The sequence below is a fragment of the Mizuhopecten yessoensis genome, unplaced genomic scaffold (assembly GCF_002113885.1).
Source record: "Mizuhopecten yessoensis strain PY_sf001 unplaced genomic scaffold, ASM211388v2 scaffold716173, whole genome shotgun sequence".
NCBI lineage: Eukaryota > Metazoa > Mollusca > Bivalvia > Pectinida > Pectinidae > Mizuhopecten > Mizuhopecten yessoensis.
The window spans coordinates 144,293-250,859 of NW_018479984.1; the positions used below are offsets into that span (position 1 = coordinate 144,293).

Genomic DNA, 106,567 nt, shown 5'->3' on the forward strand with positions numbered 1-106,567 from the left:
CCTCCAAGTCTATTCTCCTATCTGTTGTCAACAAGAACCCTACTCCCAGTTCACTCTCAAGCCTGATATCACATTAACCCCCTCCCCCAGTCTTCTCCTGTATGATAGTTTATCAACAAGAACGTCTCTCCCAGTTCACTCTCCCACCTGATATCAACATTAAGCGCCCCCTCCCCCAGTTCACTATCCTACCTGATATCAACATTACCCCCACCCCTCACCCAAAAGTTTACTCTCCTACCTGATATCCACATGAGCACCTCTCCCAGTTCACTCTCCTACCTGATATCAACATTTAGCCGCTCTCCCAGTTCACTCTCCTTCCTGATATTAACATAAACCCCCTCCCCAAGTTTACTCTCCTTCCTGATATCAACATTAAGCCCCCCTCCCCCAGCTCACTCTCCTACCTGATATATACATTTAGCCCCTCCCCCAGTTCACTCTCCTTTCTGATAAGAACATGAATCCCCTCCCCCAATTCACTCTCCTACTTGATATCCACATAAAGCCCCTCTCCCCCAGTTCAGTCTCCTACCTAATATCAACAAGAGTCCCTCCCCCGGTTCACTCTCCTACCTGATATCAATATGAGTCCCTCCCCAAGTTCACTCTCCTATCTGATATCGATATTTAGCCCCTCCCCCAGTTCACTCTCCTTCCTGATATCATTATTACCCCCCCCCCCCCCCAAGTTAACGCTCCTACCCGATACCAACATGAACCCACCCCCAGTTCCCTCTCCTACCTAATATCAACATAAAGCCCCTCTCCCCCAGTTCAGTCTCCTTCCTAATATCAACAAGAGTCCCTCCCCCGGTTCACTCTCCTACCTGATATCAACATGAGTCCCTCCCCCAGTTCACTCTCCTACCTGATATCAACATGAGTCCCTCCCCCAGTTCACTCTCCTTCCTGATATCAACATGAGAATGAGACAAAAGTGTAAAGGTAATGATGTCTTTGTCATTTCGTCTGTGAGTATAACACATTCCTTACCCGATACACAAGATGTACATAGGGTATATAACGGTTCATCTCGGGACATCATCACACAAGAAGAGCTAGAGTATTTATATTGTAAAATATTACATTAGTGGATTTTTATAACACTTTTGTCTGTTACAATTCGACAAAAAAGACCACCACTTAAAGGATGCAATAGTTTTCTTTCACATTAGACATTTTGTGAATTTCATCCATTCCCGAATTAAGAAACCCACAACAGAGAACACAGGAGGAGCACACAAACCCTGTAGACCACCCCGACTTATTCACAATACATGGTGTTCAGTACTATAAATAGTGTCTTGTATTAATAAGACACATCGAAACTGTCTACTATTGATAAGACAACGGCAGTATGACGTTAGTGTTTTTATAACATACCTGTTGAATCTTGTTATAGTATAACACAAGCAATTTTCAGACCATGAAATACAACGTTCTGTATTGCACATGTGCAATACGGAATGTTGAATTTACCTACTAGCCGGAACTACTTTTTATGGGAGTCCCCTTGTCATGGCGAACTGAAAAGTTTCGTGTATTTGCAAAAAATATCAAAGTGTATAAAACCTTTATATCGATCACTGCCAAATACAGAAGGTATGTGATAAAAGCAAGACCACACACTTGTGTTTTTCTAACGCATCAGAAAGCACTCATTTATTGCGCGGACGTATATATTAACTCGTGCGCTCCGCGCACTCGTGAATATATATTCGTCCACGCAATAAACATCGTGCTTTCTGATTCGTTAGAAAAACACAAGTGTGTGGTCTTGCATATAGACACATCCATAAACAAGACACCTGTCAAGGATACAAGCTTTTTAAGACGTTGATTAAAATACACTGAAAATCGGACTGATATGGTATTTTAGATGTGTTAATCAATCACTAATGTACAATGTATGTACAACGTTAAAACAATTCGGAATTTAGATGGCATAATTGTTTCCACAATTATAATTCGGACAACTCCTGGCCGCTACATGTATGTGTCTAGGAAGTTAATGCTGTTATCACGTGTTAAATGTTGTAAACAGATTATGTCAGTAAACAACAGTGTCTTATCCCTCGTAGAATTGGGCGTCGCAGCAGCGAGAACGATGAAAATAATTGATTTCAATCATAGTCAACTGCTAACCTGAACAAACCCGGAAGTCAGTCCTTAATTAATGACAGGAACCTATTTCTGACCTCATAATCATTATGCTAGTCGTCAAAAAGGTAACGTTGGATAACACATTATTTTCCTTGGCGTTTGCCATTCTATTTATTGAACAAGCATTCAGGATTTTCATTTTAAATTTTTATTAATGCTGAGTTGTGATACAAAAAATGAATTTCCTATTTTCTAAAATTGATATGGATGCGAAAAATGGTCAATTTCATTATCAAATTTTCATTAATCAACCAAAGACAGTAGCACGCAAATTTAATTGACAACTTGCTTATTTAACTGGAAGCGTCAGTATGGAATGTACCTCCCTGTCTGTCGGAAAGATATTGTCCGTGCATCCTCATTGTTTAAAATGTGTTTCCTAAAACCTAAGCGGCAACCAATTTCTAGTAGCAAAACAGCATACATCGAGAGTGTTTATGAAACAAAAGCATTATCTTCAGGTTGAATGGTACTTATGATACATATATGAACCCCGCTTCTTATTGAGAGCTCTAATGCTTTTCTGCATCTACATTGTAATTAAAAAAACACTTGATTAAGAACTTTTGCACTTCTCCGTGTGTCTATAGAGTTTGAGGGATCGTTTGATAGCGAATCTGAAACTTCTCTGTAAGTACATGTGTTTTGATTGAGGGATTCGTGTATTCATTTTTTTCCTATTTGTCTGTACGCCGTTATAACTTCTCATTTCCATTACTATAGTATCACTACATGTACATGACTAACTACTTTAAGACAAGAGAAGACGACGAGAAAGACGTTTAGCCTCTAGAAATATAAAAAAAAATCGAACGTTTGAGAGACAGACAACAACAAAATCACGTGGAGAAATACGGAAGAAAAAGAAATCGTAAAGATGAACACGTAAAGGCAGAAAGAAATATATACAAACATAGACAGACAGGACACATAGAGACAGGGACATAGACAGTCAGGACAGACAAGGACATAGACGGACAGGACACATAGATAGAACCATAGACAGACAGGACACATAGAGACAGGGACAACAACAGACAGGACAAAGACAGGGACATAGAAACATGGACAAAGACAGACAGGACAGACATAGAGACAGGGACAACAACAGACAGGACAGAGACAGGGACATAGAAACATGGACAAAGACAGACAGGACAAAGACAGTGACATATAAACATGGACATAGACAGACAGGACAGACATAGAGACAGGGACAAAGACGGTCTTGACATGCAGACAGACAGGACACACTGACAGGAACGTAAACAGATAGGACACTTAGACAGAAAAGATATACAGAGACAGTAACATAGACGGACAGGATACACAGAGATAGAAGATAGACAGACAGGAGACACAGACAGGGATGTAGACTGACAGGACACATAGACAAGGACATAGACAGACAGGACACATAGACAGGGACATAGACTGACAGAACACATAGACAAGGACATAGACAGACAGGACACATAGACAGGGACATAGACTGACAGAACACATAGACAAGGACACACAGACAGGAACGTAGCCAGACAGGACACATAGAGACAGGGACATAGATAGACAGGACAGACAGAGACATAGACGGGCAGGACATATAGACAAGGACATAGACAGACAGGACAGACACAGGGACATAGAGACAGGGACATAGACAGACAAGACACATAGACAGGGACGTAGACAGTCACGACAGATATACAGGACACACAGACAGAGACACAGACATACAGGAAAGAGACAGGGACATGTAAACAGGGACAAAGACGGACAGGACACACAGACAGGGACATAGACAGGTCACATAGAGACAGGGACAAAGACGGACAGGACATGCAGACAGACAGGACAAACGGACAGGGACGTAAACAGATAAGACACTTAGACAGATAGAATATACAGAGACAGAAACATAGACGGACAGGACACACAGATAGAAGATAGACAGACAGGACATACAGACAGGGATGTAGACTGACAGGACACATAGACAGACAGGTCACATATATGCAGGGACATAAACGGACAGGACACGCAGACAGACAGGACACAATGACAGGGACGTAATCAGATAGGTCACTTAGACAGAAAGGATATACAGAGACAGTGACATAGACGGACAGGATACACAGAGATAGTAAATAGACAGACAGGACATACAGACAGGGATGTAGACTGACAGAACACATAGACAGGGACATAGACAGACAAGAAACATTTACAGAGACGTAGACAGTCACGACAGACAGTCAGGACACACAGACAGGGACGTAAACAGACAGGACACATAGAGACAGGGACATAGACAGACAGGACAGACAGAGACATAGACGGACAGGACATGCAGACAGACAGGACACACAAACAGTGACAAAGACGGACATGACACATAGAAACAGGGACATAGACAGACAAGAATCATAGGCAGGGACGCAGAGAGACAGGACACACAAACAGGGACGTAGACAGACAGGACACATAGACACAGGGACATAGACAAACAGGACACACACAAAGGGACATAGACGGACAGGGACATATATAGGACGTATGAAGATAGGGACACAGAGACAAGAATATGGACAGACAGGACCAGAGACATAGAGCACGTACTTACCCCGATTGGTGTAAAGTTAGTAAATAAAGCACTAGTATTATCCACAAAATTGACGATGTCCTGTGTCCACCGCCCAGCCACATGTTCCATATGTTTATCCCAGGGAACAAGCCGGCCAACCACCGGAACATAAGGACTCCCTACTCGGCACTATTGGACGGCCTTGGAAACTCTCGTCACTTTGAAAAGGATTCCGGATAGAAAATCCGTCCTTGTTTTTTGTATGCTAAGAGTTAACTCTAAGCCATCATTTCATCACGTAAAGATAACTTAATTGACAAGTTTGCTTCCACTTCATCATTTAGCGTTGAAATAGTAACCCTCGAATTGTGTGGTTCCATACTGCTAAAGACGCATCTTCTAGACAATTTATAGTTAACATCCTTCAATAAAAATCTCAGAGTTGTCTCTCCCGTCACATTATCGATAGAGGGCGCAGTTGATGCCACATAGTTTCCAATATAATTTAATTCTTCGTATCAGATTTATAGCCGAATTGTACGGCTAAAGTTTTTGATGTATAGCATTAACTCTCTTACGTTTGCTGAGCCAGACACACCAGGTAAAATTATACCATCGGCTAGCTATACAACCCTCACTTACTGCTAATTATCATATGGGCCGTAAACGATTTACAATTCTATATAACTTGTAACTTTTTTCAGGTCGCGGAACGCTACGCAAGTATGCAATGTGGTGAAATTCCCATTCTAATTCAGGTGCGTCAGGATCACAAACGAACTTTAAAACATTGAATGAAATCAAATTCCTTCCAAGCGCTTCCGTGACTACGCGAAGGGAGAAAAACGTGTGAGATGTAGTCCACGTTAAACTGGCTGTAAACTCCCCTCGCCTATTTCAGAAACTATGCTGACTATATAACAGTCTTTCATTGATTTGCTCGTCCAGTGTGACAAATGTATAATCTTCCCCTCCCTGTCCGCTGTCATTCTTTAACTTGTCAACATGTGGAGTTAAACATCTCTACTGGGCCAGATCTCCTGTACCTACATCCAAATGTATCGTAGAGTCATTATGACAAACCGTTCACCAGTCGTATATGGATACAGATGCACTCGGCAATTAAATGGTGTAGCTCCCTTTTTGTGTTTTACAAATCTACACAAGAGTCTGTCTCGGGCTACAATACAAATACGTCCGCCCACATAAATATAATCTCAAGTGCATGTACATGCATGGGATTACACACTACACGCCGCAAACAAGATTTATTTAGACTGGAAGTGTATTGAGATGTATCAATACCGAAAGGGAAAGATTAAATACCTCCCGTCACATAGGTGTTGTTATTTGCAAAATAAATATTTTTAAATGATAAAAAAATAAGAATACCCAATATTATTTTACAGTTAATAGTATGATTGTGTGAAGATGTGTGTTATGTTATGTGAATGTGTGTGATATTTGAATTGTGTGATATTTGAATGGATGTGTGATATTTGAAAGGAGTGTGTGATGTATGAGGGAGTGTGTGCGATTTTTTAATGTGGGTGTGAGATATTTGAGTGTATCTGATATTTGAGTGTTTGTGGTATATTTGAGTGTGTGATGTATGAGTAAGTCTATGATATTTGATTGTGTGAGTAATATTTAAATGTGTGATATTTTAGTAAGTGTATGAGTGGGAGTATAATATTTGAATGAATATTATGTTTAACGTCCTTTTAATATCTAAGGTCATTTAAGGACGTGCCTCCATGTGTGTTGTGTAAGTGTTTAAGCGTGTATGTATGCTCAGGGATGTGTAGTGGACTACTACACATCCCTGGTATGCATGAAACAGTATATGTTGGTGTATTTGCCTCCTTGTGATAGCGCGGATCTGATGCCGACTGTATAGTGCTATCTCACTGAAACACCATGCCGAAGGAACCAAGCACAGCATTCCGCCCGGTCACATTGTACTGACAACGGGTGAACCAGTTGTTGCCATTACCCTCAATTCTAAACGATAAGCAGGGAAAAACATCTACCATTTATAAAGGACTTTGGTATGTCCCGGGTTCGGGACAGAAACTACTGCCTTTCTTAACTGGGCGAACGCTAAGCATTAAAGCCAGAAGTGAGGTGTTGCCAAGCAAGGCGCTACGAAATAAAAGGTAGTTTAAAATAGAAAGAAAGTTAAATATCCCAAATGTTGCAATGGGTGCAGCTAATGTATTTGGTCGCATTTGTGTCCCTAATTAGAGGGCGCAAAAGCAAATACCAAATTATGCAGGGGCGCCCCCACATTAGTCGCCTCTTGCGATACACGCGGTTGGTAACAGCAGGTGTATTCTTTTCTCGATTCCCGACCTGCAGGGGTGGAACATGTGATACATGTATTTGATTGAATATGTGATAAGTTAACAAACTGGAGAGGGGTAGGAATGAGGGGTATCAGTGTGTTGGGTCAAAAATGGTGAGACGAATAAGTAAGCTGAAGCAGAACAAGAAGAGTACTGCCGAAGGAGTTAAGCGCTTTGCACAACAATCAATTTAAATTAAATGATACAAGACTTTCGTAAACAATTCAAAGCGTTATATCTATTTATGCACACTAGAAAATACTAGCTTATTTGTAAAGTTGAAATCATAAACCAACGAATCAATCTATTCAATATTACGTTATCTACAACACAGCAATGGCAGTTCACTTTAATGTTTTCCTAGATATGTTACCGTTTTAAGAACTGCATTCCATACGTGGATTTATCCAACTCTGGTGTCAAATGAGTAACAGATTGGTCAGTGAAATAACCTTAGAATGAGAAATAGAATGGTTATTCTTAACAGTGGTCGGTAAGATTAATTGCTGAGGAAGAAACAGATTTGTAAGCTTGTGCCCTACATCAAACGTAAGAACGTTAGGTGTTAGCGTATCTAATATGGTGACCATGTATATAAATTGTACGTATATCAGAGTATTTAGGAGACATAATATCGTGTAAATAAGACGTGTTTTTTATGAACCATTTAAGGTAATTGTATTAAGATTATTGATCCTTGTTTTAAGTGGCCTTCGTCATGCCTCTAAGTAAAGTTCTAAAATGCTCATCGCATCTACTCGAATATTTTCCATAATTCAGGTTTCGGCCTTTGACATGGTGCCCACATTCAAGTTTCAAGTTTTTCATAGACCAAAGGCAATACAGCAAATAGGTTAATGTCTCCGTATTGTAAAGTTAGAGAAATAAAAAATATACATTTTTGAAGAGATAAACGGCCAATATCAGTTTAACACCTCGTAACAGGTATAACCTTTATAAAGGTATCTAATCAGATTGTCTACAATCCACTCACCACTACTAGAGAAAAGTGCGCCAAAATATTTATGAGAAATACAGTCTTCTGCATGAGCTGTATTAAATACAAGTCACTTTTCGAATCATCGATGAAAGCTGTTAAGAAAGTTATAGAAGCACGTACTGGAGGGCCGACTATAATGTACATAGAGGTATCATTGACAAATATTTATAATAAATTGATGAGTTGAAATTATTTACGATGTAAACTTGAAAACAGGAAGGGACCTAATATAGATCCCTGGGTACTCCAGCTTTCACTCCATATCAACTCACCTGCTGCTTCAGACTTTCCAAAAACATGTAGCTGGCAAAAACCAAGATATCAATTTTCCAGTAATAACAAAGCTGGCTAGTTTCCTCAATAAAGTCCGATGCCATACTCTGTCGAACGTCTTACAATGTACTTATATCACATCAGAACATATTTCTTTACCTGAGTGAACGTAGGAGTTGATTTGCTGTACAGTTGCCAAACTTAAATCTGGTTTGAGGACAAAATAGAATGGTACAAATGTAATTGTTTAAATCCTTGTAGACACATCATTAAAAGACTTCTTATATACGTAACTGGGATAAAAACAGTAAGTGGATGGTAGTCACAGAGTGACCATATTACTATTTACTAGGGGAGAAACCTGACTTAAAATTAGTAAGAAGTCTGTATACATCTTCAACATGAATCGTTATTGATAAGCAAGAAGTGAACGTGATTATAAGTTCTTCTTCGAATTGAAAATTAGAAAAATCAACCTAAAATTCTAAGGAAATAACATTCAAAACGTGTGGTGAAAAGACCGAAGGTCCGAAGCTTAATATATAATTGGAAAACATAAAATAAATCGTTGTATCATTCCTGCAAACCAACTTAAAATCACTAATCACTTAAACGAATTTGTCAACAAAGCAAACAGAAAAATGGAAATCATCTAAATAACGTATAGCAAATTTAGATAAAAAAAAATCTAAAGCACTTCGAGACAAACAGCTGGGACACGCAGCTAGCACGTGGATGCAATACATACAAAACGGACAATAACAAAATTAAAAAGATACATAATGTCGGTCACAAACAATGAGGTTATCTATGTAAAAAAAACAATAAAGGGTTTCCAGAATATACATATTAACCATTTGTACCAAACAAGAACTCAACATTAGATTTCCACGAATCCTTAAAGTAACCTGTCGGAAAAACTGCGATTAAAGTGAAGACATAAAATTTCTGAAATATTTGAAGCATATTGGTATGATTTAAAAAAAAATCCCAATAACCTATATTAATGTCGGTATAAGTGTGCGAAGCCTTTTCCCGACTGCTACTTATCTCAGCGCGGGAACATGAAGCCATGTTTACTTTATTATCATGCATAAGCGAAGTCAAGAAATGTTACGAGAGCGGAATTCAACGTATGGCGATTGTGTGCAACTGGGTTAGAGATGATATTTACACAATACTACGTGTTCAACAATGTCAGAGGTAAAGTTTATAATACACGTGCTTTTATCTTGATTGATAAAGATCGATTACGTCATTTATGCTAAACAATTTATAGTTCCCTAAGAAGAAGTATTAGGAGCGTGCCTAAATTTTGCAAAAAATATCGTCATTTTAAAGTTACCATTGCGCTAGCATGACATTATGTAAATCATCGAATTCTTTACGGCATGAACAAATTCAAGTTAATTCCTTTTTGTTTCGTATATTGGACACGTTTCACACCCATTTTCAATCAAATAAACCATATAAATTGATTGATATATATATATATATATATTTAAAAAGAAATTTAATTATATCTGTAATCGGTTTGCATATCTTGTGAAATTTAATAACTACAAAAGAAATGGTATGTTTGCCCGCTTGGTTTAAGTTTTTCGCTAGCTGCTGGCTTCACACCGATGTTAAATGTGTCAAATATCTTGTCAACGAAGGTCAGATAGAGTTAATGATAAAAGTCATACGTCACAACTACTAACGCAATTTTGAAAAGTTCGGTTTAACACAGCACGTAACTTAACTGAACATGTGTAGTATTCCTGTTTATACTGCTGTATAGACCAAAACCTCAGATTTATTGGTCTCAAAAGGAAGTCTGCAGACAAGTTTACATGTATGCTGAATGTATGAAGAATACATTCACCGGGCAATCAAGCGTAACCTTGGCGAAATACCGTTTATAATCTGACGTCATCATAGGAGTTAGCGTGATATTTATTGCAAAACTGCGTAGGAAGGGAGATAACTTGTATAAATCAAGAAAGTTCTACCTTTCACAGAACTTTTTCTTCATAAAAATAAATATCTCTTTTTAAAACACAGTTGTGCTGTCATCCATTGTGGTTTTTTTTAGTATTATATCCAGTAAAGTGTTAAGGTATCATCCATGGCTGTACAATAAGTGACCTGTAGATGTCCAATCAGTTGACATGACCGTCTTATAAGTGACAAATTATTAGACTGCTGCATGTTATGGGACATATACTAATTGAAAACAGGAACAAAGCAATTAACAAGTACCAAAATAAAGGTTTATTGACAAAACACTTAAACACATAGGAACAAGTTACATGTAGTAAATATCCACAAAACACCAAATGTAGACCAACTCAATTCCATAACTTCACGAAAACAACGTAAAACTTGACTTTCCATTTCCAAAATAATCCAGTTAGAATATTTGTTTTTTGACATTTTTTCACTGATTATACATCACGTTTTATTTTACTTAATCACATTATTTCATATAGGTACCAGGACCTCATGGTAAAAAACACATTTCCGGCATGAACACTAATTTCCTGTGCACTCGAATTTTCCATAGACACAATTTTTCGTTTCTTTGGCAATAAAACACTCAAATCCTTCTTTCCGTGCAATTGTATTAGAAACTGACATTGTTTCATCATTCGTCCTTTTTTATCAGCGCACAGCATCAGATATATGACCCGTTTTCAACACCACTAATTGTTCGTCTTCTTACACAAGCTTGTTGCTAAACACCCCACATTTCTCCCTCCTTCCCCCAAAATTACACAACAGAACCTTACCTCACTCTTATGGTAGATGGAAACTGGGCATCTGGCAGGATTGTCAGTATTTTCATACGCCCTGGTCACATTTAGGAGACACCCTTCGGGGTAAAATTCCCCTAGCATTAGTCTTGGAAACGTCTTGTGCATACTCCAAATATTTCCTGTCTTCACCATCAAATTTGACTTTTATTTGACTGACAGTTTGGTTTGGTTTGATATAGTATTGTTTAACGTTCTATCAACAGCTATGGTCTTTTAAGGACGGCCTCCTCTGTGTGCAAGATGCATGCGTGTAGTGTATGTGTGTGTGTTTAGGGAGGCTGCGATATGTTTGTGTTTGTCTCCTTGTGATAGCGCGGTAGTGATGCCGACTTCAAAGTGTTACTCCACTGAAACATACTGCCGAAGACACCCAGCAGGACACCCCACCCGGTCACATTATACTGACAACGGGCGAACAAGTCGTTCCTAAATTGCTGAGCGTTAAGCAGGAGTAGAAACTACCATTTGTACAGACTATGGTATGTTTCGGCCAGGGAACAGAACCAAAAGCATTTCTCACAGTGGCGAACGCTCAACTAAAGGCCAAAAGTGAGGCATTGTCAAGGGAGACATTAGGAAAAAGAAAGTTGTTTAGAAAGAAGAGAAAAGATAAAATCCCAAATTCAGTCACCGACTGCAATGGGGGCAGCAGGTACAATACTTACGCCCTACCTGCAGGGAATTTGACTGAAATTACCGTGACGCAAATGTATGTGCTCCTGACCAGCACTGAGCGCAAAATTCAACCCAAGTTGAAACAAAAGAGTGTTCAAACATTTCTGCGAAGTTTCTCTACCAAGTGTACCTTTGTTCCAAAGTTCATTTTCCTTATCTTTTGTAAATCAACTACAAAATAAGTCGGGGAATCATTGAGGTCGGGCACAGAATAATCCAAAATGTAAGATCCAAACATACGAATACCGGAGCCTTTTTCAGCTGAAGTTTGACGACCTTTCAACCATGCGTCAATCACTCGCATAGCCCGTTTTGTGTTGTTCTCCGATTTACACACAATCCAGTTATTTAGCGTGTTGAATCAAATAGAATATTCTTATAATGGCGTGGTAAATAGTTGTTTTTCTGATATATTTCGTCATCGGAAATATCAGGGCACATATCATTTCGTTAGTAATTTGGTCTTGAATTCTCAATATCATTCTCCAAATAACTGTTATATGCATACCAGGGAAAGCAGTTGCATAATAATACCACAAAGACCTGTCTTATAAGTAACACAAAGGGCAAATAGATGTTCTAAAAACACAAAAGAATGAACCTATCTCCTGTAACTATGCATTTTCTCTAATAACTTTTTTGCATGCTCTTGATCTGAAAGTCCAAGGGCTTGTTTAAAGCTTCCTACAATGTAATTCATATTGGTATGACTTGAAGAAGATCTGACTCGAAAAGCAATTTATTGAGTGGCTGCTTTTCCCATTTAAAGGGTTTGAAATCGTTAAAGACTACTGCTTAAAGACACGTTCGGGTTTCGATGCATGCAAAATTACCGAACGTGCAAGACAACCAAAACTAGCTGTATTTGTGGAAATGCGTGGATTTCTTGAACGTCAACTATGAGTAAGGTATCTTCAAATCATACTTAATGTTTCATAAAATACAGATAGATGTATTACCCTTTGTGAAGATGTTGAATATCTAGATAAAAGAGGACGTATACTATATGAATTATTTTAGAATAAATATTGCTCGCAAGCCTATTTAGAAACCCTCACACACACAAACTGAATGTTATTTCTTAATATAATCGAATAAGAATCAAGGCGTTCCATTGCCATTGTCAGTTTATGCCCTTATGTCGGACGGTCAAACGTAAAATCTGACGTCACGAATACATCACCATAACACGTGTTTGTGATGGGAAGCAAAGATCAAATTGAACATGTATCATCCAAACCTGTACAGGTAACGCTTGTTGTCCCGACCTCATTCCTTTTTCCCGGTTTGTTTAATCTACAGGAGAGGCTTTAATCGCTGATGGAATGTAACGTTAGCTAGCTCAACCTTCGTTAGGATTTTTTGTTTCTTTTATAAGAAATAGTATGTTGTCTTAGGTCCTTGGTCACTTGTAAAGTTTCCTGTAAGAAACGCGAGACATCAAAAACATCATACCCTTCCACACTATTCTATTCTGGTTTTACGGAGAAGTGTGAAATATTCCCTCTTGTTTCGGTATATCCTCGGCTTTTGTGTTTTCAATTATTTATTTCTGACTTGGGAGATACAAAAAATATTTAATTCCTTACATATGGAATATTTAAGCTTATGTATTTCTACTATAGTAGATATGTAAGTATTTGATGTGTTTGTGATTATTCACATACAAATGTATAAGAAGTTGGTATATTATAATTGACATATTTCTAAGCACCTATCATTTTTCCAAATTTCATACACATGTTACCTGTTGTCTATAAGAAAGCCTAATGATCAAAAATTGTCATTTCCATCTAAATTTGCGGTAAAACCGATACCAAGTTTGTTTCAAATCTTTAATTGCTATAGACATATTGGTCAATTGTTTCCAGGCAAAAATGTGAGTACTCCTTAACTCACACTGTGGTCCCATGCGGATTTGTTCTTGATACCATACCCTATTGTTTGAACTGTTTTTTGGGTTTTTTTTTTGTTTAGCGTTCTGTTAACGGCTAAGGTAATTAAAAGATGCATGTGTCTCCATTTTTTTTTAAATTGGAGGAGCTTCGATTGACTGTATATTTCTTTATATGGAATAATTGACGAAATCATTTACTGGACGTCCAGTTTTATTTCCGACAGGCAACAACGAGTATCATTTAACTGAGAAAACTCGAAATAGACAAACGTAACATCTGGAGACCCCAAGGATCAGTGCTAGGACCGATATTGTTTGTGATATATATTAACGATCTTCCTGATATGCCACATTCGGATGCAAACCTTTTCGCGAATGAAACTAAAGTTTTCAAAAGTATACGTGGAAACGCTGATATGGATATCTTACAGGACGACATAAACAAACGTTCATACTGGAGCGATAAATGGTTAATAATATTTCATCGTTTAAAGTGTGAATCAATGCATATAGGCCGACCCTACGGAGAAAGAACATAGTTACATAGAAAATGAACCTTAACAAGAAGTGGAAAAGGAGAAGGGTATACATTTGAAGATCTAATGAGTACACAATTTAAGAAAGCAAACTCTATGTCCGAGTCATTAGACAATCGTTTCATTTTCCAAATCAACACATTAATGTTTCACTGTTATACAAAACGTTAGAAAGAGTTAATCTTGAATATGCAAATAATGTATAGCATCCCTTCAAATTTATCATATCGATATGACTGAGGCAGTAAAACATAGAGCAACGAAACCGATACCTGGATTTCGGGATGTTTCATTTCTGGATCGACTGAGAAAAGTCAAATAACCATCTCTGAGCTACAGAAGAATAAGAGGTGAAATGAGATATTTAAAATTTTAAAAAATCCGGAAAATGTGATATAAGCACCAAATGGAAACATCTATAAAAATAGACTGTATAAACATTGGGAGAACCAGGAACTGATCTATAATTATAGATCTGAGATACGTTAATTATCCAAGTAACGTCAGATTCATCTATTATTAGATAATTTAATGTTACGATTTCGAGTCCGGTGAAAAGGATCAACTAAACTTAACTTAATGTAAGCGTGCAGGTGTGTTTGTGTGCAGGGAGCAAGGGTATGTTTGTGTATTTGCCTGCTTATAATAGAGCGGATCTGATGCCCACTTTATAGTGCTATCTCACTGAAATACCATATCGCCCGGTCACATTAAAACTGACAACGGGTGAACCAGTTGTTGTCATTACCCAAAAGGTGAATGTGAAGCAGGGATTAACAACTATCGATTTTAAGGACCTTAGTATGTCCCGGCCTGGGGACAGAACCCATTGCTTTACTCACCTTGTCGAACGCTCAACATAAAAGCCAAAAATGAGGTGTTGTCAATGCTAGCAAGGCGCATGGAAATAAAACGTAGTAAGAAAGAAGTAGAAAGAATGGTAAGATCCCAAATATTGCAATGGGTGCTGTAGATTTATTTTGCTCACCTTTGTGTTCCCCAAGTAGAAGGGATAAATGCAAATCCCCAATTCCGTAGGAGGGGTTCCCCTCATAAGTGGCCTCTTATGATACTTTTTTGTTCGATGCCCGACCTGCAGGAGTGTACATAATGGTCGATAGATTCGTTGATATATCACAGGTATTGCTTTTAACATCAGCTGAGGGTTGCCTCCCTTTCTATGGCACGAACCAAACCAAACTGTTTCAGGACATGTGTAACAAGAGGTTTAGAGTTTAAGCTTTGCCCCTTAAATACACACAGGGAAACTATTTAAACATAGCATCTGATATAAACAATAGTTACATGTATTTACTAATATAAAACTAGTTGGTAGGTCCTATCACAGTATAAATAAATTATATAACAAATTGTTCAAATAATCGTAAGACTTATTGTTCCATTGCTATCGTTTCTTTATAGAAAATATCAGTTTTACCTCGTCAAGTATGGTACTGTACTAGAATGGTACGCATAGGTTTGCTTTGTAAGTGGTATCCTGAGGGATATCAGAGAGCTAATCCTCCTGTAATTATTATCTTGATCAGTGGTCAAACTGACTATACTTGTTTATTTACTCGTGTTTGAATTTTCTACATATCCATACTTTAAAAATGATTTTATTTTGCTAATATATTACCTAGATGGAAAATTGTAGTTTATTTTAACTTATAATATATACTTCAATCCTATCGGTTGGACAATTTGTGTTTTTTTCGATGAAAAAGTCATATTAACCTTGGTTATTTTTTGAAATTCACCAAAGGTTGATTGCTTAGCTTAGTAATATCATACAGAAAGGAAGATATGTGGAATATGTTAATTAATCGGAATATTTAGGACGAGCTGTTTGCGTTAAATCAAATTGAAAAATCAAATCTCTGTGTTAACAGTAAGCCGTTATCTAAGTACGTCCAATCCATATACTAGCTGCTTCAACCGGCTCGAGTTCTGCTGAATTAGAAATATTCACGCTTGTAAGTATGAAGAACCTTGAACGTCCGGAAATATGGTCCGTATCTGCTTTAAGATCTATCTTAAACCACGTGATCACTTTATGGTTATTGCCATGGACATACGGTGATCTATCGAACTTTACTGATTTCAATTTACGATAGGGACACCTCTTACAGTAAACACTTCTTGTAGACGGTTTTATCACATACCTACTCACCTTTTTGTCTGATGTATAAACAATCTTCAGCGATACATTTTTTCTTTCGACACACCTGATGTCTTTTAATGCACACGTATGAAAATATTTCGGGTATTTATGAAAAGAAAATACATATTTGTTCTTTTATCAGATGTAGTTGGTTGTAAAAACATCATAACAAACTGAAAAATTTAATTACATTAATATATAACCACTTACTAGGTAAACTCACATCATAAACCATATCAATTTTCCTTGCATGAGAAATAGATGTAAATTTAGTGTCGTATGTTACTCGTCAATCAGTTTAACACTAAGGTGTTTTACAGCAACAGTCCAGGCGTCAAGTCGGTCGTAAATTAATTTAATCTGAAAACTGATGTTATTTGAAAAATGTCCAAAAGTACTTTTTGAAAGACACCATACTTAAAATGTTGTTGAAAATTCACTTTTTATGAAATTTGTCTCACAAATTATAAGCTTTCTATATTAACTTGTTATCTATGTTTATATGATAAAATGCTGGAACTCACTGAATGTGTTTTTTACAGGTATCATAAATTACCCACATAAGGTGTTAACGTATCGTAGTTGCTGTTCATGGGCTCGCGCCGAATATCAAAACTGTAAAACATGTTAAATGCTGACGGAGAGTCTTGCAAAAGGTTTCAAGTGATGAAGGTCGAGAAAGACTATTTGCAATGGAAAAGCCAACTAGTTAGCATTAAAAGAAATATCGTGAATGGAATATTATTTTAATATGAGCTCCTTACAATCTTTAATAGGAACTTTAAAATCGTGTGTATTTCTGTAGTTCTGGCAATAATAAGTATAACATAACATTTTTTTTTTGGTTGTGTGTGTGTGTATGTGTGTGTGTGTGTGGGGGGGGGGGGCTTATGAGTATGATAATCTATATAAGATTATTAAACAATGAAACTTCATCCCTGGTTTATAAAGGAATGGTAATGGTAAGCGATTTATTTAAAAACGTGATACACTATATAATTTTTCAGAATTAAGCTACAAAATGTAGCTTTATAACAGTCATCCTCTTCATTAACAAGGTATAATCATCAGGCTTAATATATATCACAGGAAGTCAAACATTAAATTATATCCTTCCATACCGTAACATCTTTTATAATGATTAAAAATGAACAAAGGAGTATTAAAACATGTGAAAATATAACTATTGAGATAGGAAGGAGAAAATAGACGAAATATATTGATGAATAAATTTAAACTCTTTATTTTACCAATTTAGTTCAGCTTAATCTTAGCAAGAAGATGGATGGGAAACTGCATGGCACCGGTCTTCTAAATGAATTATATTGTACTTTCTTTAATTATATACAGATCGCGGGCTTTTCATATTACATACAGATCAGCCTATTTTTGTGTCATGAGTTATTATGAAAAGGTTTTTATTATGTATTTAAATCTTTTTACCATACGATTACTGTCACTTTCTTCCCATGTTTTTCTTGGTGTCGTAATAGTTCTCTTCTTTTCTCTACATCTTCTGAAGTGACTGGAAGTTGTCATGTGTATATGTCCCTTTTCTCTACATCTTCTGAAGTGACTGGAAGTTGTCATGTGTACATGTCCCTTTGATGATTATTATGTTATTTTAAGCGATGCTTCAGAAAATACAAAAGCATTATGGTCTAGGTTGGTTGTTGTCATAATGACCTTATTTGGAAAACAATCCTCGTGCGATAGAAAGGTCCTATGCTCAATAAAGGTCCTTGTTGTTTCATTGTTTCTGCCGTGGTTCTCTATTTGATTACGTGGTATCACGTGGATCAGACCTTTGTATGACGAGTGTGGTCGATGAAACAGAAAGCGCTTATCCTTCCGAAACGCCCATCAGTTCTTAGGAAGGTATGTAAGGAAGGAACACTTATTCTTATTCGGTTCTTCAAACCTAGAAACTTATTGCATTTGCAACTTTCTTCTTTTTCTTTTTCTTCTTCTTCTTCTTCTTCTTCTTCTTCTTCTTCTTCTTCTTCTTCTTCTTCTTCTTCTTCTTCTTCTTCTTCTTCTTCTACTTCAGCAGCGTATTTCAATATTGATTACCGTCTTTTTGTTTATGTATTTTATGTTGTTGTAGTAGTGTTCCATAGTGACTGTTTATCTTTGTTATATGTTGTGATATAATGTATTTAAGTGTCCATGTTTCTGTCTTAAACAAGAGTCGGATTGTCATGAAAATTCCACAATTCCCTTTGTTTGCACTGTCGTTATTGCTTCTTAACCTTTATATATATAATTATTGAAAACATTAAATGCTAAATTGATACATCGTATTTCTCTATTCATAGTGAAAAGGTATGTACAATATCATAACAGATATATTAAAGCACATTGGTTATCATATACATTTTGACATATATTGATGCCTGATGTTGTAGATGCACACCATTGAACTTCATCAAATTAAAATATATTAACAAACAACATCACGTGCCACACACGTCTCTGTCATACATTCTTCCATTCATTCACAAAAACAAGTTCAAGCTTTCAGATTTACAGAATAACTAAGCTTTATCTTTATCTGGTTGACATCCCTCCTTTGATGTTTGTACAGCACAACCGAACGCACCGAAAGGTGCTAGCATACTCTTTGTTCATACCTTGATAGTCATCAGGATAACTCTATAATTATAATGCGTCTCCAAAGCTGTATGATTGATCAAATATGATTTGTAAAGTGCACGATTTTAGAGTTTCTTCATGATAAATGATATGATAAATTTTATGAAATTTGCCAGTTTCGTTGACCTTGTAGAGGCCGCAGTTAGTTGTCGGACAGGCGGGGAGCTGATTGGTCCTCCCATGAAGCTATCTGAAGTTATATCTGGCAAAAACGTCCATAAAACATCTTAAAACATGGTGTGATTAAACTCAATCTTTCATCTTAAGTGGTATACGATGCGTTAACCGTACTAGCTTGTAAATGACTTAATTATCGGTATTATCTTGAATATCTTAATTCAATTCTTAACAATCTTGTCATCGCATTGCTATGTTTTTATTGATAGATGAGAAAAACTAAGCGATAAATCCACGTTTTAAATCGATATAATGTGATTTTTTTGTGGTAGGTTCGTTTAAGCATCCGGAAAGATTTCAAAGATTTTATCTGGTGTATGAAGAGCGTTGAAATAATTTTGAGTCTTTTTTATATTGCAAATGACTCGATGCATTGTTTAAAAGATCGTATGATAGACTATTCTTGGTTAACAGTTATGCTTTAAAATTGGCTCGAGATTATATCATTTTATCAAGTGACGAGGCAAACTGGTTGTATACCTCAGGACCTGACTTCAAAACGGAATAAATCAAACTTGACATACATGTACATAGTATACCTAGATCGAAAACAAAATCAAGTAAACTCTGTTTTTTTAATCATACTTGTTGTGTTTGATCATTTCGATATCAAACTTGCAATTCATATTTTAACTAAACAAACAATTTTGATAAAGATACTATCATAAACAAAACAAATCGTTTTAAACTATACAGTATCAATAAACCCATGTGTTTATCTGATCTGGACAAATGGGATCAAATTAAATTAGTCTTCGCTTTTAAATTTAAGAGAGACAATTAAGCATGCATCCAATTAAACAGCAATTTATATTTGAAAAATAGAATATAAAAAAATATATTTTTAAAAAGTGTTTTTATCAAATCTGGTGATCGTTAGATTATCCCAACATGCTATTTTTTTCAATTAGCATTTTTTCAATAAAGATATTATCGTAAACTATATTTGTTAAATGGCTACTCGTTATATGTTATAACATTTGTCTGTATTTTATGGTGTAAAACATATCGAGGATAAAAAGTAATAGCTGCGGTCTGGGTTAATAAGTTTTCGTATATTTTAGAATCCCGAGTTGCATTGGATATATTCTGCCATATTTAGATACATCTGATGACAACACCCTTTCTTAAACGTGAAAAAGTAACGAGGAGTGCTTTCGTATCTAACTGATTGCCTACAGATGTATATGGCAATACCGCCTAAATAATCAACTTATTTGAAATGGGCTGCTCTTTCGCGCGTGCAAACATTTCCAGACGCTCAGTACCTATTTGTCTATTTCAATCAAGCGGACACAAAAGATGAATGTAATATTTAATATAGTTGCAAATATAAACACAATAATAAGATTATTTTAAATAACTGCCTGAAATATAGTGGGTTTTTTTCTGTTAATCACTACCATCTGACGGAGAGCAACACCTACCTAAATTACATTGACCATTAAAACGTTAAAATGTCGTTGGCTTCTAACAAAATTGCTGTGTCTACGAATATTAAATCTGCAAAATGAACTGTAAATGATGTTTTCATCATGCTAGGCATAGTATTTTGTCCTAGTACGTGATAAGAATGGAATTTATTGGATTGACTATAGAAACAGTTCAACAACGGAAAACAATTTTAAAGATTTCCATCTACATTCCATACTTGGTAGATTTAAATCCTTACATGTTTAGTGCAAGATGACGATTACATCAAATTTCAACAAAAAAATCCGACTTATGTCAAGCAATTACAGTTATAAAACCCCTGGTATTTGTGAAATATTTGTATGAAAGTTTCAAAAAACACTAATATTTGCAAATATTTAAATACAACTGCTATGAACATTGAAACTTCAATTTGAAGTTAATCATACACTCAATTATTTTATATTTGTTACATTGATCGATATCCTTCCATGCTCAACATATTTCAAGTATGGTACATTTTATCATAGAGAAAAGGCACCATTCTTTATATTAAATGTCCTCGATAACCAGTGAAATGCTCTAATTGGAGTTAATATTGGGTCGTTGTTATCAGAGTTTTTTTCTGATCTCCATTGAATCAAAAGTCAGCTCTCATGTAAGAGAGTTTATCATAAAACATGTGTGTTGGTGGTAAAAGATAGAATATAACCCTCTGCATGAGCATCAATGTATCACTTACCGTTAAGATGGAAATCTGGGTAAATGTTCTCTTCAGCTTCAGCTGAGATAATAAAAGATCAGCACGCGTTGCTAAAACACGGTTCTTTAATATATGGTGTGAAAGGAAGACATAAGGTTCTTCAGAAAAGAAGCGTTTTCCTGGACAACGTTTCAACCCCAAAGAGACCAAACGTTTCAACATTGTCTATTAGTTGTTACGGAGATGCACACTTAAGTGTAGGAAGACTGTAGAGGACACCGTCGAGATAGCAGAAACATGGCTAGGATGTGAGGCATATAGGAATTTTGTCAATTAGGAATCGGAAGGTACTGGGTGATAAATTCAACCTAATTGATACTCTTTGGATTTCTAACATACCATAGCAAGTGTGAAATGCTGTGAGTCGAGTACTGTTCTAAATATATTGGCATCTGAACGCATCCAGACGAAAGATCAATGAATGTAAATGAATGAATTATTTCGGTCTGAAAATGGCCAATTCAGCTTCTGGAGGTTAAAAAGGATCTCATATTTAAACGTCTATGTGTATCGATTTAAATACCTAAAGCCAGGGCAGAACCGGAAATATGAAAGAATAGATTCCCCGGGGACAAGATATGTAGGTTTTACTCTGTTAAGCTATCTTTGAGGAAAGAACTATATGACTCGTTATATGAATCTTTTCTGACGCACTCACCCAACGAATGATCACCAAGCAAAGCTGCTCACCAGCAGTGGTCGAAGACCCCGAGGTAGTCGGTAGGGCACCTAAAGCTTAAGTTGAGCGTTAGATGGTTTTAACACATTATTTTTTTGTGAGTAACGATATCAGTACAAGTCGAGGTACAGCAGTAGTAATTAACAGTAACTTGTACTTGTGTAACACTACCCGACTGTCACTCTAATGTTGTGATGACAAATGACCCGGAGTGGTAAAATCGGCATCAAAAGTACTGTCCGATGTGTCTCCATTGGGACAGTGTGTTAAATTCTAAACAAAATTGTAAGAAAACTCTGTATCCTAATATTTCACTACAGTTTGCTCATTTTTAGCTCTAGTTTGGGCTGAACGAATGGTTTAGCTGAAGATGAAGGATTCAAAATCAGTATGCTAGTGGTACATTGTACCATATTATAAGTAAGACAGTCAAAAGCGTCTTTGCAACCAGAAAGTGTCGATTTACATAATATGTGCTGTTCGAACAACAACAAAAAACTGTTTAAAGAAATTGTCCCATTGTTGTTTGATGGAATAGTGATCCTTCTGGAGCATTTCAGAGCAGCAAGCCAAATGTGTGCGTAGTGGGAAAATTCAGGACAACCCCTATGTCTCGTAGGTATCAACTTCCAAAAATGAGCGAGGTAGATATATGGGATAGAATATGGACAGGAATTTTATAGGGTGCACCCTTCACACCAATTCCAATAATAGGAGTTTGACAGATTGAAATGAACAGTCTGATCATTTACAAGAATAACTGTATCAGTTGCCAAATGATAAAAAAACAGATTTGGAGAAATGGGGAATGTTTAAAATATCAATTATCACTGACAATGTTCAGCAAACGGTCTGTGTCGATGCGATCTGCATTTTTCGTGTTGAAATTTTCAAGAAGGTTCAGATGTTTCAGTTTCCGTTATATCTTGCTGTGACCTCGCATGAATTGAAGGTATGGTCGACTTCGTAAGGAGAGGAATACTCCTCTGGTTGTAGCTATTATAACTTACATGCTGTCCATAAGTTGTGTTGAGAACTGCCTTACCATTCTAGAAACAGAGCTGACACTGAAATGCCGCAGCAGACTCGCCATTCTCTGTCCTATTTCAATGACTTATAAAACGACCCATTGCATCAAATATACATCATTCAGACAATTTATGAGTAGGGTAGTCCGATCTTGATCCTGTCTCAGAGGCCTAGCGTGGAGCTATATCTCCGTGTTACGGAAGGCCGGACTGCTGAACGTGTAGAGCCTTCTCAACAAGATAAAGCAGAATTTGTTCTTGATGGTTTCAGGTTCTGCATTCTGTCTCAAACTCCGAACCCAGTAACACTGCATCATGCCTAATTTAGCCTCATGTCTCACACATTTTGGTTGAAGTCATTGCCATTTGCAGTTCATTAGGGTATTATTCTACACAGACGATGAAAGGTAGGGCACCTATCTCCAATACTTCACAGTAGTAATGACCTATGATCTGGAATAAGATGGTGGCTGTGGAATGCAGCACTGTCCATCAACTTATATTGAACTTTACAATCAGGTTTTATAAAGCTTTTCTTAAAGGCTTGGACCAGATTGTGGCACGTTTGCTATAGGAATAGTGTCGGGATAATCAAACAAAATTAATCTTGGGCCCTGTACGTGTAAATGCAGTGTACCAATTTCCCTGTGTGTGTTTGAAAATACAGTCTATGCAAGTTTCCTAAGAGTTAAATCCACTTAAAAATATGTAACCCGAGAACTTTGGCAAGTTACAGATTTTACCATTTGTTATATATTTTTGCAAATTGTTGCCATTCAGAATGTTTTTGTTATAAAGCATGTTAATATCTGGGAAGTTGAAAACAAATCCAACACTAGGATCCTTTAATCGTTCCAATTTTCACAAATATTGGTAACTAGTTCTATTCATAACCCAAGTAGGTCATAGACATGGTTGCAATTCGAATAATTTAAAGTATGAACGATCACGAGTACAATATACATTGTACGAACAAAGGAGTGTAGTGTAAAGGGCAAGGTAGATACCATACACAATATCATATCCGAAGTATATATATCCATTGTGGCTTCCTGGACTGTGGAAACTCCTTGAGCAGTGGACGGGGGCCCCCTCAGATGAAAACTCTCCGTGGCTTGAACTGATCATGATGACGCTCCATCCGACTAGATCACAGCTGCAAGTATTTCTAGGCTTTGGCGATTGGTGTGTATGTCGTGATTTCGAGGCCCCGGGCAGGGCATCCTCGACATCCAGGGGTGACGCTCACTTTCGCTCTCTGCACCCATGGAATATGTCATAGCAAAATTGAAGGCACGAAAATAGCTGTTTGATTGGTCTCATGTAAAAAAGACCACTGACCAATCGCTAGGCTGATAACTGTCCTTTGAAGATTACAAAGGAGCGACAGTCGACTTCAAAGCCTGTCATTTTGTACCGTTATGCGACCGCGAGATTCTTTTTATGTACATTAAAGGATCGAAATAGTCTTCTTTTCCCATCAACAAGGTGGTACACACTGAGCCTTCAATTTAGCTATGACATATTCCAGGGGTGCAGAGAACGAAAGTGAGTGTAACCCCCCTGATATCGAGGATGCGGACAGACCAGAAGTTATAAAATTGTATTCCTTTGTCACTTGCGTTTCTACACAAGATATCTCCAGCACACACACATAGGGAGCTATTAGCCAGGTGGCATAATACTAGTAGTTAGCGCCTGATAAGGCAGCTCCTGCGAATTCCTCAATACATTCGAACCTCGTTATCTCGAACTCTTTTAACTCGAAGACACCGTTTATCTCGAAGTATTTCTCCGGTCCCGGCCAAATCTCTTCTTTATCTTAGTAAATAAATTGTATTGTTTTGATTGATATATATGCTAATTGTATTGACTGTATATAATTGTATATCTATGTACTGTCAAGCTCTTTAGAGTGGCTTATGTTTATGTTTATTTATTTTGTTTATTCAATTAATAAAATATAACGTGCCAGATACGGTAGTGTGTGTTCCTCAGAAGGTTTAAGATATGAACTAACTCTCATTATTGTACTTTTTCAAATATTACATGAGTTTTTTCTATATACATTGTATATTATCTGTGCATTTTATATATTTCAGTATTATATATGTGTGTATCGTATATCGTATAGGTTACATGTTTTAATAGCTGATTTCTCCAATTTTGACATTATGAGACGGCATTTGTATTAAAAGTGTCAGGAATGTAACACATTTTCCTGAATTGCAGTGTGTGATTATTTCATGAAAAAACTTGAAATCACATTTAACAGGCGGACAATAGAAATAAATGGCTTTGATAGTTTCATGCAGTGTAACTCCTATGTAAACGGCTATACTGAAGTTTATGTGTCGGTGTATATATCGTCTTTCATAAAAGCCTTATTATTTTGTCGTAAAACTAAAAAAAAATGGACTTCATAATTATGAAGTAAAAGCAGAAAAAGAAAAAAATGTGTTTTGATCAAGAAGTTGTTTTATTAGGTACGATAACGCACCCACATTGTGATGTATGAGGATGGGGGCTGAATGAGATATACATAGACTCGTTATTTCATCGTCTGATTGATCATAACGAAATAAATCAGCTGTATTTTGTCACTCGTTGTATTGTAGCACAGGTGTGCCGGGAACACCTGGAAGGTAATTACCGAAGGGGGTTCTGTCCTAATGTCACAGGTAAAACAGGGCAAGTATTAATGCTGTGTCATATTGTATGGTCGATTGACACGTATAATCGCTAAACCTCCAATTAAACCATATACTCCAATATTTATTGCTCCAACATGAACGCATAAAATAATACACGGAATTCAGTCTATTATTTTATCCTGATTAATTTGGTCTATTCGGGTATTCAGATTGTATATTTCAGGCCATACAGTTATTCAGAATAATGATGACACAGTTTTACGGTATTTGTAGAAAATTGAAATTAATATTAAGAAAAAATTAACTCTGATAATTTTGATCACTTGGATGTCTGATTCTAGGGAGTGCTTTTCCAGATTTGATCAGACCCTAAGTTCTAAACTAAGCTAGAAGTACATGTACATGTAAAATGCAGTCGATTTTTTTTTTTATAAAAACTTGGGCCTGAAGCTAGTCTAGGTATTATCAAACTTTTAATGTTGACTATAACTGTCTTTCAAAGTGAAAGGAATAATTCTACGCTGAGCTAATGCCTCTTCATTCTTCTAAACCAGCCATTTTAAAACTGTTGTTATTTATACGACGCTGAATGCTAGTCAACATTGACTAGGTAATCAGACCACCAAGACAACATGTTTGTCAACAAAGAGCATATCACGTGACCCTACATTAAGTGGTAAACAAATAGATGGTTGTCAAATGTTTGAAACGAAAATAATTTCAGTTTATCTGTGGTACACACGCTTTGCTGATTCAAATATATTTTATTGGTCAGAATGGTCATTGTTTCGAGCTTGTTAAAATAATAATTTCACGATCATTAAAGTAAATCAGTATATGACACACGATACAATGAAACAAAGAAACAGGGGGTATCTTCATAAACGGGGGACATTCATTTGATTTTTTATTTTATTTCGTAGTCAGTGTGAGAATGATGTCTTTCAAGTTACTTTAAACAATTTAGAAGATCTTTTATGTAAAAGAGGTAGATTTGCCAGTTACCTCCCTTCTACCTTACATCGACTGTGCATGAACTCGGCCACGCTAAAAGAAAATTTGAATTTGCCTTTGCGAAACGGCGGCTTTGTTTTCTATTATATGTACTTCAATTACATTTTCAATATAACTGATATCTTGTTTTCAGGTTCGCCGTCCATAGTGCGCGGCAACATGTATTAACTCCTATTATGTTCTTTCATATATAATACATCTTCATAAAAATATCTTAATACTAAGACATCATGTAAATAATTTTGAAAAATCGTGGATATGTTTATTGTAAAATATCTATGTATACAGAGTCTGTTTTATTTCTGGTGAATTATTAATAAATTTTGAAAAGTTGAACTTATGTTGTTGTTTTTCTGTATCAAGCCTGTAAATGTTTATGATATTGGAAATATAACGCAAACAAGTATATATGTAATGAAAAAAAACATTTATTCCCCTTTTGAATAGAAATACCCTGCATAAAGAGACTCTGAACGGTATAACACGTTAAACTAAATCAGCATGTTCTTGTTCATGTTCGTCCGTTATCAGAACATCATTGACGTAGTCATTAAATATCATTATTGTATCAACTTATGTAGGGTATACGGAACATAGTGCTGGATAACCATGTCTAATTAAAACACAACATTTTCTGATTAAAAGAAAAAGAAATTCTGAAACAATAAAAAAATCCACATTTGATTCGGATATTCTGGTAAATAATGGTACAGTTTTTAATAACAAAATGTATAGTTACGTAAACTATCAGATTTAAATATATCCTGTGAATTTTGCCCGAACAATTCGATACATTTTTTATTAATAATAATTTCAGGTACAATAATGAACAAAATAAGACCAAACTATTTGCAGTATTTTCATATAATATTTTGTTTATAAATCTTTAAAAGTCAAATACAGTATTATCGAATAAATTATACAGTTTTCATACCACTGTCTTACATCCTCAAAAAGTATAAAACTCTGAAAATGTATCTACACAGTCTTAAACAATGCTAAACAGCCGAGATGTACAGAGGCCGATTAGGGCGAACACACGACAAGTCGCGTTCGATGCTGCCGTAATGGCCCACCGTAGAAATGATATCTACAACACCGTGAAATATAACGGAATAGTATGTCGACAGTAGGTGTGAACATAAAAAACATGAAAGACTCGGAACGATACGCACATATAAATATTAAAAAATACACTCAATGACACAAGAAATCGACCCTTCATTTCAATTATTAAGTGTGAAGTTAAACTATCAATAAGGGCTGTCCAGCAAACCATGAATTAACCGTACGACATCAATTATATGTTTAGAATTCTTGATGCATGAGGAAAGTAATCCATCAAAATATCTGTCAAAAAGGAATTATAAAATTGCACTTGTTGACGAAATTATAGGGCTGGTTTTAATGTTATCGATCCTGGATTGAGTGTTATTTTCCATAATGACTTCGACAAATAAGTTTATGAAAATGTGATTTATAGTATATCAACACAGCCTATAAGGAAACGATATTTTAATATTCACGTTACTTAGGTAAACGATCCATCAGTGCAGGGGGACATCTAACGTACGATCTGTTTTAACCCGTCAAACATGGAAAATATTAATGAAGTATTTTTCTGTTCTACAATCAACATTTTCTTCTGAGAACAGGCAAGGCTGTTATTGTTTGATCAATATTGCTATATTTTAATAGATAAATGCTATCCCCGTTCTTATTATAAGAACGCACAGATACCGTAAATGCTACACAGATATCACTGTGATCACCGACCAAATATCGGAATACCGATACGTATCGATATATCGTTGCGGATCTAATAAAACTGGCCTACTAAAATCAACACATTGCTGTCAATTAAATAAGGTATCTATCTTTTTTTCCGTCAGTAGTTTGCATCATTGGATATACTCATTTTTTTTTATCAAATGAGAGGACCAAGACGTGGAAGATTGTCAATGAATGAAACTATGCTTACATCCGGAACTTCACCGACATTGTTACATCCTTATAGCATATAAAATATAACTTCAATATTAACATCAGTATGAATTCCTTATTTACTTTATAACCAAATGAATGATGGTCGGGTGGTGCAGTGGATAGCGCACTTGTCTTTCACCAAGGCGGCCGGGGTTCGATTCCCCGATCGGACTACACTAAGACCCCCGCACGCGCTAACATCCGGGTCAACAAGAGTGATTAATATAAGTTGAAATAACTTGTTTTATAATTATTGTAAAATAAATAAAGTTTATATGTATACCATATAAAGGATCAGTTTTCAAATTAGGTCATTCAATACCATGTTTGGAGCTCGAGAATGTTCTCAGCCATTTAGCTGGCAATTCTATGTTTAGCACTATCATGGGAACCAGGATACTTAGTAACTCATAATAAAGAAGTACCATGGTAACAACATTTAATGACAAACTAAAATAGAAATATACTATTGAACTTATCACATGTTGGTTTCGGCTATACTATGTTCTTAATGAAAGGACCTTTACGAAATGAACAAATATATAGATAATTTTATTTCACAGTAATTGTTGCCATATCATCTTGAATGAAAATTGCGTAATAAATATATATTCAAAGTGCCTATACACATTAACAATATATACAGGTGATACGAAATGTAAAGTTGTGTAAAACACAGCAATTACAAATGATGTAAGTTTTTATATTTACACTTAATACGCATGCGCATCGTCATATGATGCTTGAGACATACATCCTGTATTAGGTCTTCAGTGGAGAATGCATGCGCATGCGCAATTCTTAGAAGGAAAACACCACCGATGAATTGTGTAACATCCTTGCATTACCGGAATCAAAATCCACAGCAAAACCTCAGAGTGATATATAAAGTTATACAAACATGAAATACGTGGATGTAATTGCGCATGCGCGATATTGCAGAGTACGGCAGCCCCTGAGAGATCTACACCAGTGTCACGTGGTACAGCACTTGTTAATACATGTATATACGTGTCTTTTCAAAGTGCACATTACTTCCGCTGTATTTATCTTTACGACACGTAGCAATTGCACGGTTTCAATATTGTATCCACTTCCGTGTCCAAACCCACGTTTCCGGTTACTTCAAGCCACTTCCATTCCCAGTCATTTCAAACCACCTCTTTCCTAAATCACAACAAAGAATTATGCGAATTCCATGTTTGTCATCGGTCGCCACAAAGAACTTACACTTGTCCCAGTTCCATTTTAGGCAAACAAACGGAACTAAAGAAAGCTCCACTTTCTGTTGCAGAGGCTAAAAGCAACTAAATACAGTTCCACTTCCGGTTTTAGTTGACACTGGGAATTGAACAGAGTTCTTTTTTCATATCACCCAATCAGCTTCCAGGAGTTCGAAGAGTTCCTCTGATATGGATCACACACACCATGATTCCGAAATCCTTGATATGCAAAGCACGAAAGAGAACTTCGTTAGGAGGTAAGGTTTTAATCCGGAAGTGCTTTTTTACTTACAAGTGTGTACATCAATCTCCCGTTCACATGACTTACACTTCACATAGCAACACCAATAAAACTTACAGTGACACCTTTCAACGAGTCTCCGTTTGAATGTGTTGTAGCCACGCCCACAACACATGAGGTCACATCCGTCCATACCCACTGAGTTCCTATTACACTCACGACCTACCGTGCCTAAACTACCGGTAGTACGATTAGCGTTACAATAATCCGGCGACTCGTCTAAATATATTATATCTTCTTTTGTTGGTTTGTTGTATCTCGCAATTTTTCTCTTCAATTTTGTTCCCCTTCTGTTGAAGCGGACTTCGCAACTTCCGTCGTATCGGTCCTTTAGACGGTTTCCGACATCCCGGAAACTGGGAAGCTGCTGCCAGCACGTGGTCAGGCTACAGGAACCGGAAACACCGTGACATTTACACGATACCTTGGCGTAGTTATACACAGCCTACAACATACAAAAAGTATAGATTTACTGATACATTCCTTAATTATCAACGGTTGAAATTCCAAAAACAAAAACAGTGTACGAAATGAATGTACTTATGATAAGTGTATTGCATGCTTTTACCAATCATTGCATATCATGGTTGTTTTGATTACTATATATCATGATGTCACACAGTTCTTTAATTTAATTTAATCTAATTTAATTACTTAACTAAAAAGAGAAAAAAAGTAAATGTAATATGGTCACGAAATCAGACAGCTTGAAATAAACATGTCACAACGTGCTTGATACTTGCATGTCGTAAGCAGTAGGTATCACGATTTGAATACATATCTAATTAAATTATCTTGTGTGTTTTAAGTTAAAGGAATGTTTTAATTTGTATGTATTGAGTGTATTTCATTTGTAGGTAAACATGGGTCAGCTTTCCTTCTGTGATCTGGTGTGTCTATACATCTAGTATGAACAAGTGCAAAAGAAACAGGTACTGCAATGACCACAATACAACTTACAAGGACCATTTCATTCAAATACAGGCTCGATCACCAAAAACACCGTTAATGATAGACATAGACCAATTATCCAATCAAAACTAAGTTCTGCCAGTGCCCGACCTTAAATTTAAGGGAAATACCTGTCTAATACACAGGAGACTGTCAGAAAACATTCCTAATATGTTTATGCATATCTGGATCAATGGAATGTTGACACCACAACGAATATCTTCAAGATGGCTTCGAACTGATGTCACAATCATTTTCTGTAGATTTCAAAGTCGATTTCATTGTCGATTTCAGACAGCTTAGAAATTGGCACGTACCAGGTGTGAATTAAGTGCACCAGTTCTATGTACATATATATAGTGAGGGTACAGGTGTCAGTCAATGACTGGTGATCTCTTGTACACAATATTAACACAAATGACCCCTTTTTTCAAAAATGAATAATTCTTGAAGTAATGGATTGTACCCACCTCCCCGACTAACACGTCAGATTTAGGAGATAGTACCAGCCGTATGTGTTTCGTACATGTATACATTTGGTCATGTGTAGCAAGCCGGGAGGCAAATCTCTAACGTTTTAGGTTTTTCATGGAGATAAATTCTTTAACTTGAGAAAAGTGTCAATTTTATATAAAGATATGCATTGAGGACTAAATAAACAACATTTCATGCTGAATGGTACAATAAGTAAAACCGCTCAAGTCGTCCATATACATATAAATCAAGGCAAAATTACTGGACCGCCTGTTCTGATATAGCAGCAGAATTTGTGTGGAATTTCTTTTTATATGAAAAAAACAATATATATATATATATATATATATATATATTAAATATGGTCCCAGACATACTAGTCGTGTTTGTGGTAAAGTGACTGGTGAACCGGAATAGTATCAAAACTAATACAGAAATAACTGCTAACACTATACGGCGGCAATGACCAATATACTTTAAATATCTTTACTTAAGACGCATATAAATGTTAAAAATTCCTAGCGGATTGTATTATAATGAACGTATGACCACCTTCGCTTTCTGTCCGAGAATGTTTGATAGGGTAAAGACCCATCATTGTCTTCGTTCGCCAGACCGATCAAGGGACATAACTCCTGGGCACCAAACCGTATCAGAAAGCCTCGAGCTGAGACAGGGAGGCCTGGCAACACCATCTTTGTTGAACCTGGGTATATTTTATTTATCGAAATAGGAAAAAAAATAAACAGCCGTTGGGTTTTCCTTTCAAAGAAGATAAAATAATTCGAACAAGTTTGTTTAGATATACCTGTATAAAGTGACACTTGTATAGAAATAGCCGAAAAGTAATACACAATCATCATGATCTGGGCTAGAGCGTTTACAGGTATACTCCGTACACTGCTGGCCTGCGGCCGGTCATTCAGCTGTGTAACAGTTATTTCTTATCATAAAAACGTGTGATTACAAACAGAAAATGTACTGGCGGGTCTCAACTAATGCCCAAAACATTTATGTCGTAAAAACCGACTGACCCTTGTACGTCCGAGAGAAAATGTCCTCGCCGGGGGTGACGACGCCGGGCCGCGTAATGTATGGCGCTGTTTGTATGCGAACAAACACGCACAAACACCTTATAAAATAAAATTGCATTTAAACGTGTGTATTTTACTGACATAAATCTGAACAATTTTGAAAAGGCATTTCCATCGGAATAATTTATCAAAAGAGATTTCTATCATTTATTCTCGTAAATTATAGTCAATCAAAAAACTAAAGTTCAGTATAGGTTATCACAGTGAAATCTAGAGAGCGACACAAATTACATATATTTTATCGTCCATATCAACTAGTCTCCCACATTTCTGGCAATTTTCGGTAATAAAATGCTCTGACCCACGGGTACAAATTCAATTAGAGATGGTCGATTTTGATAAGATATTTCAACGTGATAAATACGCGTATTTCGGCATTGAACATTCAAAAATGATACAAATAAAAAGGTCGTAAATATATGTCTCTAACAGCAAGCTTTTACCATCAATCTATTGACAATAACATGTTAATTTGATTAGTTCTCGAGCATGGTGACACATGACTGATGACCATTATATATATATGTTACGGTCTGGTCGTTGGTTGGGCAGCGTATCCGAATTTAACTGGTCACTTTCAGTTGTCTCGCGAGACACTGAACGCAGGGGACCCTCTTTACAATATGAAGTTATTAACTATGCAGCTTTATAAATTGTACACTTCTCTGAATTAAACGAATGTCAGCCTAACAGAAGATATTAAGTGCACAAGTATGAATGAACTTTCAAATAATTTGGCAACATGGACAACAGGATGTGACGTCATATACAGACACTGCCTCATTATAGTTAAGTACTAGTAAATGCACGCGCGATGCTCGTACAGTAAAAAAATATCACACATTTTTTTCATTATAAAGCCAGTATGTATCAGAAAAAATACATAACTCGCACATTTATTATATTATATTACCATGCATGTGTACTCTGCGAGTGTCTGAAGTTTGATGAAGGTAGGGGGACACAGCGGATGTTTTCAAATTACTCAATATGGTAGCCATCTGCCTGACCCAGGGCACAGGGCATGCATGGCGTGGTAACACGCAATATTAAACCAAATTAGAAACAATCAACGGAGCCCTGTTAGAAACATACATGTGGTTAGTGTTTGCCTCTGTCGTCAATTTAACGTATTTGCTCGATCAAAGCCAGTATGTCGACGGCATTCATCAACACGTGTACAAGCCTATCAATGCTTGCTTGATGTTGATGTTTGAAGATTTGATAATATTGGCAAGAAAAAGAAGGTAGCCAATCTGAAGTGATGTTCAGTTGAGGCGAAACACGTTTGTATGCAGTTTTGTGTTATTTTCACTTTTGCTGAGAGTGGAGTAGGGAAGGTGTTGCCGTTTAAGCGATACCGTTGTTGGAGAAAAAAAATGCCAAACGGTGGTAAGGTGTTCAAATGATAGCTGGAGGAAGACAAACTTCTAACTGTCAATTTCTCAATAAAGTTTTAACGAAATTTCACCCCCTTCCCCCCACATTCAGGTCGTTCTAGGCACACAGAAATAAATAAACACACGACGTCAAAAGTACGAGGAATATAACTCACGGTTACGTAGTTGTTGCTAAAAAAAAAAAAAAAACAGAGAGAAAAAAAAATCAAATTCAATATAAATTAGAATGTCCAGAGTTCTGAATCGACACGATCGTAAAGCGATGCATGTATGGCTGGTAAACACTTCTCCAGAATATTCAACAATCCCCCCAAAGTCGCGTCCAGTAGATACGTGGAACAAACAGCAGACAGAGAGATCGGTAAACCGTCACTATTCACGCTGAAACTGTGTGATATCTTAAACAGTTTTATCGAAATGTATTTCCGGAATGTCCCCATCATTACAGTCAACAAATAATGAAACGATATATCGTATCTCTCCCATTGTTACAGACTCTACTGGTATCTTTTAATTTGTTTTTGTTTTATGGCGCTTAATATTTATTCGCAAGATAAAAAAAGCTTATGAAATGCAGTCGAACCAAAAGAGTTTCCAATTTTTGTTTTATTCTTGAGAAAATAAAAAAATCCCTAAAATATTGAATTCATATTTCTCGAATATTTTTATAATCTCGATATTTTCATCCCACTCTCCAAGACATGTGAGACTTGTGTCTATAGTTCGACAAGAAATTAAAAAGTTCGTTAATATTCCGTTAACTCGAACCGCTCACTGCCTATACTCTGATTAATCTTATGGTACCATTGTTCTGCTGTACAAAGACTAAGAAAAGTTTCAGATTTTTTATGAAAAAGACTAACCAGTTCAAACCTGGTATGTTTCGAATATCTCAGTACCTCGACCAAATTGTTCATTCTCACACAACGATACATATCGGGATAACATAGGTTTAATGTATCAAGTAAGCGTTTGAATGCGTAGTGTATTCCAATATTTCGATATTTCCATTCCGACGCCACGATCCATCTAGGTCTGCTGTACTAAGACAGGTTCGGAGTTACGGTGGAAAAGACATCTACACAATTCAGTTTAATTGGCACGGGCTAATCCATTTAACAACTGTGAGTAAACCCAAACGTTCGCAGCACCAGTATATATGTAGATGTATGCATTACATATCCGAAGGTAAATAAATCTCAGCGCTTGGCGCGTGGAAAATATATATATTCTCTTCCTAAACATTCTTCTCTACCCGCCCCGCCAAATTACATATTTCTTAAAGTTTTCGGTTGACCCATAACCAATTATGCTAATGACGTGGAGCTGAAAAGGCACTAAATTGTATAATTAGTTGATCCGACGTAGCAAACAAGCCGAAAGTTTCCCTCTTAGAGCGGGTTAGAAATACAGCCTTGTCAATTTGCTATAACATGCTAAATGCCATGCTGGGAACACCGAGAGGGGGTTTACACCATAACGCTAATTCATAGACATGATTCATAAAAATATTTTCATTACTGAAACGTCAAAAAACTAACAACCAGTATTTATTATAAAAAAGATACGCTGTTTAATAGGAAACATTCACAGTAGGGGCTACCAGAAAGACACTCTAACACTTACAGTCTTGAAACACGTGTTTTATCCTTTACGCGTGCGTAGCTGAAGAGGGGATCGCGGATGTCTGTGTCTGATGATCGACAGCAGGAGAGATGGTAGGCCGCGTTGATATATCATTTAATCTCACAGCACACTCTACGTATTACTTATATTTATAATTACTTTTCAAAATAATCGCACATTTCATATCTTGAATCAATGATGATTTTGTGTTGTATGAAAGCCTATTAGGGCGGTACTTGTAGTTCACAAATTGTTTTTCGAATAAAATGGCTATCTTGATTTTTATAATTAAAGCGGAATGTTTCCATGATATTACAGAAAACCCTGTGTCTTTTTCAGATGTAACAGCTTTCCCATAATACTTCATCTCAAATCATTTTGTAACAACATTTTAAGAATTTAAGCTTAAAACACTATTTATTTATTATTAAAATACAAGATACTCATATCAAAGAAAACCATGAACCGAGAACAAACGACATTTAGGTGGGATTTGTCAATCCTTATGTCGCATGTATAATAATATTATATCTTTACTATTTTTTCCCGCCGTAACACATAGTCGTCTGCTCATATGCACCCTTTCATACAAAAAGTGTACCTCCACATTTAAAGGGACGTGCTTGAGTCAGATTACATCATAACGTTGTATACCACAAACAGTAATGTTCCGGTACCAGGCAGGTGACATTTATCTCTCGTGTGACAGAGATTTTCACCCATGTAGATTGTTGTCACAATGTTTATTTTTCCATTTTACGTAGACAGCGTCCATTTATCAGCCGGTAAGGAGTGCGATGGTAATTTCGTCTCCCCCGAGGCACGAGCATCCGCCACGAGACAAATCGAGGACGATAAATGACCACGAATACAAGGATTGACAGATTGGCTATCACTTGTCTGGTCAGCAGTGTCCACTATAACACGTGATCTAACAACACACGTCACAGAAAGTAAGCAAAGAGGGCGGGCTAGGGCTGATTGAGTGGGTGAGAGGCATAGGCTGGGACGCAAGGGGATATGAGGGGGTTGTGTTAAGAGAACGGGCGTGTTGAAGTGAATTGTTTAAAATGAGCCCGTGAAGGTAAAACCGAAAGAATCGATTTGATCACATGACAAATGAGAAAAAGCTATTTTTTCAGTTCATGTGAGATTTATTGGAGGCAGCAAACTACCATCGATCAAGTCCTTCAAATATTGACAAATGTATTACTATATCTGCTCACAAATTCATCATTAGTACGTGTACACTAATATAAATATACACCTATACAAACCGAAAACTATACTAAAACGAAAGATATTTCAGCATGAAGCGTTAACAAATAGCTTTAAAGTCAATTTCAAATATGAAAGGTACATGTAAGACATTTGGATATTTCAAGTAAACCATCACGTGTAGGTATATCGCAGTTACACATTATATTCCATTTTAATTCAATTGTTTTTGCTCATTTATTATTGCATAGTATTTGATAGCAATTTGAACATAAACAAAAACATGAGATTATACAATATGATATGCAGCGTATTGTACAGGTCCACCCTCCTCCTATTTAATGACTTTTTGAAGACAAGACTTCAGTAAAATGTTTGGATTTTTACAAAATCTTAAAGTGCTTAATTTTCCTTCTCAGAAAAGATTGAATTAAGGTTATTACTAAAATATAGCTTTCTATCTGATCATAAAAAACTGATTGTGGCTTAGGGCAGAATATCTTATTTGAACTTCCGTGTTACTTTTGATTTAATCATATCCACAGTCAATTTGTAAATCATTTACCCCTTGCATATTCTCGGCATCCCTAATAAAGCTATACCAATTTTAAGTACCACCATACTGTTAATTCTTATTTACAACTCAAGATTCTAAGTTCAATGGATTTTTTAAATATATTATTTTGAGATATTTCAGATAAATAACAACAGGCTTTGCTGAAGATACGGACATCTCCAGGAGAATCAACACATACGGATATCTTAAAAGTAATCAACAAATGTGTTATCTACAGGTGAGCACCACATGTGGGCAAATCAAAGGTAAGCACCACATGTGGGCATATCAAAGGTATGCACCACATGTGGGGATATCAAAGGTAGGCATCACATGTAGGCATATACAAGGTTATAAGCATATGTTGGCATATCAAAAGATAAACACTAAAAAAGGGAATATCAAAGGTAAGGACCACAAGTCGGCATATCAGAGGTAAGCACCACAAGCGAGGATATCAACGATAGGCACCACACGTGGGCCCTCTCATTGATGAAAAGAATAGTTTCAGTAGATAGACAAGTGTAATAATGGGAATCGTTGTGTTTCCTAAGTTTTACTACTTTTTTTCTCTCTGTATTTCTATAAGAATAACTTTTTTTGTTTCAAATGCATTTTAACATAAAAAGCAGCTGGGTAGTATCAAAGTACGAGTAGTTATTCTGTGATCAGTCACCTTAACAGTAACCACTGCCAACTAGCTTACATTAATCACATATTTGTCCTGTCTCGCATAATTAAATGAATTCAATAATATCGTGATTTGTCACTATCCAACTTCGTCATAACCTGGGTGTGTTCACACTCCATAAGCCCGTCACAAAGTTATTTTAATAATGATGTATCTCCATCTCATTGCGACCCAATACATATAATTAAAACCCCACACTCCTGTTCGTTTAGCAAGCAGTAGTTTATATAACCACCAACACTATTAGTAGCGACGCTTAACATAAATTTTCATCTCTTTGTGGAATTCGTGCATATTTTTTCCTGTTGAAAAATTATACTTCCTATGTTTCTTTTTTCAATACGATTTTAAATTGATTTTATTTCGCATATTTCTGCGTCAACTACATGTAATAAAGAGTGAAGATCATTATCAAAATAGGATGTAATTTTCTTTTTAAATGCTAACAATTTTAGTTAATCTAATAAAAAGAGTATTACTTTTATGATTATGTACATGTATGTGTATTAATTAGAATAAATGTCTCAATGTTTTAATTAATATCTTTACAGATATGTCTTTGAGTAAAATACAAATGATATTACCTGTATGTATGCCAAAAACTTCAACAATCCAATCAAATTGTTTTATGAAGGTAATTATCAATTTTAAATATCAATAAGACAATTTATTTTTTCTTAAAGATAAAACCAATATGAACTGCATAGCTGGAATTTGATTGTCACATTGTTCATAGAACTAAAACACAAATATATTGAAATTTCAACTACCCACATTCCTGAAATTATCTACTTTTCCATTTCAACCTCGAATTATAATTAGTTTTTTTAAATGCTGTACTCTCTTAGAGCATTTTAAAGAAAATTCCACTGGGAGGGGGGGGGGGGGGGGGGATTAATAATGTAACGTTAAAACCAATATTAATACCTGTGTTTGTCCTAAGGTAGATTGAAATAGACGTAAGTTCAATAGAAGAATGTTCTTTTTTTATGATTAACGATAGGTATGTTATACAAACTACAGCTTAGTACAAGTTAATAAATCTTATTATGTTGTAAATTAGTTGACTCCGTGTTTTTTACCTATATTTCTTTCCACGCAGGTGCTGTGTTGATATTTTGAGTCGTTCAACAGCGGGAGACGCATTGACTTATGGATTGCCACGCTATCTTGTCTTGTTTTCAATAAACCAAATAGATAAGTTTCTACAGGAGATTTAAATTCATTCTTAACAAAAAAAATCAAAAGATGAGTTATGACCTATTTACTGGAGTATAGTCAATTTGTTTGAGGGAGCGCCGACCATGATGATTTAATGTAGAGAATTGAGGTTATCATTTGTAAAATAGCTACCGCTTAGACAGTAATTTGTTTAAATGGTCTTATCTCAGATTTTGAGCTAAATTACGTATGTATAAACGTTTTGAACAGAAACATTATCTCAGAAACTTCTGACACTATGGTTTGTGATTTTCTGCACGAAAAAAACATTAAAGACACACATTCAGAAAAAAAAAAATGTTTGTTTTTTCCCAATAATGATTTCTTTTACAAGGCACTATTCTTTTGGAATGTGATATTATCTAATACGTATACCGTGCAAGCTATATCCTCATTCTTGATGTTTCAAAGGGAGTTGTATGGCTTAATAGGGCTTGGAACTGTTTCCTTCTGATATAATGGAATGCAAATATAAGGACTTTAAAACTATTTTGATTTCGTTGTTTTAACGGTAATCTACGGCACAGTTCAATAACCACTAAAACACAGGTATGGTAAGTTCATTCCAAAATGTGAAAGAATATATTCCTTTAATACTTCTTTAAAATATATAACAAATATTTGCACTTAAAATATGCCAATATTATATTTCTTTAGAGATATGATAAAAGGGACTGAATTTCTATAACGTCAATAAGTACATGCTCCGACACACACGCACTGCGCCCGGTAAATATGTATAGATAACTATTTATTTGTAATCGGCAGATGGGCCTTTACAACACGTTGAAAGAGTCTATATTATTGTCTTTTTTCCCGGTCCAGTACATTGAGCAACAAACACGCGAGTTCGTCAGGCATATTCGGTAAATTGTCGTTAATTATTCACAGTGTTGATAATCATATCAGCAATTTGAACTCATTCACCGCTCTTAGAGCTGTCCCATGAGAACATCGATTCTCTTTGTGAAACGGCGAAAACAAAACATATATTTTGTATCAGATGTCTTTTAACAACTATTGCATCATGAATTATACATGAACTGGCGACTTGTTCGACTTGTCTACGAAGTGTGACCAAGTCTGTATTGCATTTAAGCCACGCGCCAGTGCACGTCTCAGAAGAGCGTTCTGAGTAATCACTTTTAATTTGTCGATTTTAAATGAACAGAAGACTACATAAAACACAATCAAAGCATGAGATCGTGTTCCAGAGACTTCATGCTATAGGGGACACACAAATTACTGGAAAACATTGCTGAATATGTGAAACTGTCTACTCATCGTTTAAAAAAATACCTTGTCTACTGAAATTGTAATATCGTAGATACATGACATAAGAACCTTGCCTTGCTGTTATTTTATGTCCATGATTGGTGACACGCTGAAAATGCTCTCGATTTGAACGTTCACGTAAGATAACTGGGGACGCTGTCCAATGTTAGGCCTGCCATACCTGCGAACTACAGATACCTGGGTGTTTCTAGACACGATAGCGGACGTATCGTCACACCTTTCTCTTGAGGAGTTCAGTTGGGAGATAGCAACTACCAGAATAGCTAAGCGTCCTCAACTTTATGTATATAATAAAACAAAGAATTTCGGTATTATTGTTTCTTTTCTAGACTCATTTTGAAAGAGCAGCTTCTCGTATTTTCGCTTTGTTACAATTTAAATGCCATTTTTGTCCGGTAATTTTGATAATTATTATGTAAATGTCAAATGACTGGACATTCCGTTCCTGTTTAACTAACCAGACGTGTGGAAACTGGACCATTTGAGCTCCAGATTAATTCCCGTCATTTGATCGCCAGCAATCAAGTGAGAAACTATTTTGCAACAAAGAAATTATATTTAATCAGGAACCGATATCTCAATTTCCCCCAACTCTCCGGCAATTAACACAGATGTCTATTTTGTTTTTGCTTGCTTCTTTGTTTTCATGATAGAACGAATTATTTACAAAATAAAAGAATCATTCTTGAGGATGGTATGTTTTTGAGAAACAAAAAGAGTTTGTTTATTTGTACTTTAACAACCTCTCCCGAGTCAACTTTGCAGTTGATGAAAAAATCAATTGCACGACCTGGTCATTTATATTTGTATTCTAAAATATTTATTGAATAAATAAACGAATCTTACTTTTTGGAATATATCTACAATCTATTTCTATTTTATTTTAAAGAAAGGATACCGGTTCGACACAAGCCCACCATACACACAGCGTTTGACTAGCACTGCAGCTGTCTAACAGACAAGCTGGTTTCTAAGTCTGTCCGGCGGGGAAACACTGCACATGGATAGCGTTCTCCGAGGTGGAGGCCTGTATCCCAGGCCCTGCCGCTATCGTATAGTGGAACAAGTTAAGTGGAAAGATAATTTCAACTGGGCAATCGCGTGGAAAATCAATTGAATGTGCAGAGCTGGTCAGTATTTTGACACCTCGGAAAGCGAAAATAATCTATAGATCGTCAATGGCTTTCCCCGAGGGATACCGACCTGGAAAATATTGAGAGGCGTTTTATGACCGTTATTATTTCTCCCCTATAAAGATTCGTGTCAGATTTATCTCCCATGCCTGATAGTATTGTTGAAGGTCAAGGTCTAAGTTTGCACGTGAATTCCCTATTGAGCAAGTTCTTAAAAGGAAATCTCATAGTCGCTCAGTTCAGAGACAAGAGTGGCAGTGGAATTCTAAATGTATGGGGAAAATCACAATGTAAGCAAAATATATGCCCATGTAAACCAGTTGCGTCCTAAATATTCACAGGTCTGTAAGCATTGTTTGGCCTGTGGACCAATGGGATGAGTTTATCTAGGTTCTTACGTAAAATCAAGTGTTCAGTTGATAGAGAACATAGATACGTCCAACAAATACACAGAAAAAGTCAAACTCGGTCTAGACCTGCCCGATAGGGTCATTATGGTACCACAAGACAGTCATACAAAAGTAAATGTTCCGATCGAGCTAAACTGGATGGCGGCAGGACAGCAGCCAACCGACCAATCAAAACCTACATCGAACGATACAGAGAAAGACTGATTCAAGACGACAAAGGCACTGTAAAGTTATATACTACAATTAGGAAATATTGAACTAGAACGTATAGCGGGTGCATAATGTACGACAAGCACATCAAATATGCTTGTTATACGGGACTGGAATAAATTATGAGCAAGGATTTATATGATATACATATGCAGTGTCGAGTTGACGTCACTTGGTTGGTAATCTTTGTGATCTCGTTTATTTTGTAGTTTTCTCCTTTGGACAACTTGTGTGATAATATTTTGGTATATCTATTTCAACATTGTACAATAATAATAACTGTATATATAAAAAAAATGACCACAAAGACAAAGTTATGTTAGGAAATTAACATTATAATATGATCACAACTACAAAATAAAATGTCAATCAATCTAATATGAGGTGGAGTGGGTGTGTAACGTACAAGGTCGTATTAAGGGTTATACCTGTATCTACTGTATAGTCAGTTTGCCGACGGAAGGGCCTGTATTGACTATATTGAAGCTCTACGGCACTTAGTTCTTTAGTAGTATTAGTAGCCCCACAGAGCTGAATTCGCTGTCGTCTCATTAAAAAGTGTAAGGGTCACCGTAATTCAGCTAACCCGGTTGAAGTAGATAAGGTTATGCATAACAGTAAGAAAGCGGACCAAAAGTGAATTGAATATATAAGAGCTATTATGAAGTTAACATTTATTCTTTGATTATTCTTGTCGATACTTTGCGTTACCACATATGTTCTTCAATGAACAGAACGCGAGATGAATTGATGTGATAAACTGGAAGCAGTTTCTATCACTGAAAATAAATGTTCAGAAACATGACAACTCTCTCCAACAACTGTTTTTTTATCAATACATGTAGCAGTCGATAATATTACCGTCAAAAGACAACAGAACAGATTGTAGAATATATAAATGCCAAAAGAAACAAAAGCAATATGACAAATGTTTATCTATATATATATTTGTTCAATATCTCTCAGTCATGTCAGAATATCATAAGAGTTTTTTAAGTCTCAAAATGACTTTGATGGTTGATAGTTCATGAAACGATACAAAACGAAACCGTTAGAGTTGAAGAATATAATCGATTCTATAATAGCATTACAAACCACTTAATTACGACCTAATGGACATGTTATGTTTTCACCTGTTACTCCTGAAATCGTACATAGCGCCGGCCACGTTGTAATTCTACGCAAAAAATCACTTTCTATAATTAAGAACAAATGCGCAACTCTTGGTGCCGATCTTCACCAGTACAGGTGAGAGCGGTATCGACATTCATCGACTTAGGCACGTGTTAATTTCGGCCTAAGGTTTCGCATAGGAAGCTTTAAACTGACATTTTTCCTGAATTTATTTAAATCACTCAGCACGTGTGTCATCAGTGTCTGGAGTGTTCAAAGTCAGCGGTTAGGGCTATCACAACATGGTCTGAATAAGATTGCCATGACAGAAATGTAACCAGAGTCAGATTCTGTAATCATTCTAACATAAAACTGACATGCTTCTTCTTCCTACCTCCAATAAACAGCGCTGTGATGGAAAAGTCTGGTTACCTTATCTCTGACGGGGCGAGCTGAGGGTTCCAATCCCAAGTATCCCACAGTCGCGTCTTAATAAAGATACGGGTCGGGGCATTTTTTCGGTACATTTTCGTTTTAGTTTTGTTTAAGATATGTTAAACCAGGAATTTGTCTTTTCTATTTTGGCTATTTGTTAAGCAGCCCCATCGTAGATTTAAATATCGGCGTTATGGTCCCATCGGCCGTAAAATATCCATAAACGTACAGCGCCTTATTTCGGCGAAACAATAGCAGGATACGTTACGTATAAATCTGATATAGCGTTGTACTAATGGTCACGTCCAATGCTATGAATCCTCTGTCAAATTTCTCACTAACTTTTTTATATATTTTTAATTTTGCTGTGCTGCAAAATTAAAATATTGAAATATGAAAATACGAGACGTTTATTGTTTGCATTGAGGTCGACATATGGTTTTCCTTATTGTGGAAAGTTGCATGTGAAATACAAAAGAACACCTGCACACCAAGACGTTTTCGAACACTCTGATCGTAAAAACTATTATATTTATGTTTATTTGGGAAAAAAACATCGTAGAAAAAGACACTTGACATGTATATCTACCCGCAGTTACTATAGACATTACACAATGTTACTATAGACATTAGACAATGTTACTATAGACATTATACAATGTTACTATAGATATTCGACAATGTTACTATAGACATTATACAATGTTACTATAGACATTATACAATGTTACTATAGACAAAAGACAATGTTACTATAGACATTATACAATGTTACTATAGACATTAGACAATGTTACTATAGACATTAGACAATGTTACTATAGACATTAGACAATGTTACTATAGACATTAGACAATGTTACTATAGACATTAGACAATGTTACTATAGACATTAGACAATGTTACTATAGACACAAGATATAAAAAAAAATATACAAAGCGCTACACGTACATCTCTATACAAAGTTATACATGCACTCATTAGTGCTAGACATCCATCCCCATACAAAGTCATACTTAGCGCCAGCCATACATCTCCATACAAAGTGTTATTCTAAGCGCTAGACATACATCTCCATACAAAGCTTTTCTAAGCGCCAGACATACATCCCCATACAAAGTCATAATAAGCGCCAGACATACATCTCCATACAAAGCTATACTAAGCGCTAGACATGTTTCCATACTGACTAATAATAGACACTAAACACATAAATGCATACGTAGGTGCAATAGACGTTAGCATCTTTCATTAAAACATAAATACCTGATTATCTAAATAGGTAAATATGAAATGATAGTGAGGGAGAAAGACAAGATGATTTAATGTGTAAATAACTGATGCAATACGATTATTCAGTTAATAAATTAATAAATAATATTGATGGAAGTTGCCAAAATAAAATAAATGATGGATAGGTTAAAAATGCAAATTAAAAGACGAAGGGAAAATACAAATGTTTATTGAACAAACAAACGCAGAGTTAATCAATATTAGTTTCAGTAAATTGTTTTACTCAGTTATCAAACGATAATTATTAAATTAAGCAAATGATGAATTAAAGGATGGTAGCATAATACAGCGGATGGAAAGGATAATGGATGATCAATGAATACACAAATAATTCATTGCTAATTTAATCAAACTATAATTAATCAGTTATGCAATCGATAAATTAAAAAGGTAAATGGATGATAAATTCAAAGACAAAGGACGGAAGAAGGGATAACGAATAGATCAATCAACTAATGAACACATAGACTGGATACCCGAGCTGTGGGCGTAAGTAGGAATAGGTGGTAATACCACTACAGCTGTATCATACGAAGTATTAAGGGAAGCAACATATCAGGTCGCGGACGTTATGTTTGTCAAGTCAACAATGGCTTCCCAAACACATTCTCTCCATAAATTTCTGTCGTCTGGTACTCCGAGGTGTATCTGCACACGCAGTTCATCACACAACAAAAGCCAGAAAACACACGTAAACTCCATGTACTACACTGATCTACTCGCCATTTCAAATTTATGTCTCGGTCATCCAGTCGTTTGAAACGAACTATGTGTTCGCCATTGTACATCAATGGCTTCTAGACTAGAGCAGACGACCGCCAACTTGATGGCGATATAGAATGTTTTCTGGCGAATATCGTTGTATGTCAACATAACTGCTAGTTTTGCATGTGAGTGTTTGAAATGTATCAATACTCGCTGTAGTCAGGAAAAAAATATGGAATCGGTAATTGATTTTGAACCCCAGTATTTAAATGACAGACAAAATGAGAAGGACTTATTTTACTGTCCCTGTAATCAGGCTATATAACATCATGGTCTTTGATAGATGAAATTGTGTTTTATTTGAAGATTATCAATTAAAAATGTATTTGTACCAAATATTATAAAATCCAGCAGAAGTATCACCCAGTGTATTGGAAGTCGGGAATGTTAAGTCCTTTATTTTATACTATACTATACGTTACTAAGATCCCCTTCACTTACTATAAAAATCAGTCTTATGGAAGAACATGCTCTATTTGATGTATCGAAATACATATGAACACTTGCCATGGCATTTATGTTAAGCATTGACCGATCGTTATGCCTATCCATGGCTTTTCCACTACCTCATAGCAGGGGTGCGAGGCTCTTAGGCTGACAAAGCTATCACAACAAGCCTGATACAGATGACTTGCTTTATTACCTTATAAAAGGTATGTTGAAATAATTGGCGGCTACATCAAAGCTAGGCCGTGCCCCGCCGATAGCCCAGGTGTCTTCCGTCACCACAAGACACGCACTGCCTGTAGTAGTAACCTTCACTTCGATACCGTGATGAAAACGATCCGGTATTGTTTCTGGCACTTCCGCGAACGTATTTACTTCCGGCGAAACGCACATGTTTACTTCCGGTATTTTTATTCAAGAAAAACAATTGTAAACAACTCTCCAATGAACTTACACGATACGCTAGCTTTCCACTATCTTCCAACTTAAAATGTTTATTAAAACGGTACGACCGAAATTTTTTGAGTAAGATCAATTACATATAATTTAGTATTCAAATTAGGTATTATTGTCGGTGAATATAAAACAATTACTAAAGCATGCAACTGTTTTGGCGAGAAGCTGATGAAACTGTCCGTCGAGCCCTGGGATATGACAAGACCTGATTACGGGTCGGTAAATCACTGTAACATCCTGATTTAAGATCTGTACTACCTGTAATTTTTTCCTACAGATAACATCTCCTAGAGTAAAATGGGTGAGACGGGCCGCATCACACGGTCATTTCTGTCCTTACCTTATGGCGCTTTGATATGCCGATAGGGTTACTTTGATGAAATTAATTGTATTTATGTCGTAAAACTATTCCAATGTAACGTAAATTCACATCAATGAATTTTAGAAATGTGTCTTGATATGATCCCTTACATGAAATAAAAGACGTAAGTCATTCGAGGTTTAAAGGAATTTAACAAACTGTGAAATGCTAACAACCAGGTAAGGTTGCGGTTTCGTATGGTCATATACTTTAAACGAGGCCCCCTATTCCTACCATTAAAACCCCAATACCATAATCAACCTGTTCCCTTTGCTTCAGTGCCTGACGACTAAGCCAGGTGGAAGATTTCTGAACACCAAAAAGTCTGGCAAATTACAGAGTCGGATATCTGACAGTATGTGACACTAGTGCGCAGACGACAGGGAAGCGTAAACATGGCGGCGTTGATGAGATTATGGAACCCGAACGACGAATACACTTCATCTTTGATCTCTTTGTTATATAATATAGACATGTTTCATTCACAAAACACACACGTTTGTGCTAGTATGAATATAGAGTAAAACCGCCTGAGGTCTGATGGTGAAGTTTAAAACCGCCCGGGCACTTGTGAGAACCCAGATGGTAAGTATTGAAGAGGTTTGATACGACACGCCCACAGGCATGGCGTATGGATTGATATCCAAGATAACTTTCTCAATCACTTCTAGAATTAGCAATTTGGAGAACAGGCACGTTCGAATTTCTACACATAATCTCAAAATAAATATCTAATTATGAAATAAAATTCCACGGACCAGCTCCCCTGTCGTAGACAACGATACGCACGCCCGAAGTATTACAGCTGATTAATGTCTTATTATGCAACTTGGTTTCAAACTATGCGACATCACAATGACATTTCAAAAGGGAAGAAGGTTACCTGTATTATGAATTATGTGATAAGCATGCTTAAAGAAAAAACACAAAAATGAGCACAATTTCTGCATTGTCACTACCATAAAGACCCGAGACTTTGGATAAAATTGATTACGGAAGTTTTTTCCTTCTATTTCACAGAATGGACGTGAAACCGATAATCCTAGTTGTAAGCCGAATTCATTTCTATACTGCGTTGTAGTCACCCTGTAATCAATGCGATTTATAGAATATGTGTACACAATCCGAATGCACTTTGTAAGTGTGGAACATTTCAACACGTATACGTCCCCTGAATGTCCTCTGTGGCGCTGACGGTGTGCCATCGTAACCCTTCCTTAGTCGCTTACATGAGAATTGCATTAGCGGAGGGATCTACCCGGCCGATCGATAACACAGCGGTTTATCGATCACACCCTATAATCTACCCGTGAGGTACAACCTCAGACCCCGCTGTCACCCCCCAGTCGGGGCTGGGATAGACCCTTAATCACTTAAAGGTTCGAACATGTACATTGTTCAGTTTTCGGGGGACGAAAACATTCTCAAAATATAATGACAGGGGCTATCAAACGGATTTGAATTATTGGTGATTCAAGCGTATTCACTCAATAAAATGACGCGTGGATTGCTCTGCAACATAAGTGTGACAAATTGTAAATACAAATCTTGAATCGTGATATGCTAATAGAAGAATTTATGGTAGACTAAATCATACTCTTCCACTTAAAAAGACCAGAATTCCCCACACAAGTGCCAAGTAGTGTACTTTGTCCAATATAATATTTCATAGTGAAGACTTCTCCTGAGAGAATCCTCTACAATACAGACGTCTGTGACAGGCGAAGTAAATTGTTTAGCCCTTCTGTTCAGACAATTGTCTTGTTTGCCGTTCAATTGGCTGACAATCGGCGTAAACACGTTATTGAAAGCGGTTTTAATATGGCAGACGAATTGCGATCTGTTGCACAGAACATTGATCTCTTCTAGCAAGGTCCAAGTATATGGCAAATTGGCCTAAAGCTTGAGTGATGTATTAACTGAACATGCAAGGAACTACACGTGCTAGCTCTATAAAGATGCGATTGCATACATCTTAAAAGACACGTGCAGCGGCTGCTCCGTCTTGTATGTAAACATGCGATCACCGTTGTGATACCGCTGGTGGAGATTAAATGCAGTGAAAAGTTGAAAAAGTACAGGCACGTACATTAAAGTATTGTGACGTCACGACATGAAAGACCACGAGAAATCGACAAGAAATTTAACAAGCCTCGTAAAATATGTGATAGTGTTAGACCGCCCGCTCAAAGAGTAAATTTCAGTTGAAGACAAAGTGGGCTAACAGGGTATCTGTGAAAACGACGGACATGCGTTGGCAAGATGTTGAGACATCCTCACAGCAGCACGTGCTTTGCGTGTCCGCCCGACTTTATGTAACCATGTATCATGATTTCTTTATTGATTCGATTTAAGAAATGATTTTTTTTTTTGATTTGTCGATACAGTGTCGTATCAAAATGTTCCGAATTTGAGTTTGTTATAGAAGGCCTCACCAAGACCTGTAGGGGTAGGACGTCATAAAAATCTTCCCATAGCCACTTGACGTCACCGATACCTGTGCAAAGTTGAATCCTGGTGCAGTACATATATCTATTAAAAGATATTTTAATTCTGTGATCATTCTTTATCATTCCGCCTTGTCATGTTGACGTTTAAGAAATCTGCAATTGTTTTTCCTTGTCTTGAATGAAAGAAATGCAGTGACATTTCATCAATAATTAATTTCATTTCATTCCATACTGAAGTTTTCATTAGAAAACCTCTACGAGTAGAAATATGAACGAACCGCAGTTGAAAAGGGTAAGGTTTTTTCATCTGTTTTGGTGAAATTGAAAGGAATGATGTACCAGTAAGTAAGTTACCAGATCTGCTCTATATGAAGGTAATGTCAGAAAGTTTAATTATTACCCTCCTTGAGGTGGCCAAAATGGCTGTTGCTGTCATTTAACTAGCTGAAGCTGCAGATATCACTTGAAGTTATCTCCTCCAAGATCAGAATTCGGGAAGCTGCAATTTTATTGGTTTTGAGAAAATTTATTCGTTCATGACCTTCTATCAGCCGTTGTCAGACGTAAATAAAATAATAAAATTTAGATCTGTATTTAAATCAGATTGAATAACCTCAGATGCGTCTTGGTTATAGCGGAAACAGTGGGATATCTCCACAAGCAATGCGTAAGTGAACGCCTGTGCTCCGACATAAGGGAATGCGTTTTAGCTTAATTGGTTAGCATTATCCTGCTGCATGTGTTTCTGATGCATCAAAAGTCGCACTTTCTGATTGACGACCAGAGTAAAACCATATAAGCGAATAAACGAAGTCAGGTTGACGAATTGAAAATAAAGATTTTATAAATACTGAACTGTTATCGTACCGCTCGGACCTGGATGGTTCAAGTATTGAAATGGTTTTAGTTGACGTTCGTATGCGAGATGAATGAAATTTGGATGTCACCAGGATGCCGTGAAAAACCCGTTATTTCTGCAACCCCAATGCCATTCATTATTATATAAGAAAGCCAACAGAAACAGTTCAACATTATGCGCATTGTGTAGATAATGACATTAACATTAGAAAGTGAGCCTCCGTTCCGAAAATTCTTTACCAGAATCCAAGGAGTAGCTAGTAAGAGGACTTGCTAGTCCTGTAGTGACAGTCCATTTTGGGGTCAGTACATCTATAATTAGCCATACACACAAATAGAGATATAAAAACAGTTAAAGGGCCATCCCTGCTCCAGAAAATCTGTACGAAATCACAATAGGAGGGACTACACAAGTTGTTTATCGGGGTATCTGGTCGTAAAGTAAAGATATGTGATAGTTTAAGTAGAAGCTTGATAGAGGTCATGTCAGTGTCACATGGTTCAAAATTGTAATGTTTAGTTGGAAATTACCGGTGTCGTGACAAAGAGTTTGAAACAAAATATAAACCATATAAAAGATTACAACTATCGCTTGATGTATCTATCATCGACTTCCGGTTACACTGTACGTCAGAGCTTTGCCCTTTTTATGTCCTACCTTCATTATAGCCATCATTACACGAGAGAGGTGAATTGAAACTACGCATACAGAAAGACGAGTAAACACTTCAAATAGGGCAGTGATGGCTTCTCTTTTTGTTAGAAAAAAGAATCGATCCTTTTTTTATCGAATATTTTATTCAAAGTGTTCAGGAAAAAGGAAGGTCAATCTCTATCTCACAGGTCATGAGTACTTTCTCATCAACTGTAAAATACATTTTCATGCAAAACGTAAAATAATTGAATAAATGTCACTTTAAAATAGAAATTAATGAAATATGATATACGCTTTCGTCTCTTAATGGTAAAGACTAAGTATGTTACACGTTAAACATAGCGGTGCTGCAAAAACGAGTATTGAGCATCACAAATGTTAAATAAACTGGTAGTGATATTATATTGTCACGAGTATTTGTAAAAGTTGCTGCAATGCAATGAAACTATGTACTTTTGGAACCTGAAGCCTGTCATGCTTTTCATAAGCGTTTTCTTCAATTATTATTTATCATTATTGTCAACCAAACAAGCGACTGAGCATTCATAAAACATTAGTTATGACTATCTCCATCATTACTGGGGAGTGGCAAGGCTCGACAACCATTTACATTTCTTTGTGTCCGTTATCTGGAGGGCGATCTTTGAGAGGCGGTTTGTCCACATCTAACATACAATACCAACCCGAATCCTGTTACATGTTAGATATCTATAAACTTGTTCTTTACCATTGGTAGCCAGGTGTCTGTTTACTCAACGTGAAAGGCCGATACGGTCATTCAACCCTGGAGGGGCGTCTTGTCGGCATTATCATGGACTGCAGTCACCATGATTTATCTATATTGGTATTGATAGAAATATTTATGAGGAATATCAAACTTTTTCATCTACATTTGTATTAATAGGAAATTTATGAGAAGTATCAAAACTTTCCATTAAATCTTTTCTGAACATGTACGTGCATAATTATGCTCTAATCTAGATGGCCTCGGTTTATACGTGGGGTCATTTGAAGATAATCGACAGTCAACTGGGAAACACGTCACGTATTTGTTCACACGTGGAAGGGGGACTTGGACCTCGAGTATCGCCTGTATGGTGTTATGTGGTACTGGAAGTGCGTGTCTTTATTTCACCGGAAGCTCCCTTTTTTCCCATTGATTGGAACTGTTTAAGCTGATCGATTTAGTACATACAAGACAATAAATGTTTGCAAAAAGCTCATACAATAGTTTCATATAGAAAAAATATTTTCAAAAGTAAAAGGGTCCGATTCCGGAAACATAGATCCAGAGTTTTCCCGTATGTTACACACTACCTTATATCTCCGGTATACTAAATCACCACCACCAGCACCCCATGCATGTACCTTCTCAAGCACTTCACCAACTACGAAACTGTACCGCCTAGCGCTAAAGCACATTTTGGAATTCTCTTTGGGTCCTCACAATCGTTTTATTTCTTTTATGCCCCGAAACGCATAAATTCAACATCCCATCTGTGAGACGTACTTATGCACCAGTCACAACATTGATGCCATATGCAAGGTGGAAAAGTACGGCAAATTACAGAAAAGCCTCGGCAGAGCTTTTCAACGCTTGATAACACTTCAAATGTATAGACAATCGCAGTGTGAGTTAGTGGAAACCCTACGTACAACATTTTTGTATTTCCGATCCAGACCGATGAGGTTTTGTATGCTAGCTTTATCACATTTTAACATTTGGCCTTGAATATTCTATTTGAGACCTTCACATATATTTTTGACTTCAAAACGGTGAAGTTTTTTTAACCTTACTTTATCACATTTTGACATTCGAGCTGCTTGAATACTTGAATGAAGAGGTCCATATATTTTTTTAAGTTTAAAACGATGAGGTTAAGCACGCTACTTTTATCATATTTTGCCATATGACATTGACTATATGACATTAGGATACATATATTTGACCTAGAGATGTAAGATATCGTTTTTACATACTTGAACAGGAATATTATTTCATACAATATGTTTGATATAGTATGAGGAAAACACCAAAAATATCTCATGCATAACATGTTGTTGTTTCGTGTCTACAATTATCATCTTAATGATACATTTTCATTTTATATGAGTCCTATTTTTCGTTTTAACAATAGCAAAAAAAAATAAAAAATTCAGACATTATAAATTAAATCTTCCCCGATATTATCTAGGAACACTTAAAAAACATCCATCTTGTCATACAAACATGTCATATCAATTCACATTAAAATCTTCTGCTTTATGGCGTAAATCCCCGTCCTTAACCTCCGTAGCTCGTCATTGCCATTGTCAATAATATTATACACTACAAGGAATAACTTTTTGTTTTTTACTTGTTATTCAATCATCGTTAACTTATTTTGGAACGAATCTTTAATATGAATTCAGGAAATATATTTTGTAGAATGTTTTAGAGGTATTGTTCCTTTTGTGGTCAACCCTATAATGGTTTTATACAGTTGTCTGTTAAACCATAACAGTCCGGCTGTGAGTGAGAACATTAAGTGAAATCCTACAAACATACCAGAAACAAGCACTTAGCTTACTGAAAGTCTTGCCAATTGACATGATTCACTCAAAAACGTAACGAAGAGGAAGTGATTTGAACTTTTACCGTTACGTTACAGCACGGACTCATGATACAACACGAAATCAATGAACTGTATTACAAACTGAAAAGGACATGGTGTAGACGAAATGTATTCATCATTGACGGAAATGCATCTCTGTCTACTTAGAACGGTGTTCTATGTGATTGGTTGTAACCGATCAATTCGTCTTCTCTGTGCCGATAGGCCAGGCGGCTGATGTACCGACTTCGTTTTATACAGAATTCCTACATTAATTCTCACATCTTCAATAAACATGTCAGACAATATCGGTAAAATCATGTTCTATTTCAATACACACTCGATGTTTTGAGTTCACGAATCTCCTTCTCGAACTACAGGACGAACATTACTGGCAAGCATCCATTACACTAAGCAGAGAGTTACGTCCATTGTAGTGTTTATAGCGAGCATTGTAAAGTAGTGTTTATAGCGAGTAAGCGGTTTAACGAAAGAGTCCTTGGAGGGACGTGATGAGATTTGAGCTGATTACAGCGGATCGGTGAGTGTAAAATTTGTGACGCCGGCAAGTCCGACTCAAGTACCCTTAATTATCTCATTTTACACTCTCTATGTTAAGGATTTACGGTTTTAGGATCAAACGTGTTAGTATAACACGTTTATCCTTCAGTGTTGGGGCTCTAAGCCTACTGTAGAGGTCTTACTGTTTAAATTGGATAAATAAATGAGTACTATTATACAGGTACATGTACAAGTGTATTTATTTTGACATCAAGAGGAAAGGAGTTTTAAAAAACCCAGCAGAGAAAAAAACTGAAAGGCCAATATTACCTATGCCAATATCTTCTGCTTCAGAACTCATCAAATATGACGTAGGAAGAAACGATAAACAAAGAATATTCTATATCAGGTAAACGGTAGTAATTGTCGATTTATATAAAAAAAAAATATATATATACACTTTCTTTACACAGACTATCCGTTATGTAAAGTGTCAGAACATGCAAAATAATAATAAGCTGTAAAATGATAACTTCATTAAAACACGATCTAACCCATTAGTTATAACATGGTAAACTTCGTGACTTGTTAAGGATAACTAATTGGAAGTGTTCTTTCTAAGTAATATCCAAACACAACTCATAATTATATGATCCTCGAAATGCAAAACCCCATGTAAAGAGATAAAGAATTAATGTAAAAATACATAACGTCACTATTTCATGCTATGGCATTTCGAAAGTAAAAAGGAAAATACAACTCGATGTCTATAAGCATGGACAAAGGACGAATTCAAAATCGATAGGGAAAAAACACTAGGAACTGCGCTGACAAGAAGCAAAACAAAAACACTAATAACAGCAACGATAAACCAGAGGCGGAAGCAATATGCTTTTGATGGAAAAGCGGTTCCTGCACCACCTACAGCATCCGTAACGATGGATCTGGCCAATCCAGCCTGATCTGTGACCGAACCTTTGATCATTGTAGATACGAACACAGTGGTAATCAGGTCATTATGACGACAAATTTCTTCAATATGGATCGAAGAGTCACCTATTGAAACCCTCACTTAGCAGCTACACTGGCCAACATAACGTATTTATTCTGAAATTCCCAACAACACAGTTCTGTAGTAGCGAATCAACTGTGAAGTGGACAACATCAGTAGTGTAGGCCAGTGTGTGGCTGCTGAGAAAAATAAAGTTTAAACCATATTGAACAAAGCAGACATGTTTACCATATAGTTTAATAGTGAATAGGTTCATTTGGTCCTTGTTAAGCATTGTTAGAATAGCAAGCCACCTATTAAACTTGAAAATGGTTTTTTTCTTTAATAATCTTAAGTATGTGAGTTGTCTTTTAAACAAATGATAAAAAAAAAGTCCATTAGCTTGTTTTTTTAGCTATTGTTTTCGAAATATTTGGACGTTTATTAGACGCAAAAATGCGTGAACGTTCTGTCAAGCTAATCAGATTAAGTAGAATTGAACCTAGGCCAACGGTACACTACATCAGGTAGAGCTGACACTGGTCGGTAACGACGAGCCTGTCTAGTCAAGCTAATGTGGAGAATGGAGAATTTACACAGATATAAGTCAACAAAACAGTCGTGGTACTTAAAGTAAAAACAGTTACGCTACAAATTAACGTCACGATCAGGATATGAGAGAGAGTTCATTTTAAACCGTTAACTGAATAAATAACAACATTGCATGATTACATCCCGAAGCTAGGACGGATTTTCATGTTGTTTTTTTGTTTTTACCACAAATGTTTCTCTACCAATCTTCCCAATTGAAAATCGCGATAGCGAAAGTGCATGCAGTATACTCATGGTTTAGAAAGAAAATTGGCAAAGTTATTTACTACTGAGAAACTCATTGGCATATCTTTGATGGCATATTTCTGCCGTCCATATCTCATATTCGAACTAAGTGTCTGAAGTACCGATTGAGTTATCGTCTGCTATAACCCTCAACACAAAAAGTAACCCTCAACAAAATTATTCCCCTACAGGAAAATAAGGCCACATTCCTTAGTGCTAGTCAGCCATTGTGTCACTGAGAGGTTTCACGGCTAAATAGTGGCACGTATGGCATTCTTAGCGATACAAACAAGTGTCGAGGCCTGGAACACCTACAGTGAGATGAGCTACACGTAGGTGCCCAATCCACCGCAGAACAACTTATCGTAACGTACCAGATGCGTTCACCTATTACAGTGGACTTTTAGTGGACCGGACTAAATCTTTCTTGGTGCAATCCGATAATCCGGATCTCAATTTATCAGCATTCGAATATTTGTATGCAAATATCGAGCAAGAGTACTAGAACCAATCTTTCTGTGCACTTTGTTTTGAAACAAAAGTGCCCGGGATCTTCAAGGTAATTCTAACAAAATATTGCAAATAAAATGGACGCACATTTTACTTGCATGCAAATTAAGATGTTGCATAGATATGCTCTTTTTTTAGAATTTTGTGCATATGATTTATATGCGGCGGATAATTCGAGTGTGTGAAAGTTTTTCCAATTTGTAGTTATATATTTTGCATTCGTTTACGATCAATATAATTATTTCAAACATAACTGAAGATTTTTGGTAAGTCGGAACAATGATACATTATGCATCAATAGAAATGTTTCTTAAACTTCAGGACAAGAATCAAGAGATATGATTAACAGAGAGTGACAATATACTGAGTAAAACGATCAGGATAAAAGATAGCCAGCATCATCAACACACGAAGATTAACTATTCCGACTCAGCGACAATACAAAAGGACATCAAAAGAAATGAGAAAACAACGAAACAAAAGGAAAACCACCTTGAATCCTCACAACTAGTTCGTATATTGTACATAATGAAAGTACAGGTAAAGACAATGATTGTTCACGAGCTATTTATCACCGCGTTTAATTAAAGAACGTTTGGATTCATCTTTCAGTATGAGTTTTATGAAGTGTGAGTTTAACAAATCTTAGATAAAGTGAGTTTAACAAATGTAAGTTAAGTGTGAGTTAAACAAGTTTAAGGTTAAGTGTGAGTTAAACAAGTGTAAGATTAAGTGTGAGTTAAACAAGTGTAAGATTAAATGTGTGCTAAACAAGTGTAATATTAAGTGTGAGTTAAACAAGTGTAAGATTAAGTGTGAGTTAAACAAGTGTAAGATTAAGTGTGAGTAAGGGTAAGATTAAGTGTGTGTTAAACAAATGCAAGATTAAGTGTGAGTTTAACAAGTGTAAGATTAAGTGTGAGTTAAACAAGTGTAAGATTAAGTGTGAGTGAAACAAGTGTTAGATTAAGTGTGTTTTAAACAAGTGTAAGATTAAGTGTGAGTTTAACAAGTGTAATATAACGTGCGTGTTAAACATGTGTAAGATTAAGTGTGAGTTTAACAAGTTTAAGATTAAGTGTGAGTTTAACAAGTGTAAGATGATTAGGCTCTGGAGTAGTACGTCTTTTATATATTAATATACATAAAACAAATATCACCTTTCAATTATAATATTGAACAACACACATTTGTATAACCTTTCTGTAGATTTTCTTTCAAATATAATCACACAATGGCTGTATTTGTCCCATTTAGACTTGTTTATGTATTTATGAATGCCTTTATGACTGTAGATGATATAGATGACCACACAGGTGAGGTTAACCATTTTTCGTCCTAATGTTTTACTTCTTTACCAGGTATGCCTACCTTTATAGCTTAATTAATTGCGCGATCAGTCTATTTCTACCTCATTTAGAATAAATGCTGTTTGATAGGCTGCTTTCCTATAAAACTTTGTACACGTATTGACGCAGCATAAATTCTGGTTTTATTGTAACAAGGTTTCCTCACCGGGTTGTTATGCACTATAATGACTGATAACGGACTGAATGAAAAGGTAATTTCTAAAAATAGAAACAAGAAAAGAATGAACAGCGAAAGGAAGAAAATGAACTTGATAAAATGCAGAAATAGATTAATCAATAGCAAAGTAAATGCACGAGCAGAGAATGATAAACAAATGACTGAATAGAAAAACGGTGCAATAAATGAGAGACTAAGCAGAGAAAATGTTGAATAAGTGAAGACAAACATAAAAAATAGCGAAAAAATGAATTACAGAGAAACAGTTAAATTAATGAATACATAAAAGAAATATTAATCAGTAAATCAATGAACAGTATGACATGAATATCCCATAAATTAAATAAAAACGATGAAAAGGTTAGAAAATTGTCCGTTACACTCGAGATAATCGGTGTCATGCCCGTGTCGAGCTGCCAAAGGACCCTTGAAGGGAGGTCAACGACATAGGCGCATTCCCGCCGGGTGCTACTTTACAATCATTTCCATAGGTCCGCGGAAACGGTAGCAAAAGTGGCACTTCACTGAAGGTCTGATTCATTTACTTTGTCAGAAGAATGCTCAAGAATTACCAGAAGTTGAGCTTTAGAGAAAGCGCTTTCGTGTCGAACGGTATTGGTCGTATACCTGTGAAGTCAGGGCAATGCAGAGTGAGGTTAGTATCGACTGTATCGTAAAAGTAGAACCAAACCACTAGGGTAAAGTGTTCGTATCTTCAGTCCAAAATGCATGTCAGAAATAATCCAGAATATTTACGGTATTTTCTCTGTCATGAGACATAGGTAATTAACGAAGGCATTTTTGTGGCATAAAGCAATGCAACATCTAACAGTCGATATACATAGCCGTTGACACATCAACTTAGGGACGGATACTATTGGCAACACACTACAGGATTGCTTTTGATGTCCTGGCAGAAACGGAGGGAAACATATCTATGGATTTTTTGTTGATTAACTCAAGAGGAACTCAAAACGATACTATAGAATCGTATTTGCATCAGAATTAATGTAATATACAAATGACAAGTATCCTTCCACTGTTATTTACAATTAGAGGGTTTAGTTCCGGGGTAGGGGCAAGGGTCACAGGGAGGATGTAGTATTGAGGCTAAAGCGAATGTGTTTTGAACTGTGCTTTTATAAATAATAATATTGGTATTTTTTTAGTTTAGAAGTGAATAATCTTATATTTCTCTCGTTGGATTTGTAACCTGCTCTTTATGAATCTTTAAACACATTTTTAATGTACATTTTAGTGTATTGAGTTAGATTACTCTATTAAGAACTTTTCTCTCTAGAATAGGACGTTGGCTTGCTGTAGTTCACTTCAGTCTGCTGCAACAAAGGGTTCAATAGGCGCAGCCCCGTGCGACGAGATAACCAATGTGATATACATAAATAACTGATTGGCATTGGTCCCAGAGTGACCCCTGTAGAGAGGTAAGTAACAAGTGTTACGGGAAATACATGAAACATCAACTCCTGCAACGATTTGAACATCAAAAAACAGTAACACAGGCCTACATGTTTCCATTAAAGCAAATTAAGAACCACTGTGAAAATATTATGGCATTTTGATGCTATTAGGCTAATCATTTTGTTTGCTGAATACTTAACAACAAATCCCCAATGTGAAATTGGGATATAATATTTGTCAATTAGTGTTCTCTGTATTTTAAAAATGATTCTTTCTATACATAACGACTCTATATTAGTTCTTGCATGCTGTTTATTGGGTGCAGTTTAATGGTAAGTGATAGATCAACTCGTGTGTCTTACGAAAGGAAAGAAGGAACATAAATTAATCTAAACGGCATATGACATTATGTTATCCTAATTAACTAAATGATTCCTTTAAACAGGGGTATGTTATTTCAGTTATTTTATGACATTTTACAAAAGCAAAACTTAACCGAAGAACACGAAATGAATTGAATGCAAAACGAAACGAGAAAAAAATATAATCTCTAGAATCATCGTGTTTAAGTAAATTTCGGCTCCAAATATCATATCTTTTATTGGGAACTCTCAGATGAAACCTCAGGGAGGCTACAAAACATCATCAATACATTATCGAGAGCTCTCGAGGCCCTTCTGTAGCAGCAGGTAGCAGCGCATGTTACTATCTGTCGGCGAATGCGGAAATTCCATCTTCGAACGAAAGATTATCATACAGATATAAAATGATTTTCCTCCACTTAATACAAATATCATGGCCACAAGTCTTCGGAATTGCTGCTGCTTTCGTGACGTATGTAACATAAATTGTACGCAATCAATATCACGTTCTTGTGAAACTGATGTACTTGTTATGATTCAAACCATACCTACTTTGTTTTCGCCATTAGCTTAAAGACAAGTTATTTCAAGTATCTCAACAAGTATGAATTCGTATCAATTTAATGATGAGAATTATTTTGAAATTTACCACATTATATGTTTGGTAATGAGGAGAACGAATATTTTTTAATACAAATGCTTTCCTTCACGAGTCGCAATTTAACATGTTAATAATAATATAATATAACTGCGGCCATATTTTTCAATTGTATGCTTTCACATTCTAAAAACAAATAACTATTAATGGTATTCATCATTTATTCTTCATGCTTTTACGTCTTAAAAATGAAGAAAACAGTCCAATAATGACTGCAAAAATATTTCAAGAATATGATATCCTTCTCTCATGTAAAAGAGCGGTCTGCGAAGTGTGTGTTTCCTGTGATGGCTAATGAAATTTATTGGTAAAAAATACTTTATAGTTGCGCATACACGTCCCTTTATGACCTTGCTACACAGAGATTGGAATCGTAGTCTACAAAGAAACATGTTCCTACCACAGTGTGCCGCTAAATCCGTCACTGATGCCTTCAGAGATGAAAACCTGAGGACATCACAGACGAGGTAACATCAACCTCCTCTGCCACCATCAGACATACAGCGTTCTTTACGGTGTTTAACACTATCACAATGCCTGTAGGTTGATGGGGGACTGCATGTTCTCAAGTATACCATCAGCTACACATAACTTTCAGAAAACATATTTTTTAACAATCTGCTGATGTTTTATGGGATTATTTTGAATACAATCGATTGAAGTTGTATTGACTACGCACATTTCATGTTGGACGTTGTCTGCTGTAGAATATATTTTTTCGAACGTACTTGAGAAGATGGAATACTTAATATTTACTGTCTGAAAGTGATCATTCTTACAATACATAACAAATTTGTATTAATTCCAATAGTAGTAACAAGAAATATAAAAAAAATCAACGTTTAACCTAATTTGCCAGTATACTAAAAAAGTTTGATAACACGGACCCCACTTTTTCAAAAACAGTTTTACGCCTTTAACTTCTATTACGGTTTTTTTTAGTATATGGAACCCCGATATTCAAAATCAAACTCAAACTCAGCTCAAGGATAACTCAGAATAGTTGTGATATTTAGGCCTAATCGTCATTATATTAACGGCATATTAACTTACTATTGGAACAAATGGTATTTTCATAATACAACTCCGAAATCTGGTATTCAGAAGATTATCAAAATACTATAAATTTGAGCAAATAAACAAATTGAAATAAAACATATCTTTTTCAATACTGAATAAAACACCTTTTGAACAAATAATAGAAATGATATTGTTAACATCAAATCGAAGGCAGAACCTGGGCAAATTCAGACATTTATCATTTAGCAAAGATCTCATAAAATTTCATAAATGTACATGTTAACGTGTTGTTAATAGTGAATTATCAATTCAAGACAACATAATGTACAAGGTTTACGCAGTTTCCCAGATAATTTCGATTTCAAACATGACCTTTTCCTTTATACAAATAGGAAAAGAAACTAAAACAAAAAGGTTCTTGTACAGCAAATCTAAACTGAATTACCCGACTTATAGAAAATTACTAGTGAAACTATGAATAAGAAACCGTAATTTGGAATAGGGGGAGCAAACAGGCTCCTTCGGCGACTCCGGGTATGCAAAATTGATACTATTTTCGAAGTTTATCTTATTTTCAAACGTACGATGAATATCACAAAACAACCCCTTATTAATACTGAGTTTCAAAATAATAAATTGTGATTTATAACCTGGTTACATACAGTTTATTCGGGAAATGGACATCATTAATTAAATGTCGATATAACTAAGGGAGGCAGACTCACAGAATGCAAACACATAACTTTTACAATCCATTTCAGTGTTGGTATGGTCCTTATATTGTTGGAATGATTTTTTTTTATTAAAATAAGTACTCAAACAGAAATAACCCAGGATTCCAAACCATCACAATGATATAAAAAAAACATGCTGAAACTCGCTTTAACACTGTTTAGTTTACATTCCTCTGTATGTGTGACTAGAATAAAAGAATTATGATCCTGCTGTTACTATTGAAATTGTACCTAAAACCAGCTATCCGTGTACTTAATTCACCTGTACCGAGTTGAAATGTCCCGAAAAAAAGCCACATGAAGGGACGAAACGGTCACCTTAGTTAACAAAAAAGTGGCGCACAGTCTTGGAAACTTGTCAAAATAATTGCATTACTTGTTTACATATAATGATGTTTTTCCTTAGGCCACCACACTTGACATCAACCTCTTGACAAAGACATCTTCTTAACATGTACCCATTTAAACTGGTAGACGTTCAGCGTTAACACCACCTGAATAGAGATCAGTTCACTCATAGGACCCGTTTTACTCTTATTTGAAGTCTGGATGACAATAGACGAAAACATGTTTCAATCTCATATCCTGCTTGGTATTGTATGTTTGCTGAATACACCGATGGACACCCGATAGACAGGGCCTCTGCCCCTTCTTTTGCTGAGCCCCGCGGGGGTTTCAACGAAATTAGGAGATAAAGTAGTATCCCTGTACAAGTCTATTAAGGGCTCAGGCAGACTGTGTGATAACCCCTGACCCCCGAATTATTCGAAAGGGCTTCTGCTCCTCGAATTCAATCACGGTAAGGCGAGATGAAATGTGATCATCTTGTTATAGACACATTGTGAGAAAAAATCTCGCAAGTGCCGCATTTTGTTCACGGTTCTGCACCAAGACCGAAACATCAACCAGCTCAGAAGTCTTCGTCCGCCTTGGTGCTTTAATGTGCATTCAATATGAAGTACAAAAAGCTGCAGTTTACAACTGTAAGTTTTATATCGGTAATCTATATTGATGACACTTAATATGACTAAATATTTAACAGAATGGGAAAGTTTACAGCAAAAACAATTTGTCAATTAAATCAAATACACTTTTGTTCCAAACAGAAGCATGATATCTGTGACATAGCCTGAAAGCATTAAAACACGAATCATTGAAAGATACTATTAAGGAAAAAAATCAAATTTGCTTATTTCATCTATGTATCGATGTTCAAGTAAAATAAATAAACCATGCTAATATTTGAAGGGAAACATCTTCTAACTACAAGAGAAATACAAAAGGTCGACATTGAAACGCAGCGACAGCAACCAAACAATTATAGCAAATATTGCCTTCACCACATACAGTAACCGACATTACATAGTCCGGCAAATCAGAGAAAGTGTGTGATTAACAAAGACACCATGAGCGTGTCTTAAATCATTGTCGGTGTCTCGTGGAGCGGTTTTCAACCAAGACATCAACACTTAAACCACAACTGAAACGAAAACTACTGAAAATAACCAGATACGTGGGCAAATAGCCAGTGTTTGGTGAAGATACCGTAACTATTTCCTAAGTGCCTAATTTTCGTGTAATACAGCCACAATACATTTTACCACGCCAATATTGGACTTACAATTGTATAGTTATAAAAATATTTATCTATATAGTAAAATATCGGCGAAGCACGTATTAGGGTGAAGACTTGTATAAAACAAACGTCAAATAAAAGGATCGAAATCCCTAAGTATAATTACTTACTAAAGTGAGCACAGTCACACTCATGATCCGTTTTATAAGCGTGTGAAAGGGCTTTGTTCTGAACAATATGAAAATGCGTTAACGCTATGGATGAATTTCTCAGGATTTAATTTACGAAGGGTAAGTATACTTAGACATGAAATGATAGATTTTGATTGAGAAAGCGAGAGCGCGAGAAAAAAAATGATTCATCAGGATTTACCGCAGTAATTACTAAATTAATTCAATACTTAAAATGCATAATTAGTCATCTTAATGAATGAACGATTCAGTGAATATATGAATGACTTCACTGATTTGCTTCAGTAAAATTATCGATCGATCAGTAAAATGAACAAAAGAATACATTGATGTCAGTCTAGAATGAAGCTACACCTTCTCGCGCGTATAAACAAGGTTGCTCGTCAAAGGTAGTCTTGACCACAAAAATGTGTAGTAAAACTCACTCCTGTCGACTAACTTACACCCTATTTGTTATAAAATAGAATTTCTACCTTAATACTAACTTAAATATTATAAAGATAGCAGGTAATCATATGTAATTCTATTTCTTTTTCAGTTCAGATATAATACAGACAGGTACCGTATGAGGTACAAGTTGAAACACGACAATGTCGAGATATTCACAAAAATGAAAAACAACAGAAGTGAACAGTAGTTTCTAAATTCTACTTTGTAAATAGTGTTTAGTGTTTTCGATCATTTTTACCAGGAAAAATTTGTATATCTAAAAAGAAGTCACAAATCGTATTTACAGGTGTTACAGAAGGGGATGTATTCCGTTTAATACTTTGATTTATTTATCAGAAATCCTTCTCTCTCGGTAGTTTAACCGAAGGCAGAACATATTGCCTGTGTGCCACATTCCAGTGTCGACCCTTATTCAGAGAAAAGTGTTCTCCGTTTTATTGTAATGTCAACAGACTATAAATGCATTTGAATCGAGTTGCATACATAATAATATCACCATCTCCATAAGAAGGTGATAAACCGTGGATCCCATTGCAGCTATCATATAGAATGTCATTCCTATGACGGTGTTTACTTTGACAATGATGTACAGAGGTAGGTGGGCTGTGGACTTTTTTTCTAGCGAGCAGATGTTGGCTTTGTAAAAACGTCTCTTTCTACAAACCTCTATAAAGTTTCATTGGCAGAGCTTACATAGTAATAAAACAAGTTATGTCAAAGGACGAAAAATTAAAGTTAGATAATGCAAGAAATTGTTGAAAATTAAATGCCTGAACGCATTTTGACCTGAAAACCTGCTCAAGGAAAACTGTCGTTGGGAACTGAAGAAAAAATCTATGTAACAAGTGGAAGTGTGAAACAGTGCGAAAAAAGGACAACTTCATTTGCACAATCCGTCGCCGTTTCACAGATATACAATCACAGATCAGGCCAATACCTCGCCAAAACATGGCAAAAATATATTGTCGGTCTTAGTAAAGTCGTATATCATATATCACATATAACGTCGTGCAAGTTGTCAGGGAATATTTATTGACCAAGCAGAGCAGAGTGTTAGAACCAGTATGTTAATATCCAACCTCGAAATCGACATAATAGATCTTATATCGGTATATGGACGATATCTATTTACCAGGTCACTGTAGACTGTATTTAGGATAGAGACAAGTAAGTCTGGTCACTGTATACCGTATTTAATATAGAGACATATCAGTCTGGTCACTGTAGACTGTATTTAATAAGAGACAAGTAAGTCTGGTCAATGTATACTGTATTTAATATAGAGACATATCAGTCTGATCACTGTAGACTGTATATAATAAAGAGAACAGTTAGTATGATCACTGTAGCCTGTTTTTAATATAGAGACAAGTAAGTCTGGTCACTATAGACTTTATTTAATATAGATACATGTTAGTTTGGTACCTGTAGACTGTATTGGATAAAGAGACCTGCTAGTCTGGTCACTTTAGACTGCTTTTGATGTAGAGATCTGTTAGTCTGGTCACTGTAGACTGTATTTAATGTAGAAACCTATTAGTTTGGTCACTGTACACTGTTTTGGATATAGAGACCTGCTAGTCCGGTCACTTTAGACTGTATTTGATGTAGAGACATGTTAGTCTGGTCACTATAGACTGTATTTAATGAATGTAAAAACCTGTTAGTCTGGTCACTTTAGACTGTATTTAGTATAGAGACCTGCTAGTCTGGTCACTTTAGACTGTATTTGATGAATGTAATAACCTGTTAGTCTGGTAACTTTAGACTGTATTTAGTATAGAGACCTGCTAGTCTGGTCACTTTAGACTGTATTTAGTATAGAGACCTGCTAGTCCGGTCACTTTAGACTGTATTTGATGTAGAGACCTGTTAGTCTGGTCACTTTAGACTGTATTTAATATAGAGACATGTTAGTCTGGTCACTATAGACTGTATCTTATCTAGACATGAACATATTTGTTGGCGTTGTAGGGAGTATTTTTTTACTTCATTTTGCAAGTATGGTCACTGTTGTCAGTATTATGTACAGGAGAATTTCGTGAATTCACTTTATAAGTAATGTCGAGTAGGCATGTTATTGATTATAGCTTATAGTTTGTACATACATTCATGATAAAGATTATTATTACACATTAAATATGTTTGTGTATCTTTGAATTTGTATGTCGGCGACAATCTGATTCCTTTAAAATCTCATATTGCAAGTTGACCACATGACATACAACATACTCCCATACATATGGAGTAAAGTATAAATTCCCTTAACACGGTCACTGTGTGTGTTTTCTTTGATAAATTAACACATATGTTAGCATGATATCAACTAAGACTAGTGTTGTGCTGGTGATGTAACTTACCCTTCGGCCAGCTTCGTTGTTATGAAGATTCATTAACATTCTGGCCAATTCGCGCGACCCACGTTTGTGGTTTTTATCTTTTTCTCGTACATCCACGAAGTATTGTGCGAATTTGTATCCGTACTCTATATTATCACCACAGCCTCCCCAAATCCAGTCTCTTTTGAGTTCTTTAGGACGCATGGCCTTACTACACCCACACCGAGACAGCTCGCCCTCCCGACACGCCCGGCTCACGGCATGTACCACACCAGCAGCGGATATAGCATGTGTGAAGGCAGCTTCTCGACTGGCTAGAAATAAATGAAAACAAAATGTATAAATTTCATATTGATACTATCAAATCATACAAATAGATATTCATGTCTATAAATGGTATATGGATTAATACCTGTCGAATTGTTTCGCCTGATGTAAATATTCTTTTCTCTCATGACATCATCCCATAAGGAAAACAATTTTGTAAACGTTACACCGATGATAAGTCATATGATAGGTGGAACACAAAATATTCGCAAAAAAATGCTCAATATGCGATCTTTTGGTGAAAATCATTGATTGAAGTTAATTCTTATTTTACTTTTTATGAGTAATAGTTTAACCCAAATCAGCATTCAAAGTTATTAAGATAAAAATGGAATGATAATTGCTATTTCATTTAAATATACTTATTTATAAATGATAATTTGCATGGAAAATAATAACATATCATTTAGTCAAACTAAGCGTTTTGTGAAGAAACTTTTCTTCTGATTTAGGCAATATTTGTAAAATCGTCAACAGAAACATGAATTTACGGTCCGATAGAGGCCTTAATATGATCATGGTCCATCACCAGAGTTGAATTTTTAAAAACAGATTTCTTTGAGTATACATTGCTAAATAGAAATTTCCTTCTTTTTTTCAAGTATAAATAATAAAGCATTGGTAATGTTCGTAAATAAGTTACAGAGGTAACAATGGCCAACAGAGATAAATTATACTCAGTTACATCTGACCAGTTTACTCAGTTACATCTGACCAGTTTACTCAGTTACATCTGAACAGTTTACTCAGTTACATCTGAACAGTTTACTCAGTTACATCTGACAAGTTTACTCAGTTACATCTGAACAGTTTACTCAGTTACATCTGAACAGTTTACTCAGTTACATCTGAACAGTTTACTCAGTTTCATCTGAACAGTTTACTCAGTTACACCTGAACAGTTTACTCAGTTACATCTGAACAGTTTACTCAGTTAAAGAACATAATCTATAGACCTGCTATAGAACCGATTTCTCAACATTCAAATCCTGATTGAGATTCAATTCAATCCTATCCCATCTTGATTCGAAAGTCCAGAGCAATATTATCTTGGCGAAGCTTTGCGACAATTTAATGTGAACGAGTTATCGCATTTGCTGATGTTAGTGATCAACATTTAAAGTCACATCAATATCTTCAGGATTAAACTACATCAAAAAGCACACACAAAAATGTAATTTTGAAAGATAAAGGGAGAAAAATTGTTCCCAAAAACTTGAGAAGCCGACAAAGAAAGCTAACAATTCTTTGCACACCCAGTCTATTATGTTTACATTTCCTCACTTTTCATTTTAAAGCTTGATAACGCCCTCGTATTGAAGTGATGAGACGTCGTGATTCAATCGACGGAGTTGTCACTTATATGACACCGCGATCAGGTAACATGTTATCAACTTACCAAGGAGTACGGAAAACCTGTCAGAGTTTGATTGAAGAATGACAAACGTATTCTACTAGGTTAAGCCACTTCAATCGGAAAAACCATCTAACCTATTATGAAGCTTAAGACACGGTGAAAGTGTAATGGCGATTCATTTATCCATACGCTGAAAAAATGTATATGAAAATAGGTTTTCTATCAAGGCTTTAAAGTTGTGCAGGGGATATTGACTGCAAAATCAATAGTTTATGTGGCAGTGGAAACTCATCAGAGGAAGAGAATATATCCGATATTCAATTTAAAGGTCACCTATGCAGGACGTGTCGATCATATGACTTTTTTCTATCAATATAATCATATATATTTCCGGATTATCAAATCATTCGTATCTAAGTTGTCTTTTTATACTGCATATGATGCACATGTGCACTGCTGCAAATATTCACGGGAATATTCACACTGAATTTGATCGGACACCGTGTCTTTTCCAGACTATTACAACTATGCTTATGTGGACAGTTTTTAAGCTGTTATTCGTTTACCTTAAAATTGACTGCAAACGCGAACGATATGAATTTCATAAAAAAGACTGCTAAATATAAAATTTCTTATTAAAGGTTTCCCTTATAATAAATGATCAATGTTCCAAATATATGTATAATGTTAGCCCTTAAATATTCATAGAATGTATTAATTTTCATAGAAATTATTCATTAAAAATTTAATATTCATAGAAAATATTAAATTCATAAAATATTTTAGATGAAATCTTGACGTAAAACCTTTCCGTTTATTATTACAAATGTGACTGGCGTCTTTAACAAAATACAAAACTATTTGCTGATGATGCATCTGTGATGATGTGAGATTGTGAAAGAATAAAACCCGAAATAGGATTATTGTAATAGCGACACATCAGATCAAAAGTCTCAACTATGACATTACACTATACCGGTGATATATGGCTACTAAAGACAAAGTAACATGAAAAAGTTATAACAACTTTTCCTATGATGTAACTAAATACATGTTAAGAGCACTAATTATCATGCTCCTATTAAATATCAAAATTAAGAAATGGTTTTGAAATGGAATATTGTGCACACAATACAGTGTAAGATAGTCGGAGACATTTAAGACTGTTTTATCATATTGACATAACCTTCAGGCAGTATTTTTAAGAAAATTATTCAATGTACAAAACAAGTCATATTTTGTACATAATGGAAATATGAAACCCTTGTTAAATCGTTTCCCAGGATAATACCATTACAACATAAGCTACAAACTACTAGTGCATTGAGAAACTTCTAACACTGTTTATAATCTCCCAAGTCATTCTACCTATCGTGGTTCGTATATTAGAGAAAAATATATCCTTCACCTAGCAACCCAAGCTATAGAACATTGGACAATGGTCTTTTCGTTCTTGATGTAATAGTGAGTTGTGTAGATAATCGTTTTGTTCTTAGTTACACATGTACCCAACAGGACGGTGTTAGAGCAATAAATAGTATAAGTAGTGTACGCCTCTCAATTAATGTTTTGGAGAAATGTCACTAGGTTCTTTGTCACAGCCAATCCCACTTTTTAAACACAAAAAGTATACAAGACGAATAAACTAGAAAAGGACGAGCTATTTTTTTTAATTTTATTTGTTTAAGTGTCATGTAACCCGCCTGTTGGTAAATCTCTACTTTTGTACAATATGGACATCTTATTAGAGAGGAGACATCGACCAAACATAGATTTTAACTCAAATATATTGTTATCAAAATTACTGGGGGGGAGCATTGACCTGTCCTGAGTTGGAGGCGGATGTTGCACTAGAATACTTAAAAACAACGTCTGATTCTTAGCTATCCTTCTAATCACTAAATGTGTACTAATAATGTTCATTCACACAGCAACATCAATTAAATGTAGATTTTCAAAATTTTAAAAAGGTTCCGGAGATGTACATGACGACGTCATTTATTTTTTTCTGTTTCCTTACTTTCTGTTGTTATTTATGGATTTCTTAGTTAATTTATTTAGTTTATTTATCTAGAATATTTACTTACTTCACCTTACCATTTAACTATACATTATATTTTGACCTTAAACCCCAAATTTCAGTTTTCCGGTACTTTATTGGAAAAAAAAGAAAAAAATCCCACTTTCAGTTCTAGGCGCAATTACAGATAAACGAGCATAAAACAAAATGTAAAAGATAGCGTGGATTCCCAAAACGTGAGCGTGTACCAAGCCTCGAGGCGGTTTTGCACTGGGAAAATAACAATGGGAAGAAAGGAAGTTGTGTTTTAGTTAAAACCAGAAAAACGGAATACTTGGTGGTCTTTTCCTCTGCTGTCGATAGCGGTAGACCCAGGGGACCTTTCGGGATGTTCTAGCTTGCAGAAACTATTTCTTAAATTGCTTTTCCATACCCCATATCTTGCGGATTACGTTTGAAATCGCAAAGATTTTTTTCGAGTCGACGAGAAATCCCATATGTCTGGTTCTCTCTCAACTAGTTGATATTACATCAAGCAATTAAATACGCGAAAAAGGAATATTTTTGACTGATGCTTCATACAAAGTGTTTTTGCCTGACATTTCGTAAAACGTAGAGCCACCATTTTGTATAAAAAGTGGTGTCTGCTTCACAACATGTAAGCTATAACATGGTAGGAGCCGGGAGTCCGACTGAGACGTCCCACGTTATAATCATATCACAAAGACAAGCTAGCATTATTCCAACAAAAATAACCAAGACAATCGAGTTAAAGACAACCTGTAGATGACGTTAGTGTCGACATGTATGCTTGATAACACTGGTGATAACTCAGACGGTTTGAAAAGGCTCATAACTGTTGAAACCCGAGTTTAACATCGTTTTAAATTGCCAAAGTACACGGCAGACGGTCCGTCAAGGAAGACGTTTATCGTATCGATAGAGACAGCAAAATATAACAGGAATTCCTTAGATTTTCTGACATGGGAAATCGGAGTGGTATCACCTCCATGAAAGCCGATATAAACATCATCGCAGCGAACTACGTTTCACTCATTCACCCCTGAAGACACATTTGAAACTTTCCAATTCAAAGGTTGGAATAGTTCATTATGAAACTTCAGGGGTCAAAAAAGTTAACATAGGTCTTTTAAAACTATGGGGTTTCTCAGCACACATTACATGCTAAAATTGCAATGCGGGGATTGTTGTATTGCTTCTATTTCTGTAGGGTCACATTTTTGGAACACCACACCATATACTTAAGACAGCATTGATTTTGAACTTAGACATATTTATGAAACAATGGGTTTATGATAATGCTATCAGTGACACCAACGTAACAGTGAACCGACATATTTAGCTCGGAAATTGATTTGACGGGTTTATATTGCAGCTGATTCGCCTTTCATACTTAACACAAAGAATGGGGTTATTTGGATGTGTGTTCATTCTTATTAGTTAATTTTTTGATAAATTAACAAATTTTGCCGCTTTTGATTTATAATTTTCCATTTTAGATAGCAATTCAGAGAAGTAAACCTATTTCAAGCAGCAACATTTGTTATATTATCAAACCTAAGGAATGCAACTCGTTTACGTAGTTTTGGTTTACGATTGGACCTTTATTTTAATTCCAATGAATAATTTTATCATCATTAAGACTGAAATAACCATATCAACACCACTTCCATTATTAAGTGACACTGAAAACATTATCTGTTATGTCAGAATCGTTAGTATCTTATCCGACAAAAAGAGTTTCTGTTTTTTAGAGCTGAATACCCAAGTCCAGGCAACAGAACTGGTACCGTATCTACAGGTTTCTGATTACCGTCCCATACCTGATAACCTATCCTGCTATCTATACAAGGGATGCTGATACCAGCCTCTAATTGTCTAAATATGTTACTTCTTCCAGCAATTCGTACCTAAACGACATACACGGTGAAGCCTTTTTCCTTTCTGAATCGTTTTCTATCGAATGCAATACAAAGCGGTGATATCAACATCGGTAATAAGACTAACTATGTTCAATTTCGCGGCTATTACACGATCACTTTCTAACAGGAAGCGCTCATCAACTCCGGCTTTATCTAGTCAGTTATTTAAGAGTCTGCCTTGTGTAAATTTAAAGCAGTATTTGTTACTTGACGAGAGACAAAACGAATAAAACTGATAAAGACAACATGGATAGGGTTCAAGCGTTACCTGCCGATCTTAGCTCCATTAGACAATGTTAATACAGGTGTGTCGATAAAAGTACGAAATGACTTCTTATACTCAAATATTATCTGACCATGACAGTTAAGCCAGCACATTCAACTAAATTCCAAAGTAGGAAAATGAGTAAATTAATAAAAGTTGCAAATATGCATTCAAGATGAGTTGTTGTTATTAAAAGTATGAAGCGTTTTCTGTGCATCAACTCCATTTAAAATGCAGTATTAACATGAAGTTTAGTAGATAACAAAATGAAAAGTTGAAGAACAACAAAAAATCAAACGTTGCAGAAAAAGTATATTAATTCGATAGAGATATTTGATTTTAAATATTTCTTTTCAAACTTTTTTTCATATTAAAATTCTTTGAATTAAATCTTGTTAATATTTTCCAAATCGACTGCAAATTAATAAAAAAAAAAGTTCCGTTGTGAAGTTTTAACCGCAGGATATTTGAATTTTAAATTTTGCTGGTGGAGTAAAGCGAGTAACTTTTGATATCCAACTCCATACAAGCAAACAGCTATCTGTTCGCCTAGCCCTTTAATTATGATATAAAAGTTACGTTTAATGAAAGTCTCTAAACGAAGCACAATGATTCACATTTCTTACATTGATTGAGTTAGTGATATTCAAAAGTGAAATACATGAATCAATGTTGTAAAAGATCTTTTACAGGATCCTTTCGACTAGGTCTTTTTATTTGTTTATTCATAAATTCTAATTTTATTTTTATTCATTTTTTATTTTATTTCTATTTTCATTTTTTATTTATATTCTTTTTCACTTCATTATTTATTTATGTTTTGTTTGTTTAATATTCATAGTATTGAAGCACATTTCACTGGAACGTCTACAAAGTAAAAAATGATAGTTACCTCTTTCTAACACTGGTCCAAATACGGAGTTATCTCCTTCGATTGTAGAGCAGTTCCACCGTCTGTGCCCAAACTGAACCTGGCACTCAGCAATACCAAGCTGGGCACCCCTGCCCACACTGGGCATATGATCCTGATAAAGTTGACACAGCCTCACCTGCCCGGGGGACAGGCCCCTTAACTTAGGGCACAGGGGCTGGGATCCAAGGATATATAACTGCGGATTCTTCCACGACTCAAACTTTCCAGCAAGATTCCTATATAACGATCAATATCAAAGTTGTATAAGCATAAAATAATAAATAACATAATAAGATATATTAAACTAGCAATCAATAAATCTCTGAATATCAACGAGTCATTATGTAGATATAAAATAAATATCAGCAAAATCTCAAATATATTACACAATCAAAAATTATTTTCTAATTTTGATATCTAAAATAATTGTATATAACCTGATTATTGGAGTACACGTTTGATATAAAAACAATAACTCTGTTTAAAAAGATAGCATGAGGATCTATATTTGTTTTAATTTTTACCAATATCGACACACACACAACTTTTAAACATTAAATGTAATTAACCAAATGGTAAATGTTATTTCTATCAATTGCATTTGGATTCATTAATAGGAACTGCTGTTAATTTATTTTAATAAACGATATAAATCACTGCTGGAAAACTGCTTTTGCGTGTATCGAATTGAATACAAAATGTCATAAAATCTACGATATAACTCTATTAGGCTGCATTTGGTAACACAAACGAAGTTTGTGATGATATAGAATCGCAATCAAATGAAAAACACGTGAAAAGATAATATGTTTTCAAATTGAATGAAACATGCTGGCCACACAATATGGAAATAACAGCATCTGTGTGATAGCAGGTCTTTCTCTATCACAGAAACTATCAGAGTATCTCATTTGAAGAGCTATATCTTCTAAGGCACTCGACCATGGGTTCATAACACTTAAATGTTACGGGAAAATGCCAACATCATGATTAAACCTGGATAGTCGTATACGTTTAATCAATAAAACGTAAAAATAAAACTGGAACACAGATGGAGTGAATTAGAATGATTCATCCTATTTAAATACTACTACAAAGTAATAATTTAAATGCACAAAAGCTTAAGAAAACAACCGTAGACTCGCGGTTAATTAAACTATCCTTTCTATTTTTAAAATCAAAGGTAAGGCTTTTTTTCTGGACAACGACATAGGAAGTGGGAAATTCATTTAAATGTACAATAAACAGAAATGCTTGAACACGAATGTTTTACACAGTCATGCTGGCGTGCCCGAATCATAGAGCCGTATTTAGGTAAATAAGGGATCACATGTCATATTAAGACAATTAATAGGTAGAGAGCTGTGAAGGGAATTGTTGGTGTGTTATGTACATTATCGATTGTGGTGTGTCGACAAGCGCTTTAGATTCACCTGTACAGGTGAGCTCGGGGAGAGACGAGACATGCATCTGATATGGATATCGCCCGCTATATTGTATAATAATGATGTCTGTTTATCTTCCAGCCATTTTTGAGTGTTTAATTGAGGTCAGAAGAAAATCATCAATTACGTATAAGCAGACGGCGGTGTCACAGTTGTCACTCCTGTGCTATTGATTTGGCCGAGCAGTTTACAAACTCGGGGCTCAAGGGTAAAGCTTGTATGGCCATCCGCTCGACCGAGGCATAAACAAAAAACGCTATTCGCTTCTCCATAAATGTTCTTTCTACTACATTGCCTTTGTTAAATTGTATACCTGTTTTGTCACTTAACGTTTTAGATTATCTGGCCATTTTTGTCACGGTGTGTACATTGTACATGATATTTATTTTTGGAATGTTTCATACGAAGGTGTATGTATAGTGTATTATACATTTCCTATCTGTACAGTGAATGGACGGGGTGTGAGGAATGCGTCCTGTGTCCTACGCGGATCTATGTTAGGTTAATCCGGACATTTTTGTCAATAAAGGCCGATTCCAGTGTTTACTTATTGCTGATTTAAATCACTCACTATACCCATGATAGTAGTTGATGAATGTGATAGAGGATTTATCTTCTTCATATATGGGAATTCACGATAACACTAAAGCTTCGCAAACGACTGTAGACTTATCTCAAAGTACAACATGATATTTTGTATTTATCCTTTAACACTTGCATATAATCTGTCATATGGTTATGATCAGTTTATAATTTTACTTAAAAAAAATCAAATGTTAACTTTATTATACAACTAAAATAATGTAAAGAAATTGTATAACGAAAGTAAATTTAACCAAAACTTATATAAATATTTTTCGAGTATTATAATAAAAATGTAAAAATATAAGTGCACTTACCACCAAATATCTCCAACGGCAGAAACAAGAAAAGCCTGTAATATTCCCAATAGAAGCACAATTCCTATGCCTGGCCACCGTGTGATTCCTAGTGCCATTTTGGCATATCATTGACGTACGACTTGCCGGGTCTCTACGGACGGAAACAACAATGTGAGGTAATACATATCTCATTGATAAATCCCATACTAAACATCATCCAACAAACCAGATCACAGTCCCCCCTCAAATTACTCCTTCCAGTGTGCACGTGGCCTGAAATATGTACAAATTCTTCTGCTCCATTCCCTCACTACATGGTGGGTATATATTTAACCTATACACAGTAAGAATCTGACTGACGAGTGATTAAAATTCACAACAAATCATGTTAAACACACACACACTCCTAGGATATTTTTGCGAGTGATCCCAAGGCATCATTGCCCCTCTAACAGAGGTGGCACTCGACGGGTGATTGATGGAAATAACATTACAGAGCAGACGACTCCTCTGACGCTAGCTCGTCTCTGATTGGTCCATATCGCTCACATCCTAAGTGATTCAAATGTTTTTTTCTCGATCTGTCCATTCGAGACCTTTACGCTAATAATAATTAAGAAGCGAATTTTGCCTATTTTTTCTGTTTAATATCACTGTCTTGTCATATAAATACGCCGGTGTGCTATGCGAGTGTGTTCACAGGGTCATATACAGTGTTCCTATGTATAAGATTGAACCGTGAGAGAAAAACCGTAGAAGGTATTATGAAGGAGCGTCTATATCATCCTTCCGATGCACATGTATACGGGATGATAGGAAACATATAATGTTCACAAACCATGAAATAAGGCAGGCAAACGGGACAATATCCAGGAGATTGAATGCCTGTGTCAGTTGACTTTAGTCAGTATATAACGATCAGAGGAGCTCGGATAGGGGGCTGCCGCTTGGAGGGACACAATGAGCAACCATGCATACACGATAGGGCCCATGTTGGCTATAAATACTACGGCCCTCGTAACATTACAAATCTCCTCATGCCGGATTGTGCTGATGAAGACTCCTACCATAGCATGGTATGGGGTTTTACATATGATAAGGGCATGTGAAATTGGATCGCGTTTCACATCGTAAACGAAATATCGTCATGAAAATTATAATTTGTCTCCGCGTCTTAAAATGCTATATTTATAACATAAAATTTTATCCTCTATCTCTTTGCCTGAAACTTGTTAAAGGTATAGTATTATGTAAGACGGCATGTAAATGAAATATGTTTTATCGATTTAGAAAACATAGACAGATCGAAAGACTAACACAGAAAATGATTTCCAGGTTAGAATGTAAAATGTACTAGAGTTGTTTGTATGTGTGGAGAAGAACATCTCTAACAGGTGAAGCATGGCAGCGGGGTGTAAAGTATTTGCCACACTAAACTCTATTGTTAGCTAAAATTAGGTTGAACAGAATATAAATCATATGACACAGTAATAAACTGAGTATCCCGAGTTCTTGTTGATATTATTCAGACATCATACCTGTCTGATCAGACAAATAGAGTACTATGTATGTTACTATCCCACAATATGTCATAACGCCACTATACATTAAAAAACACTTCTTAGGTTACAATTCTTTGTACAAATTCAGTACTATATATAAGTCACTATACACTTAGAAATAGTGTACTAAATATGCTATCAGCTCACTATAAAAAGTACAAATAGAAAGTATGCTACATGTACGAAGACCCTATACAATGTGCAAACACGGTACTACTTAGCCACTGTACAGTAATACAAATATCAGACCTTTTAGGATTTAGCTTCAGCGAGTGCTTATATTCATAGCACGGACACGAACTTCATTTCTTTATACACAGCATAGTAAGTTATTTATCCCACTTTCCTGTTATCACTAACTTATTATCCCACCACCCAGTTATTACCAATATATTGATCCCACTTATCACTATTTGGCGTATCCCACTTCCTAGTTAGCACTCTTTTATACCACTACACTGTTATCACTAATTTATTGATCCCACTTCCCAGTTATAACCAATTTATTTATACCACTGCCATGTTATCACTAATATATTGATCCCACTCCCCAGTTATAACCAATTTATTTATACCACTACCATGTTATCACTAATTTATTGATCCCACTATCCAGTTATAACCAATTTATTTATACCACTACCATGTTACCACTAATTTATTGATCTCACTTCCACAGTCACCACTTATTATCCAACTCGCCAATCATAATTCATTTAAGCGGTGATTTGGAGACAAATGGAAGAAGAAGCGAGATTACTTGTAAGGTCAAATTAATATCAAGTTCATATAAAGGCTGCATATCTCACCTAATAATTATATATTTGATTGCAATTGATTATCAAACGTTGTTACTCAGCATCATCTTGCTGTCAGGAACTTTACTAAATGTCCACATTTTATCAGCAGAGATGACAACTGGTGCTAGTTTTTAACAAACACTAAACTTGTTGTTCCACTATCCTACCATCACTAATATAGTTGTTCCAATATCCATCCACGTCCCGATATCCTACCATCACTTATCTAGTTGTTCCAATATCCATCCACGTCCCAATTTCCTACCATCACTAATCTAGTTGTTCCAATATCCATCCACGTCCCGATATCCTACCATCACTTATCTAGTTGTTCCAATAACCATCCACGTCCCAATATCCAACCATCACTAATCTAGTTGTTCCAATATCCATCCACGTCCCAATATCCTACCATCACTAATCTAGTTGTCCACATGACAACTAATCCAGTTGTCACAATATATACGCACCACTAATATGGTTGTCCAAATATCCACCCACAACTAATCTAGTTGTTTTCAAATCCACCCACCACTTATCTAGTTGTTTTAATATCAACCCACCACTGATGTAGTTGTCCTTATATCCACCCACCACTAATAGATATTATAATATCCACCCACCACTAATCTAGTTGTTTTAATATCCACCCATCACTAATCCAGTTGTTTTGATATCCAACCAACACTAATCTAGTTGTTTTAATATCCACCCATCACTAATCTAGTTGTTCCAATATTGAACCCCCACTAGTCTTGTTGTTTTAATATCCACCGACCACTAATCTAGTTGTTCCAATATCCACCCATCACTAATCTAGTTGTTCCAATATCCACCCACCACTAATCTAGTTGTTTCAATATCCACCCACCACTAATCTAGTTGTTTTAATATCCACCCACAACTTATCTAGTTGTTTTAATATCCACCCACCACTAATCTAGTTGTTTTAATATCCACCCACCACTAATCTAGTTCTTCCAATATCCAACCACCACTATTCTAGTTGTTCCAATATCCACCCACCACTAATCTAGTTGTTCCAATATCCACCCACCACTAATGTAGTTGTTTTAATATCCACCCACCACTTATCTTGTTGTTCCAATATCCACCCATCACTAATCTAGTTGTTCCAATATCCCCCCGACACTTATCTAGTTGTTCAAATATCCACCCACCACTTATCTAGTTGTTTTAATATCCATTCACCACTAATCTAGATGTTTTAATATCCACCCATCACTAATCTAGTTGTTTTATTATCCACCAACCACTTATCTAGTTGTTCCAATATCCACCAATCACTAATCTAGTTATTCCAATATCCACCCACCACTTATCTGGTTGTTTTAATATCCACCCACCACCAATCTAGTTGTTATAATATTCACCGACCACTAATCTAGCTGTTTTAATATCCACCCATCACTTATCTAGTTGTTCCAATATCCACCCACCACTAATTTAGTTGTTCCAATATCCCCCCACCACTAATCTAGTTGTTCCAATATCCACCCATCACTAATCTAGTTGTTCCAATATCCCCCCACCACTAATCTAGTTGTTTTAATATCCACCCATCACTAATCCAGTTGTTTTGATATCCAACCAACACTAATCTAGTTGTTTTAATATCCACCCATCACTAATCTAGTTGTTTTATTATCCACCAACCACTTATCTAGTTGTTCCAATATCCACCAATCACTAATCTAGTTATTCCAATATCCACCCACCACTTATCTGGTTGTTTTAATATCCACCCACCACCAATCTAGTTGTTATAATATTCACCGACCACTAATCTAGCTGTTTTAATATCCACCCATCACTTATCTAGTTGTTCCAATATCCACCCACCACTAATGTAGTTGTTTTAATATCCACCCACCACTTATCTTGTTGTTCCAATATCCACCCATCACTAATCTAGTTGTTCCAATATCCACCCAACACTAATCTAGTTGTTCCAATATCCACCCGACACTTATCTAGAATATCCAACCATCACTAATCTAGTTGTTCCAATATCCCCCCGACACTTATCTAGTTGTTCAAATATCCACCCACCACTTATCTAGTTGTTTTAATATCCATTCACCACTAATCTAGATGTTTTAATATCCACCCATCACTAATCTAGTTGTTTTATTATCCACCAACCACTTATCTAGTTGTTCCAATATCCACCAATCACTAATCTAGTTATTCCAATATCCACCCACCACTTATCTGGTTGTTTTAATATCCACCCACCACCAATCTAGTTGTTATAATATTCACCGACCACTAATCTAGCTGTTTTAATATCCACCCATCACTTATCTAGTTGTTCCAATATCCACCCACCACTAATTTAGTTGTTCCAATATCCACCCACCACTAATCTAGTTGTTTCAATATCCACCCACCACTAATCTAGTTGTTTTAATATCCACCCACCGCTAATCTAGCTGTTCCAATATCCACCCACCACTAATTTAGTTGTTCCAATATCCACCCACCTCTTATCTAGTTGTTTTTATATCCACCCACCACTTATCTAGTTGTTTTAATATCCATTCACCACTAATCTAGTTGTTTTAATATCCACCCATCACTAATCTAGTTGTTTTATTATCCACCAACCACTTATCTAGTTGTTCCAATACCCACCCACCACTAATCGGCTTGTTCCAATATCCACCCACCCCTAATCTGGTTGTTTTAATTTCCACCAATCACTAATCTAGTTGTCTTAATATCCACCCACCACAAATCTTGTTGTTTTAATATCCACCCACCACCAATCTAGTTGTTATAATATTCACCGACCACTAATCTAGCTGTTTTAATATCCACCCATCACTTATCTAGTTGTTCCAATATCCACCCACCACTAATCTGGTTGTTCCAATATCCACCCACCACTAATCTGGTTGTTTTAATTTCCACCCATCACTAATCTAGTTGTCTTAATATCCACCCACCACAAATCTTGTTGTTTTAATATCCACCCACCATCACTAATCTAGTTGTCTTAATAGCCACCCACCACAAATCTTGTTGTTTTAATATCCCCCCACCATCACTAATCTAGTTGTTCCAATACCCACCCACCACTAATCTGGTTGTTCCAATAGCCACCCACCACTAATCTGGTTGTTCCAATATCCACCCACCACTAATCTTGTTGTTCCAATATCCACCCACCACTAACCTAGTTGTTCCAATATCCACCCACCACTTATCTAGTTGTTCCAATATTTAGGTACTGGTTTAGGAGATACCATCGTTTCGGTTTTTTTCTCTAAACCTTCCTCACCAAGCGAGCTGTCCCACAATGCGACCAGTATTGGGAACGAAGATGGCTGAAATACCTTGTCTGCTCACATAAATCTAGACAGCCTACCAGCCCCTCATTTTTATGAAGAATTTCTCTTTTTATGAAGAATTTCTCAACTGCATTAAATCAAGTGATCAAAGTTATAAGAGGTTTTTTTCTTCGAAATAATTCAATTTTCTAGAGACGGGGGGCCAATCTAACATAGAACGGGCAATGCAATCAATGTTATCGAGATGTTCTATGTCGAACTAATACATTCTGTTAAGTGTTTACGATAGATAACATATATTTTTACTATATTTGGAATATTCTAGAATACCGTGAGTATACATTTTAAATGTATGGTGAACATTGCATGTTTTAATTAATTTGAATTACCTGTGGGGGGTTAGTGTCTGTCACGGTTAGATAGAGATATGTCTACAGTGTAGGTGATCGTTGGTGAGCTAATTATACTTTCCAGGAGTTAATTGAAGATGGGCACCACATGTGGTGCTGGCTTAAAACATGTCACAAACTCGAGTTTAAACATCGTAAACGGTATGTGGCTCTACGTCTCTCCACATTTCTACCAAATCATTTACAAAATGAAAGTTTATTACTGGAAAAAGAAAATGGGCTCGAGCACAAAATCTGAGTTTGAGAATGAGAACGTGGCCCTGTGCCCGTATTCATGAAACTGTTCTCATGATTAAGCATGGATTTTATGCTCAAACCTATGTAGTCAAATAATTCAAGATTAATTGTTCTGAGTGCTTTTATTAGATATATATTGGCATATTGCTATTTGTATACATTTATTTATTACATAGATGTGTTAATGTTTTTGTGTAAAACATCAATTTTGAATGTTAAAAATCACCACAAAATTTCATCCTACCAATACAATTCCTAATCACACTTGCTAGATTATCAAGAGCTGTTGGAGTGTCAGTTTTTACTAACCCTGTTCTTGGCATGCGGACATTTGCATTTCTTTGTTGATGCTTTGAGTCGCACGTAACCAATTGTTTATTGTTTGCATGGAGACATCAACATATTTTTCTCACCTCTTGTTTTCACTGTTTATCAGATTAAATGTCCTGTTACAGAAGCAATGAGCAAATCATTAAGTTCATCAGTCATCCAATCATGGTATACCCATTACCGACATTACAGAATATCCTTATTGTACCGGTTATGAATTAATAATAAAATCTTATTTTATCAATGATTTGAAAAATGCTTTCAATGTTTACATTTGACTTTCTGATCGTTTGACATGATTTTAAATGAGTTACAAAAAAGTTGGTTTGAGCACATAATCCATGCTTGAGCATGAGAACGGTTTCATGAATACGGGCCCGTGAAACCATTCTGGTCTCTAGAAACTCTTGTTATTCAACGGTAAAGCATTATCAACTATTCTTCATTGTGGAATTAATGAATCAGCAAGAATCTTACTTTAATGCTTGTATGAATTCGTGATATCAATTATATAATATAATTCGTGATATCAATTATATAATATAATTCGTGATTATTTCAAGGCTGACTATTCCGTCTTTGCGTATTGCAGAGATATCTTTTCTTGTGAGCAGGTATTGATTCTTACGTCATTTGTTTGTGAGAGTAACGTGATCAATGTTTGAGAAAACGACGTAATTTTCTCCCACAAACCAATGACGTAACAATCAATACCTGCTCACAAGAGAAGATAACTCTGCATTACGCAAAGACGGAATAGGTTAGAGTTAGTATTGTTCTATAGGCTAGGCGATGGAGTTTTACACTACCAACCACGGGGTAATTTACACAGCTACATTGATAGATAGGCTACTACCTGACCGACCTCTATCTCTTACGCTATTTTAACAATGAAATCCTCCGTGATATAAGGAAATGGGCTTTGCTATCAAAACATTAAGAATCAATTTGGACTGCTTTCATATCATTATGACGTGGCCTGATATGAAAACGTTATTAACTATGTTGTAACGTTATTTATGCTCTGTGACTGCGTATGATGATGTTCTACCATAAAGTCACATTTTATAATTTATGACACAATTTTAACACTAAAGGAACATGTTTTAATGTTATCTTTGCTTTATGAGTGAAGAATATTATGCTATTCCAGCACTAAAACGTGATATCAGGATCTTATCTATTTTATGAGGGCGGTCTGCTCTCCAGTACAGAGTACAGGTAAAACCCACACTGCTTCATTTTCATGTCTGCAGTTTTCATTATTTCATTGATACTGCAGAGGCTATATTTGGGGAATGTTAATTTTCACGGTGTACGGACTTTCGCGGTATGGGAATAATTACAGAACAGTTCAAAATATATATGTGATCAAGTAACTTTAAATTTGTTATCTTCACGAACATGTTTTGGTCGATTTTGCTGTGATTTAAACTAGAAATAAATATCAGACTTTAATACAACGAACTAATATGTCTACATTAAGTTTAATTTGATTTTCGTTGCAGCTTGAGGTCATGTATGTTTGAGTAGCAAAACGCTATAACACAACAACCAGGAAGTACTCTCCAGTAGAATACGGTCACTTCAGTTTTACACGCCAACACCAACTATAGAAATGAATTAGAAATTAATATTTCATTGTATTGATTTTTCATGATTAAATTTTTCGATGTTGGCGAAAGATAAGACTGATTTTTTCCCCGAACTAATTGCGAGACGACAGTGCGCACAACGTTAGGTTTTATACAGGTAGGTTTCCTCCTTATTATTAATATCATTAAGAGACCAGTCGAAATTGAGATAAGCTATTTTTATCCATTAGTTTAAACTGTTTGCTAATTTAGGGGGGATATTTTGTTTATTTGTAGCATTGTGACTTTAATGTTAAGTATTGTTTAAAATTTATTCAGAAAATATATATCTGTTTTGTTTTCATTACACAATGTATCCGGAAAATACTACATCCTGTCCTCTTGAACAATACTAGTACAACTAACCAAAGAGTTTGCACATGAATCCAGCTTGTAAAATATAGAAGTTTTAATATGTCAGATATTATTGAATCACCTATTGTTATAAGTAATGTGAAGCGATTGCTACACGTGACGGCCAGTCGGTCAAACTTAAACTGAAGACCAATGAATGTCAATAGTAACTAAAGAAATTGAGAAGAATTTACATAATCTGTAGGATTGTTTTGTTAGTACTTTGTTATATATCTGTATGCTCAACATTCGGAGGTATTGTTTAAATTGATTTGTAACAAAATGACCATCAACGGTACCGGTGTACGTTTATTTTTTATCATGCAGGATAATTGAGTATCTGGAAGTCTTATAGCCTCTGAATATGCATAAATATATAATGTAAACATATGTAAATACATGTATAACATGTCTATATCTGTCTATAAAGTCCATACATACTAGAAAAGAGGAACTGGTTTCTATAGACAGGTGCCCTTAATAGACAGATGGTATGTTAAGTCATGTTATACTTATTTCAAAAGATAAAAAAAAAAAAATTGAGGTGAGAACCGAACGACGGATATTTACCCTAGTTAACCTTTGTGCGTTCATCGCCTGATGAAGACATAAGATCTGAAGTGAAATGTTCTCAGATTCAGAATTATTACCAAACAAAAACCACATCCACAGATTTAAATCGCCAGTTAACCAGTGCCGAAATGATTTAATAACTAACGCGTACGAAGGAAGCGTCACATCAATACCGATTTAAGAATCATGTGTGAATCGACAAGTAGTTTGATGTTGTTTTTGATCACGTGATGGTCAATGAACACACGCATCAGGACGCAAAATAATTTCTAAAATATGGATAAATAATGAATTGTGTTAGAGAGATGAAGGAGTTGGGGACGACATCGGGCACGTGTCAAACAGGACGTGACGTCATCGGCAGTGAACCCGTATGTTCTGAATCATATAATATTTTGGAAGGTATATAACAAGTTTATCAGGGAAAATAAGAAATATTTCAATCGTATAATTGTCCAATTTCACATAGCGATGACTGTTTACGGTACAAAATTATAACAATATGTTGTACATAAACTCGTGCACAAATTGTTGGCCGGTGTTTAGGATAGAAATGCGTTTTTCTCAGTATCCCTGTTGTAATTCTTTTGATCACGGGTTTATTATAAAGTTGACGTTTCGCCCGGATTTCCGTCGCCTGAGCTAATCATGTTATTATTTCCCATTACTAGAGCAGGTAAGCCAGTCGGGGGAGTGAGTGCAAGTCAAACGCTCACACAACACTGGTTCCCATTGCAACGGCGAAATTCACGTGTACTTTATGTGTGCATAACCGACCTCAGCCTTTTCGGATCATCTCGGCCGATTGAAGTTCCTTATCGATCAGTCGACCGAGGTGTTCCGAGTTGACACTCTTATGATAAAATGTCTAGGATTAATCTTACAGCGCTTCCATGTTAGTTTTGTTGTCACTAATTCTACCTTTCAGTCAGTTACTATACATATTAGCGATAAACCTAGTATTACTCAGTATACGGACAAAACCAATCTAAACACTTATTGTTCTCACAGATCCATGGACCTAACGATACCTTCATCGCCATAAAATATCAAATAGGTTATGTCGTAAGATGTCCGACGGGGAAGTTTCCCTTCAACATTCAAAATAACTTACTTTCAAAATGGTACATAATGTACATGTACATATTACAAAGCACTATTTTTAAGTGTTTTCCTTAATAAGGGTTGTAATACGTACTAGGATGAAAAGTTTGATAATAAAATGTAATGAAAATAAACGTTGCTAGAGTTTTTGATATTAGAAATTGTGATAATAAGTGGTGTGATAATAAGTGGTGTGATAGAAAGCGCGTGATACGTGTGTTTTCTTGTGAATTGTTTTTGAAGTTTGGATTTTGGTCGTTGCATAATATTGATTTAGTTATTCAGATTATGTCTTGTTCATTGACTGAGTTGGGAGTTGCACTCAACATTTAAATGTTATTTTCATGTAAAACAGCTACCCACGAAGTATTTTATCATTTAATGTTATCTGTTGAGGAATAAAGCAAACAATATTCTGCTCAAAAACCGTCCTGCGAATGAATGCAGAATTCATACCATTTACGTCAATGTAATGCTCAGTTAAAAATTCTGAAAAAAATACCTAAACTTGCAGTCTGAATTCCCAAACATGTTTTTAAACATACCCACGATCGCGCGATAGCCAAATTATCTATATTCTGAACTGCGTTATGAGCTATATAATGAGGAGTTGTTTGTCGTGTTGTATCCAAGGGAGTACTATGATGTATTGTGTTATATTTAGTTGTATTATAATGAGTTGTGTGTTAACTTGATACATTGTGTTATACTTTGGTGTATAGATTGTATTGATATACATCGTGGTAATTTGCAATTTACTGTATAATTGCATGATGTGTTGTCTTGTGTTGTGTTGTAATATGCTGTATAGTTTTGTGATGTGTTGTGCTGTGTCATGTTGTGATATGTTGCATTGTTTTGTTTTGTGTTGTGATTTTTGCATTGTATTGTTATATGAGGTGTTGTGTTGTGATTGTGCTGTGTTGTGGCAAGGTTTGATGTGTTAATACATGGTGAAAACGTTATTGTTGTATTGGATTTGATTTAATATGTCGTGATGTGTTGTTTGTATTATGTTGTGACATGAATGGTGTAATATGTTGCTATGTGACGTGTTATGACTTGTTGTGATGTGTTGTTTGTATAATGTTGTGTTGTAATTTGATTTGCTATATCGGGATATGTTGTGACGTGATGTTCTGTGTTGTGACTTTATTGTTGTTATGTGTTGTTTGTATTGTGTTGTGCTATGTTGCTTTGTGACGTGCTGTGTCTTGTTGTGCAATGTTTAAACTTGATGTAATGTGTAGTTTGAATTATGTTGCGGCATGCTATATTATGTTGCTTTGTGACGTGATGTGTTGTGTTGTAACGTGTCATGTTGTAACGTGATGTGATGTGTTGTGACGTGGTGTGTTGTAACATGATGTGTTTTGACGTGGTGTGTTACGTGATGTGTTGTGACATGTAGTGTTGTGTTGTGTTGTGACGTGACGTGATGTGTTGTGTTGTGTTCTGACGTGTTGTGTTGTGTTGTGACGTGATGTGTTGTGTTGTGTTCTGACGTGTTGTGTTGTGACGTTATATGTTGTGTTGTGACGTGATGGATGTGTTGTGTTGTGACATGATGTGTTGTGACGTAATGTGATGTGTTGTGACGTGATGTGTTGTGACATGATATGTTGTGACGTGGTGTGTTGTGACGTGCTGTGTTGTTTTATGACATGAAGTGTTGTGGTTTGTGACTTTATGCGTACGAGCACTGTTGCACGGTAAACACGTTAGTGCTGGATGTTGGCTGTTTGCAACCAGACGTGACAAACCACCTGTTATATTAATTACCGGCGGGTTTAGTTGAGAGCACGCTGGAGCGCTATGACTTGTAGACGCTGGCAGGCCCGACACAGCTACATCGACCAGGGGTAGACAACGTTCATCATAAACTACAGCTCCTCTGCTTGGTAATGAGGTATTATAGAGGTCATCACTAGTCTTTCATTAATTAATATTCTTGAGAGAGGGAAACTAATTGCGAACTAAAAAGAAGACTACACAGTGTTCCATTACTATATATTTGGTAAGAGGTCGACGACTTAATTAATCAAAGAAACCGACGCAATTTTGTCGTTACTAATAAAGATATTCAGACAGAAAACAAAAATATAATGTTCTTTTTTCTTACATATGTTGTGTGTTTCAGTATAATGCATGTATGTCATATCTGGAGTGTGTGTATAGTATGTGTTATAAGATTCCTACGTTATATCTTAGTCATAAATTAAACCGCTACATAACTTTCTCATTATAGTGTTACAAATATCTAACTATAATACAATCTCACTGTAGTGTTACACTAACTATAGAACTATCTCATTATAGTGTTACAAATATCTATTTATAGTACTATCTCATTATAGTGTTACAAATATCTAACTATAGTACTATCTCACTGTAGTGTTACACTAACTATAGTACTATATCACGGTAGTGGTACACTAGCTATAGTACTATCTCACGGTAGTGTTACACTAACTATAGTAAGATCTTACTGAAGTGTTAAACTAACTATCGTACAATCTCACTGTAGTGTTACACTAACTATAGTACTAGTTCACTGTAGTGTTACACTAACTATAGTACAATTTCACGGTAGTGTTACACTAAATATAGTACAATCTCACGGTAGTGTTACACTAACTATAGTAATATCTCACGGTAGTGTAACACTAACTATAGTACAATCTCACGGTAGTGTTACACTAACTATAGTACTATCTAACGGTAGTGTTACACTAACTATAGTACTTTCTCACTGTAGTGTTACACTAACTATAGTACTATATCAGTGTAGTGTTACACTAACTATTGTACTATATCACTGCTGGGTTACACTAACTATAGTATTATCTCACTGTAGTGTAACACTAACTATAGTATTATCTCACTGTAGTGTTACACTATCTATAGTATTATCTCACTGTAGTGTTACACTAACTATAGTACAATTTCACTTAGTCCGAACTATTCTGACGTTTTATCGACTTTTTTCATATCGGTCTGTTAATCGACGACAGACCGATATGAAAAAAGTCGATAAAACGTCAGAATAATTCGGACTAAATCTCACTGTAGTGTTACACTAACTATAGTATTATCTCACTGTAGTGTAACACTAACTATAGTACTATCTCACGGTAGAGTTACACTAACTATAGTACAATCCCACGGTAGTGTTACACTAACTATAGTACAATCTCACGGTAGTGTTACACTAACTATAGTACAATCTCACGGTAGTGTTACACTAACTATAGTACAATCCCACGGTAGTATTACACTATCTATAGTACTATCTCATTATAGTGTTACAAATATCTAACTATAGTACTATCTCACGGTAGTGTTACACTAACTATAGTACTATCTCACGGTAGTGTTACACTAGCTATAGTATTATCTCACGGTAGTGTTACACTAACTATAGTATTATCTCACTGTAGTGTTACATAAACTATAGTACTATCTCACGGTAGTGTTACACTTACTATAGTACTATCTCACTGTAGTGTTACACTAACTATAGTACTTTATCACTGTCATGTTACATTAACTATAGTACTATCTCACTGTAGTGTTACACTATCTATAGTACTATCTCACTGTAGTGTTACACTAACTAAAGTACTATATCACGGTAGTGTTACACTAACTATAGAACAATCTCAAGGTAGTGTTACACTAACTATAGTACAATATCACGGTAGTGTTACACTAACTATAGTACAATCTCACTGTAGTGTTACACTAACTATAGTACTATATCACTGCAGTGTTACACTAACTATAGTACTATCTCACTGAAGTGTTACATAAACTATAGTACAATCTCACGGTAGAGTTACACTAACTATAGTACAATCTCACGGTAGTGTTACACCAACTATAGTACTATCTCACGGTAGTGTTACACCAACTATAGTACTATCTCACGGTAGTGTTACACCAACTATAGTACAATCTCACGGTAGTGTTACACCAACTATAGTACTATCTCACGGTAGTGTTACACCAACTATAGTACAATCTCACGGTAGTGTTACACTAACTATAGTACAATCTCACGGTAGTGTTACACTAACTATAGTACAATCTCACGGTAGTGTTACACTAACTATAGTACAATCTCACGGTAGTGTTACACTAACTATAGTACAATCTCACGGTAGTGTTACACCAACTATAGTACTATCTCACGGTAGTGTTACACCAACTATAGTACTATCTCACGGTAGTGTTACACCAACTATAGTACAATCTCACGGTAGTGTTACACCAACTATAGTATTATCTCACTGTAGTGTTACACTAACTATAGTATTATCTCACTGTAGTGTTACACTAACTATAGTATTATCTCACGGTAGTGTTACACTAACTATAGTACTATCTCACGGTAGTGTTACACTAACTATAGTACTATCTCACGGTAGTGTTACACTAACTATAGTACTATCTCACTGTAGTGTTACACTAACTATAGTACTTTATCACTGTCATGTTACACTAACTATAGTACTATCTCACTGTAGTGTTACACTAACTATAGTACTATCTCACTGTAGTGTTACACTAACTATAGTATTATCTCACGGTAGTGTTACACTAACTATAGTACTATCTCACTGTAGTGTTACACTAACTATAGTACTATCTCACGGTAGTGTTACACTAACTATAGTACTATCTCACTGTAGTGTTACACTAACTATAGTACTATCTCACGGTAGTGTTACACTAACTATAGTACTATCTCACTGTAGTGTTACACTAACTATAGTACTATCTCACGGTAGTGTTACACTAACTATAGTACTATCTCACGGTAGTGTTACACTAACTATAGTACAATCTCACGGTAGTGTTACACTAACTATAGTACTATCTCACGGTAGTGTTACACTAACTATAGTACTATCTCACGGTAGTGTTACACTAACTATAGTACAATCTCACTGTAGTGTTACACTAACTATAGTACTATCTCACGGTAGTGTTACACCAACTATAGTACTATCTCACGGTAGTGTTACACCAACTATAGTACAATCTCACGGTAGTGTTACACCAACTATAGTATTATCTCACTGTAGTGTTACACTAACTATAGTATTATCTCACTGTAGTGTTACACTAACTATAGTATTATCTCACTGTAGTGTTACACTAACTATAGTATTATCTCACTGTAGTGTTACACTAACTATAGTATTATCTCACTGTAGTGTTACACTAACTATAGTATTATCTCACTGTAGTGTTACACTAACTATAGTATTATCTCACTGTAGTGTTACACTAACTATAGTATTATCTCACTGTAGTGTTACACTAACTATAGTACTATCTCACTGTAGTGTTACACTAACTATAGTATTATCTCACTGTAGTGTTACACTAACTATAGTATTATCTCACTGTAGTGTTACACTAACTATAGTACTATCTCACGGTAGTGTTACACTAACTATAGTACAATATCACTGTAGTGTTACACTAACTATAGTACTATCTCACGGTAGTGTTACACTAACTATAGTACTATATCACTGTAGTGTTACACTAACTATAGTACAATCTCACGGTAGTGTTACACAAACTAAAGTACTATCTCACTGTAGTGTTACACTAACTATAGTACTATATCACTGTAGTGTTACACTAACTATAGTATTATCTCACTGTAGTGCTACACTAACTATAGTATTATCTCACTGTAGTGTTACACGAACTATAGTACTATCTCACGGTAGTGTTACACTAACTATAGTACTATATCACTGTAGTGTTACACTAACTATAGTACTATCTCACGGTAGTGTTACACTAACTATAGTACTATATCACTGTAGTGTTACACTAACTATAGTACTATCTCACGGTAGTGTTACACTAACTATAGTACTATCTCACTGTAGTGTTACACTAACTATAGTACTATCTCACGGTAGTGTTACACTAACTATAGTACAATCTCACTGTAGTGTTACACTAACTATAGTACTATCTCACGGTAGTGTTACACTAACTATAGTACAATATCACTGTAGTGTTACACTAACTATAGTACTATCTCACGGTAGTGTTACACTAACTATAGTACTATATCACTGTAGTGTTACACTAACTATAGTACAATCTCACGGTAGTGTTACACAAACTAAAGTACTATCTCACTGTAGTGTTACACTAACTATAGTACTATATCACTGTAGTGTTACACTAACTATAGTATTATCTCACTGTAGTGCTACACTAACTATAGTATTATCTCACTGTAGTGTTACACGAACTATAGTACTATCTCACGGTAGTGTTACACTAACTATAGTACCATATCACTGTAGTGTTACACTAACTATAGTACTATCTCACGGTAGTGTTACACTAACTATAGTACTATATCACTGTAGTGTTACACTAACTATAGTACTATCTCACGGTAGTGTTACACTAACTATAGTACTATATCACTGTAGTGTTACACTAACTATAGTACTATCTCACGGTAGTGTTACACTAACTATAGTACTATATCACTGTAGTGTTACACTAACTATAGTACTATCTCACGGTAGTGTTACACTAACTATAGTACTATATCACTGTAGTGTTACACTAACTATAGTACTATCTCACGGTAGTGTTACACTAATTATAGTACTATATCACTGTAGTGTTACACTAACTATAGTACAATCTCACGGTAGTGTTACACTAACTATAGTATTATCTCACTGTAGTGTTACACTAACTATAGTACTATCTCACGGTAGTGTTACACTAATTATAGTACAATATCACTGTAGTGTTACACTAACTATAGTACTATCTCACGGTAGTGTTACACTAACTATAGTACTATATCACTGTAGTGTTACACTAACTATAGTACAATATCACTGTAGTGTTATACTAACTATAGTACAATATCACTGTAGTGTTACACTAACTATAGTACTATATCACTGTAGTGTTACACGAACTATAGTACTATCTCACGATAGTGTTACACTAACTATAGTACTATCTCACGATAGTGTTACACTAACTATAGTACTATATCACTGTAATGTTACAGATATCTAACTATAGTACTTTCTCATTGAAGTGTCACAGATATATACATTGTAGTTATAATACTTTATCATTTAATTGTCAAGATATATATACATTGTAGTTATAATACTTTATCATTTAATTGTCAAGGTATATACATTGTAGTTATAATACTTTATCATTGAAGTGTCAAAGACATTTCTCTGCCATGAATTTGTTCAGATGAAGTTGTGATCTGGTCATTTTTCTGTTGTCAAATAATATTTTTTTCTGCTGTTATTTTATGTCAAATTTCCTACTGTTACATGTTGTGAATTGTTCGGAGCAACCTTTTATGTATTTTTCTGTTGTTGTATTACGTCTATTTGCTCCGGTGCTACTTTCATGTAATATTACCCCGACGTCACGTTTTTTTTTGTCGATGTTACATCATATGCATTTTTCTCGGCCCAACATTATGTGTATTTTTGTGCTGTTACCATTTCCTGTTTTTCTGTACCATAATGATATTCTTCTGTGGTAATTTGGTATATTTTGCTCTGTAGTTATATATTATTTGTACTTTTCTGGTATTAACCGGTACATTCCGTGTATTGTTTAGTTGTTACATGTGCATTATGTTAATTTAGCTGTTATTATACTATTTGTATCTTTTCCTGGTGCTACATTATGTTTGTGTAGCATTAAGGGTATGGCCTTTTGTTCTGTTATTAAATTACTTGTATTTTCTGTCGATATATTATTTTTCTGGTGTATTCGTCTAGTATTGCACGTATGGGGGTTTTCTTTCTTGATTTTAACTTAGTTTCCAGAACAAAATTGAACTACGAGTTAAGTAGTAAAACAAAATAAGGATCAATATCTGAAAATATGTTAAAATTTAACCATCCTAAATCATGCTTTGTTAAGACCAACAAATAAACACTAAAATGATATTTTTTTCTTTTTCTTCAGAAGAGACGAACAGTTGAGGTCCGGACTGTTTGGTTTTCGCTAAATCCGATTCCGTCTTGTTTTTCATATAGTACGTATACATGGAAGCAAATTGACATGCGTTATAACTTAAAAGAAAACTGTTTAGTACAGTGTATTTAAACTCCGTGGAATATCCATACTAGCGTAATAAACTTGTTACAAAACTGATGGAATTGTATATTTGATTTACCATATTACATTAACAGTTAAAATTGTATGTAGTTCCAAAATAAGATAATTATCAACGCATTTCAAAGCCTTTTGAAAGTCGCATGCTTCGTTGATTTTTCCCTTTCATATATTTCCAGTTTGACATTTATATAAATAATAATCTAAAAAAATTGCAGGAAACATATTTACCTTTTTTCTCTCTTGTACTGTACTTCAAATAATTCCAGAAATTGTAATTTCTTGGTGAAATCACGTTCGTTAGTCCACAATAGACTTATCCCATAGCTTGATATCGTATACAACACTTCCAAATCACCACGATGTAGTCACTCCTGACTTAGGAACGTTAAACACATCATCCGTATAGTCGTCATTCACAGGGCTACTCTTAAATCGTTATTACTTCACACATAATCGCCTGTATCTTTTATAAAACGTTTCATCCCCAAAACTGGAAACGTACACCGAACTTGACCAGTTTTGTTCCAGACTTATACATGTAGATAAAAAGATTGATTTTAAGGATGAACAAAACTGGTCAAAATGTGTATAATTTTCTTTAACGCAACAGAAAAATCTTTGATCATGAGTCCGGTCGAGTGGAAAGGGTTCAGCGGCTATGTAATGTGGATTTTACACGGTCAATTGGTCAAGCCTATAGCGCGTGTTAACATAGACAATACGGACCGACCCTCTCACAATAGGGGTTAATTGAGAAGATCAGTGACCAATCTAGCGCGAGCGCTCTGGCTTCTGGCTTCTTGCTAATCCGGATTACTGAAACCACTGGCCACTTTGTGCCGGCCAAGTAGAGGTGAAGAAATCCGATAAACTCAAGAACTCTTATCGGGATTAAACGACACACTTAAAGCCGTAAGAAGTAACACATACTTGTACTAATCGCGTAAGCCTTACCGGTTATAGGATCGTACAATGATTGTGATTTCTCAGTAACGTTCACAGGTAAGCACAGGTAATTAGCCCATTTCCTGCGGTAATATCTTTGATCGATGTGACCTGAGTGATGAACTACTCGACTAATCCGACGACTTGCAGTGCACTGTCTCTTCGAAATTATAAAGATATGTGCACGCAATGTAAAACTATTATAACGTTCAAGGTCTTCGGTACAGCTTCCAGTATATATAAAACGTCAATCCGCCGCATTTCTGTACGAAACTCACAAAGAACGTAGTCCAAGCAAAATGCTTGTAGAAAGTACCGGTATGTTATGTGCGCGCCTGGAGGAACGAGTTTGTGAAATCACATATATTTATGAATGAATGAACAGGATGCTGTGATCCATCCATCGACTTTGACCAAGCTGTATAACAGCCACCGAAATACTTTAGTTGAGCGGGGCAAAGCAGCAATCTACGGGTGTTCTTCGAGAGAAAAATGATAGTAACGTTGGGCGTCTTTAGGTAGGCATGAGTGCTATTTTTGAAAATCGAAACCTATCTATAGGAGTTAGCATGTGTTTCTCCTCTCTTAGTCTGCATCCTTTACACTGTAACATTTTACACAACCTACACACATTTCCCCGACGTTCACTATGCCGCTTCGGTAATCAAGTTGTTAGCTTTGGTATTGTTTTCGCTGTGCTTGAAACAAATCTGGAACGTTTTATTGTACAATTAATCAAAGTATTTACTTCTTGTAATCTTTCGGCTGGATGCAAGATAAATATTTAACATTATAGTATCGTGTTGACCGCATTCATGTGTTAGCCTCGGTTTAACATATTATAAAGGGTGGTGCTCTCTCTATTTCAAGTTGTGCATCAAATATCTTCAGACCACAAGGAAGGTATTTTAAGAAAGTATACGCTTTTATAAATAAATCTAAATTCCTATTTGTCTAAATATTATTTTCAACAAATATCCCAAAGGCAACACATTACCCTAGGATACATTGATATTGGGCTATTTAGTTAGGTGTTTTTTTATAACTTTAATTTAGCACATATTTAACAGTTTATATAACAGCCCTTTTTGTTTTAAAAATAAACATATTTGTAAAGTTTATATTAACTATGTATTCTAATTTAACGAAACCAACGTTCTATGATATACTGATCAACTTCAAAAAGTTAACCTCATCTCTCATTTTACACGAACTTATAGGTATGAGTTCGGTTTAAAAAATATTTTACAAAAGGAAGACGAAAACAAATCACATTATTATTTATAATTAATATTGTTTGATTATATATTTAATATCGTTCTTGTTTTAGCACTGGGGTTATTGTAATGTCAATGTCTATTTTACGTAGTGTATTTAAAATGTCATAATCCTGTTACAAATTCACACCTAAAGTTTGCAATAAGACGCCTATCCTGAGGACACTGGTGTGGTTTCCACAAAAGATCCGAAATAATGTCCCGTGGTTCCGTAAATTTGAGGTTCTTCTTGAAAACTATTCCTTTTACAACATAGGATAATTTCTCTCTTAATTCCATGTGAATACACGTACTCGCGAAATATCAATTTGTACGTCACTTCCGCCGGAAATCCAATACATTACACTAACATACTTTTTTCTCTCTATGTTTGCACTTTCGATGAGACCCCTTATAGCATCGGTACAATTGGTTCTTAAATCATAGTTTACAAGAGTGTTGGCGGGGGCTTGCTTAAATACCTGACAACAGAGGTGTGCACAACATCAAAGACGGCAACAAAACGCGAGATCAGGTACGAATTTGATTTACGTTTTGCAATTAAAGTTAACATCGCCGGGTAGAGCACAAGATCATGATTTAATGGTAGGTGATAGAAAACAGTTCTACAGGTGAAAATTAAAACTGAGTTCTTGCGGACGGTAGATGTCTGTTTGGTCGTTGTGCTATGAGGGAACACGGGATATATTTCCTCGTGGTTCGCACAAGACTAGTACGTATGCTGTTTATAGCCCTATGATCGTAATGTCCACTTTGGTCATCTGAAGTTTGACATCTGTTTGTAGTAGTGGTCATCCTTATGATTCTTTCGAATGCGTCGAACAATAAAATTAAGTCTTATTAATGTAATATATGAACCCTCCCGAGTTCCATCCGTACTAGTAAGAGTGATTAATATAAGTTGGAAAAACAACAACTTGTTTTTGTTTCGTAACAGTTGTAAAATAAATAAAGTGTGTACAATATTTATTAAGTATATCAACACGTCCAATATTTCATCACAAATCCCCCTCTCTTTCTTAGACCATATGCATCTCCTCACTTCCGATGCTCTACTATCATACATCTCCCACCCTGCATTTAATGTCTTAGCGCGTACATCTATTACCTCTATTGAGCCTCCATATGTCCCACTTTGAGTAACGTTACATACGGCCATCAATTGATCCTCCATATGTGCCTCTCTGAGTAACCCTCAATACCGCCATCTCTTGGTTAGCCTCCATATGTCCCACTTTGAGTAACGTTACATACGGCCATCCTTTGGTGATCCTCTATAAGTGCCTCTCAAAGTAACCCTCCATACGGTCAACCCTTGGTTAGCCTCCACATGTGGCTCTCTGAGTAACCCTGCATACTGCCATCCATTGGTTAGCCTCCGCATGTGGCTCTCTGAGTAACTCTCCATACGGTCATCCCCTGGTAAGACTCTATATGTCCCACTTTGAGCAACCCTGCATACGGCCATCCCTTGGTGATCCTCCATATGTGCCTCTGAAAGTAACCCTCCATACGGCCATCCTTTGGTAAGCCTCCACATGTGGCTCTCTGAGTAACTCTCCATACGGCCATTCCCTGGTAAGATTATATATATCCCACTTTGAGCAACCCTGCATACGGCCATCCCTTGGTGATCCTCCATATGTGCCTCTGAAAGTAACCCTCCATACGGCCATCCTTTGGTAAGCCTCCACATGTGGCTCTCTGAGTAACTCTCCATACGGCCATTCCCTGGTAAGATTCTATATTTCCCACTTTGAGCAACCCTGCATACGGCCATCCCTTGGTGATCCTCCATATGTGCCTCTGAAAGTAACCCTCCATACGGCCATCCTTTGGTAAGCCTCCACATGTGGCTCTCTGAGTAACTCTCCATACGGCCATCCCCTGGTAAGACTTTATAGGTCCCACTTTGAGTAACGTTTCATACTGTCAACCCTTGGAAAACCTCCATATGTGCGTCTTTGAGTAACCTTCCATACGACCATTCCTTGGTAAACTTCCATACAGCCATCTCTTGTCTCCTCTACTGACTTTTCTCATTTTCGGCCCTCCATTGCCCCTTAAATGGGTATCCTCCTTTTGCACCCCTCCCTTGCCCCCTTTCACTGGTGTTTGTCCTTGCACCCCCTTCCCCCTCCCCCCATTGTCCCCTCCACTGCGTCCCACCCTTAAGCTTGCCCCCGTCAATGGTGTTCCTCATTTGCGTCCCACTCTTAAACTTGCCCCCGTCAATGGTGTTCCTCATTTGCGTCCCACCCTTAAACTTGCCCCGTCAATGGTGTTCCTCATTTGCGTCCCACCCTTAAGCTTGCCCCCGTCAATGGTGTTCCTCATTTGCGCCCACCCTTAAGCTTGCCCCCGTCAATGGTGTTCCTTTTTTGAGTCCCTTCTTCTCTTCCTCCACTGACGCTCTTCCTTTGTACCCTTTAATTGCTCCCTCCATCGTGTTCCTCCTATTTTTTTAATTTCAATAAATTTTATCTTCAAAGGACAAATGGATTGGGCAGCAGGCATAGCCTATTTAAGCCCTTTCCAAACATAGTAACAGACAGTGGTACAAGCATAGACATAAACATTAGAACACATACAAACACATATAAACAAGTTGGTATTATCAAATTAATAATCAATTTAGGGGAAACAACTACTAATACCCATTTTTATTATAATTGAATCTAATGGTTTAAATTCTAACCTTTTATTTTGATATTGAAAAGGCATCTAAAATAAATACCGGTATATGTATATATACATATTATGAAGAGAAAAGAGAAATAATTTGTTGATGGAACTGCATGTATAAACATTTGATGAGATTAAATTACCGCACCCAACAGATACAGGCCAAAACGTCCAATGTATCACACAAGGCCATCCACTGATGAGTTTGGAAATTCAATCCGAACAAATAGTTTATTTTATGCATATTAAACACAGGTTAGATATATAATTGACATGTTGTAAAGCTTTATATTCTTATTTATGTAGTTGTTTCCCAGTATTTTTTAATAAAATAATATAACTGGTCTTCTGAACCCCAGCCTCCCCTCACTAACAATATTTGAAAATAAACAATGAAACAAATAGGAAATCTTAATATTAATATATTCATGTACCATTTCTGGAAATCAGAAGAATTACATTGAGAAAAAATAAAATATAAATAAATAAATAAAATGGAAATAAATAAAATGTAAAATTTCATTCAAAATTGAAGTTAAATGTCCTGAATCTTCTAGAACTTAAAATGTAATTTGATATAGATAGGAGAATATGCTTGCTTTCATTTCCATCACATCTCTCACAACCATTTAGCATGACATCTAATGATAAATGGTTGTGAGTTTCATGGAATATATTCTGAAAAAGTAGAATACGATCTTTAGTGTATTTGATACAATCATGGAAGTAATGCGATGCTGTTTCAAATCTAGAACCACAAGAACATGCAGAGGACTCAGTAAGATAATCTTAAATCCTCCTATTGCGCCCCTCCCTTGCCCCCTTCAACTGGTGTTCCTCCTTTGTGCCCCTCCATTGCACCTTCCACTGGTGTTCCTCCTTTGCGCCCCTCCCTTGCCCCTTCCACTGGTGTTCCTCCTTTGTGCCCCTTCATTGCACCTTCCACTGGTGTTCCTCCTGTTGCGCCCCTCCTTGCCCCCTTCAACTGGTCTTCCTCCTTGCATCCTCAATTGGCCTCTCCACTTGTCTTTGCGCCCCTACCTTGCCCCTTCCACTGGTGTTCCTCCTTTGCGCCCCTCCCTTGCCCCTTCCACTGGTGTTCCTCCTTTGCGCCCCTCCCTTGCCCCTTCCACTGGTGTTCCTCCTTTTGCGCCCCTCCTTGCCCCCTTCAACTGGTGTTCCTCCTTGCATCCTCCATTGGCCTCTTCACTTGTCTTTGCACCCCTCCATAGCCCCCTCCACTGGTGTTCCTCCTTTGCGCCCCTCCATTGCCAGCTCCATTGGTGTTCCTCCTTTGCGCCCCTACTTTTGCACCGTCCCTTACCTCCTCCCCTAGTTTCTGACATCTGTGACGGACGGACGCCTTGGGTTATGCCGACGTCGAATGCTGTATCGCTATAGTAATCGACGACGTTTCAATACTGAGTGAACTGATGGGGGAACTCTCTAGATCGGAAACTGCCGATAAACGTGCCATATTGGAATTTTAATAAATTATCAACAAACTCATATGAACCATTGGGGAGCTCAATGCACTCAAGGGCTCCATAAACGCTATATAGGCCAAAGAGGAATCATGTTATGATCATGAAATGTTTTATTGTTTCTGATGTCTAAATAATTCAATTTTTATGAGAAGACACCGGGGAAATTCGAACAGCTCTCTTTGTACGTGTGTGTACCTAGCATCTGTCCGTCTCTTTATGTCGGTGTTCAGGGCGTCCGTCTGTTTGTCTGTTCGCACGTACATACGTTCAGTCTGTTCAATCCGTATTTAATATCTACCTCCCGTTTTCCATCTATCTGTACATCTCTGAATGGCACATCATACTTCACCCATGTGAAAGTTGATTCAAATCGGGGAAATCAAGGATAATGTTTCCCTCCCGGAAGATCAATACATGTTTTATGATATAAAAATTGACTAATGCCTCAACAGTAAAATTTATACCAGACCTACTGCCTCAGCTGTCATTTGCGTCAGTTACTCGGAGCTTAGGGCGTGATTCCTTTTCATCACTTTTTCTAGAGTGGCCCAGACTATAGAAAACATGACCGGGAAAAATCGAGAACGGGAGGATACGACGATAATTTCCCCGTCGTGAAATCAGTTCGATCCAATCATATACGCTGTTGTACAGATAGGGTATCATTTTTTAAGTTTTCGCTCGTATGTTGAAGTTTTCTTATATTCGTTCTTTGCACTCGTGGGAATGTCAGAAAATTATACCATACGAGTACCATTTTTATGATATGAAACGGGAAACTATTGATGTTGGTCCAAGCGTTGGTAAACTCACAGTATGCACATACTAACATATCTGTCTATCCGTCCGTATGCACCAGCTGACCTTGTACCTACCCACAGTAGTGTGTGCTAAGTAGATAAGAAATCATTCAATTTTTATGTAAAACATAGCTGTTACAGCGAGGAAGGGCAGATTCTTGGTAGTCATGACCACAATTTACTTTTGATATCATCTGAAACATAACTTAACGACTTTCAAATGATGCAGCGTTGTTATACGGTTGACTGAACATGCGTACAAACGCACGGCATCACCGATCCTCCACGAACTTCCGGTTTTCAACGGAAAGGGCAGGCTTTGCCTAATGACAAAAAAACGTGATTTTATCTATAAATATGTAATCTTTTCGCACATCTAGGCCATCAAGTAATTACCGATAAGGCAGCATTTGACTTTATAATTGGAGACGAACAATCAAAAAATATTTTTTGAACGGATGAGTGAAACTATATCACTGTGGGTAAGAACTGAATTCAATTAGACGATAGATTTGTGATGAGTCATGCGTTTTTATACGACCTCTTGTGACAGTATCTATGTGTGGACGAGACGTTCGAATGGTACTCGATGGACAATGTATGCCACTGACAATCCGGAAACATCTTTCAAACGCAACAGGTTTACACTGACGCAGCCACCCACCTCTTCATTTACATTTCAGAATATATTATACTGTATTGTATGGATCACACATACTAAAGGAATTAGGCAACAGGCATAACTATGTAAGTCTACTACTAACAGGGTTTGACAGTACATAACATATTATTAGCAGGGAGAAATAACAATGATATTTTAAATACTCAATATGACGTTATTCACGTTGCTTTGATGACAAGATGTCTACTAATTATGATACATGTGTATTTGGTCATACTAAATTTATCACAAATGTCTGTTACTGGTCAGACATGAACGGGCGGCCACTCACTATGCTGGGAACAATTCCAAAAAGTCAAGAAACAGATGTAGAGTCGCAACGACATCACAACAGCTAGTATTATCTCAAGAAAATACATATTTATATTGACATCGAGTTTGGATTACCTGTCTTAAGCGGACACCTTCGGGAACAATACATTTCCGTTTGGAATGAACAGGTTCCGCTTCAGGCAGGTGTAATTAAATTTATATTTGATTTTAATCCACAAACTCCAATAAAGAAGATGGAAAAAAAATAATTATTCAATACTTCAATCACATACATTTTTGCGTATCCTTTTCTTTCAAAAATGTCATGAAACACTATGTGCATACTAAACCAATATTTTTTTTTTTTAAATACACAAAAAAGCGTGTGCATTGCACCAAAAATTGAATAAATGTGTATTTCATTAGGAAACTCTCCAAAACATGCGTATTTCACCAAAAGAACAAAACCACTGAAATCCTGGCGTGCTTCACGAGAACAAATGTTATACGCACATACTGCACCAAGGGTAATGACTAATTGCATAACACGAGAAAAAAGCTCATGAAATTAGTTTTTTTCATTACAGGTTTTTGACAATTGTTTATTTTCTGCAAGAGGATGTGTGTAGAACTACCCGCTTCGAGAAATACGTTATACTTTCGTTTTATACTCAAAAAGTACAAACATAGAAATGTTGGGCTTTAACGACCTTTTCACTGTTGCACATATATGGCTCCTGTGATCTTGAACCTTCAACTTTTGGAAACTTGACACCTGTTTGTCCCAGTAGGGTACATACTGAATACCATCAATATCACTTGATTATAAATTGGAAGTTGTTTATATCTAGGATTTATATATCTGAAAACGAAATACTACTATTTAAAAAAAAAGTTATTGTAACTTATAAACGTTGTTTTATGTAAGATTTGAATTTTTACTGAGTACAATTTTAGATATACGCATTCAATTTGTACTGTATCATCGAAACAACGGATCATTACAGAAAAAAAATGCATTTAGGAAAAAACTCAACAACAAAAAAACACAGAGCATTTATTTTGTTTTACAATACATTGCCAATCGATGGAAGATTGTATATCGGGGTAGTAGACACTCTACAACATTAATAACATAACATTAAATCCTACATATAATACTACCATTTAACACAATCGTCTTAGAATCATAAAATGTGTAGCTACACAATGAGGTATCCTTAAATGTTTACCGGCAGATCATACTTAGTAACATTGATAAACTGTCATTGTGGAAGATACCTACAATCCGTCAATGGCACGTGCTTGGGCCTAACAGTCGTATGAGTTGTCACAAGCGGGTTTAGATTAAATCTTTCCATTTACGTTATTATTCTATCTGACAACAATGCAGGCTCAATAGAATGCAGGTTTGCAAAAAGAAATATGTATTCAAATAATCCTGGGATCAGGATATTTATTGATGAATCGACAATATCAAATAAAACGCATGTATTTCGGCTCTTTAGGGGGGTTCTCTCAGCCGTGAGTGGATTAATTTTTCATTACACATTTAATCGATTCACCTGATGTATTGTAGATTGTTGAAGGCAAGTGTTGAAAATATCATTTTCATATAATAGAAAAATGCCGGTGGTAATTAAGTTGTTCAGCGATTGATCAGAATTTTAATTTCGAGACCGCGCTTTTGGTGGTCTAGTTCCGGATAATAATGACGAGATCCGAATTCTTTATTATAGGTGTCACAGAATATTAATTGAACCCATCTGAATGCTGGGAAAATTGAAAATACTAATATTGACATTGAATAAGATATCAAATAGGAATCAGATTGAATGAAATCGAATCTAGACATTTTAAATGTACACTATCGCGTCATAGAAATGCTTTTTAGGAAAACATGTGTATGTATGCAGGGTTTTACCATTCATGTATGATGTACATGTCGGATAACATCGATGACTGCAATAAAATGGGTATGGAAATTGTTTTTAAGCTCCTGAGTCTATGACAGAACAGGTATAGGGTTGGTCCTCCAATGACAAGCATGCCCCCCTGGTAGGAGACCTTACTTGGATTGGATAACAACTTCCTTTCAAGCGGAGTCCTATAGTGCCACAGTACCGGACAGTGTCATCTTGTTGAAATAGAAATTGTAGGTTTCACTAATCAGATTATATATCAATTGTAGAAAATAAATGATACATTCATATCTATAGTAAATTCAGACAAGACTACCAGATCCCAAGTATAAAAAGTGAAAAACTCAATTAATTCTTAGGTGGGGAATGTTTCCGATATCTGTCACTGAGTGGGTATTGACACACACAGTATATATACACACCCTATAGATTATACCTGATCGATACCCTCCCTACCTGGATCGTCCGCGACAACGTCACCCAGAATACGGTGACACCAAGGAACTTTCACACAGACTGAAATCGTAGCTCAGAGTGGGTGTACGTCAGTGTGTATATAGGGTGATCGGTGGTTTAGTGTATGTAAAGTGAATGTCACTATTTGTTGTACAGTGTATGTGTGATGTAGTGTGTGTGTGATGTAGTGTATGTGTGATGTAGTGTATGTGTGATGTAGTGTATGTGTGATGTAGTGTATGTGTGATGCAGTGTGTATGTGTGATGTAGTGAGTGTGTGATGTAGTGTATGTGTGATGTAGTGTATGTGTGATGTAGTGTATGTGTGATGTAGTGTGTGTGTGATGTAGTGTATGTGTGATGTAGTGTATGTGTGATGTAGTGTATGTGTGATGTAGTGTATGTGTGATGTAGTGTATGTGTGATGTAGTGTGTGTGTGATGTAGTGTATGTGTGAGGTAGTGTATGTGTGATGTAGTGTATGTNTGTAGTGTGTATGTGTGATGTAGTGTGTATGTGTGATGTAGTGAGTGTGTGATGTAGTGTATGTGTGATGTAGTGTATGTGTGATGTAGTGTAGGTGTGATGTAGTGTGTGTGTGATGTAGTGTATGTGTGATGTAGTGTATGTGTGATGTAGTGTAGGTGTGATGTAGTGTAGGTGTGATTCAGTGTAGGTGTGATGTAGTATATGTGTGATGTAGTGTATGTGTGATGTAGCGTATGTGTGATGTAATGTATGTGTGATGAAGTGTAGGTGTGATATAATGTATGTGTGATGTAGTGTAGGTGTGATGTAATGTATGTGTGATGAAGTGTATGTGTGATTTAATGTATGTGTGATGTAGTGTATGTGTGATGTAGTTTATGTGTGATGTAGTGTATGTGTGATGTAGTGTCTGTGTGATGTAGTGTATGTGTGATGTATTGTATGTTTGTTGTAGTGTGTGTGTGATGTAGTGTATGTCTGATGTAGTGTATGTGTGATGTAGTGTATGTGTGTTGTAATGTATATGTGATGCAGTGTACGTGCGATGTAGTGTATGTGTGATGTAGTTTATGTGTGATGTAGTGTATGTGTGATGTGGTGTATGTGTGATGTAGTATATGTGTGATGTAGTATATGTGTGATGTAGTGTATGTGTGATGTAGTGTATGTGTGTTGTAATGTATATGTGATGCAGTGTATGTGCGATGTAGTGTATGTGTGATGTAGTTTATGTGTGATGTAGTGTATGTGTGATGTAGTGTATGTGTGATGTA

General features: G+C 36.0%; 2 protein-coding genes across 2 annotated transcripts in view; both read right to left on the minus strand.

The window, feature by feature from the left end:
• The window catches only part of LOC110441939 (protein Wnt-7b-like), a 105,409-nt gene extending 99,563 nt beyond the window's left edge, over nt 1–5,846 (minus strand). Inside the window, exon 1 of the mRNA XM_021485254.1 lies at nt 4,793–5,846. Coding sequence (XP_021340929.1) covers nt 4,793–4,923 — 131 coding nt within the window. The 5' untranslated portion in view covers nt 4,924–5,846. The remainder of the gene's footprint in view (nt 1–4,792) is intronic.
• Nucleotides 5,847–29,029: 23,183 nt separating this feature from the next.
• Nucleotides 29,030–95,240, minus strand: LOC110441941 (protein Wnt-5b-like). Its single transcript, XM_021485258.1, has 5 exons — nt 95,028–95,240; nt 76,334–76,466; nt 73,969–74,225; nt 67,186–67,478; nt 29,030–30,785 (listed from the first exon to the last, which is right to left on the minus strand). Exons 2-5 carry the CDS (start codon nt 76,429–76,431, stop codon nt 30,324–30,326), a joined length of 1,110 nt encoding a protein of 369 aa, XP_021340933.1. The 5' UTR covers nt 76,432–76,466; nt 95,028–95,240; the 3' UTR covers nt 29,030–30,323.
• Between the last annotated feature and the right edge of the window lie 11,327 nt (nt 95,241–106,567).

Coding starts and splice junctions, on each gene's coding strand:
- LOC110441941 (XM_021485258.1), bottom strand. CDS start 76,431: ATGGCACTAGGAATCACACGGTGGCCAGGCATAGGAATTGTGCTTCTA. Junction 74,226..76,333: donor GCCGTTGGAGATATTTGGTG/GTAAGTGCACTT, acceptor ATCGTTATATAG/GAATCTTGCTGGAAAGTTTG. Junction 67,479..73,968: donor TGGACCAGTGTTAGAAAGAG/GTAACTATCATT, acceptor ATTTATTTCTAG/CCAGTCGAGAAGCTGCCTTC.